This window comes from Taudactylus pleione, unplaced genomic scaffold, assembly GCF_031769625.1.
Source record: "Taudactylus pleione unplaced genomic scaffold, aTauple2 ptg000524l, whole genome shotgun sequence".
In the NCBI taxonomy this organism is placed as follows: Eukaryota; Metazoa; Chordata; class Amphibia; order Anura; family Myobatrachidae; genus Taudactylus; species Taudactylus pleione.
Window position 1 is genome coordinate 470,947 of NW_028284926.1, and position 144,179 is coordinate 615,125.

The window sequence follows — 144,179 nt, forward strand, 5'->3', positions numbered from 1 at the left end:
GTATGAGGGTGAGTATGTCAGTGTGTATGCTGTATGTAAGTGTGTATGAGGGTGTGTGTGAGTGTGTGTGCTGTATGTAAGTCTGTATGACTGTGTGTGTGCTGTATGTAAGTCTGTATGAGGGTGAGTATGTCAGTGTGTGTGCTGTATGTAAGTCTGTATGAGGGTGAGTATGTCAGTGTGTGTGCTGTATGTAAGTCTGTATGAGGGTGAGTATGTCAGTGTGTATGCTGTATGTTAGTGTGTATGAGGGTGAGTATGAGTGTGTGTGTGCTGTATGTAAGTCTGTATGAGGGTGAGTATGTCAGTGTGTGTGTGCTGTATGTAAGTCTGTATGAGGGTGAGTATGTCAGTGTGTGTGCTGTATGTAAGTCTGTATGAGGGTGAGTATGTCAGTGTGTGTGCTGTATGTAAGTCTGTTTGAGGGTGAGTATGTCAGTGTGTATGCTGTATGTAAGTGTGTATGAGGGTGTGTGTGAGTGTGTGTGCTGTATGTAAGTCTGTATGAGTGTGTGTGTATGAGTATGTCAGTGTGTGTGCTGTATGTAAGTTTGTATGAGGGTGTGTGCTGTATGTAAGTCTTTATGACTGTGTGTGTGCTGTATGTAAGTCTGTATGAGGGTGAGTATGTCAGTGTGTGTGCTGTATGTAAGTCTGTATGAGGGTGAGTATGTCAGTGTGTATGCTGTATGTAAGTGTGTATGAGGGTGTGTGTGAGTGTGTGTGCTGTATGTAAGTCTGTATGAGTGTGTGTGTATGAGTATGTCAGTGTGTGTGCTGTATGTAAGTCTGTATGACTGTGTGTGTGCTGTATGTAAGTCTGTATGAGGGTGAGTATGTCAGTGTGTGTGCTGTATGTAAGTCTGTATGAGGGTGAGTATGTCAGTGTGTGTGCTGTATGTAAGTCTGTATGAGGGTGAGTATGTCAGTGTGTATGCTGTATGTAAGTGTGTATGAGGGTGTGTGTGAGTGTGTGTGCTGTATGTAAGTCTGTATGAGTGTGTGTGTATGAGTATGTCAGTGTGTGTGCTGTATGTACGTCTGTATGACTGTGTGTGTGCTGTATGTAAGTCTGTATGAGGGTGAGTATGTCAGTGTGTGTGCTGTATGTAAGTCTCTATGAGGGTGAGTATGTCAGTGTGTGTGCTGTATGTAAATCTGTATGAGGGTGAGTATGTCAGTGTGTATGCTGTATGTTAGTGTGTATGAGGGTGAGTATGAGTGTGTGTGTGCTGTATGTAAGTCTGTATGAGGGTGAGTATGTCAGTGTGTGTGTGCTGTATGTAAGTCTGTATGAGGGTGAGTATGTCAGTGTGTGTGCTGTATGTAAGTCTGTATGAGGGTGAGTATGTCAGTGTGTGTGCTGTATGTAAGTCTGTATGAGGGTGAGTATGTCAGTGTGTATGCTGTATGTAAGTGTGTATGAGGGTGTGTGCTGTATGTAAGTCTGTATGACTGTGTGTGTGCTGTATGTAAGTCTGTATGAGGGTGAGTATGTCAGTGTGTGTGCTGTATGTAAGTCTGTATGAGGGTGAGTATGTCAGTGTGTGTGCTGTATGTAAGTCTGTATGAGGATGAGTATGTCAGTGTGTGTGCTGTATGTAAGTCTGTATGAGGGTGAGTATGTCAGTGTGTATGCTGTATGTAAGTGTGTATGAGGGTGAGTATGAGTGTGTGTGTGCTGTATGTAAGTCTGTATGAGGGTGAGTATGTCAGTGTGTGTGTGCTGTATGTAAGTCTGTATGAGGGTGAGTATGTCAGTGTGTGTGCTGTATTTAAGTCTGTATGAGGGTGAGTATGTCAGTGTGTGTGCTGTATGTAAGTATGTATGAGGGTGAGTATGTCAGTGTGTATGCTGTATGTGTGTATGAGGGTGTGTGTGAGTGTGTGTGCTGTATGTAAGTCTGTATGAGTGTGTCTGTATGAGTATGTCAGTGTGTGTGCTGTATGTAAGTGTGTATGAGGGTGTGTGCTGTATGTAAGTGTGTATGAGGGTGAGTATGAGTGTGTGTGTGCTGTATGTAAGTCTGTATGAGGGTGAGTATGTCAGTGTGTGTGCTGTATGTAAGTCTGTATGAGGGTGAGTATGTCAGTGTGTGTGCTGTATGTAAGTCTGTATGACTGTGTGTGTGCGGTATGTAAGTGTGTATGAGGGTGTGTGTGAGTGTGTGTGCTGTATGTAAGTCTGTACGAGTGTGTGTGTATGAGTATGTCAGTGTGTGTGCTGTATGTAAGTCTGTATGACTGTGTGTGTGCTGTATGTAAGTCTGTATGAGGGTGAGTATGTCAGTGTGTGTGCTGTATGTAAGTCTGTATGAGGGTGAGTATGTCAGTGTGTGTGCTGTATGTAAGTCTGTATGAGGGTGAGTATGTCAGTGTGTATGCTGTATGTAAGTGTGTATGAGGGTGTGTGTGAGTGTGTGTGCTGTATGTAAGTCTGTATGAGTGTGTGTGTATGAGTATGTCAGTGTGTGTGCTGTATGTAAGTCTGTATGACTGTGTGTGTGCTGTATGTAAGTCTGTATGAGGGTGAGTATGTCAGTGTGTGTGCTGTATGTAAGTCTGTATGAGGGTGAGTATGTCAGTGTGTGTGCTGTATGTAAGTCTGTATGAGGGTGAGTATGTCAGTGTGTATGCTGTATGTAAGTGTGTATGAGGGTGTGTGCTGTATGTAAGTCTGTATGACTGTGTGTGTGCTGTATGTAAGTCTGTATGAGGGTGAGTATGTCAGTGTGTGTGCTGTATGTAAGTCTGTATGAGGGTGAGTATGTCAGTGTGTGTGCTGTATGTAAGTCTGTATGAGGATGAGTATGTCAGTGTGTGTGCTGTATGTAAGTCTGTATGAGGGTGAGTATGTCAGTGTGTATGCTGTATGTAAGTGTGTATGAGGGTGAGTATGAGTGTGTGTGTGCTGTATGTAAGTCTGTATGAGGGTGAGTATGTCAGTGTGTGTGTGCTGTATGTAAGTCTGTATGAGGGTGAGTATGTCAGTGTGTGTGCTGTATGTAAGTCTGTATGAGGGTGAGTATGTCAGTGTGTGTGCTGTATGTAAGTATGTATGAGGGTGAGTATGTCAGTGTGTATGCTGTATGTGTGTATGAGGGTGTGTGTGAGTGTGTGTGCTGTATGTAAGTCTGTATGAGTGTGTCTGTATGAGTATGTCAGTGTGTGTGCTGTATGTAAGTGTGTATGAGGGTGTGTGCTGTATGTAAGTGTGTATGAGGGTGAGTATGAGTGTGTGTGTGCTGTATGTAAGTCTGTATGAGGGTGAGTATGTCAGTGTGTGTGCTGTATGTAAGTCTGTATGAGGGTGAGTATGTCAGTGTGTGTGCTGTATGTAAGTCTGTATGACTGTGTGTGTGCGGTATGTAAGTGTGTATGAGGGTGTGTGTGAGTGTGTGTGCTGTATGTAAGTCTGTATGAGTGTGTGTGTATGAGTATGTCAGTGTGTGTGCTGTATGTAAGTCTGTATGACTGTGTGTGTGCTGTATGTAAGTCTGTATGAGGGTGAGTATGTCAGTGTGTGTGCTGTATGTAAGTCTGTATGAGGGTGAGTATGTCAGTGTGTGTGCTGTATGTAAGTCTGTATGAGGGTGAGTATGTCAGTGTGTATGCTGTATGTAAGTGTGTATGAGGGTGTGTGCTGTATGTAAGTCTGTATGAGTGTGTGTGTATGAGTATGTCAGTGTGTGTGCTGTATGTAAGTCTGTATGACTGTGTGTGTGCTGTATGAAAGTCTGTATGAGGGTGAGTATGTCAGTGTGTGTGCTGTATGTAAGTCTGTATGAGGGTGAGTATGTCAGTGTGTGTGCTGTATGTAAGTCTGTATGAGGGTGAGTATGTCAGTGTGTATGCTGTATGTTAGTGTGTATGAGGGTTAGTATGAGTGTGTGTGTGCTGTATGTAAGTCTGTATGAGGGTGAGTATGTCAGTGTGTGTGCTGTATGTAAGTCTGTATGAGGGTGAGTATGTCAGTGTGTGTGCTGTATGTAAGTCTGTATGAGGGTGAGTATGTCAGTGTGTGTGCTGTATGTAAGTCTGTTTGAGGGTGAGTATGTCAGTGTGTATGCTGTATGTAAGTGTGTATGAGGGTGTGTGTGAGTGTGTGTGCTGTATGTAAGTCTGTATGAGTGTGTGTATGAGTATGTCAGTGTGTGTGCTGTATGTAAGTTTGTAGGAGGATGTGTGCTGTATGTAAGTCTGTATGACTGTGTGTGTGCTGTATGTAAGTCTGTATGAGGGTGAGTATGTCAGTGTGTGTGCTGTATGTAAGTCTGTATGAGGGTGAGTATGTCAGTGTGTATGCTGTATGTAAGTGTGTATGAGGGTGTGTGTGAGTGTGTGTGCTGTATGTAAGTCTGTATGAGTGTGCGTGTATGAGTATGTCAGTGTGTGTGCTGTATGTAAGTCTGTATGACTGTGTGTGTGCTGTATGTAAGTCTGTATGAGGGTGAGTATGTCAGTGTGTGTGCTGTATGTAAGTCTGTATGAGGGTGAGTATGTCAGTGTGTGTGCTGTATGTAAGTCTGTATGAGGGTGAGTATGTCAGTGTGTATGCTGTATGTAAGTGTGTATGAGGGTGTGTGTGAGTATGTGTGCTGTATGTAAGTCTCTATGAGTGTGTGTGTATGAGTATGTCAGTGTGTGTGCTGTATGTAAGTCTGTATGACTGTGTGTGTGCTGTATGTAAGTCTGTATGAGGGTGAGTATGTCAGTGTGTGTGCTGTATGTAAGTCTGTATGAGGATGAGTATGTCAGTGTGTGTGCTGTATGTAAGTCTGTATGAGGGTGAGTATGTCAGTGTGTATGCTGTATGTTAGTGTGTATGAGGGTGAGTATGAGTGTGTGTGTGCTGTATGTAAGTCTGTATGAGGGTGAGTATGTCAGTGTGTGTGTGCTGTATGTAAGTCTGTATGAGGGTGAGTATGTCAGTGTGTGTGCTGTATGTAAGTCTGTATGAGGGTGAGTATGTCAGTGTGTGTGCTGTATGTAAGTCTGTATGAGGGTGAGTATGTCAGTGTGTATGCTGTATGTAAGTGTGTATGAGGGTGTGTGCTGTATGTAAGTCTGTATGACTGTGTGTGTGCTGTATGTAAGTCTGTATGAGGGTGAGTATGTCAGTGTGTGTGCTGTATGTAAGTCTGTATGAGGGTGAAAATGTCAGTGTGTGTGCTGTATGTAAGTCTGTATGAGGGTGAGTATGTCAGTGTGTATGCTGTATGTAAGTGTGTATGAGGGTGTGTGTGAGTGTGTGTGCTGTATGTAAGTCTGTATGAGTGTGTGTGTATGAGTATGTCAGTGTGTGTGCTGTATGTAAGTCTGTATGACTATGTGTGTGCTGTATGTAAGTCTGTATGAGGGTGAGTATGTCAGTGTGTGTGCTGTATGTAAGTCTGTATGAGGATGAGTATGTCAGTGTGTATGCTGTATGTAAGTGTGTATGAGGGTGTGTGTGAGTGTGTGTGCTGTATGTAAGTCTGTATGAGTGTGTGTGTATGAGTATGTCAGTGTGTGTGCTGTATGTAAGTCTGTATGACTGTATGTGTGCTGTATGTAAGTCTGTATGAGGGTGAGTATGTCAGTGTGTGTGCTGTATGTAAGTCTGTATGAGGGTGAGTATGTCAGTGTGTGTGCTGTATGTAAGTCTGTATGAGGGTGAGTATGTCAGTGTGTATGCTGTATGTTAGTGTGTATGAGGGTGAGTATGAGTGTGTGTGTGCTGTATGTAAGTCTGTATGAGGGTGAGTATGTCAGTGTGTGTGTGCTGTATGTAAGTCTGTATGAGGGTGAGTATGTCAGTGTGTGTGCTGTATGTAAGTCTGTATGAGGGTGAGTATGTCAGTGTGTATGCTGTATGTAAGTGTGTATGAGGGTGTGTGTGAGTGTGTGTGCTGTATGTAAGTCTGTATGAGTGTGTGTGTATGAGTATGTCAGTGTGTGTGCTGTATGTAAGTGTCTATGAGGGTGTGTGTGAGTGTGTGTGCTGTATGTAAGTCTGTATGACTGTGTGTGTGCTGTATGTAAGTCTGTATGAGGGTGAGTATGTCAGTGTGTGTGCTGTATGTAATTCTGTATGAGGGTGAGTATGTCAGTGTGTGTGCTGTATGTAAGTCTGTATGAGGGTGAGTATGTCAGTGTGTATGCTGTATGTAAGTGTGTATGAGGGTGTGTGTGAATGTGTGTGCTGTATGTAAGTCTGTATCAGTGTGTGTGTATGAGTATGTCAGTGTGTGTGCTGTTTGTAAGTCTGTATGACTGTGTGTGTGCTGTATGTAAGTCTGTATGAGGGTGAGTATGTCAGTGTGTGTGCTGTATGTAAGTCTGTATGAGGATGAGTATGTCAGTGTGTGTGCTGTATTTAAGTCTGTATGAGGGTGAGTAAGTCAGTGTGTGTGCTGTATGTAAGTCTGTATGAGGGTGTGTGTATGAATATGTCAGTGTGTGTGCTGTATGTAAGTCTGTATGAGGGTGTGTGTGAGTGTTGTGTGCGTGTGTCCCGGTGTCAGTGTGCCCCCCCCAGGATCACTGTATTCCCCCTTGCCCCTCCCACCATCTACCGGGACTCCCAGCAGCCCCCTCTCCAGTAAGAAGAGAGAGGGGAAGCCACCGGGAGCCGTGGAGAACCCCGCGCAGGTAAGTATTTGTTTTTTTCTAATTAAATTTATGCGGCGCGTGGATTTCAATGTTGAAAACCCTGCATCCACTATTTTTAAAATTGAATCTCGCGGGTATCGGGAGCGTGCGGGATTCCGAAATTGGGCATGAGGGGAGCGAGGATTTAGCCTTGCTAAACCTCGCGCCCAAATTAATATACCCCATAATTTTTTTTTTTGTTCCTAGAGTATTATTAAACTCAATTTCCAGTAATTTACAGTCAATTTAGACCACCTCACAGGTCACAGTATTGTTTTCACCAATATTGGCCAAAGGCTTCAGTGAGCTGGCTGGTTACTAAGTGACAGACACCGCAGTTTAAAGCACCTCTGCAGGGGCATTTCTAGAGAGAAGGGGGACCGTGTGCAGTCTCCGGCACGGGCCCCCTCCTATACGCCCGGCGTCCGGCAGCGCACTGAGGGCCTGATTCAGACCCCCTCGCGAGCGCACAGCGCTCACAAGCGGGACGATGGTACCCCACTGTGCATGCGCGGGCCCCGGAACAAGAGAGAAATTCTCTTGCTCCGGAACTCAGTACAAAAGGGGCGGCTGTCGATGTTGATCGACAGCTCGCCCTGTTTTGTAGGGTGGCCGGGGGGGTGACTACACAAATGGAGGCCTTCCCGAAGGAACACCTGCCGTTTGTGGGCGGCCCTACTGACATCACTCATGATGTCAGTAGGTGGACTTTCTACTCTATTAGAGCAGGAAGTCCACTGGGGCTTGCGGCCACGAGACCCTATCACAAGGGTCTCGTCGCAAGCCAGATGATCGCGATGGTCTTGACCATCGCAACCATCACCTGGTCGCTCGCATAAGCTGTGGGTGGTCACCCACAGCTATGCGAGCGGCCAGGAGGCCGTCTTTTAAAAAAAAGGGATGCCCCTTATCCAGAGCGAGCGCTCTCTAAGAGCGTGCGGCTCTGAATCAGGCCCTGAGTTATAGACTCTGTGCACTAGAGTGTGCCCAGAGTCTATAATGAATGCACAGGTCATCGGGAAACTGGCCGCGGCAGCAGTGGCGTAACTAGGGGGGTCGAACCATGGGCGTGCCATGACCGGAATCACTGAAAATGGGTAGACCGCTCACCAGCTTCTGTGCTGGTGGGTACAGCTGAAATTCAAGGATTGTGGCGCTTATGTTTTGCGGCTTTCTCCTGCCAATGCTTACACAAAAACTGTGGCAGGACTTGTGGCTTTTATGTAAGTCTTGTACGGTATGTAGATTTAGTGGCACCTTCATAAATGTTGATGCTTATTAGATCTGCCCTGCTTTCTTACAATGCACAAGCACCAGTTGTTTTCTTGTGTTCTGTGAATTGGCAGAACTGCTGCTATTCATCAATTGGGAAAACATGTATAGGTATGTCCTGGATCTATTTTCAATCCCAAATTATATTGATTTACAGTAATTCATCTATAGCAATCTATCAACCTTCATTTGTAATATCTTGTCTGTTTTCATATTTTCGTTTGCTAAAACATGATTTATAATCCAGGCATGTTATAATCACTCTAGAATTATTTATACATAAATAATGTGATGTGAAAATAAAAACTTGTTGCTATCACAGTATAATGAATTCTGCATACCTTGTAATTACAGTATTTACCTATCGGAAGAAGCTTTTAGTCCCTTGTTATGAAAGTAGCACATGAAACATACTGTAGGTTGTTAATATGAAGCTATTACCAGTTATTGATCGGAGGCTCTCAGCTTGTCACAGTGACTTTCATTTTAGAATGAGATGTATTGACCAGCAGCGTTGTCTACACAAATGATGCTGATGTTTTCTTTTGTTGCATTGTACAATCCAATGAGATGGACCTTAGAAACCTCTCTTATAGGGATCTATTTACTAAGCAGTGTTAGGAGACAGAGTGAAAAGTGATAAGGTACCAGCCAATCAGCTCCCAACTGTCATTTTTCAAACACAGCCTGTGAGATGACAGTTGGGCATACTTGCCTACATCCTGGCTGCTTCCTCCGGGAGGAAGCAGCCAGGTGGGTGTAGCAGGGGGGCGGGGCCTGTATAGAGTGGCGTGGCCGGGCACTTTACAAGTGTTTAGGGGCGGGACTGGGGGGCGGAGCCACACGATAGCGTCATTTAGGCTCCGCCCCCCACAACGAAATGACGATATTTCCGGCATTGCTATGCGGGGGGGGGGTTATGATGACGCGATTCAGTGCAAATCGCGTCATCAGCCCCTCCGCAGCGGGGGTTTAGCATTACATTGCGGGGGGGACTGGAAAAGTCGGGAGGCCTGCCTACTTTTCCGGGGGGCCGGGAGCGGCACCTGATTTTCGGGAGGCTCCCGGCCAAATCGGGAGAGTAGGCATGTATGCATTTGGGAGCTGATTGGCTGGCCCCTTATCACGGACTTATCACATTTCACTCATAACACTGCTTAGTAATAGTTCAGATGGGAAATATGACATATTTAGGAACAGGACTTTCAAATGAGGTGACAGAATTGTTAAGGGCTTATTCAACATATTCATAAATGCACCTGTTATTTTATTCTTATTAAATGACTAGTTTCACCCTGTACAATATATTGCATAGAAGTTGCACTCGTTTCACATTGGACAAAATATTGCTATAATCCCTATACATTGCTATATGAGTTTCAAAGTTATACGATATAAAAGATAAAGTACTAACCAATCTGCTCCTAACTGTCATTTTTCAAACACAGCCTGTAATGCAACAGTTAGGAGCTGATTGGTTGGTACTTTATTTCTCTACACTTTATCTCTCTGCAAGGCTTAGTACATAGACCCCTGTTTCTGAACAATGTTTTATTAATAATGGTGGGATGTACTAACCGTGCAGCGTACATCCCGCCAGTCACTGCACCGATACTAATCACATATGTACTAACATATGCGATTAGTATCGCAAAGGACAGCTCTTGCGATAAGAGCTGACTTTTGCGAAGCTGCCGCCGCCGCCGCCGTGTGAGGGGTTCTCATGCCGCATCGAAAATCGGATGGCCGGGGCTTAGTACATATGAAAATGCAGGGTTTTTACCGCATTTTTCCTTTAGTACATCCCGGCCTAGATATTAAAGTTGCATTTATCATGTAAAATACAGACAAGAATGCAAACAGAAAGTACTAATGAAGTTCAATTAATTCAAAACTTCCGTTGTACTCCCCTTTAAAAATAAGTTAAAAATATTCTTACCTGCTGCGGGCCAATTGAAAATATATCTTAAATAATGTGAATAGCTGACACTAATAATGAATATAGGATCAGTGGGGACAGAACAAGACTCTGCTGCTGATCATTATCATGAGTGAATAATTATTATTTTGTACCAGGCCTAGAACACTTGCAAGTTATACGTCTCGTTACAGGCACGTACGTTATTGTATTGTGGTCTGGTAAAGTTGCATTCGTAGGATACACCCTTACCCCTATCCATGGGCGCTGAGAGGGGAGGGGGGGGAGCGGGTACAGTTTACCGGGCCCGGGCTTGCTAGACGGGCCCGGGTCTGGCGTCGCTGGGCTGCACTGTGAGACTGCTCGTGGCTGCTGTAACAGCCGGAGCAGTCTCCTATGGCTGTGGGGGGGAGCTTAGCGCCGGGCTGGGGCTTAAAGGGGCCTATCCATTGCCAACTTCCTACACGATGCCACCAAAACCAGGAGGTTTTGGTCGGAACGTGCAGAAAGTCTGCTAGTGGATAGCCGGAAAGGACCAGCGATGCACGTGCACGATGGGTCCTTGCCGACCCCGACTATCTATCAAACATGCCAGTCAACCTGACGACGGTCGTCAGGTTCGGCATGTTAATAGATAGGGAGGTTGGAACGTCTTTCAGTGCGGTGCCCGGACCTCAGCGACATGAAAGTCTGAACGCTGGAAGTTCAGACTTTCATGTCGTTAAATAGATAGGCCCCTTACAGCGCTGCAAAAGTGATTTATTTATTTTTTGTCAAGGGGGCGTGGCCACACCACCCGTGATTAGGCCACGCCCCTTCTTTTACCTGGGCCCGCCCGAGCTCTCTACGCCCCTATCCTTCCCCTGTTCCATCTCCCAAAGCTCTATAGTCACAAAAAGCAGCAGAACCTGCAGACTATTGGGAGTGTGAGAAGTTTGTGCATATGTACTGTACGAAAATGTGTATTTTTCTCAAAAAAGCAGACAAGTGCTGACTACTGTGCACTCGCCCCGTTTTTTGTTTTTGTTTTACAAATCCATCTGTTTTCATTAGGGGTGTGCACCGGCCACTATTCGTGTTTTGTGTTTTGGTTTTGGATCTGGATCTTTCTTTGTGTTTTGGATCTGGATTGGTTTTGCCAAAACCACCCTTCCGTGTTTTGGGTTCTGGGTTTTGTGTTTTGGATATGTATTTTTTTTTTAAAAACATAAAAACAGCTAAAATCACAGAAGGTGTTGGTTTTTCTTCTCCTATGCTATAATTAACCTCAATAACCTTAATTTCCACTAATTTCCCGTCTATTCTGAACACTTCACACCACACAATAGTGTTTTTATGTCCAAAAGGTTGCACTGAGGTAGCTGGATGACTATGCTAAGCAACACAAGTGGGCGGCACAAACACGTGACCCATCTAGGAGTGACACTGCAGTGGCAGACAGGATGGCAGTTTGAAAAACTAGGCCCCAAACTTTACATAATGCAAAGAGAAAAAAAAGAGGTGCAAGATGGAATTGTTCTTGGGCCCTCCCACCCACCCTTATGTTGTATAAACAGGACATGCACACTTTAACAAAGCAATCATTTCAGTGCCAGGGTCTGCCACACAACTGTGGCTGAAATGATTGGTTTGTTTGGGCCCCCACAAAACAAGCTGGCAATTAATCTGTCCCTGCACAAACAGGCTCTACGGAGGCAAGATGTCGCCCTCGTCCTCATCCTCCTCATCCACCGATTCCTCACCCTCTTCAGTGTTGTGTACATCCTCATCCTCACAGAGTATTAACTCATCCCCACTGGAATCCACCACCACAGGTCCCTCTGTACGTTCTGGAGGCTGGTCTCCCTGGAAGAGTTGATAATTCATTTTTATGAACATCATCTTCTCCACATTTTGTGGAAGCAACCTCCTACGCCTTTCGCTGACAAGGTTCCCGGCTGCACTAAACACTCTTTCGGAGTACACACTGGAGGGGGGGCAACTCAGGTAAAATAGAGCCAGTTTGTACAGGGGCCTCCAAATTGCCTCTTTTTCCTGCCAGTACAGGTATGGACTGTCTGACATGCCTACTTGGATGCTGTCACCGATGTAATCCTCCACCATTCTGTCAATGGTGACAGTATCATATGTAGTGACAGTAGACATGTCAGAAATTGTTGCCAGGACCTTCAGTCCGGACCAGATGTCCAAACTTGGTCCTGCTTGCCCTGCATCACCGCCAGCGGGTTGCTTAGGATACCTAAGTTTTTTCCTGGCAGCCCCAGTTGCGGGAGAAAATGAAGAAGGAGCTGTTGACGTGTCACGTTCCGCTTCAGCTGACAGTGTTTTCACCAGCAGGTCTTTGCACCTCTGCAGGCTTGTGTCGGCCGGAAAGAGAGACACCACATAGGCTTTAAACCTAGGATCGAGCATGGTGGCCAAAATGTAGTGGTCTGATTTCAACAGATTGACCACCCTGGAATCCAGGCAAAGCGAATGAAGGGCTTCATCCACAAGTCCCACATGCCGAGCGGAATCGCTCCGTCTTAGCTCCTCCTTCACTTTCTCCAGCTGCTTCTGCAAAAGCCTGATGAGGGGAATGACCTGACTCAAGCTGGCAGTGTCTGAACTGACTTCACGTGTGGCAAGTTCGAAGGGCTGGAGAACCTTGCACAACATGGAAATCATTCTCCACTGCGCTTGAGTCAGGTGCATACCCCCTCCTTTGCCTATGTCATAGGTGGATGTATAGGCTTAAATGGCCTTTTGCTGCTCCTCCATCCTCTGAAGCATATAGAGGGTTGAGTTCCACAGCGTCACAACCTCTTGCTTCAGGTGATGGCGGGGCAGGTTCAAGAGTGTTTGCTGGCGCTCCAGTCTTCGGCACGCAGTCACTGAATGGTGAAAGTGGCCAGAAATTTTTCGGGCCACCCAAAGCGTCTCCTGCAAGCCCCTGTCGCTTTTCAGAAAATTCTGCACCACCAAGTTTATTGTGTGAGCAAAACATGGGATGTGCTGGAATTTGCCCAGATGTAATGCCCGCACAATATTGGTGGCGTTGTCAGATATCACAAATCCCCAGGAGAGTCTAAGTGGGGTAAGCCACTGGGCGATGATTTCCCTCAGTTTCTCTAAGAGGTTGTCGGCGGTGTGCCTCTTACTGAAACCGGTGATACACAGCGTAGCCTGCCTTGGAACGAGCTGGCGTTTCTGAGATGCTGCTACTGGTGACGCTGCTGCTGTTGCTGCATAAGGTGATACATCTACCCAGTGGGCTGTCACAGTCATATAGTCCTTAGTCTGCCCTGTTCCACTTGTCCACATGTCCGTGGTTAAGTGGACATTGGGTACAACGGCATTTTTCAGGATACTGAGGACACTTTTTCTGACGTTTCTGTACAGTCTCGGTATCGCCTGCCTAGTGAAGTGGCACCTAGACGGGATTTGGAACCGTGGACACACTACCTCCATCAATTGTCTAAATCCCACTGCACTAATGGCGGATACCGGACGCACGTCTAACACCAACATAGCAGTCAAGGCCTCAGTTATACGTTTTGCTTCAGGATGACTGCTGTCGTACTTCATCCTCCTCGCTAAGGACTGTTGGAGGGTCAATTGTTTAGTAAAAGTAGTGGTGTTCCTACTTCCTCTCTGGGATGATGAACGACTCCCAGCAGCAGCAACAGCAGCAGCGGCAGCAGGAGGCATAGCAATGCAGGATCCTCCGGAGGAATCCCGGATAGGAGAGTCAGTCATGCCAGTGACATGGCCTGCAGGACTACTTCCGATCCTGACTAAGGAGGAAATTGACGAGGAGGGAGTTGATGGTGTGGTTTGCAGGCGCTTGGATACAACAGGACAACGGGATTTAGGTGTCCCTGGACTGCTTATGGTCTTAGCCAAAGTTTCTGAACTTGACAGTAACTTTTTATGAACGCGCTGCAGGTGCCGTATAAGGGAGGATGTTCCTAGGTGGTTAACGTCCCTACCCCTACTTATTTCACCTTTACATATGGTACATATGGCAAGACAGTTGTTGTCCGGATTTGGATAGAAATATTGCCAGACCAAAGAGGTGGAATGTTTGGTCTTCTGCCCAGGCATGACCGTGAGGGGCTTTTTCATCCCACGGATAACAATTGTCTCCCCCGGAGCCTGATTTAAACAAACCACATCACCATCAGAATCCTCCTGGCCAACTTCCTCCTCAGCGCCAGCTACACCAGTATCCTCATCCTGTTGTACTTCAACAGTGACATCTTCAATTTGCATATCAGCAAGTGGACTGTGGGTGCTCCTTTCAGCACTTGCAGGGGGCGTGCAAATGGTGGAAAGAGCCACCTCTTCCCGTCCAGTGCTGGGAAGGTCAGGCATCGCAACCGCCACTACACTTGGACTCTCCTTGGGGATTTGTGATATCTTCTTAGAACGCACAGTTCTTTGCTGTGCTTTTGCCAGCTTAACTCATTTGATTTTTTTAGCGGGAGGAGGGCTTCCATCGTCATGTGAAGCTGAACCACTAGTCATGAACATACTAGTCATACTAGTATGACACACACTAGTCATAGGGAAAGACCTTAGCCGTTCCTTGCCACTCCGTGTCATAAATGGCATATTGGCAAGTTTACGTTTCTCTTCAGATGATTTAAATGTTTTTTTTAAGGTCATTTTCCTGAACTTTGTCATTTGGGATTGTATGTGGCCTCTACTATGACATTGGGCATCGGCCTTGGCAGACGACGTTGATGGCATGTTATTGTCTATGTCATGACTAGTGGCAGCAGCTTCAGCACTAGGAGGAAGTGGTTCTTAATCTTTCTCTATTTTATTTTTATCGGAGAAAGTATGGTCCTCCATTTATATTAGGGGTGTGCACCGGCCACTTTTCGTGTTTTGTGTTTTGGTTTTGGATCTGGATCTTTCTTTGTGTCTTGGATCTGGATTGGTTTTTCCAAAACCACCCTTCCGTGTTTTGGGTTCTGGGTTTTGTGTTTTGGATCTGTATTTTTTTGAAAAAAAAGCATAAAAACAGCTAAAATCACAGAATTTGTGGGCTTTTCTGCTCCTATGCTATTATTAACCTCAATAACCTTAATTTCCATTCATTTCCAGTCTATTCTGAACACCTCACACCTCACAATAGTGTTTTTATGTCCAAAAGGTTGCACCGAGGTAGCTGGATGACTATGCTAAGAGATACGAGTGGGCGGCACAAACACGTGGTCCATCTAGGAGTGGAACTGCAGTGGCAGACAGGATGGCAGTTTGAAAAACTAGGCCCCAAACTATACATAATGCAAAGAAAAAAAAGAGGTGCAAGATGGAATTGTCCTTGGGCCCTCCCACCCACCCTTATGTTGTATAAACAGGACATGCACACTTTAACAAACCAAACATTTCAGCGCCACGGTCTGCCACACGACTGTGGCTGAAATGATTGGTTCGTTTGGGCCCCCACAAAACAAGCTGGCAATTAATCGGTCCCTGCACAAACTGGCTCTATGGAGGCAAGATGTCGTCCTCATCCTCCTCATCCACCGATTCCTCACCCTCTTCAGTGTTGTGTACATCCTCATCCTCACAGAGTATTAACTCGTCCTCGCTGGAATCCACAACCACAGGTCCCTCTGTACGTTCTGGAGGCTGGTCTCCCTGGAAGAGTTGATAATTCATTTTATGAACATCATCTTCTCCACATTTTGTGGAAACAACCTCCTACGCCTTTCGCTGACAAGGTTCCCGGCTGCACTAAACACTTTTTGGAGTACACACTGGAGGTGGGGCAACTCAGGTAAAATAGAGCCAGTTTGTACAGGGACCTCCAAATTGCTTCTGTTTCCTGCCAGTACAGGTACGGACTGTCTGACATGCCTACTTGGATGCTGTCACCGATGTAATCCTTTAACAGACAGACGCACGCTTGTCGCTGCTGCTTTGAGGATGCAAGTGCGGATACAGCCCACACAATTCACAAAGGCAGAAAAAAAAAGAAGAATATTTTTATTGTTTGTGTAGCACACTTTGAGGGTTACACCACCCTTTAACAGACAGACGCACGCTTGTCGCTGCTGCTTTGAGGATGCAAGTGCGGCTACAGCCCACACAATTCACAAAGACAGAAAAAAGAAGAATATTTTTATTGTTTGTGTAGCACACTTTGCGGGTGTCACCACCCTTTAACAGACAGACGCACGCTTGTCGCTGCTGCTTTGAGGATGAAAGTGCGGCTACAGCCCACACAATTCACAAAGGCAGAAAAAAGAAGAATATATTTATTGTTTGTGTAGCACACTTTGAGGGTGTCACCACCCTTTAACAGACAGACGCACGCTTGTCGCTGCTGCTTTGAGGATGCAAGTGCGGCTACAGCCCACACAATTCACAAAGACAGAAAAAAAAAGAACAATATTTTTATTGTTTGTGTAGCACACTTTGAGGGTGTCACCACCCTTTAACAGACAGATGCACGCTTGTCGCTGCTGCTTTGAGGATGCAAGTGCGGCTACAGCCCACACAATTCACAAAGACAGAAAAAAAAAGAACAATATTTTTATTGTTTGTGTAGCACACTTTGAGGGTGTCACCACCCTTTAACAGACAGACGCACGCTTGTCGCTGCTGCTTTAAGGATGCAGGTGCGGCTACAGCCCACACATTTCACAAAGACAGAAAAAAAAAGAACAATATTTTTATTGTTTGTGTAGCACACTTTGAGGGTGTCACCACCCTTTAACAGACAGACGCACGCTTGTCGCTGCTGCTTTAAGGATGCAGGTGCGGCTACAGCCCACACATTTCACAAAGACAGAAAAAAAAAGAACAATATTTTTATTGTTTGTGTAGCACACTTTGAGGGTGTCACCACCCTTTAACAGACAGACGCACGCTTGTCACTGCTGCTTTAAGGATGCAGGTGCGGCTACAGCCCACACATTTCACAAAGACAGAAAAAAACAAACAATATTTTTATTGTTTGTGTAGCACACTTTGAGGATGTCACCACCCTTTAACAGACAGACGCACGCTTGTCGCTGCTGCTTTAAGGATGCAGGTGCGGCTACAGCCCACACATTTCACAAAGACAGAAAAAAAAGAATATTTTTATTGTTTGTGGAGCGCACTTTGAGGGTTACACCACCCTTTAACAGACAGGCGCACGCTTGTCGCTGCTGCTTTGAGGATGCAAGTGCGGCTACAGCCCACACAATTCACAAAGACAGAAAAAAGTAGAAGAATATTTTTATTGTTTGTGGAGCACACTTTGAGAGTTACACCATCCTTTAACAGACAGACGCACGCTTGTCGCTGCTGCTTTGAGGATGCAGGTGGAATCTAGACCGGATTTGGAACCGGGGACACACTACCTCCATCAATTGTCTAAATCCCACTGCACTAATGGTGGATACCGGACGCACGTCTAACACCAACATAGCAGTCAAGGCCTCAGTTATACGTTTTGCTTCAGGATGACTGCTGTCGTACTTCATCCTCATCACTAGGGACTGTTGGAGGGTCAATTGTTTAGTAAAAGTAGTGATGTTCCTACTTCCTCTCTGGGATGATGAACAACTCCCAGCAGCAGCAACAGCACTAGGAGGAAGTGGTTCTTGATCTTTCCCTATTTTATTTTTATCGGAGAAAGTTTGGTCCTCCATTTATGTTATATTGATATATACGTGCGGCTAAAGCGCACACAAACACAGAAAATATTTTTTTATTTTTGCTGGAGAGTAGTGCACTTTGTGGGTTACACCACCCTTTAAGAAATGAGCCAGCCGGCTCTTTACTTATGGGACACAGGCGCACGCTTGGCGCTGCTCCTTTGTTGATGCACGTGCAGCCACAGCGTACACAATTCACAAACACAGAAAATAATTTTTTTTTGGTTTGGACTGGAGTGTACTTTGGGGGTTACAGCACCCTTTAACGGTCAAGCCAGCCGGCCCTTTACTTATGACACAGGCGCACGCTTGGCACTACTTTGTTGATGCACGTGCGGCTACTGCGCACACAATTCACAAACACAGAAAATATTTTTTTTTTTGGTTTGGACTGGAGTGTACTTTGGGGGTTACAGCACCCTTTAACGGTCAAGCCAGCAGGCCCTTTACTTATGACACAGGCGCACGCTTGACACTACTTTGTTGATGCACGTGCGGCTACTGCGCACACAATTCACAAACACAGAAAATAATTTTTTTTTTGGTTTGGACTGGAGTGTACTTTGGGGGTTACAGCACCCTTTAACGGTCAAGCCAGCCAGCCCTTTACTTATGACACAGGTGCACGCTTGGCACTACTTTGTTGATGCACGTGCGGCTACTGCGCACACAATTCACAAACACAGAAAATTATTTTTTTTTGGTTTGGACTGGAGTGTACTTTGGGGGTTACAGCACCCTTTAACGGTCAAGCCAGCCAGCCCTTTACTTATGACACAGGCGCACGCTTGGCACTACTTTGTTGATGCACGTGCGGCTACTGCGCACACAATTCACAAACACACAAAAAATACTATTTTTTTAGCACTTGGGGGGAGCACCCCTGATGGACAGAGCACCCCCTGGACAACACTACAGCACCCCTTTAGGACTGGGACACTGCACAGGACTTTGGAGTGGACACAGCCCCTATGGAGAACTGACTGCACAACACAGTCCAGCCAGCCCGTATGGACTTTGAAGTAGTGGACACAGCCCCTATTAACAACAGCAGCACAGCACAACACAGCCAGCCCCTATGGACTTTGAAGTAGTGGACAACAGCAGCACAGCACAGCACAACACTACTCTGCACTACACTACACTACACTACACAGCCCAGCCAGCCCTAACTCCCACCCTCCCTCTTCACTGTCCACAGCCGAGTGAGAAAATGGCGCCGACGCGGGTACCTTATATAGGTTCCAAAACCCGCGAGACTCGGAAGGCGGGATGATGACGTTTTGCCTCGATTTCAGATCCGAGTCAGGCGGGAAAAGTCGAGCCTGACTCGGATCTGCCTCGGATCGGGGGGGCTCGGGGGGGTTCGGATTTCAGAAATCCGAACCCGCTCACCCCTAGTTTTCATCACAAGTTTTTACCAACAATACAGAAGTTTCCTCCCGGAACCTTTACACCATACAGTGCTAGACGCCGGACGCAAGTGAGACGCTCCGACCCAGGTAGCGCAGCATACATTTTCACTAAATATAGTTATTTAGTTGCATAGTAGCTACAAAGCCGCCCACAGTGTACCAGAAATGCTAGGCTGTGACTTTTGCTACAATGGAATTTGTACAGTAGGCCTTATGTTCAATGTTGCAAATCCAGTATAATAGAACCTGGCAGGAGGAATAGCTGGGGCTACTCATACGGGACCCCTTTTTACAAAGATCTACGATTTTGGCCCGTATTCAATTGGAACTGAAAAGCCAAGATCCGTAAAAAAGTATCGCCGATTGTGACTTTTCGCCTGTCGGAAACTTATCTCCATATTCAATTCCATCCGCTTTTTGCGTACGCGGAAAGTCAATGCCATGTAATAGGCGAAAAAGATTTGCTTCTGAATAGCAGGAGAAAAGTGAAACATTTTTATTTTGGGGTGCAAAGGTGGGGAAACCACTCAGAACCCTAAGGACAGCCTCCCAAAGAGCAACTGCGTCAAAATATTCCAAGGAAAAACTTAAGAACACCCCAAATAAGTACTTTGAATTTGGGGACAAAATAGCACAAAGTGGGAGGACAAGTTTGCAAACTAGTGAAATAAGGTTCTGGGGTTGCACTAAGAAGGGGTGAAGTGTTTTGGGACTGCAGGTGCTTTTATGAGGGAGGAATTTCACTTTTATTAAAACTGCACTTTAGAGAAATTAAAAGATGTTTCCATCCATTTTCAGGTACCCCAAATGTGCCAGGACTCCTTATTTTCTCCAAAAAATACTGCTTTATGCCATTAAAGTACCCCAACCAGTTTTATTAGGACTAATCGGGCACTACTACATTGATCCCCAATGTTTCTGCATCTTTTTTGGGGGTTCAGGCTGATTTCCCCGATTCTGATACCACTTTCCGCCTGTTCCGACTTCGCGTCTCTTGGAATTGAATAGAGCGAATAGCGGGTACGCGCATGATAAGTTTTCGCGGCTAAAATACGCGATGTAAGCGAAAAGTCTGGCATGCAAAACTTTATTGAGGGTGAGAATCTAATTGAATACCGTCCTTAGTTGCACACAGATGTGCAAGTACCGCAAGTCCCAGCAGGGTCAGTCTATGCTAGCAGTGCAGTTTTGTGAATAAGGCTCAACTTTTGAAAAAAAGGACTTTTGCTGCGTTTAAGTCGCGAGGACCCTCGCGCATCAAGTGGGGCTAGATCAGTGTTTCCCAACCTCTGTCCTCAAGGCACACTAACAGTCCAGGTTTTAGTGATATCCATGCTTGAGCACAGATGGTCAAATCAAAATAACTGCAGTACTAATTAAGACACTTGTGCTCAAGTATGGCTATCCTTAAAACCTGGACTGTTGGTGTGCCTTGAGGACCGTGGTTGGGAACCCCTGGGCTAGATCAAAGATAGATGAGGACTCTTCTGTGCATGCTTGTTCATAATCTACTGTATATGTGATTTCATTAATGTTACCTGAGAATTATGTCTTTGTTTTGGACAAATTTATGCTTGGAGACCGTGGGCCTGATTCAGAGCCGCTCGTAAGCGGCCGCTCGTTTGCTCCGAGCGATGTTCGCACATCTGCGCATGCGTATGGGTCATAATGCGCATGCGCCAACCAGTCAGTGCGGTCGGAAATCGTGTGTTCGCAAAATAGTGAGTGCCTGCTAATTTGAGTGACAGGATGAGGCGTTTGTGGGTGGTAACAGGGGAAGGTGCTTGAAAACGGGGAGTGGAGATCCGAACGCAGGCTTGCCAAACGGTCATATCGGGCGTTTTAAGGGTGTGCATAATTAACAAAGCAGCGTCATCGGCCACGTCACTTGGTTGTCTCTTAGCCTGAACTGTTTGCATGATTGCGGTAGGAAAATCCAACCACAAGCACTGCGAGCAGTTCAGACGCCTTTCGATGTACTTGATTAATCTAATAAATAGCGGAGATGACGTATGATGCGAACGGCCAGGGGGCGTCTTTACAAAATAGCGAGCGCATGTTTCGTTCGCTCGCTCAGACATAGAGGCCTCAACAGACCGCAAAGAGCGAGCGCTCAATTTAAATAGCCGGCCCCTTTTTCTGAACGAGCGAGCGCAAATAACGTCCGGCTCTGTATCAGGCCCCGTGTACGTAGGTTCCCTTCAATATAATGAAATCTCTTGTGCCATTCTTTTATCCTGTGTAGATCTGACTTTGTACAGTAAATAATGTACAGTGTATGTTAGAGAAGAGCAAGTATCGTGCAGAAAGCATTAATAATAAGAAATGCTGTCAAACGGACAACGGAACTGAGCAATTTATTGGTCCAAGTACTATATTTTTAAAACATTTTAGAAATATGTCTTGTGGTCATTTTGGAATGAGATACTGTTTATAACGGGCACAATTTATAACAAAATACAGTGATAGAAATATCTTTGTCCCCCTGAAAAGCAAGTCATGAGGTAACATTGCGTGGACCCACACTGGTCTTCAAACATTCTGTTTTTTTTTAAATTTATACATCATAAACAAATAACAAAGTAGTTTACACTAGAAATACAAACCAATAATGCACGTTTGCTCCACAATTGAACAGCTGCACTAACAAGCAGATAATATACAGTATCGTAAGAGAGTTGTACAAAGAGAGCAATTAACGATGATAAAAATATATTTTACAAAAATACTGAACAAATACGTGATGCAGTGCAATGCGTATTTACCACAAGACCAAAATACTGTAAAAGCCTAACTTTTATCCCTTGTCACAGGTATGTACAAATATATATCAATACATTTACTCATATTGCAAGCAAATACATATTGAACATTTGGGAAATTTGGGAAGTCATGTGCAAGCTCCTATATAGTCGGGGGAAGGGGCATGGGATCCCAGGGTCCTTTCCTGGCAGGCACGGGAAAACCATGCAACCTCCTGGCAGGGTTCTGGTCGGAATTGAGCTGATGACCCAATGCTGTGAGGTAGCAATGCTGACCACTATGTCACCATGCTAGACTCTACCACCATCCCCTTCCTAAGTGATGAAACTTTCCACCCAGATAAACCATGTTGTGACACAGAGTGTAATTTTTTTTTAAAAATATGAATGCAGGGAAATACTGACTGCTTTTGCACAGAACCCAAAAATACTGGGCGGGTTTATTTTTGTAAGGTGATTAAGAATTGAGCTACAGTAGGGCACGCCTCCTCCCAACTTAAAATTAACTGAAACATCTGAGGAGAACTTGCATTCTAAAACTAAAATGGTTCCCTGAGATTTCCTTACTATCGAATGCAATAGCGATTACGCATGCAGTTCAACTTTGATAGTAGGTCGCAATGACACCGATGCACAACATAAGGGCGCCCACTTTACCTTATACACATCCGTAATGTTTAGCAGGACTGCAAAACCATCGGTACCATCGAGTACCATCGCAGCCTCACGCACACTTGCATAAGTCCTGACCTTACTTTACAAATTGCTAACTTCCACGCACACTATCAGGCCTCAGGCTGCGTAAGGCATCGCAGTGGATAATGTATGCATGCCCCTTAAATGGCGTTCAAATGCACTGGCACGCTTACGTTTCTCCGACCCTTCCCCACATTACCACCCACAAACAACACTTCCTGTCAATCACTCTGCGATGGGTCTGTGTAGTCACCGCGATTGCAATCCCGATCGCATTGGCTGGTTCGCACACGCGCAGTGCGATGCATGCGCAGTACGAAACAACAGCTCGAGTGCGTCCGTCTTAGCAACTGCGTGCTTTGCTGAATCAGGCCCTTTGTTCTTTGCTCCAAATAAGGCATATTCTAGATCAGGCCGGGCCAAGCCTTTTTTTTTTTATTTTGAAATAAACACGCGGCTCTATAGTGTTTTATAAGTATATTTCAGTGCATTCTGTGTATCAATCAGCAAGTATCTATGTAATACACTGTACAGCACCGTTTCTGGTTTTCATTTGCCAGATTTGTTCCTATATCCAGGAGACTACCTGTTTTTTTAACGGCAGCTTTTGAGTGTAGCTACAATTTAAGATTAATATTCTGAGAAGTGTCTGTTATATATGTATTTGCATTTCATTTGTCTGAATTCTAATTTTCCCTCTGAGGTGCCCCTTTCTCACTTCGCCTACATAAACCCCCTTTTTTTCCCCTTTAATGACTGTAAAACAGTCTGGACCAGAGAAGGAAATAGTTTGAATGTACAGAATGTATATTCAAAAAGAAAAACCTCGCATGCATTTAAATCACTTTTATACATCAGTGCATTAAAACACATCGTGAAAGGCTCTTTGTAAAGTGCCATATTGTGGGATAATCGTATAGTCGTGGGAATACAGCCTATTAATTCACCAGGCATCTGCCACATGCTGTCCAGTACCCTGACATCAATGTTTATATACCCATTGTGCTTGTGGAATATACATTCGCTATTAGGTTTTAAATAAACTTTAAAATTTGATTCCCAGTGTATTCTGCAAATGTAAGTATGCAATCATTTTAATGGAGCTAATAAGAGAGAATGCCTATGAGAGGGAATTTCTCTGTAAGAAACTATTTACAGGATCATGGTTTTAGTCTCAATTGTAGGAGTTGAGATGCAAAAATACTGTAGTCAGAACCTTCTTGTTGTCAGTAGGATCTGTCCATGGTCCTGAAATCAGGATGTGAGCTCTGCCTTTGGGCAAAAGTGATTGCATTTGGTTCTTTCTTCTATCATCATAACCGGGGAGAGACATCAGTTACTCATTATGTTTTAGTTTTAGTGTAGGATATAGTTATTAAAACAATTTAAAAAATAAAAAAAATAGATACATTTTTAGGAGGTATTTTTGCTTTCTTGTGTTGGCTTTTGGTTGTTCAAAATCTCCACCCACCATGTGGAGTCCCGGATAGTTTTCACGCTGTCCAGTTGACATTTCTCTGTATGCAATGCCTGTCTTACAGCCAACAAGGCTTGGTTTGTGCTTGTTTCAGGTAATGGTAGATGTTAGATACACTGTACTAGCAGGTGTTCCCAGGCACCAACTGTACAGTAGGTATTGTACAGTACGTCTTAATGTAAAATATGACCTAATAGCAGTGATGTAACTAGGGTTGGCCGAGCAGGGCAGGTGCCCTGGGCGCCGGTACATAGGGGGCGCTAGCCTCGGGGCATGACTTGTTCGGCAGTAAGGTTGGATGGACAGCGCATCTGCTCTCCCTCCCACTCAAGATGGGACAGGACAAACAGTCAATCTGTGAGCAGCTGGTCGGTTAAGGGCAGTACATGAGGCAAATCCCCACCAGTGAACTGAGTAATTAATCTGATCATCCACATACTCAGCAGTCAGGTGGACCATGGCGCATCGCAGTTCACACAATAGCCATGCCCCTCCCTAATCCCTCCCTCAACCCCTCCATCCTGGACATAATAGGCTTCATTGCACAGGCTAGAGTGTATCAGCCTTATTGGGAAGGAGGGGACATTGCCTGACAAAGCAGATAGCAGCAGCCACCCAGCCCCAGCAGTGATCACCTACATGATCCACAGAGAGTTCTTGGGAGGTGGGTCCCAACAGAGAACATACTGTATCTCTGTTATTAAGCAGCTTTTTTTCTTTAGAAAGACAGTGATTGGGGACAATGATAGGGGTATATGGAGGAATGTGGGGAGGTTAGTGTGGTTTTTGTTGTGGGGAGGTCAGTGCGGTATTTGTTGTGGGATGTGGGGAGGCCATTGTGGGGTGTGGATTAAGAGATCTACAGTAAAAAGGTAGACAATGTCTAGATAGACACCAGATGTTAGACAGTCAATAGGTCAACAGGGATAAAAGGTAGAAAGGGACAAAAGGTCGATGCACTAACTGTCAGCATGTTAGAAGGTCGACAGGTGCAACTGGTCGACATGGTCAAAAGGTCGACACAAAATGGTTGACACAAACATAGTCGACACATGCTTTTTATTTTACTAACCCTAATTTTCACCCTAACCCTCCCCTTGATTCCTAACCCTAACCCTACCTCCTGGTGCCTAACACTAACCGTCACTTCAAGTGCCTAACCCTAACCCTCCGGTATATAAGTACCTAACCCTAACCCTCCGTTAAGTCCCTAACTCTAAACCTAATGCTAAAAAATAAACACACGTGTCGACCACTTTTTGTCAGCCTTTTGACCCTGTCAACCATTTGTGTCTGTTGACATTCTTACACATCAACCTTTAGTGTGTCGACCTTTAGTCCCTGTCGACCTGCTGACTGTCTAACATCTGGTGTCTATCTAGACATTGTCGACCTTTTTACTGTAGATCTATAGATCGGATCCCTTCATTGTGATATTTGTTGTGGGATGTGGGGAAGTTAAAGTTGTATATAGTGGTTTGAGTGGCTTGTGGAGGCCTGTTTGGTGGTCTGAGTGGCTTATGGAGGCCTGTTTGGTGGTCCGAGTGGCTTGTGGAGGCCTGTTTGGTAGTCCGAGTGGCTTGTGGAGGCCTGTTTGGTGGATTGAGTGGCTTGTGTAGGTCCATGAGGTGGTTCGAGTAGCATGTGGAGGCCCGTGGGGTGGTCTGACTGGTAATGGGAGTGTGTTTAGATTTCTTAGCAAGATATTAAAAACAAAAAAGATTGCAGAAATTGTACATATGTATAAGGTAAATAAATGATTAATTACAACATTAATTATGAGAATTGTAAAGAGCGGTTTTCTAGGGGCGACATTTATTTATTGGCCCAGGACGCCATCAACCCTAGTTACGCTTCTGCCTACTGGGTATTTTACATTGAAATATTAAAAATATATTAAAAGTACACATGATTATTAGTGGAGTAAGTGACCTAATGGGTTCTTTTAATTGAAATATGTTTAAAGAAAATCATCCGCAATTGTAGGCGTTAAACAAAACAACAACTTAGCAATCTTTATGCTTAACAATTGAACTCCCATTTTCAAGTCAATAGGGCAGCCCCCAGTGAGCAAATCCAGACTGTACTATAAGAATGTCTGTGGTAATGAGTTCTCCTTTTTCATTTTGTGTCAGTGTCACCATGTTAGCTAACACTTATTCAAATGCATTATTAAAATATATGCACATGCCTATGTTCTGCCATATGTGACATCCGCAGGTAGACACGTGTCATCAAAGGACATTTTCGCGCCAGACAAATAGGTGTCTGTCACAGTGATGTCATCCAGCTCGGTGCTAAAATGATCAGGGCTTCCCCCGTTAGACGACTCTTTGATCACACTGTAATTAAGAGCTACGCCGTAATTAGCGGGCTTCTCCTGTCGCTTCTTGGTGCACTTGCAGAGCTTCTTGAAAGCCGCTCTGAATTTCTGAGACATGAGATTGTAAATCACGGGGTTGATGGCGCTATTCAGGTAAATACAAATTCTGCAGAATAACACAAACCAATTCTCCAGGTAGGGGTTGGACAGGAAAGAATTCACCACAACCAAGGTCCTGTAGGGCATCCACAGAAACGCAAATAGTATGACGACAACGGCCAACATCTTCGTGACCTGCAGAGATAAGAGGAGGGAGGCACTGAGTAAACAATGATGTTAAAACACATAAAGGGGGAGATGCCTCAAGCCTTGGAGAGAGATAAAGTGTAGACGTTGCGCAAAGCGACCAATCCGCTTCTAAAGCTGGGTACACACCTGACAGATATATCTGCAGATGATGGTTGTTCATACACACTGAACAACCATCATCTTCCATCTGTCGGCGGGTCCCGCTGGCCGGGGGTCGTGCCGTGACCCCCTCCCCGCAGCTGCAAGTGTACGGGTGGTCAGCTGATCGCCTGTACACACAGCACGATGGACAGATATATCTGCCATCGGCTCTGCAGCACAGCCGACGTGACATGTCTGTGAACGACGTCGTTCACAGACATATCGCTGGTACACACTGGCCGACGGGCACCCGATATATTGGCCGATTAATTGATCGGCCAATATATCTGCCAGTGTGTACCCAGCTTAACTGTCATTTATCTGGCACAGTCTTTAAAAAGACAGTCGTTGATTTGTTGCTTGGGGCAACTGCTACATTTAATCTCTCTGCAAGACTCGGGATCTCTCCCCTGTGTCCCCATACATCTAGCCTCCTTGCACGTTAAACAGCCCTACTAATGACGTCATGCCGTGGCGCGATTTAGTATCACAGAGCGTCTTTCCATGCGACTTTTTCCCTTAAAATGTGTCTTATTCACAAAGCACTGTGAATAGGACGCACCAGCAGCTTATGCTGATTAAAATGATATGCGGCATGCCTATATTCTGTGTGCGGCTACGGTTATATCTGCGTGCGAAATGCTATGTTAAGGGAAAAAAACCCACAAAAAAATGCTCTGCGCTACCGTTACACCGTTCACGCATTATGTGTAACGTAACGAGGATAGATGTATGTCTATATCTATATACTGTATGTATAAAATGAAATGTCCATACTGACTGACTCATCAACACCCAGCCCAAACCCCTGCATCTAGAAACATGAAAATCAGGTGGTATATTCCTTCCATGACGTAGGTGCCCACTTAAAAGGGATTTTTCAAAATTCAGCTGCTAAGGGGGTGAAAAGGGTTAAAATGTTTCCTCCCCCTGCGCAATGTCCTGACTGACTGACTCATTGTGGCTGTAGCACAGTTCAATATTCAAACACCAACTGTCACCCCAAGTGCTGCCAAACATCACTGGCAGTTGGTGTGACTCCTCTATTTGTATAGTGAGGGAAAGGAATGTGTTACTACAGAGGTGAGAGAGGGAAATGTGTTACAACAGCAATTAGAGGGGAATGTGTTACTTTAGAGGCAAGGGAGGGGAATGTCACATACAAATGAACCTAAGCGCCATCCAATCAGAGACACAAAAATTCAAATATCGGTGCAGCAGCAAATATGGAGGTAATTGCCAACCTCGTTAAAGGAGATAAAGGAAAAAAGTTTACTGTGCTCCAATATTGTTGTAGGGACACAAGGAGAACACAAATCAAATGAGTATTCAAAATTGAATTATAAAAAACACAGTAGTAATGTAATTAAGTATAAATGAATAGATATAATAGTACACTTCCCTGGTTAATGAATTTACATAGGAATAACCATAGAAGGATAAAGAACAATTCTATAAAACATAAATTCACAGAAAGGGTACAACAAAAGGAGTTGATCAGGCTCCAATAATGTGTCCCCAATAGCAGCTGTGAAAAAACAATTCCAATTGAAACCAATGGATAAACTGGAGAGCCAGTATTATATAGGAGTAGAAACCAGGTTGTAGCATAGAAAACCTGATATAGATTTAAACTCTCCCTATAAGTATGTGGACCTCGGTGCTAATGGCCCCTCACTAGTACGCCAGGAGATATATCCAAATCACATATAGTGTAATCAGCTATATGTATAGCTGATATTTCAGTCTGATATTCTGTGATGAGGTAAAAAAATGCTGATCCTTCGTGGTGTATTGTATAACACAGAGTATAGTCTTGTACAAAAACAATAATAATATCAAAGCCGGTAATGTACCTGTAAAAATAAAACAGCACAGTCACTTAGCATCAGAAAATATGAACCTTAGTCGGCTCAGTGTGGTGAACTAACAACTGACATCCAGCAACAGTGTATCAGAGTAAAATTCCTCTCTAATCAGTGTTATACACCGTCTGAAGAACAAATGTGACGGAAATGCTGACCAACAATTGGGCTGGTGTCTCCTCATGTTGGAAAGGGCTACTGGCAGAGACCCCGGTGGACGATGGCTATATGCGGACTCCCGTCTCAATTGAGCCAGCAGTGGGAGGAATTGACAGCGTGATTGTAATCTAGCAGTATACGCTATTACCTTCTGTCTCCTATGTCAGAGCAGATGGAGGAAGCCGCTGGTGGAGATGGCGACTGACAGCAAGGAATAACCTCCCGTCTGTTGGAGCCAGCAGGGGCACGGACAGCGGAGTCGCCGGCCGGCGGTGAAGATATAAACTCCCGTGTGTCAGGACCAGTACGCGAGCTGTTGATGGTGAAATTCAGTGGCCGCATACGGTGGGTAATGGCACCAGCCCAAGGACTTGAGTATACAAAAAAATCCAAAATGGCTAGTGATGATCAGCAGCAAAAGGTCTTCATATATAGGGAGAGACTCCAGTATCTTGGTATAGAGAGCAGCAACGTGTTTCGGATACTCCTGTATCCTTTTTCAAGCTGAGTGAGGGAGGGGAATGTGTTTACAACACAGGTGAGGGAGAGGAATGTGTTACTACAGGGGTGAGGGAGGGGAATAAGTTACTACAGATGTAAGTGAGGGTAATGTGTTACTACAGGTGTGAGGGAGGGATTGTATTTCTATACAGGTGAGGGAAGGGAATGTCAAATGGGTTACTATGGGGTGAGAAAAGGAAATGTGTTACAACATGGGCAAGGGAGGGGAATGTGTTACTACAGGGGTGATCAGGGGTAATGTGTTACTCCAGAAGTGAGGGAGGGGAATAAGTTACTACAGGTATGAGTGAGGGTAATGTATTACTACAGGTGTGAGTGAGGGTAATGTGTTACTACAAAAGTGAGGGATGGATTGTATTTATACACAGGTGAGAGATGGGAATGTCGAATGTGTTACTACAAAGGTGAGGGAGAATAATGTGTTAGTAGTGTTAGTACACAGGTGATGGAGAGTAATGCCTTACTATAGCAGTGATGCATTACTATAGAGGTGAAGGATTAATGTGTTAGTGGAGGGGTGAGATAGAAATGGGAAAAGTAAATATCCAAGGTCTACCCAGGTGACACTGGGTTCAACAGCTTATATATATATATATATATATATATATATACTGTATATAGAAATACATATATATATATATGTATATATATATATAAAAAGTGGAGAATAAATAAGCGCTGCCTGGATTATATTTATACAGTAATGTAAACTGAGTAGTAACTAATCGCACTTTCCTATCGGGTTCTGGGTGTCAGCTAACACAAGAGGTACAAATAGCAGTGGTGATCTGCTATTAAATAAAATGGTATTTTTGAAATGAACTTGGTATATAGCGACAGCAGTGCTTAAATGTGGTAGATTTTTATCTAACAATATTAAATTAAAGGGCAGCACAGACGGTGTAATGGTTAGCGTTACTGCCTCACAGCACTGAGGTCATGGGTTCAATTCCCACTACGGCCCTAACTGTATGGAGTTTGTATATTCTCCCTGTGCTTGCGTGGGTTTCCTCCGGGAACTCCAGTTTCCTCCCACACTCCAAAAATATACTGGTAGGTTAATTGGCTCCCCACAAAAAAAAATTGACCATAGTGTGTATATGTGCGTGTACATGTGGTTGGGAATATAGATTGTAAGCTCCACTGGGGCAGGGACGGATGTGAATGGCCAAATATTCTCTGTAAAGCGCTGCGGAATATGTGTGCGCTATATAAATAACTGGTAATAAATAAATAATAATAAATAAATTAAATGAATCAATAAATATACAGTATCCTAATATAATAGAGTTAAGAAATATTAATATTAATAGTGTCAGTGCAATTAATAGATTATGTAAAATTCTAAATATTCCAAAAATAAATGATACACATGTGAGTGTGTTTTACCTTTAATAATATTCTCTGATGAATAAATATATAAACTTAGGAAATATAACCAATAATAATAAAGTGTCAGTGCAAATTTGCAAAATAATGCTATGAAGCATACACCTCTGTCTATGTAATGAACCTGATGGCGTGTCTTATTTGTAAATTACAAAGACAAGTGCTGTATACAGTATATACAAAATATTACCAATATTTATTAAGCTAATAAAAACAATAATTTATAAAAGGAGAGAACATAAAAACATTTGTGACAATAAGGAATCTTAAATTTTGGGGGCACACGGCATATAATAATAATACATTTGCCCCTAAAAGAGATATCAGAAGTATCCTACATGTTCTATTTTTTGAGCAATAAAGCTAAACCAGTGGACTTGTACCTTTTTATATGGTTACAGAGATCAGTGGTGACTTCAAATATTGCTACAGTATCTTTTACAGTGGGGAAGAAATTATTCCTATTGTAATATAAACAGCTACAGTATAAAACAATTCCATGCCTTTGTGAACACTTGACATCACTAATAAATAATAGTTATATAATAGCTTTCACTAAGGTGAACATGTTAGGAAATTTCTCATCCATGCCACTTGTATTTATACTGTACATTGTATTTCTCTGCTTAAAATAGACAAAAACCCTCCATGTATTAACTTGTCACAATGAGACAAAACTGTGTGACACCTTTACATTTATAACAATAAAGAGAAGTGTAGCGAGACCTAATTTACTGCAATGGTATATAAAATGCCAAAATATTTTATTGTGTTTAATATATTACTAGTTTTATAGTAATCAGTGTCCTGTCAGCGCTACCATGCTAACAGGATTGTCTGATGTCTGGGATTTTTGAGGTGGGGGGTTCAGTGGTGAATTGTGATGGAAAACCAGCCTGGGAAATTTCTGGAAGCAGCCCTAATGGGGGCGGGTCTGTTGATGGGGCGGGGCCTGTTAAAAGGTGGGTCTGTTGAGGAGGCGGGGTCTGTGGAGGAGTGCAGGATACTACCTCCTCTTAGGGCCTGGAGGAGCTGTTGCAAGCCACTAAGGAGAGCAGGGCCGGCAACAGAAATCTTGGTGGATGATACACTCTTTTTGGGGCCCCCCATCCCACTGCGCTAGGAAGCTTTGAAAGTCTTTTTTTAAGCAGATAATATATAGTAACAGAAGTTTTTGTGAAGGCCAAAATTTGAATTTCCCTGATCAAACAATTTTTGTGTCTCTCCAGGCCGCCCTGTGATAGTCCAGACCCCCTACATGTCTTCATCACCAGGCCACCCTTTCTCTCTCCAGGCCCCCTGTGGTTCTCAATGCCCCCTTGTGTCTCTCCAGGCTCCCCTGTGTCTCTCATCTCCAGGCCCCCCTGCATCTCTCCAGGCCCCCTTGTCTCTCTCCAGGATCACCTATGTCTCTCCAGGACTCCTTGTGTCTCTCCATATCCAGGTCCCCTGTGTCTCTCTAGGCCCCCCTGCATCTCTCCAGGCCTCCCTGTATCTAACCATGCCCAGGGCAACCTGTTGCTCTATAGGACCCCTGTGTCTCTCATCCTCATTCCCCCAGCCCCAGTGTGTCTCCCCACCCCATTTCCCAGCCCCAGTGTGTCTCTCAGCCCCATTCTCCAGCCCCAGTGTCTCTCAGCCTTATTTCCCAGCCCGTGTCTCTCAGCATCCTACCCCGGCCATGTGACATCCAAATCCCCCCGCCGCCAACACTTACCTGCTGCTACTTTTCCCTTCCTTTGTAGCTTGCTCAGGGTCCGGCAGTCAGAATTTGCAGGCTGCTACCACCTCCTGTGTTTGGCAACCCACAGCTTGTCTGTGGACGCGTAACACTGCAGGCTGCTTGCTGTTGCAGCATGCATGGGGAAAGGTGTCCTGGAGTCGGACCACTGAGGGACTTGGGGGTGGAGTCATCAGTGCTGACTGACAGGCTCTGCAGAGGCTTGTGGGAGGAGCTGCTGTGGCTTGTCATGCACAGCAGCTCCCCCGTCGACCATTTTTTTTACCTTTTAGTAAGATTCTGTGCATGTACAGAAGCTGTAGAGCTGCTCGATTAGAGCGGAGCTATGATTGCTGCAAAGGGCATGGGTGAGGAAAGGGCAGCTGTCGGCCACTGTAGGGACGGGCCCAGCGGGAGCCGGCCGGGCGTCTCGTTAGGCCCTATCTGCCCCTGGTGGGGGGAGTCACCAGTCTGGCACTCCTCTCCTATTCATTAGCCAAAGGGCTCCACCTTCATCAGGTCTGTTCTAGACAGTGAGGGAAAGAGCTGGAGGAAGGCTTGGAGTTGGCTTAGAGTCTTTGCACCCATCCTTCTCTGTACTGGAGTAGTGAGCTGTTCTGTTCCCACAGTTCAGCTCTGGTAGTACAGATATGTAACAGCTTGCTAACACATCTATATACAGCATCCCACAGCACCTGTATATTACCTCAGCATACGGGACAGTAACGTCACCTCTGCTAATGATAGTACACAGCAACTGTATATTACCTCAGCATACGGGACAGTAACGTCACCTCTGCTAATGATAGTACACAGCACCTGTATATTACCTCAGCATACGGGACAGTAACGTCACCTCTGCTAATGATAGTACACAGCACCTGTATATTACGTCAGCATACGGGACAGTAACGTCACCTCTGCTAATGATAGTACACAGCATCTGTATATTACCTCAGCATACGGGACAGTAACGTCACCTCTGTTAATGATAGTACACAGCACCTGTATATTACCTCAGCATATGGGACAGTAACATCACCTCTGCTAATGATAGTACACAGCACCTGTATATTACCTCAACATACGGGACAGTAACGTCACCTCTGCTAATGATAGTACACAGCAACTGTATATTACCTCAGCATACGGGACAGTAACGTCACCTCTGCTAATGATAGTACACAGCACCTGTATATTACCTCAGCATACGGGACAGTAACGTCACCTCTGCTAATGATAGTACACAGCATCTGTATATTACCTCAGCATACGGGACAGTAACGTCACCTCTGCTAATGATAGTACACAGCATCTGTATATTACCTCAGCATACGGGACAGTGACGTCACCTCTGCTAATGATAGTACACAGCACCTGTATATTACCTCAGCATACGGGACAGTAACATCACCTCTGCTAATAATAGTACACAGCACCTGTATATTACCTCAGCATATGGGACAGTAACGTCACCTCTGCTAATGATAGTACACAGCACCTGTATATTACCTCAGCATATGGGACAGTAACATCACCTCTGCTAATGATAGTACACAGCAACTGTATATTACCTCAGCATACGGGACAGTAACGTCACCTCTGCTAATGATAGTACACAGCACCTGTATATTACCTCAGCATACAGGACAGTAACGTCACCTCTGCTAATGATAGTACACAGCATCTGTATATTACCTCAGCATACGGGACAGTAATGTCACCTCTGCTAATGATAGTACACAGCACCTGTATATTACCTCAGCATACGGGACAGTGACGTCACCTCTGCTAATGATAGTACACAGCATCTGTATATTACCTCAGCATACGGGACAGTAATGTCACCTCTGCTAATGATAGTACACAGCACCTGTATATTACCTCAGCATACGGGACAGTGACGTCACCTCTGCTAATGATAGTACACAGCACCTGTATATTACCTCAGGATACGGGACAGTAATGTCACCTCTGAGGAAGCAGGGGAGAGAGCGGGAGGGGAGAGGGAGGGGAGATGGGTCGCAGTGGCAGGTGAGAGGGAGCAGGGGAGAGAGAAGATGCGGGGGAGGAGGGCCAGGGGTAAGTTAGACCGCATCAGGGGAGGAGAGTGGACACTGGGGAGACACAGCAGCGTTGTTGGGGGGGGGGAGCAGCGGCTTGGAAATCCATAGTACATGGCAGGTGTAGGGGGGAAAAGTATCACTTTTCCAAAAAGCTAACTCTGAAAAAAGAGCAGCTTTTCGGAAGTGATAATTTTGTTAGGGAGGCTTGATGAATGCCTCCAAAACAGTTTCTAAACTCGCGGCGAGTTTAAAACATTATTATCACTAGTGATAATTAAGTAATGATGAATAGGCCCCTAAATATTAAAGTATTGTGGTAGGATTTTATATAAATATAATTCACAACAATGCCTGGCATTTCACAGGTCACTGCAGACCTATTCCTTGCTCCTGGTGCCTTCCTTGGTGGGTATGCACTCCCTTAATACAGCATAGAAGATAGGCGGCACTCCAGAGTTTTGTAGCTCAGTGACAAAGCGTGTTTATTAACTCAATGTTTCGGGGACACAACCCCTTTATCAGGATCCACACGATATATATATATATAATGTAACAAAGGCTCGGCACTCATCCCTCAGAGTTGTAGCAATGTGGGTGCCCTCTGCAGGAAATGTAGACAATGTGGTAGACGGGCAGCGGCACTCCTCAATAAGATACGTTACAAGTTGGGTATATAAACCACTAGTTTACTTCAACGTTTCAATCATACACGGTTTTCTTCAGGAAGCAATGAAAAAACTAAACAACACTTACCTATATACCACACCACGAGTGAGACGCACCGCGTCTGTTGGAAGCTGTCAATGACGTCAACTGCGGCACACAGTCCAGCGGGCGCGTCGTATGACGTAACGCTCACTATGACAACGGAGTACACAAAACACAATCATCAGGTCCGTGCCACCACCACCAATACATAAGAGATATATATGAAAAAACTATAACAATAAACATCTGAGATATCAGCAATAAAGCAGGGGAGCAGCCTGTATGGACAAAATATATGCACAAATGTAGATGACAATAAGGACATAAATATAAGAGGTAAAGTATCTAATCAAATAAAACAAGCCAGAGGTAACATCTCATTCAGACCATAAGGTTGGACTGTGTTTAAATGGTGTATCCACCTAGTTTCTGTCTGTAACAGGATCTTAGACCTGTCACCACCTCTAATATTCTCTGGAACATGGTCTATCATTTTGTAACGTATAGTGGACAGACCATGTCTGTGCTCTCTAAAGTGGCGTGCCACCGGTTATTCGTTTTCACTACCACCTAAAGCTAATCTAATGGCCGATCTATGGAGAGCCATTCTTTCACGAAATAGGCGAATGGTCTTACCAATGTATAAAAGCCCACAAGGGCACCGAATATAGTATATAACGAATTGGCTGGTACAGGTAAGTATGTGATTAATTTTATATCTAAAACCTGTGTGCGGATGTACAAAACTGTCTCCTGTTTCCATGAAGCTGCAGGTCGTGCAGCCAAGACACTTATAATTACCAGGTTTTTTGGATAAGAAATGTGTTTTGGTGATTTTACTGAAACCAGTAATATCATTATGCACAAGCCAGTCGCGAACATTTTTACCTCGTTTGTAACAAGGCAGAAGAGCAGTATTTTTCAGAGACGGTAAGTTAGTGTTGGATTTAATGAGAGGCCCAAATTTTTTGGCAGTTTTAACTATCATATCACTACCAGCACTAAAATGATTGACCCAAACCAAACTATCTTTTAATTTCTTCTCTTTGGCCCTCATTCAGAGCCGTTCGCTATTTGCGTTCGTTCGTTCAAAAACAAGGGGTGGCTATGCAAATGATCCGTTCGCACATTGCAGTCTGTTCACACCTCTAAGTCTGAACGAGCGAGCAAAACATACGCTCTTTTATTTCTTAAAAACGCCCCCTGGCCGCTCGCACCATACGTCATGTCCGCTATTTATTAGATTAATCGAGTACATCGTACAGCGTATGAACTGCTCGCTATTCTTGTGGTTGGTTTTTTCAACCGCTATTTTGCGAGCAGTTCTGAGTTTAAAATAACCAAGTGACGTGGTCATTGACGCTGCTATATTAATTATGCACACCCATAAAACGCCCGTTATGACCTTTAAGCACGCCTGCGATCGGATCTCCACTCCACGTTTTCAAGCACCTTCCCCTGTTACCACCCACATACGCCTCATTCTGTCACTCAAAATAGCAGGCACTCGCTATATTGCGTACAAATGATTTTCGGCCGCACTGACTGGTTCGCGCATGCGTACTAAAAACCGTACGCATGCGCAGATGTGCGAACATCGCTCGGAGTGAACGAGCGTACTGCCGATAGCGAGTGGCTCTGAATGAGGGCCTTTGTTTTTAACAAAGTCTGGACATTTGGGGGCGGATAAAGCCTTTTGGCGAGCAGTATTCAAGGACTTAAGAGAATACCCTCTACTCAGAAAGTTATCTGTCATGAGATCCATTTGCTGAAGTTCATCAGAAAGGTTACTACAGATCCTATGTATTCTCAAATACTGAGAGTACGGTAGACCTTTGATTAGACTTCTGGGATGGTAACTGGAAGCTAGGAGCAAGTTATTACAATCAGTGGGCTTTTTATAAAGAGAGGTATTTAACCTACCCCCAACAAGTGACACACATACATCCAAGAAGTGTACCTCTTGGGAACCAATTTCGTATGTAAACTTGATATCTTGGTCACGAGTATTTATAACATCAATCAACTGTGTAAAATCCTCCCTGCTGCCAAGCCAGATTAAGAAGATGTCATTTTTTGTCATTTTTTGTCATTTAGTATGACCCAGCAACTCGACCCCTCTGAGGGACCTGGTTTTAATTGTGTGGATTTACCTGTAGGTGATGTTTTTGCATTTTCGGACACTGATTCTGAAAGCATCCTATTTAAAGAAAATCTTACGGCTACAGCAGGTGCTGAAACAGTGGACTTTTACTACACTCAGTTATACAGACTAAAGAGAAAAGAAACGGATTATTTCCTACACGGGGTGACTCTGAGTGATTATTTTAGAATAAAGAAGATACCGAGAGGTTTTCGGATACGTAATACCCCCACTATTGGACGGTTTAATCCGGAATTTTGCCGTAAGTGGGCAGCCATTCTCAATAAGGCATCCTTTGATTTAATTCTCCTCGTTATCGAAGAATCGGGGAGGGAATTGAATATTATTAGAGACAAGATCAAGTCTTTTGAGTCTCTACATCTCTCTAAATTAGCTGAGGACACCTCTTGCAATTGGGTCCTGAAATTGCAGGAACAAGAGAATACAAAAAAAGACCTTATCAAATTTAAACAGAGCAAATTATCTATTGTGCACAAAGACTACGACGAAAAGAGGGTTTACTCTTGGGCGAATAATCTCACTGGGTTAAGAAGACAGTAAAGACCAAGCTATTATAATAGATTAAAAAAATTCCCTTTGGAGACTGACACATCTAGTGGTGGGCAATCCAGTGATCAGGAATGTGCTGGTACAAGTGGCAATACCTCAGGACGCAGACCCCCTTTAGGGGTTGTTACGAGAGCACAAAACACCCCTCCTTCAGGTCCTTCACAAGGAGAGGGGGCCAATCTGAAAGGCAGAGGAAAGCAAGTATACAAGAAAAAGAAATAGATTATAATTTATCTACCAGAACTCTGTCTACGGATGAACTCTGCATATTACGGAAGGGTTTAAGCTTTGTACCCACTGTACAGCATAATGTACTACAAAGTAAAATTTATATACATCGTCTTGGCCGACAACTACGCCTGAAAGAGTACTTTGGTGACACACCTGATCGTATAACCACTGACCATAGGTACATTCCTAGTAGGTCAACTTCCAAGTTTGACCAATTTTCAGAGAATTCATCCATTAAAGGATTTACGAACATTCTGGACACTACAATTGTAGAGGTTGCCACGAGGAGTAATATCCATTCAAATCTGTCTAAGAAAGAAATATCAGCCCTGAAAAGTCTAAGTGCTGACACCAGTATTGTAATCCGTCCCGCTGACAAAGGGGGCGGAATTGTGTTGCAAGACACTTCTACATATCGTACCGAGGCTTTACGTCAACTTACTGACAGTACTGTTTACTGCAAACTGGATTCAGACCCTACCCAGACCTATCTACAAGAACTTACCTCGGTTTTATATACAGCCCTTGAGTCCCATTACATCTCTCAATCTACTATGGATGCTTTGCTACCTACCTTCCCAAAAGTGCCAGTATTTTATACTTTACTGAAACTTCATAAAAATCCCATTAACCCACCTGGACGGCCGATTATAGCGGCCAGGGATTCTTTGTATTATGAGGTTTCAAGATTTATTGACTCTCATCTTCAGCCAGTGATTCAAGCTGAAAGGACATACTTAAAGGACACCAATTCTTTTTTACAAAAACTTAAAGAAATTGGTGAACTACCAAGTCAGTGTTGGTTATGTATCATAGATATAGTTAGTCTATATACCAGTATACCCAACCATAGGGGTTTGGCAGCAGTTGAAGCATTCTTGACTAACAATTCTACCTATAGTGGCCCCAACCCCACTTTTTTGTTACAGCTGTTGTCTCTTACTTTGACCAGAAACTATTTCATTTTTGATGGGTTATTCTATCTACAAATCCTTGGCTGTGCCATGGGTTCTTGTGCAGCCCCTGCTTATGCGAATGCATTTATGTATCGTGTGGAGTCCGAATTGTTTTTTGGTGACCAGCTGGTCGCCGACAGCATTCGGTTCTTCACACGATACATAGATGACATCTTTTTTAATCTGGCTTGGCAGCAGGGAGGATTTTACACAGTTGATGGATGTTATAAATACTCGTGACCCAGATATCAAGTTTACATACGAAATTAGTTCCCAAGAGGTACACTTCTTGGATGTATGTGTGTCACTTGTTGGGGGTAGGTTAAATACCTCTCTTTATAAAAAGCCCACTGATTGTAATAACTTGCTCCTAGCTTCCAGTTACAATCCCAGAAGTCTAATCAAAGGTCTACCGTACTCTCAGTATTTGAGAATACATAGGATCTGTAGTAACCTTTCTGATGAACTTCAGCAAATGGATCTCATGACAGATAACTTTCTGAGTAGAGGGTATTCTCTTAAGTCCTTGAATACTGCTCGCCAAAAGGCTTTATCCGCACCCAAATGTCCAGACTTTGTAAAAAACAAAGAGAAGAAATTAAAAGATAGTTTGGTTTGGGTCAATCATTTTAGTGCTGGTAGTGATATGATAGTTAAAACTGCCAAAAAATTTTGGCCTCTCATTAAATCCGAGACTAACTTACCGTCTCTGAAAAATACTGCTCTCCTGCCTTGTTACAAACGAGGTAAAAATGTTCGTGACTGGCTTGTGCATAATGATATTAATGGTTTCAGTAAAATCACCAAAACACATTTCTTATCCAAAAAACCTGGTAATTATAAGTGTCTTGGCTGCACGACCTTCAGCTTCATGGAAACAGGAGACAGTTTTGTACATCCGCACACAGGTTTTAGATATAAAATTAATCACATACTTACCTGTACCAGCCAGTTCGTTATATACTATATTCGGTGCCCTTGTGGGCTTTTATACATTGGTAAGACCACTCGCCAATTTCGTGAAAGAATGGCTCTCCATAGATCGGCCATTAGATTAGCTTAAGGTGGTAGTGAAAACGAACAACCGGTGGCACGTCACTTTAGAGAGCACAGACATGGTCTGTCCACTATACGTTACAAAATGATAGACCCTGTTCCAGAGAATATTAGAGGTGGTGACAGGTCTAAGATCCAGTTACAGACAGAAACTAGGTGGATACACCATTTAAACACAGTCCAACCTTATGGTCTGAATGAGATGTTACCTCTGGCTTGTTTTATTTGATTAGATACTTTACCTCTTATATTTATGTCCTTATTGTCATCTACATTTGTGCATATATTTTGTCCATACAGGCTGCTCCCCTGCTTTATTGCTGATATCTCAGATGTTTATTGTTATAGTTTTTTCATATATATCTCTTATGTATTGGTGGTGGTGGCACGGACCTAATGATTGTGTTTTGTGTACTCCATTGTCATAGTTAGTGTTACATCATACGTCGCGCCCGCTGGACTGTGTGCCGCAGGTAACATCACTGACAGCTTCCGACAGACGCGGTGTGTCTCACTCATGGTGTGGTATATAGGTAAGTGTTGTTTCATTTTTTTATTGCTTCCTGAAGAAAATCATGTATGATTGAAACGTTGAACTAAACTAGTGGTTCAGATACCCAACTTGTAACGTATCTTATAGAGGAGTGCCGCTGCCGGTCTGCCACATTGTATATATATATATATATATATATATATATATATATATATATATATATATATATATATATATATAAAAATCATGCTGAAAGGACTTTAATTATAGCTCTGAAACGTTGATGTAACACACAGGGTCTAGTATGATTATTACAAGTCACCAGGAGTGCTGCCATCTGGATAAATGTTTTATGCCAGGAGAGGTAATTTGGAAGGCACTGAACGCCGTTACTATTAAGCAGTGGAGGAGTGTCAGCTTCTTTCACTATATAAATAAATTAATCTATCTATCTATCTTTAGTGAACTAGTGAGTATTTACTTTGGCAGTATTTCATGTTTCAATAAAGGTTTCTTATATGTGACGTTTATCACCTAAACTATCTGAATAATAGTTTCCTTGATAAAAGGAAGTTTATTTGAAAACAGAGTACAATTATTTGTGTTTGGAGGAAACCTTACTTCTCTGGTGTACCTCTCTGGTGTAGCAATCCTTACCTCTCTGGTGTAGGAATCCTTACCTCTCTAGTGTAGGAATCCTTACCTCTCTGGTGTAGGAATCCTTACCTCTCTGGTGTAGGAATCCTTACCTCTCTGGTGTAGGAATCCTTACCTCTCTGGTGTAGGAATCCTTACCTCCCTGGTGTAGGAATCCTTACCTCCCTGGTGTAGTAATCCTTACCTCTCTGGTGTAGGAATCATTACCTCTCTGGTGTAGGAATCCTTACCTCTCTGGTGTACAGTACCTCTCTGGTGTAGGAATCCTTGCCTCTCTGGTGTAGTAATCCTTACCTCTCTGGTATAGTAATCCTTACCTCTCTAGTGTAGTAATACTTACCTCTCTAGTGTAGTAATACTTACCTCTCTGGTGTAGGAATCCTTACCTCTCTGGTGTAGGAATCCTTACCGCTCTGGTGTAGGAATCCTTACCTCTCTGGTGTACCTCTCTAATGTAGTAATCCTTACCTCTCTGGTGTACCTCTCTGGTGTAGTAATCATTACCTATCTGGTGTACCTCTCTGGTGTAGTAATCCTTACCTCTCTGGTGTAGTAATCCTTACCTCTCTGGTGTAGCGCGGGAGGATCCATCCTAACCCTGCAAGGTACAAGATCACCATAACCAACCCACTCTCACGTCACCAATCGGGGTTTCACATACTGTAAGTGAGTTTTGAGGAATAGAAGTGCAATGGATGAGACTAATAGAGGGGATAGACATTAAGTTTTTTGGGCTAATCTTTCAGTTAACATTTCACATTTTCTACCCTACACATTTCCCTGTACACCTGCAAATCTGCAAAAGTAAGGTTATGCCTTTATTTATCTGGAACGTTCCTAAAAGAATATGGGCAATCTTATTATGTGCTATGTGGAGAACAACGATTCATGACCCATTTAGCACCATTTTCAGATGTTAAACTGAGTTATGACCACAATATTAGCATACATCAGTAAACTTAACTGACATCTATTTATGAAGATATCATTACACAATATACATATATAGGTTCCAGCAGTGGAGACCCAGCAAAGCTGTGCCAGCTTCAGTGAAGCCTTCCAGGCTTTGCTGAATCCCCGCCAGGTTGAAGCGTCATGTTCATGCTCGTACATGCACAACTTATCAGAAGACGGCATGGATGTCACTGGACCTCGGACAGATATCTGATTGTAAATATTGGCAGTATAATAGTATCACTGTGAGATGTAATGATCCTAAAATAATGACACCACCAGTAACAAGTTTCATTATTACATGAAGCCTTAAAAACAGGCAAGTATAAATATTTTGTTGTAAGCTCTCATATTTACAGGCTGTATGCAAGTGCTCCTCCTCAGTCAGGTACTGTCATGATCCAGTGCAAGAATTCCTCTGTGGAGGACGGTGAGCCGAGGGGTTCGGATGACTAGGGGAGTGACTAGACTAGGTCTCCTAGTTGAGGCCAAACCCAGGTTTGGCTAGACCTGCCCAGAGGCGCGGAATCTAACTCACTTGGTGGTTTTCTCCAGTGACTCCTCCAATTGGGATTTGGTTTTCAACTGCACCAAGTGAGCAGGTCGCGGCCCTCTGGACAGGTACCTGGGAATGGCAGAAGACTGGAAACTATAATGAATGCAATAGCACTGGAGGTGAATGGAAAGAATGAACTCTGGAAATGGAACTGAATGCTATAACACAGGCATGGACTGGAAACAGTTAAGTATGCAGAAAAACACAGACATATACTGGGGATTGCAAAGGCAAGAGCAGAGTGGACTCAGGGAATATATGGGAATGCTACAAATGATTGGAACTGATTACCAGAGACAAGACACTGAGCAAAGAACACAGACATATACTGGAGATTGCACAGACAAGAGCAGAGTGAACTCAGGGAATATATGGAAATGCTGGAAATGATTGGAGCTGATTACCAGAGACAAGACATTGAGCAAAGAACACAGACATATACTGTAGATTGCACAGACAAGAGCATAGTGGACTCAGGGAATATATGGGAATGCTGGAAATGATTGGCAGAGACAAGACACAAAGAGAAGTCAGGCATACACTAGGAGAGTGCTAAATGCAAGTGCAGATTTGCACTGACAAGACACAGGGCAGATTGACACGGATATGTGCTGGGAGGTCCAGCTGTGGGCTAATAAATACCAGCAGGTAATCTGACACCTCAGTGACACAAGGAAGCTGCAATACTAGCAGCACATATACAAAGACACACAGACATAGAAAACAAAACAGTCTGGATACTGGGAGAGAACTACTCTCAGACTAAGAATAGCTTGGAAGCTAATACTGGAAACTGGAGAACTGAACAGGCTGAAGTAACTCTCTGAAAGATTAGCACAGAGCAACGCTGGTATCACTGGAACAGAGAAGAAGTTGAACAGCAACTTCCCTGGAGTTCTGGAGGCGGATTTATACCCAGGGGTAGCAGATTACTGGAGCACAGCATCAGCTGACTGAAATCATGCTACCATAGGTTAGGAGTACTGTCACATGAGAGGAACTGTCATGGCGGCGCCCATGATGGGAACTCCAATCCCCAGCACACACAGCCGACCATGGAAGCTCACAAAAAGCACCTAAGGCAGAATACTCAGCCCCACATCCATCACTGCACCAGACGTCTGACCGCAAGGAAGTCAGGGGAAGCCGGCAAGGAGGTGAGAGAGGCCAATTCTAGGCTGAACCCTGACAGGTATGAGTTAGTGCTAGCAGTGTTGAGGGAAGAAGACTAAGGAACCAGACAGGTCTTCACCAGTATCTTTTGCAAGGTGGTATGGGCTTTGCTGCTGGGAGCATGCAGGTGCAGGGCCGACGCTACCATTAGGCAGCTGCCTAGTGTGCCAGCCACTGGGGGGCACCGCTGGATCCAGAAAAAAAAAACAAGGTTTCATTAAGTGTAGTGCACGCATGAGCTCTGCCTTCTGGCTCCAGCAGTGGGTGAAGGGAGCGATGTCTTAAGTCTCTCCCATAGTGCAGAGCGTTAGGACGGAGGAGCGGACCGTGGTGAACGCAGGAGCGGGGATTCAGGTAAGTATAATGTTTAATATCTGACTGTGTGTCTGTATGGGGCACTGCATAGGGGGGCCAACTACTGGGGGGCACTGCATAGGGGGACCACTACTGGGAGCACTCCATGAGGGGGCCACTTCTGGGGGCACTGTATAAGGGCACTACTGGGGGCACTGTATAAGGGGCACTGCATAGGGGGGTCAACTACTGGGGGGCACTGTATAAGGGGCACTGCATAGGGGGACCACTACTGGGAGCACTCCATGGGGGGACCACTTCTGGGGGCACTGTATAAGGGCACTACTGGGGGCACTGTATAAGGGGCACTGCATAGGGGGGCCACCTACTGGGGGGCACTATATAAGGGGCACTGCATAGGGGGACCACTACTGGGAGCACTCCATAGGGGGACCACTTCTGGGGGCACTGTGTAAGGGCGCTACTGGGGGCACTGTATAAGGGGCACTGTAGTAGGGGCACTACTGAGGGCACTGTATAAGAGGCATTGCATAGGCGAACCGCTACTGGGGGCACTGCATAGGGGGGCAGGGGCGCTGAGAGGGGGGGGAGCGGGTACAGATTTCCCTGGCCCGCGCTTCCTGAGGGGCCAGGCTGGGGCCCGGGTCCGGCACCACCCCCCCTCCCTCACAGCAGCCCAGCACACAGCGTGTGAAGCTATGCCTAGGGTGCCAAGAAAGGTGGCATTCTTCTAACTGTCAGCAGTGGTCATGTGACTGGGGCCTAGGGGACACCACTATGTCAGCCCTGGCACCTGCATTTTGCTTGCCTGGAACGCAACCCTGCAGCCTGTAGGATGCTCCAACATGCACCGCGCAGCCTGTCGAGTTTACCTGTGTATCATGTGGACACTCCAGGCACCCCTCTTCCTGTTCCTGTTCAGTGGGCGGGCTGGCACAGTGTGGTATAGGATACGGGCCTCTGTTTTACTGTCTGCGAGAGCTCTATTTACTGTCATGCACCAGACTTTTAAAAAATGCCAGATTTTAATGGTGGACAGAAATCCAATGTGAATGCAACTCTAAGGAAATGTGAATGTAATGCAACTATACGCACATTAGGAAGCACAGACATCTATGCAATTGCACTGCCCCACTCTTCCATACGCGAGAGCAGCTATCATCATTACCAGCACTTAAGGTGCCCATCCACTATTGCAGTGGTTATCAGAAATTGTGGGGCCCAGGACTGTCAAAATGGGCTGCCCCCCCCCGCAAGACACCTCCTTCGCCTACCCCCCACAACCCCCTCTTCCCTGCTACCTTATTCATACACAATAAAAAAAAATAACAAATATTTTAGCCAAAAATTATTAAGCCAGACCAGTGCTCAGGCTGCCCTCCCCAGCATTTTCCAAATTCTCCCCCCCCTGATTAATTATGACTGGACCCAGGGGCAAACGCAGGATTTTCTTAATAAATGTCGGTGAGACTGAAAAGTCAAACTTAGACCTGTTGGTTTCTGGAGTATTATTTACAAGGTCCTGTGAGTGCCGCAGTTTGTTTTGCTATACAACCGTCTGAGGGCACCTGGGCAAGGACAATTTTACGCTGCGGACTGCCGGCTTTACATTGATAAATATATATATATATATATATTATAGAAGCGCACAAACTTCCAGAATTGCCAAAGTTAAGGTGCTGAGGCACAACGTAATGCAGCATAAAAGTAAAACAGTCTTTTCAATTCCACCAGAGTCTCATGAGAAAGGGCCAGCATGCCAAAGTAAGCAAAAAAATATCAAAGCCTTTATTGAATAATGAACAAAGACATCATGTCAAGTCCCATTATGGTCAACGGTCTGCCTATAAAAATATATGTTTTATGATGCCCCCCCCAACAACTGCAGCACCTTCAGACCTTCAGTAAGACACTTTCATAAAACTGGTGATGGTGAGTGGTCTGTCCTGGTGAGTAGTGCACCGCACAGTGGGCCTGATTCAGAGCCGCTCATAAGTGGCCGCTCGTTCGCTCCGAGCGATGTTTGCCCAACTGCGCATGCGTACGGATCGTTAAACGCATGCGCGAACCAGTCAGTGCGGTCGAAATTCATTTGCTCGCAAAATAGAGAATGCCTGATAATTTGAGTGACAGAATGAGGCGTATGTGGGTGGTAACAGGGGAAGGTGCTTGAAAACGGGGAGTAGAGATCCGAACGCAGGCGTGCTTAAAGGTCAAAACGGGCTATTTATGGGTGTGCATGATTAATACAGCAGCGTCATTGCCCACGTCACTGGGTTATTTTATAGCCAGAACTGCTCGCAAGATTGTGGTAGCAAAAACCAACCACAAGAATAGCGAGCAGTTCATACGCTGGTCGATGTACTCGATTAATCTAATAAATAGCGGACATGACGTAGGATGCGAGCGGCCAGGGGGCGTATGTATCCAAAAAACGACCGCAAGTTTTGTTCGTTCGTTCAGACCTAGAGGCGTGAACAGACCGCAAAGAGCGAACAGTTCATTTGAATAGCCACCCCTATTTTCTGGACGAGCGAGCGCTAATTGCGTCCGTCTCTGAATCAGGCCCAGTGCCCACTGTCCGCTGCTCCGGGGCTTAGGAGAGAGGAGGAGACTCGAGACTGGACCGGGGAACTGCTACTGTTTAGTATACACAGCAGATCCCCTTTGGCCATCTCCTCCAATACAATGCACAGACTTGAGCCCCACCGATCAGAGCTCTACCGCGCATTTGCGTTAGCTCTGATCGTGGCTTTGGCAGTCAGTGCAGGGATGGAGACACAGTTGTCTCCGGCTCTCAAAAAAAAAAACTTGGTCTGTCAGGGAGGGGGTTTCTCGGTACTCAGAAACCCTCCGCCTGTGCGTACCTGGGACCAGACCGCTCCCCTCAGCTTTGGCCCACTTACTGTACTCACCTTATTTCTTTAAAGGCTCTGAGTCCCTTCTTCTCTTCTTCTCCCCCGGCAGACCTGCTCCTCCCTCGTTGCGGCTCTTCCAACCTCCCGCCTTCAGAGGTGCAGCGCGGCGTGACGTCATGACCTCATGCGTGGCCAAAACAAACTTTATTTAACAGCAGGCCGCAGCGTGTCCTGCTCCTGTAGCTGTCAGCTGGTGGTGGAGCAGCCCAGCTTCCAAATACAACCGGGTTGGCGACGGCGGGCAGTGGCCGGGCCTCCTGCTTTTGCTAATGGGGTAGTGTGGGCCCGCAGGCTGTGTAGCAGCCGTAGGAGCGGACGGGCCCCCCCCCCGTTCTTCCAGGGTCCGGGCCCGGGACTCTAGTCCCGGCAGTCCCCCCCTGATGGCGGCCCTGCTCAGGACCCCACACAGGTCACATTTTCCAGGTCACCCAGCAGGTACCCAGGTGTAGTCATTACTCACTGACACATTTTAAAAGATCCACAGGTGGAGCTAATTATTTCACTTGTGATTCTGTGAGGAGTCCTGGAAAACATGCACTGTTTGGGGTCCTGAGGACCGAGTTTGAGAACCTTTGCACTAGTAGATCAGGAAAAGACGGTACAATTATGACATCGGCTAACAAGGTGCCTAGAATGGGACCCTGCAGCCTGGAGTGCACTCAGGACCCTTCCGATAGTCACTCCGCTGCCCTTATAGCTCCCCGGAGCATCGTCAGAATGCTCCGGGCATTGCTGTAATCACCGGAGTTTGTGGCCCTGCCCCGTGTGATGTCACATGGAAGGGGGCGTGGCCTGCACCATAATGTTATATATATCAAAATGGCCCTTGGCAGAAAAAAGGTTCCCCGTCCCTGCCCTAGGGGGTGCAGTGCCTACACTGAGCGATTGATCGTTCAGTGTAGGCACATCAATCATCCCCAGACATGGCCAATCTGTCGCTATCGGCAGACTGGCCTGCATGTTCAGCCGATGATTGATGTCGGAAACGACCAGCGGGAGTGCGCATCGCTGGTTGTTTACGACATTTATATGCACGATTTGCTGCCGATTACTGAGCGATTGCACTATTACGATGTCGTAATCGTGCAATCGTACAGTGTAATCGGCTAGTGGATGGGCACCTTAACACCTGCCCCTCTTAGCATACGCATGGCTCAGAATACCAAGTTATTCTGGCTGCATACCTTACTCCATATGTGCGTATATGCGATAGGGAATATAGGGCCTGATTCAGCAAGGAACGTAACTGCGAATGCAATAGCGATTACGCACGCAGTCTTACGGCGATAGTATACTAATCCATTGCGATCGCAATGCAATCTCAGCACTACATAAGGACACTCGCCTTACCTTACACACATCCGTAATGTTTAGCAGGACTGCGAAACCATTGGTACAATCGAGTACCATCGCAGCCTCACGCACACTTGCACAACCCCTGACCTTACTTAGAAATTGATAACTTCAGCGCACGCTATCGGGCTCAGGCTGCGTATGGCATCGCAGTGGATAATTTATGAAACGCACTGGAGCGCCTGCGTTTGCCCGACCACCCCCCGTTACCATCCACAAATGGCACTTCCTGTCACTCTGTGACGGGTCTGCGTAGCCGCTGCGATTGCGTGCGGAGTAGCAACTGCGTTCCTCGCTGAATCAGTGGAGATTTGTAGGGACGCTTACCAAGTCTCATTATTCTTTTGCAATTAAAGTAATTCTATTTATAGACAAAATCTTACATTGCCAGCCTGAAATCTGAAAACAATGGTCCACTTCAAATAGTGTATAAATAATTGTATATCTAATATCTGCAATTACTTTGTGACTCACCGTGTGTCTATTTTAGACCAAATTAAATGTTTCCTCCATGTTTGTATTGGATTTAGAGTGCAGGATGAAATCCATCATTAAAATGTGATTTAAGCACAAAACTGCTTTATCATTATGGGTTGGTCATTATGCCATGCAATTAGAGAACTTATTATTCGCGTTTTCATTTCAATATTCAGCGGAATATTTGTTTGCAGGGAATAATTAATGCACTTATAAATTTTAAAGTGCTGTGACTTCCAATTTCCACCGTTTCCTTCAATTAATTAATACATTCAATACTCCGCATTGCTCTAAGGTGATGCATGTATTCTAAGAAGACTTTATATACAATTCATTAAATGTTCAGATTTCTTAACAGAATGCTCTTCATTGCTCATTGCCCAAATAATATTATTACTATGCTAGAGAAGTTAAATGTTCTGGTTCCGTGCAGCAATAGAACCAGAATATTGAGTGATTACCATTGTAGGAAATTATTACTAGACCCTCTTCCAGGTGAATGGAGATGACGAGGGGAATAATAACTTAAATCTTACATTACTACGCAGTAAATAATACCCCTTTCAGACATCTCGAGAATCCCGGGAATTTGGCCTGCCTCAGCCAAATTCCCGGGTAGCCGCGTCTGTCTGAAAAGTACCTACCCGGGAACACGTTCCCAGCTAGCCGCCCCTTCAATCGACCAGGGTTTTTCCTGGGACTTAAGTCCCGGGAAATTACCCTGCTCATGTCTGAATGGTGCTACCCGGGAATTTACTACTCCCGGGCAGCACCAAGCAGCTTTTACATGGAGTTGACAGCACAGAGCGTCCTATAGGACGCTCAGCGTTGCTGCTTTGAGTTGGCAGCGCAGAGCATCCTATAGGATGCTCAGCGCTGCTGCTCACCACCCCCAGCGCCGGCCGGCTGTGCACAGAGAACCCCAGCCGGACGGTGGGGACACCCGCCAGCGGGTCTCTGCCACAGCGGGTCGCCCGCTATGCCGGGGACACCCGCGCTGGAGACCGCCGACTGGTCCCAGCCATAGCGGGCCACCCGCACTCCCGCTGGACCACCAGGGAATTAAAAGAAATCAAAAAAAAAAATCTGCATTATGATTGGCTTCCGGCAGCTGAATGATGACAAAATCATCATCAGCCAGAGAGGGGATAGGCTAGGAGGAGCAGACGGCAGAGAAGAGGCAGGTAAGTAGAAAAACCCTGCTCTTGTCTGAAAGGGGTCTACCTAGAAATTTCCCGGGTAGACACTGTAGTGTGAAAGGGGGGTCTCGACCAAATACCCGGGAATTTGCACAGGAGAAATTCCCGGGTCTGAGTAGGAAATTTCCCGGGTTGTATATCTGAAAGGGTTATAAATGATCTTTGCTCCAATGGTGACAGATTGGGCTGGTTCTACCCCTAGGCGAGCTAAGGCAGTCACCTAGGTCACAAAGATTTAGGAAGTTCCTAAAACACAGAATGAGTGACGGCCTCTAATTCATTCAGCATTTTTATTTTCCTAGCAGAGCTCCCACGATGAGATTGGGCTGCCGACCTGGCGTTTTATAGCCGGCTACAGCTCCTCCATGTAAGTGATGTGATGGGAGTGCTACACTCCTAGTTTGTCATGAAGGAGTAGATGACGCTTTCGCCTGCTACCTCGTTTGCTCAACATGTGGTAAGAAGTCCCCACTGCCGGCATGTTGCGTCAAGATACTTTTATTCTGCCATATATTGTACAGGGATAATCCCATTGCCAGTCACTGACACCACTTAGCTCTCCTAATGATAGATGTTTCAGCCGTTTCACTTTTGGGGGTCTATATTCATCACCACTTAATTTATACAAAAGCAGATGAAAAATAAAAGTTGCACCTACTTTTGTATAATTTAGTGTAAGACCCATTCATCATTCATGTAATGCCGAAGATGTCACAGATATCTCCTGGTTACAAATGTGTCTTGATCATTTCCACAATCCCCATATTATCTACTTTTCCACTGCAGTCTCCCCCACTGTCACCTTTCCCCTGCAGTCTCCCCCACTGTCACCTTTCCCCGGCAGTCTCCCCCACTGTCACCTTTCCCCGGCAGTCTCTCTCACTGTCACCTTTCCCTGGCAGTCTCCCCCACTGTCACCTTTCCCTGGCAGTCTCTCTCACTGTCACCTTTCCCCGGCAGTCTCTCTCACTGTCACCTTCCCCCTGCAGTCTCCCCCACTGTCACCTTTCCCCGGCAGTCTCCCCCACTGTCACCTTTCCCCTGCAGTCTCCCCCACTGTCACCTTTCCCCGGCAGTCTCCCCCACTGTCACCTTTTCCCTGCAGTCTTTCTCACTGTCACCTTTCCGCTGCAGTCTCCCCCACTGTCACCTTTCCCCTGCAGTCTCTCTCACTGTCACCTTTCCGCTGCAGTCTCCCCCACTGTCACCTTTCCCCTGCAGTCTCTCACGATGCCTGAAAAATGGAGCTTCGCCCCTTTCCCCATATATGCCTGTACCCCCTCTCCATCTGTGCCTCTTCCCCCTTCCCATCTGTACCTCTGCCCCCTCCCCATCTGTGTCTATGTCCCCTCCCAACATGTTTGCCTCTGACCCTTTCTGTCTGGCTGGTGACTGTGATCACAATTGGCGTGGATGGACCGAGGACCAGGGGCATATCTATAATGGGTGCAGGGTGTGCGGTGCACACGGGCCCAACCTGGTTTTGCCTTTTAAATGGTTGCTACTTTAAAACATCAGTCAGACTCTCCAGAATCTTGCAGGTTATCACATTTCCACCTATAGCTTTGTTTGGTAGAGGCAACATCTCATCTCTCTTCCCTGTATGGTAGGTGATGGGTTTGAGGTTGATCACAATGTCAGCAGAGATTGTGGACGTCAGTCAGTTTTGTTGGCTGTCTCTGGAAAATTAGGTAAACTTGGTTGGGACAATTTATGGGTGTTGATATTAGAGATGTGTGCAGACCCCTGTGTTTTGGTTCTGGTATATGTGCACTGTGATGCTGCAGGCCGTACCCCAGTGTATCCATATAAGCACTGTGATGCTGCAGGCTGTACCCCAGTGTATCCATATAAGCATTGTGACGCTGCATGCCGTACCCCAGTGTATCCATATAAGCACTGTGACGCTGCAGGCCGTACCCCAGTGTATCCATATAAGCACTGTGGCACTGCAGGCTGTACCCCAGTGTATCCATAAAAGCACTGTGATGCTGGTTGCTGTACCCCAGTGTATCCATATTAGAGATGAGTGGGTCCGGTTCCCTAAGAACCGGACCCAACCGAACTTCGGGGATCTGGGGAGCGATCCAAGGCGCCCCACGGATCTCTCCTCCTGCCTCGGATCCCTAATCGAGGCAAAACCTCGCGATCCTCTATCAGATCTCGAGGTTTTGGCTCGAGCGGCCATTTTTAAAAGTCTCTTTGCCTTCAATGGGCAAAGCGCTGATTGGCTGACAGAGCAGTCTGTCAGTCAGCGTTAAGCCAATTAAATGCAGGTAAAAAAGAAGATTGCGCTGGTTCCCGCGGCCGGCATCCCCCGCTGCCGACACACCTGCTGCCGGCAGACCCACTGCCGACAGCCCCGCTGTGACATAACTGACTCCCCCCTGCCGACACAGTCAGCAAACATGCACTGAGGACACCACTGGCACCCCCGCACTGCCGACACCGCCGGTACCCTTCACTGAGGACTCTGCCAGCACCACAGCACTGCCATTCCATAAACTGAGGATACCGTCAGCAACCCCCGCACTGCCGACATAGCCACAAACCTATGCTGAAGACACCGCTGGCACTGCCAACATCGCCGGTACCCTTCACTGAGGATACTGCCAGTACCACAGCACTGCCATTCCATGTACTGAAGACACTGCTGGCACCCCCGCTCTGCTGACACCGCCGGTACCCTGCACTGAGGACACTGCTAGCACTGCCATTCCATGTACTGAGGACACTGTCAGCAACCCTTGCACTGCTGACACAGCCAGCAAACCTACACTGAAGACACCGCTGGCACCGCCGGTACCCTGCACTGAGGATACTGCTAGCACCGCAGCACTGCCATCCCATGTACTGAGGACACAGTCAGCAATCCCTGCACTGCCGACACAGCCAGGAAACCTTTTGCAACATTTTGGCCTTAAATAGATGAAAAAAATAATATTGTGAGGTGGTCAAAATTGATTGGAAACTAGTAGAAATAAATGTTATTCAGGTTAATAATACTGTAGGAACAAAAATAGGCCCATTTTATGTGATTTTAGCTGTTTTTATGATTTTTTAAGAAAAAACCCAGATCCAAAACCGAAAAACAAAACACGGAGGTAAGGTTTTCCAAAACCAATCCAGATCCAAAACCAGGGGAGATCCAGATCCAAAACCAAAACACGGGGGTCAGTGCACATGTCTAATCCATATAAGCACTGTGATGCTGCAGGCCGTACCCGTGTATACATATAAGCACTGTGACGCTGCGGGCTGTACCTCAGTGTATCCATACATGCACTGTAACGCTGCAGGCCATACCCCAGTGTATCCATACATGCACTGTGAGCTGCAGACTGTACCCCAGTGTATCCATATAAGCACTGTGACGCTGCAGGCTGTACCCCAGTGTATCCATATAAGCACTGTGACGCTGCAGGCTGTACCCCAGTGTATCCATATAAGCACTGTGACGCTGCAGGCCGTACTCCAGTGTATCCATATAAGTACTGTGATGCTGCAGGCCGTACCCCAGTGTATCAATATAAGCACTGTGACGCTGCAGGCCGTACCCCAGTGTATACATATAAGCACTGTGACGCTGCAGGCTGTACCCCAGTGTATCCATATAAGCACTGTGATGCTGCGGGCTGTACCCCAGTGTATCCATACATGCACTGTGATACTGCAGGCCGTATCCCAGTGTATCCATATAAGTACTGTGACGCTGCAGGCCGTACCACAGTGTATCCATATAAGTACTGTGACGCTGCAGGCCGCACCCCAATGTATCCATATAAGCACTGTGACGCTGCAGGCTGTACCCCAGTGTATCCATATAAGTACTGTAATGCTGCAGGCCGTACCCCAGTGTATCCATATAACTACTGTAATGCTGCAAGCCGTACCCCAGTGTTTCCATATAAGTACTGTGATGCTACAGGCCGTACCCCAGTGTATCCATATATAAGCACAGTGACGCTGCGGGCTGTACCCCAGTGTATCCATATAAGCACTGTGACTGTGGGCCGTACCCCAATGTATCCAAATAAGCACTGTGACACTGCAGGCTGTATCCCACTGCACTCACATAAGTGGTATGACACTGCGGTGTCATTTGCAAACAGAGTTTAAAAAAAGTTAATTACAAAAAAATATATATTTGTTGTTGTACTGTTCCATCCAGTGGCTGTGTCCAACCATTCCCGGTCCTGTCACAGACTGGTGCCGCAGTGACTCCACAGGCCATACCCCACTGCATTCACTAACTTTGCAGTACTGCAACTTCAAGCAATGTCAATTAAAAAAAAGTATAAAGTTTAAAAAAGATATATTTGGTTCTGTTGTTGCTTGTACTGTTCTGTGTGTTGTACCACAGTGAGTTTGAACACGTACAACAAAGCCCTTTGAATCCCCGCAGTGTGAGCTGGATGCAAATTGAAAATTGGATGACGTTCAGTTTAAGAGAAGAGCAGGAGCAACAAACAAAGGCCCTGATTCAGACCCGCTCGCTGCCGGAGGCAGCTCGCAGGTCTTGAGGGCGTTTTTTTTGTCCGGCCTTCTGGCCGCTCGCTAAGCTGTGGGTGAACCACCCACAGCTTTTGCGAGCGGCCAGGTGATGGTCGCGATCGTGACCATCGGGCTTGCGACGAGACCCTTGTGGTAGGGTTTCGTCTGCCGCAAGCCCCAGTGATGTCAGTAGGGCCACCCCCAAATGGCAGGTGTTCCTTTGGGAACGCCTCCGTTTGGCCAAAGACCTGCCTACAAAACAGGGCGAGCTGTCAATCAACATCTACAGCTGCCCCGTTTGTAGCGAGCCCCGGAGCGAGTTAATTTTTCACCCGCTCCGGGGCTCGCGTGTGCCCACTGCGCAGCCATAGACCCGCATGCGAGCGCTATGCGCTTGCGAGCGGGTCTGAATCAGGCCCAAAGACTTTTGCTGCAGCTGCTGCTACCAGTCATGACGATACTAGTCCTTCATCGTCATCTAAAGCCGATGCTCAAGGGCATAGAGGGTTTAAGTCAGGGCATCTAAAATAAAAAAAGCAATATTTTACAGTGGTAAAGAAAAAAACATGAAAGGGAAAGTTAGCTGCAGAAAAACATAAAATTGGCAATATGACATTCACCACAACTGTAGTTCCCAAGTGCAATGGGAAAAAGTCCAGGTAGTGATAACAGAAGGCATGCCAGTATTCCAGGTCTTGTGAGGCTGAAATGAATTGTGGCTGAAGAGATAATGTCCAGAGGAAGGTGCAAGTGGAGGCAAGGTGCAGGGTAACAGGTACTCAGGCAATGGAGAAGGCAAAATGAGGAGGCAGTGGAAGTGCAGAAGGGTAAGGAGCAGGTCAGGTGAAGCAGTCTTAGGTAGAGATCCAACAGGCAGGCGGACAAGCTCAGGAACTCTCAGCTTGCGCTGAGAAACACGTTGCACTGGCAATGCAAGGGAGCTCTGAACTCCCTTTTATACCCAGCACCCAGCCGTGAGTGGTCAGAGAGTGAGCATGTGACACGCCAGGATTGGGGAACTAGGTCACATGGCCGAAAGCAAGATGGCGGCGCCCATGCCCTGGCGGAATGGAAACACCACCAGGCCTACCTATCACAGAGTGACAATATGCCCACACAGGACTGCGCACAGCCAATGCTCCCTGCCAGGCACCAGCACCACCACCAGATGCCCCCTGCCATAATATCTGCACAGGTAACACCCACCGACCACCATGTCGAGAAACCCTGGTCGTGACAGTACCCCCCCCTTTATGGGTGGCCTCAGGACACTCACCAGGCTTTTCAGGATGAGCAGAATGGAACTTCCTGACGAGTGCGGGAGCATGGATGTCCTGGGCATCGGTCCAGCAGCATTCTTCCGGGCCATAACCCCTCCAATCCAGGAGGTATTGCAAACGACCCTTTCGGACACGGGAATCCAGGACCTGGGAGACCTCAAATTCCACACCTCTTTTGGTCTGGACACGAGGAGGTACAGGGAGAATCTTACTGAACTTGATCAGGATAAGAAGTTTGAGTAGGAAAATATGGAAAGAATTTGGGACTTTCAAATATGAAGGCAACTGAAGGCGATACGCCACAGGATTGATTATTTCAATGATAGAGAAGGGTCCGAAGAAACATGGAACAAATTTCATTGTGGGTACTCTGAGCCATAGGTTCCGGGTAGACAACCACACCTGATTTCCAACATGCATACAGGGCACCTTTCTCCGTTTCTTGTCTGCCTGAAGTTTGTAACGAGAGGACACCTTCTCTAAATCAGCACGTACCTGAGCCCAATTTGATGCAAACCTCCATACAGTATCATCCATGGCTGGAACATCAAAGACAGGTAGGCTTTGGAACTCAGGGACTCGGGTTGGAGACCGTATACAATCTGGAATGGGGTTTAGTTTGTGGAAGAATGATATAAGGCATTGCGTGCAAATTCAGCCCTGGGCAATAATTCCAACCAATTGTGTTGAAAGGATGACATGAAGATCATTAGGAAGGTCTCAAGGTCTTGATTAACCCTTTCTGTAGATCCATTACATTGCGGGTGGTAAGCTGTGGAGAAATTCAATTTAATTTGCAGAATGGAACACAGGGCTCTCCAGAACCTTGCCACGAATTGAGCTCCATGATAAGAGATCTCTGTAGGAAGACCGTGGAGACAGAATATATGTTGGACGAACAGCTGAGCCAAATCCAAAGCAGTAGGAAGTTTCTTTAGGGGAACATAATGGACCATTTTAGAAAATCGGTCTACCACGACCCAGATGGTAGTATATCCCTGGGAACTTGGCAAATCAGTCACAAAGTCCATGGAGAGATGCGTCCATGGACGCAATGGAATAGGCAGGGGTAACAACTCACCAGCTGGGGCTTGATGCGAAGATTTGTGCTGGGCACATGAGGTACATGATGAGATGAACTCCAATACATCAGCTTTCATCGATGGCCACCAATAGGCTCTCTTCAGAAGCTCCAGAGTCTTCTGAATACCAGAATGGCCTCCAAAGCGTGAGGAGTGTGCCCAGGTAAGAAGCTGCTTCCTTAACTCCGGGGCCACAAAGGTTTTCCCAGTAGGTGGTTGCAATTGTATGGTGCAAACACCCTTGACTCCAGCACAGGAGTGCTGTGTAGAATTTCAGAATTATTATTACAGGAGAGGGACCTTGATAAAGCATCTGCTTTTTGATTAAGAGCTCCAGAACGGAAGGTCAGAGTAAACTGGAAGCGAGAAAAGAATATTGCCCACAGGGCCAGGCAAGGACTTACACACTAGATATTCTTGAGGAAGAGAAGGTTTCTGTGGTCGGTAAAGACAGTAAAGGGAAACTTAGCCCCTTCTAGCAGGTATCTCCATTCCTTCAGTGCCAATTTTACTGCCAAGAGCTCTTGTTCTCCTTTGGCATAGTTCTTCTCTGCAGGAGAAAATTTCTTGGAAAAGAATCCACAGGGGTGGACTCAATTGTTTTCGTACCGCTGGGATAGGATGGCTCCCACTGCCTCTGATGATGCATCAATCTCCAACAAGAAGGGTCTATCCAGGTCTGGTTGTCTTAAAACAGGAGCTGTAATAAATGCCTGCTTTAAAAGCTGGAAGGCTGTCTCTGCTTCAGGTGACCATAGAGCAGGATTAGCACCTTTATGAGTCAGGGCTGTGATGGGAGCCAGCAAAGAGGAAAATCTTTTGATAAAACATCTGTAGTAGTTGGCAAATCCGAGCAATCTCTGAATGGCTTTCAAGGTCTGAGGTCGGGTCCAATCCAGGATTGCCTGAACTTTCTTGGGGTTCATTTCCAAACTGGAGCCCGAGATGACATAGCCAAGGAATGGCATACTGGGTACACTAAAAACAAATTTTTCCAGTTTGCAGTAAAGATGATTTTTCCTTAGTCGGCCCAACACTTCCCTCACGTGTTTACAATGTTCCTCTGGAGAAGACGAGAAAATCAATACAGTATATCGTCCAAATATACAACTACTGAAATATATAGTAGATCTCGAAAAAATTCATTTACAAAGCCTTGAAAGACAGCAGGGGCATTACATAATCTGAAGGGCATCACAAGGTATTCAAAATGACCATCCCTGGTATTAAAAGCAGTTTTCCATTCATCGCCTGCACGGATACGAATGAGATTATAGGCCCCTTGCAAATCAAATTTTGAGAATATGACGGATCCTTTGACTCTGTCGAACAACTCTATGATTAACAGGAGTGGATACCGATTCTTGACCGTTATATCATTAAGACCCCAATAGTCTATACATGGTCTCAGGCCACCATCCTTCTTAGCAATAAAAAAGAACCCCGCTCTGGCAGGAGAGGTGGAAGGATGGATGAACCCCTTCTCCAAATTCTCCTGGATGTATTCAGACATAGCTTTGGTCTCTGGCAAGGACAGAGGATAGGTGCGACCACGAGGAGGCATCTTGTCCGGCAATAAATCAATTGGGCAATCCCATTCTCTGTGAGGAGGTAAGATATTTGCCTGTTGTTCAGAGAAAACATCGGTAAACATTTGATACTCTTTGGGAATTGTTGATGGTTTTAATGAGACTGTTTTCCTTACAGGTCGTATCTTAGGAAGACAGGATTTCTGACAGTCAGCCCCCCATGAAAGGATCTGCATTGAGCACCAATCTATCCTGGGATTGTGCTGGCGTAACCAGGGTAGCTCTAAAATTATGTCTTGGGAGGCTTCAGGAATCTCTAGGAATCTCAGAGACTTGGAATGCAGTGGTCCAATGCGGACCAATACTGGCTGAGTTTCCTTGGTGACGATTCCATTAGTCAGAGGCCGTCCATCTACAGCGGTCAAGGAAATTGAGTGGTCAAGGAAAGTACAAGGAATCTGTAGTTTGTCAACTAAACTGGAAGTCATGAAATTTCCGGCTGCTCCAGAATCTAATAGTGCAGCAACAAAGACAGGTTTCAACTTGAAATCTAAGGATGGGTTTAATACGAAATCTAAACAGGTTGGAGACAGACTACTCCTAACTTGATGTCTCCAGGCTCAGTTAGGAACGGGCGTTTCCCGATTTACAGGAACAGGAGGCCACCAGGTGACCCGCGTCTCCACAGTATAGCAGAAGTTTTTCAATATTCTCTGTTCACGGGTGACTAGATCATCTTTCATTCGATCAGAAAGCCTATGCCAAAAAGCTGAGGTGAGGACTTCCGCATTCCACTTGAGCTCTGATGCTAAAATCTGAAACTGTACGGCATACTGGCTGACAGGACGGGTTCCTTGTTTCAGTGTCATGGTACTGGATGAAGCCGATACGATACGCCAAGGCTCATCGAAAATCCTCCTGAATGATGACACAAAGTTGGTATACAGTAGTTGTCCAGCAAAGAATCTGAACACTCCCAGAGTGGGGAAGCCCAATCCAAGGCTGAGCCAGACAACAGGGACATGATGTAGGCCACTTTAGTCCTTGCGGTGGGAAAATTATCAGGCTGTAGGGTAAAATGTATATCACACTGATTCAGGAACCCCCAACAAAGCTTGGGGTTGCCATCAAATTTACTTGGCATAGGAAGATGTAACCGAGGGGATGTCCTGTACCCCGTATTTTCAGACTCAGAAGCGGGTGTAACTACTGTTACATTAGGGCAGGGCAGAGAGGTTTGCATGTTATCCTGTTGTTTAGTCATTTATTGCAGGAACTGGGCCATTTGGTGCTCCATAGCTTCCAGGTTTTCCAAATGGCCTGCGATGCACTGGAATAAATCTGCTCCAGACTCCTGTCCAGTGGCCGAGTCCATTGGGCCAGTGCAAACTGCGAGGTTCTGGTTTTGTTGTGGACCCGGGGTGGTAATAGGAGCAGACACTGAAGCAGATTTAAAAATAAACGTGGAGTTTTTAATGAGTGGCTTAATAGACATGAATGTGGTAAAACAGAAAGTCCGGGTATAGCACTAAAGTGCACTTGGGAACTGTAATGAGGCAATGGGAAAAAGTCCAGGTTGTGATAACAAAAGGCAGTCCAGTATTCCAGGTCTTGTGAGGCTGAAATGAATTGTGGGTGAAGAGATAATGGAGCTCATTCAGAGTCGGTCGTGAGCGCTGAGCGAGACCAGGCTAATGATGGGCGCTCTGTCGTTAGGGGTCTCGTAGCAGACGGGGTGAGCTGTCGATGTTGAGTGACAGCTCGCCCCGTTTGCTGGGCGGGCCGGGGGCGTGCCCGGCCAAACGGAGGCATTCCAGTCGGAACGCTTGCCGTTTGGGGGCAGCCCCACTGATATCATTGCTGATGTCAGTGGGGAACTTCCTGCTCAACCAGAGCAGGAAGCTCCCTGGGGCTTACGAGTGCCCAGACCCTACCCTAGGGTCTGGCCGTAAGCCCCAATGGTCGCAATGGTCTTGACCATCGCGACCATCACCCATGTCAGTCGTTAGAGCTGTGGGTATTATCCCACAGCTTAACGATCAACAAGGAGGCGGCCGCTCAGGATGCAAGCAGCCACCATGATTCAGAGAGACCGCTTGCATCTAACGACCGCCTCTGAATGAGGCCCAATTTCCAGAGGAAGGTGCAAGTGGAGGCAAGGTGCAGGGTAACAGCTGACACAGGTACTCAGGCAATGGGGAAGGCAAAAGGAGGAGGCAGTGGGAGAAGTCAGTGGAAGTCCAGCAGGGTAAGGAGCAGGTCAGGTGAAGCAGGCTTAGGCAGAGATCCAACAGGCAGACGGACAAGCTCAGGAACTCTCTCTCAGCTTGCACTGAGAAACATGTTGCACTGGCAATGCAAGGGAGCTCTGAACTCCCTTTTATACCCAGCGCCCAGCCGTGAGTGGTCAGAGAGTGAGCATGTGACACGCCAAGATTGGGGAACTAGGTCACATGGCCAAAAGCAAGATGGCAGCGCCCATGCCGGAGCGGAACGGAAACACTGCCAGGCCTACCCAGCACAGAGTGACAATATGCCCACACAGGACCGTGCACAGCCAATGCTCCCCGCCAGGCACCAGCACCACCACCAGACACCCCCCCGCCATAACATCCGCACAGGTAACACCCGCCGACCACCATGCCGAGAAACCCTGGTCGTGACATGTCGGACTTGTAGATCAAGTCCATTATTTGCTTTGCCAGGATCCAAGGGTTGTCAGAATCTTACAATCAGATCAATACGTTTTGGCGACTGTGCTTGATCCTAGGTTTAAGTATATGTCGTGTCTTTCTTCCCAACAGACACAGATCTGAAATGATACAAAGAGCTGTTAGTAAGCAAATTGTCAGCACAAGCAGCAGGTGATATAGCGATGGCTTCTCCTTCAGTTTCTCCAGCAATTGCGGCTGCCAGGAAAAAACTAAACTTTTCCAAAAGATCCCTGGTGATGCAGATGAGCTAACACAACCAAGTGTTGACGTCTGGTTAGGTCTAAAAGAATTGCCCACAATTAATGACACCTCTAACGTGACTCCATCTGATATGGTCACCATTCAAAGAATGGTTGAGGACTATTTTAATGATAGCATCCAAATAGGCATGTCAGACAGTCCATTTGACTTCTGGCAGGAAAAAAAGGCAATTTGGAGGCCCTTGGACAAACTGGCTTTGCTGGACTTGAGCTGCCCACCCTCCAGTGTGTACTCAGAAAGTTTTCAGCACAACCGGGAACATTGTCAGTAATCGGTGTAGTAGATTACTTTCTCAAAATGTGAAAAAGATGATGCTCATCAAAATGAACTACAAATTCCACAAGGAAGACCTTTACCGCCAATTACATCCAAAAAATACAGAGGCACCTGTAATGGTGGATTCCAGCAGGGACAAATTAATAATGTGTGAAGATGATGTACACACTGATGAGGGTGAGGAATCGGATGATGATGGCGACAACATCTTGCCTCTATAGAGCCAGTGTGCGTATGGAGAGATCATTGCCAGCAATGTCAGCTGCCCATTGGTAGCTTGTTCTGTGGGGGCCCAAACAAACCAATCGCTTCAGCCACAATTGGCAGTCCCTGTCACTGAAGTGATTGGTTTTTAAACTGTGAATGTCCTGTTATATACAACATAAGGGTGGGTGGAAAAGCCAAAGGACAATTCCATCTTGCACCTCTTTTCTTTGCATTATGCGCTGTTTGGGGCATTGCAGACTGTCTTTTTGTGTAGACGACAACATTTTTTATAGTTTATTAAACTGCCATCCTGTCTGCCACTGCAGTGCCACTCTTGTTTCCTAGATATGCCACGTTGCAAGTTGCACTGCCACAGCCACTGAAATCTTCTACATGTGGTTGATGAATCCCAAAAATGTCCAGAAATTGTTATGACCACAGACAGCATCTCATGTATGCCCCTTTAATTTTTTTTAAATTCTGAACCACCAAGTTGATTGGGTGGGCAAAACATGATAGATTTTCAAATTTACCCAGTTTTTTAAATTGCTGCCCCCCCCCAACCGGTTGCCCCAGGACCCTGGCAAATTGATAGACTGGTATAAATAATGGTTCAGCTCAATAAACGCCTGCCTCCTTTGTATGTAGGTGACTCTAAGTGGAATAACTGGATAATGTAGATGGTGGGTGTCATGAGAGAGACCAGAAATATGAGCAGCAGCACAGAGCATCTTCCTGCCAGGATGTGTGCAATAAAGTGCAAATACATTTAATACAATAATTAGTTGTGTATATTGGTCACATACATACATATTTACATGGTACATGCTGTGCGTAAAGCAGGCTGAGGTAACCTGAAGCACGCCACCAGTTGATGACTAACAACTTCCAACAGGCCCGACAAACAGCATGGATGATGGGAGTTGTAGTTCAGCTGGAGAGGTACAGGCTGCTTTCTTCTGATGTAAACAACTAGTCTTGGTCCCATTATCCCCAACAACGTCCCTGAGCTCAAAGTAAATGTCTGTTTACTTAGCTGCACCTCCACAAGCAAGTCCACCGCATTTCTATTAGATGTATAAAAAATATACAGCATATATGGGCTGAATGAGGATGTGGCACAAAAAAGCTGCCCCCACTGTGTGTTAGTGACTGGTGCTCTGCAGAGGTCACTCAGGTGATCAGGTTTTAGGTTGTTGGTTTACATAGGACACAAGTGGGCTTCAGTGAGTCTACTCCCATATACAGGACGCCCCAAGAATCTTTGTGCGATGGCGAAGACACTGCATAATATCTTCTGACAAACTATCCACACGCAAATAGCAACCCTCCACCAGATCAAAGATGTCTTTCAGGAAATAAAGAACTTGATCCTACATTGATCCTCCCTCATACATTTTGTTAAATAAATACATTTACAAAACAATCAATCCTTCCATCCTTTCTCTGTCTTCAACTACTCCATAAACATACTCCAACTCCCTCGGGCCTCTAACCTAGTTCTTGATTAATGAAAACATTTTTGATTTAACTTCCTATGGGGTCGTATAGTGTGTTAAACTGCTATCTGGTCTGCCACTGCAGTGGCACTAGTGAAAGGTGTGTACCCAGCTTTGAATGTTATTTCCTGCCATTAAATTCTAGGTTTCTATGTTGAGGATATTTTTAGTGTTGCCAGGGTCTGGGACATAATAATAAACTAAAGAAAATGAACAGTCTCTCTACTAAAATGACATACAACATGTATAATGGATCATTCATGCTCCCAAGCCTCATGTAATGTTTCTAATCCTCCTCTGCTGTGGGTCTTGTGTATACAGTAACTCATAGAGACTATTTTCATTTCTCTTACTGTGGAAGCCAATGGGTGGGCCTGTAAAATGCGGTGATGTGTTACAGAAAATACTCCACGAAAGGGCAATTAAATCTGGTCTGCCTGTATGTTCCAATGTGACAGTTTATGTCTCACACATGTTATGTTCACATATTATTTTGAGCAGTAGCAGTATGTGCCCTTGAGTAGTAAGTTCTGTAATAGAGGTCAGGGACAAATATGGTATGACCTCTGTGGAGGAGACGGGACTTCCAGTGAAATGCTCGCAGTTTTGAAGAAGACTCAGCAATCTCAAGTTACCGAAGTATGCCTACAGGGATCTCATCCTGACCAACTGCTGGCTAAACTTTATGGAATATAAAAGCCCCCATTAGGTGTTGGACGCAAATGCAAGATCATACTTGCCAACTCTCCCTGATTGTCTGGGAGACTCCCTGTAATAGTAGCAATCTCCCTGACTTCCTGAAGAGTCCAACAATCTCCCTGATTGCTTACCATCCTTATGTAGCTGTAATGGAATCAGTATGAATGACCGCTGGCCCAATGGCCGGTGGTTCAAATCCCGTTGCTGGCAGACCAATAGCAGTGAAAATCCCGACTGGGGATTTAGGTAAGTATAACTAACCCTACCCCCCCTAACCATAACCCTCCCTTAGGGGTGCCTAACCCTAACCCCCCCCTAAGTGCCTAAACCTAACCCCCCGTCCTCACAGCCAAAACCTAAGTCTCCCGGGGGGTGCCTAACCCTTCCAGGGGGGGTTGCCTAGCCCCTAACCTAACCCTCCCCCCCGCGGGTGTCCTTGCCCGCCGCCCAGCTTACCTACAATTGGTATGCCAGGCGTAGGGCTCCTGGCGTAAGTATAATAACAGGCATCGGGATTTCAACGCCTGTCATTAGTACCCTGCCAGGATTTGACAGCCGGGAAGCTGGCGGTCATCATTTCGACCGTTGGCCTCCTGACTGCATCCCGCTGTAATGTAGCTGTTCCCATACACTAGTGTCACAGATTTCTCCTGCTTACCTTTTTCTCCCGATGTGCTCCGCTGTCCCCATACAATAGTATCACAGATATCTCCTGCTTACCTTTCTCTCCCGGAATGGCCGCTGTCCCCATACACTAGTATCACAGATATCTCCTGCTTACCTTTTTCTCCCGGAATGGCCCGCTGTCCCCATACACTAGTATCACAGATATCTCCTGCTTACCTTTCTCTCTCGCACTGGCCCACTGTCCTCATACACTAGTATCACAGATATCTCGTGCTTACCTTTCTCTCCCGGAATGGCCCGCTGTCCTCATACACTAGTATCACAGATATCTCCTGCTTACCTTTCTCTCCCGGAATGGCCCGCTGTCCCCATACATTAGTATCACAGATATCTCCTGCTTACCTTCCTCTCCCAGAATGGTCCGCTGTCCCCATACACTAGTATCACAGATATCTCCTGCTTACCTTTCTCTCCCGGAATGGCCCGCTGTCCCCATGCACTAGTACCACAGATTTCTCCTACTTATCTTCCTCTCTCGGAATGGCCCGCTGTCCCCGTACACTAGTATCACAGATATCTCCTGCTTACCTTTCTCTCTCGCACTGGCCCGCTGTCCCCATACACTAGTATCACATATATCTCCTACTTACCTTCCTCTCCTGGAATGGCCCGCTGTCCCCACACACTAGTATCACAGATATCTCCTACTTACCTCTCTCTCCCGGAATAGCCTGCTGTCCCCATACACTAGTGTCATAGATATCTCCTGCTTACCTTTCTTTCCCGGAATGGCCCGCTATCCCCATACATTAGCATCACAGATATCTCCTGCTTACCTTCCTCTCCCGGAATGGCCCCCTGTCCCCATACACTAGTATCACAGATATCTCCTGCTTACCTTCCTCTCCCAGAATGGCCCGCTGTCCCCATACACTAGTATCACAGATATCTCCTGCTTACCTTTCTCTCCCGGAATGGCACGCTGTCCCCATACACTAGTATCACAGATATCTCCTGCTTACCTTCCTCTCCCGGAATGGCACGCTGTCCCCATACACTAGTATCACAGATATCTCCTGCTTACCTTCCTCTCCCGGAATGGCCCGCTGTCCCCATACACTAGTATCACAGATATCTCCTGCTTACCTTTCTCTCTCACACTGGCCCGCTGTCCCCATACACTAGTATCACATATATCTCCTACTTACCTTCCTCTCCTGGAATGGCCCGCTGTCCCCACACACTAGTATCACAGATATCTCCTGCTTACCTTCCTCTCCCGGAATGGCCCGCTGTCCCCATACACTAGTATCACAGATACCTCCTGCTTACCTTTTTCTCCCAGAATGGGCCGCTGTCCCCATACAACGCAACCCGCTCCTTCCCTTTTGGATCCCTCCGCCCCTTTCCAACTCCTAGAGCCGGACGCTGGGGCTTTTGTGCACTAGTCTCAGAAAGGAGTAGTGAAGCCGCTCGTGTAGACAGGTGATTTTTGATCAATGATGAATTGCTCCGGCGCTCGCGGTGAGTTAGTAATTTATTAGTTCACTCAGACCCCGAAAGTTTTTATTTTATTGAGACAGTTCAGCAACTGATGTCTTCATTGGATATTTATTCATTTTGCATCATGGTAAACCATCCTGTCCTTCAGTACCAGTGCTCAGAACACCACTTTATACATATTTGTTACATTAGGGCCACAACTGGAGATGTGGGAGAACTATTAATAAATAGATCATATGTGCGCTGGTCACAGGAGGAGATCAGATCTCTCCTATAGAGATTATTGGACAAAATGTATTGACACTCCGTACACATGTTCTGTGAAACTGAAAATTGCGTTAAATTTGTTTGCCCCGAGCTAGACCTCAAACCTGGCTGCAGAAATTGTGTTGAAAGGAACGATAAACTAATTATAGTTTTGATAATGTAAATGTCTATTGATGAAATTCCATGGAGAACTAGGGTCTAGAGACCAGCAGTGGATTTGAGAACCACTTTTCTAGACCAAGGCTCGGCAACCTGTGACACTCCAGCTGCTGTAGAACTACACTTCCCGGCATGCCCTCACAAATTTAGCTTGCACTAACAGCAAAACTGTGGCAATGCATGCTGGGAGGTGTAGTTCAAAAGCAGCTGGGTTGTCAGTCATAGGTTACCTGCTCCTGGTCTAGAACTGTTGTTCTCAACCACAATCCTCAAGTATCCCATACTTACCGACATTTGTGTTCACCTTTCCAGGAGTGTCCTGGAAATAACTTCCAAGTTGGCAGTGATGGGGGTGTGGCCTGAGTATTTGTGTCTTTAGGCCCTGCCCCCTCGCAGGGTAATCGTGCATATTTAAATAGGGGACGGGGCCAAATTACACAATTATTCTAAAGTAGCGCCCCCTACGCCCGGACCTCGTATTACCGGTTAGATTCTCCCCATTCTTGCCTAGGAAGTGGGCAGAAGACGGGAGAAGTGCCTACTCTTCTGGGGGTGCGGGGGCTACCAGAAAAATCAGGAGCTGACCACAGGTCATGGGAGAGTAGGCTAGTATGAAGTATCCCCAACGTGTCATGTTTTCTGGATTTCTTTAAGCATACACAGGTGAGTTAACCTATTTTGCTGAGTAGTTATCACATCTGTTTACAGACAGAAATCCTACAAACATGACTTATACCTGTACTTGAGGATTACGGTTGAGAACCACTGGCCTAAAACTTTAAACCAAAGCACACCGATTATTGTAAGATTCTAACAAAAATACATTGCTGCAATACAGTATACACTGCTCCACTCCTTCCAAATGTCTCCTTTATTCATTGATTGGTTTTAAAGGGGTAGAAAATCCTGACTATTATTATTATTATTATTAGCATTTATTTATATGGCGCCACAAGTGTTCCGCAGCGCCTTACAAAGTACAAAAACAAATTGTATACAAGTGACTTACAGAACAATACAATACAGGACATGGATAATATATATTGCTACATTAGTGACCATATCACCCAGATAAGCAACAGAGCATAAGCAACCAAGTGTTAGGTGCCCTAGTGGTGAGTAAGAAGTAAATGACACTATAGTAAGGAGAAGCACAAGAGGGTAGATGGCCCTGCTCGTGAGAGCTTACATTCTAAAAAGGTGGGGGAAGACAAACTGGGTTGACACAGATGGGGTAGATGGGGACGAATGAGCATGTAGCAAGGAGTTAGAATGATAGCTGGAAGGCTTTGATGAAGTAGTGGGTCTTGAGAGCCCGTTTGAAGGATTGCAAACAGGTGGAGAGTCTGATGCGGAGTGGGAGAGAGTTCCAGAGGTGGGGAGCAGTGCGGGCAAAATCTTGGAGGCGGGAGTGGGAGGAAGTAATCAGCTGGCATGAAAGGCGGCGTGCATTAGTTGAGCGAAGAGGGCGGAGAGGAGCGTGAAGGGAGATGAGATCAGAGATGTATATGGGAGAAGATTGGGTGAGGGCTTTGTGAGCGAGCGTGAGAACCTTAAATTGGACTCTGAAAGGGAAGGGGTGCCAGTGTAGGGCTTGTAGGAGAGGGGAGGCAGATACAGAATGTTTGGAGAGGAAGATAAGCCGTGCAGCAGCATTGAGGACAGACTGGAGAGGAGAGAGATGGGATTTGGGGAGGCCAGATAGGAGGAGGTTACAATAGTCCAATCTGGAGATGACCAGTGAGTGTATGAGGGTTTTAGTAGCATCCTGGGTGAGATAGGGTCTGATCTTAGAAATATTTTTGAGATGGAAACGACAGGACTGTGAAAGGTTCTGGATATGTGGTTTGAAGGAGAGGGATGAGTCCAGGATAGCTCCAAGACACCTGACTACCTGCTCTGTTGTTCTCATAGCAGCTAGAGGTCTCAACAGCAATTTGGCTTTATTAGCATAAGTATATTGGGTATCATGTGATTGGCTCATATCCTGACCTATGCCTTGGCCAGCACCGCCCCTCTGCCGCCGTGCCCTCACCTTCATTACAATAAATACAATAACGCACCCATCACTAGTGTCAGAATCTTTCTCCTTTTTTTTACATTTATTTGGTGGTGCAGAATCACTGATATGTATTTACTTATTAACAGCTATTTATATACTATGGTGCCAGCAAATTCTGCTGCACTATACAGACTAAGAGGTAAGAGCGTCCTGCTCGCATGCTTATAATCCAGAGCTTCCTAAAGTCTGCCAATGCAGTCTACATTTTAAGGATATCCATGCTTTAGCACAGATGACAAGATGAGTTACCGTATATACCCGAATATAAGCCGAGGTGCCTAATTTTACCACAAAAAACTGGGAAAACTTATTGACTCGAGTATAAGCCTAGGGTGGGAAATGGCAGCAGCTGGTAGTGCCCCCAGTAGTAATCCCCCCTGGTAGTGCCCCCAGTGGTAATCCCCCCTTTTAGTGCCCCCAGTAGTAATCCCCCTCTGGTAGTGCCCCCAGTAGTAATCCCCCCCTGGTAGTTCCCCCAATGGTAATCCCCCCTTTTAGTGCCCCCAGTAGTAATCCCCCTCTGGTAGTGCCCCCAGTAGTAATCCCCCCCTGGTAGTTCCCCCAGTGGTAATCCCCCCTTTTAGTGCCCCCAGTAGTAATCCCCCCCTGGTAGTGCCCCCAGTGGTAATCCCCCCCTTTTAGTGCCCCCAGTAGTAATCCCCCCCTGGTAGTGCCCCCAGTGGTAATTCCCCCTTTTAGTGCCCCCTGTAGTAATCCCCCCTGGTAGTGCCCCCAGTAGTAATCCCCCCCTGGTAGTGCCCCCAGTAGTAATCCCCCCCTGGTAGTGCCCCCAGTAGTAATCCCCCCCTGGTAGGTCCCCCAGTGGTAATCCCCCCTTTTAGTGCCCCCAGTAGTAATCCCCCCCTGGTAGTGCCCCCTATAGTAATCCCCCCTGGTAGTGCCCCCAGTAGTAATCCCCCCCTGGTAGTGCCCCCTGTAGTAATCCCCCCCTGGTAGTGCCCCCAGTAGCCCCCCCCCAGTAGAGAGAGACGTAATAAAAAAAATAAAAAAAACCACTTACCTAAAACCCCCGCTCCTGGTCCCGCTGCTATCAGCTCCTCCGGCCGCTTTCCATGGGAGAGACGTCATTACATCATGACGTCTCTCCCATTACCCACTGCGGGAGCCGGAAGATGGCTCCCGCAGTGGGAGCAGCAGCAGCCGATGAGAGTCTGACAGACTCTCATCGGCTGCTGATTACAACATACACACAGCTGCCGGCTCCGGCGGCTGTGTGTTTGTGCTGTATAGCGCTGACCGAACTCCGTCCGGTCAGCGCTACACACATCACTCGAGTATAACCCGAAGGGGTGCTTTTTCAGCACAAAAAATGTGCTGAAAAACTCGGCTTATACTCGAGTATATACGGTAATTGGTTCCTCAACCAACTTGATTTAACCATATGACCTGAAGCATGGATATCCTTAAAACCTGGATTGTAATGGTGGAGTTTGGGAACCTCTACTATAATCTATAAATTTGCAACTCATAACTGGGCAGATTTGAGAGCAAAGCAAAAAAAATAAAGCAAGTAACTTTGTACCTGGAACCAGGGGCGCCGAGAGGGGGTGGGAGCGGGTACCAATTACCTGGGCCCGGGCTTGCTGGAGGGGCCCGATGGGGTCCCGGGTCCCAAACCGCTCCCCCCCTCTTACATCACAGCAGCCCAGCACACGCTGCTGAGTGCTGGGCTGCACTGGGAGACTGCTCACAGCCACTAAGAAGCAGCCACAGCAGTCTCCTATGCTTGTGGGGGAAGCGATCAAGCTGATCGCGCCCCCCACTGGTTATGCGCCGGGCTGAGGGGGCTCACTACGCCCCACTCGCCAGCGTGCAGCGCTTCACGGTGCTGCTAAACTTTTTTTTTAACCTAAGGGGCGTGGCCACGCCAGGCGCAATTAGGAAATGCACCCATTTTTCTCGGGGCACGGCGCGGCTCTTGGCGGGCCTGCCTGGAACAAACCATGCTGCAATGCAAGCGGGGCAAATATATGTGTTATTTTTGCATGCAGTGTAAATACTGGCTGCTTCTGCATGTTGCCCACAGAGGCTGGACAGCTTTATTTTACACTGCAATTTACAGTAGATCTGAGTTTAGACACGCTTCTCCCAAATCTAAATCTTTCTGCACATCTTACATCTGCCCCACCTGCAGTGCAGCATGGTTTTACCCAAATACAAACTTACTCACTCTTGTTGCTTTGCTGCCATTTGCCTATTTTGATGCAGCAGTGATGCAGAAAATGCTAATGCCGCAATAGGTAAAACATACCTCCCAACTTTTCAGCTTGTTGAAGAGGGACATATCGCGTGCCGAAGGCGCGCGTGCCCGAAAAGGGAACGGGGCTTATCTGAAATTGGCGGGGCTTAATTAAAACGGAGGGTGGGGCCTCATGGCAACCCCCGTTAATGTCACTATAGGGGGCATGCCCAGCACTCTCCGAGATTCTGGGCAGCCCCCAGACTCTCCCTACACTGGTGAACAGATGCTGTGCGCATGCATCTATTCACCTTCTGCATACCTGCTGCTCTGGTATGCAGAGCAGCGGTATGTGCTCTCCCCAACTTCCCCCCCCCCGTACCACGGGACACTGCAGCCCGCAGGTGGGACAGCAGGACAGTCCCTGAAAAATGGGACTGTCCCGCTGAATGCGGCACAGTTGGGAGCTATGGGTAAAATACACCAGTTGCTGGCATTGCAGATCTGATCAGATTTTTGTACATCTCTGAATCATGTCCAATACTAACTCTATGGGCGGGATGCATGACAGATCGCACTCGAGTCGAGATGAGATGCATTCCACCGCTCTTCACATGCATGTGTCGTTAACGCCGGCATGCATGACGATCACCGCAAAGGGCCGCTCTTGTCAGTAAGAGCTGCCCTTTGCGATGGAGGGACTTTCGAATCTATGACTCATAAGCCCCTACAGCGTCCTTCTGCAGATGCGCAGAAGGATGCGCGTGCCATGGGGCGTGCAGGGAGGGATCCGATCGGATCCTTCTTGCAGCACTCTGCTGTTAGAAGCCCATAGACTCGGATCCCAAAGTGTCATCCTCCCGCTGTCAGATTCTCATGGGTTTTGGATACTATAAAGGTACCCGGTCATCGACGCCATTTCACTCCGTCTGTGGAGAATGTAGTGAGCTGTGTCCATCGAGGGACAGTGGCTGCTGTGTCCATCCAGGGGCTGTGGCTGCTGTGTCCATCCAGGGCAGGGGCAGCTGTGTCCATCCAGGGACAGTGGCTGCTGTGTCCATTCTGGGGTTTCTGTGTCGATCCAGGGGCAGGGGCTGCTGTGTCCATCCAGGGGTGCTCTGTCACTAATAATTTCATTTTAAAAAATTATATATTTTTTTGTGCTGCACCCCAGTGTACTATATTATATTTTTTTCTACTGTGACACTGCCGGTCAGACCGCAGAATAATATTCATACACGTATTGTGTCACTATAAGCCATAGCACAATGTAATATTCATACATGTATTGTAAGTTGTGACACTGCAAGTGGAACCGCAGTGTAGTATACATGTAATGTGACACTGTAAGTGGTAGTGCAGTGTAGTCATAAAAAATATTGTGACACTGTAAGTGGTAGCACATTGTATTCATAAAAAAATATTGTGACACTGTAACAGATAGCGCAGTATATTATCCATAAAAAATTATGTGACACTGTAAGTGGTAACACAGTGTATTAATAAAAAATATTGTGACACTGTAAGGGATAGTGCACTGTATTATTCATAAAAAATATTTTGACACTAAGGAATAGTGCAGTGTATTATTCATAAAAAATATTGTGGCACTGTAAGTGGAACCGCAGTGTATTATTCATAAAAAATATTGTAACACTAGGTCATTGATTCTGCAGCATAATATTTAAAATCGGTACAAATTGACGTATGTGCTGTACCCCACTTCGTTCGTGTTTGTTGATATGGAGAACGATCAGTTGAGAGGAGAGCAGGAACTCCATACTAGTGCTGGAGCTGCTGCCAGTGCCACCAGTCATGATGATACTAGTCTGTCTAAGTCATCTACTAAAGCCGATGCCCAAGGTCATACAGGGCTTATGTCAGGGCATCTAAAAATCAAAGAAGCAATCTTTTACAGTGGTAAAGAAAAAAACATCAATGGGAAAGTTAGCTGCTGAAGGACATAAAATTGGCAATATGCCTTTCACCACACAAAGTGGCAAGAAAAGGCTAAGGCCTTGGCCTTTATTTATGACTGGTGGTTCTGCCTCTTATGATGATGTAAGCCCTTCTCCCTTTAAACGTTTCAAAAAATGAAAATCGTTGAGGCACAGAAACCAACTGTGCTCTCTGAAATGTCACAAATCCCTGAGGAGAGTCTAAGTGTGTCAGCTAGTGCCATGTGTGAGCCTGACCTCTCCAAAACTGTACTCAAAGAGGAGCCTCCTTCCACCACTTGTGCGTCCTCTGCAAATGTGGGGATGAGCAGCACAAGTCAACATGCTGACATAGAAATCGAGGATGCTTCTGTGGAAGTGCACTGGGATGAGAAGGATATTTGTGTAGCTGATGCTAATAAGGATGTTCATAATGAGGATGCTGATGATGAGGATGTTATTTGTGTAAATCAGGCCCCAGAGGAAACAGTTGTTGCTCATGATAAGGAAAAGCACATTGTCATGCCTGGGCATAAAACAAAAAAATCGACTTCATATGTGTGTAATTATTTTTACCCAAACCTGGACAACAATTGTCAAGTCAACTCTCCCCATTGTCATGCCAGAGTAAGTAGAGGTAGGGACCTTAACCATCTAGGAACCTCCTCCCTGTTACGACATCTACTGCGCATCCATACAAACTGTTTGCAAAATTGGCTAAAAAAGTAACAACAAGCAGTCCAGTGTCAGCTAGCTCCCTTCTCTCTGCTAGATCCAAGCACCTGGCATCTTTACCGCCAACACCTTCATCAACTATATCCTCAATCATGATCGGAACTAGTCCTGCATCCAATTTAATAAGGCTAACTCAATCCTCTCCTATCCTGGATTCTACAGAAGAATCCTTCAGTGGATCTTCATCCCAGAAGGGGAACAGGAAGAATATTGACTATTAAACAATCCTTTGCAAGGGGGAGCAAGTATGACAAAGTCAGCCAGTTGCACAGCAGATCACTGACACCATGACATCTATGCTGACAACCTCTTAGAAAAACTCAGGGAAGTCATTGCAAAATGGCTTACCCCGCTTGCACTTTCCTCTGGATTTGTGATTACTGACAACGCCACCAAATATTGTGAGAGCATTACAGCTGGGTGAATTCCAACACATCCCATATTTTGCTCACACAATCAACTTGGTGGTGCAAATATTAAAAGCAAATGACAAGGCCGTGCAGGAGATGCTCTCTGTGGCACGCAAAATTTCTGGACATTTTCGCCATTCAGCAGGTGCATGTAGAAGATTGCAGCACCTGCAAGAAAATGTTGAATTTGCACTGTCACTAGCTGAAGCAAGTGGTAGTTACCAGGTAGAATTCCACCCTTTATATGCTTCAGCGAATGGAGGAACAGCAAAAAGCCACCCAAAGCTACACAACAAACTATGACATAGGAAGATGAGGGGGAATGTACCTTACTCAAGCTCAGTGGAAAATACTTTCCATGTTGTGCAAAGTGCTGAAACCCTTCGAAGTAGTCATCTATGAAGTGAGTTCAGACACTGCCAGCTTGAGTCAGGTAATTTCCCTAATTAGACTGTTGGAAAAGCAGCTTGAGAAACTGGAGGAGGAGCTAAAATGAAGCGATTCTGCTAAGTATGTCAGACTTGTAGATTAAGTCCTTTATTCGCTTTGCCAGGATCCAAGGGTTGTCAGGATCTTACAATTGGATCAATACATTTTGGCGACCATGCTGGATTGGTTTAAGTCATACTGTACGTCATGTCTTTCTTCCCAGCGGACACAGATCTGAAAAGATGCAAAGAGCTGTTGGTAAGGAAATTGTCAGCTCAAGTGGAACATGATGCAGCGATGGCTCAATTTCTACAGCAAGTGCTGCTGCCGGGAAAAAACTAAACTTTCCCCCCAAAAAAGACCCACTGGTTATGCAGATGAGTCAACACAACAAAGTTTTGACATCTGGTCAGGTCTAAAAGAATTGTCTACAATTTATGAGACCTCTACCATGACTCCATCTGATATGGCCACCATTCAAAGAATGGTTGAGGACTATTTTAATGATAGCGTCCAAATAGGCATGTCAGACAGTCCGTTTCACTACTGGCATGAAAAAAAGGTAATTTGGAGGCCCTTGCACAAACTGGTTTTGCTTTACTTGTTTTGCTATACTTGAGCTGCCCACCCTCCAGTCTGTACTCAGAAAGAGTTTTCAGCACAGCCAGGAACCTTGTCAGCGATCAGCATAGGAGGCCACTTCCTCAAAATGTGGAAAAGATGATGTCCATCAAAATGAACTACAAATTTACCGCCAATTACATCCAAAATATTACAGAGGCACCTGAGGCTGTAATGGTGGATTCCAGCGGGGACAAATTAATATTGTATGAAGATGATGTACACTCTGATGAGGGTGAGGAATCGGATGATGATGGCAATAACATCTTTCCTCTATAAAGCCAGTTTGTGCACAGAGAGATCATTGCCAGCAATGTCAGCTGCCCATTGGTAGCTTGTTTTGTGGGGGCCCAAACAAACCAATCGCTTCAGCCACAATTGGCAGTCCCTGTCACTGAAGTGATTGGTTTGTTACACTGCGCATGTCCTGTTTACTGTATACAACATAAGGGTGGGTGGAAGGGCCCAAGCACAATTCCATCTTGCGCCTCTTTTCTTTGCATTATGTGCTGTTTGGGGCATTGCGTGTCCTGACATTTTTAATGTTATAGTTTATTAAACTGCCATCCTGTCTGGAACAGCAGTGCCACTCTGTGCCATGCTAGAAGCTGAACTGCCACATGTTAGTGCCGCCCACTGCTGTCACTTAGCTTAGTCAGCCAGCTAGCTTAATGCAACCTTTTGGCCAACACTGGATGAAATTAATATTGTGAGCTGCAAGGTGGTCAAAATTGACTGGAAATAAATGTTATTGAGGTTAATAATACCGTAGGAACAAAAAGAGGTCCATATTATGTGATTTCAGCTGTTTTTATGATTTTTTAGAAAATATACAGATCCAAAACACGCAAGGGTAGTTTTGTAAAAACAAATCCAGATCCAAAACATTGAAGGAGATAGATCCAGAACCAAAACCAAAACACGAAGGTCGGTGCACATCCCTAATTATAACCTTATTACTGATGCCCCTGAGAGATGAAAATACCATTTAAAACTGTAGCACAAATTACTGAGTGAACGTGAAGCCAGTCCTGTGTTCTAGGCATGATATTGCAATTCTCTATTGATTTAACTGGAATTTTTTTTAAATTAAATGTAAACTGTTACTGAAATATATAACCCATGAGTATAATTTTTACATTTTATCCTTTCAATTTAGTGTCTTAATGAAAAGATTTCCAGCTTTTATAAAAAGCGAAGCTGGAAAACGAGTCTCTTTCATGTCCATTAAATCGCGTCGAGCGTGAATCTTCTGAGAGAATTCATTAGGCAGCAGATGAATGGATTACTACAAAAGTCTCTGAGAATCAGCAGCAGTGAGTGAATGCCGGGGCGTACAGTGTCGCTGGAGCCTGAGTACCTTGTAGTGGTGAAATCTGAATACTCTGCACTCCTATTTGTGCAGTTTCTTCCTATTCAATCCTCTGGTTCTTTGAAAGACCATTTTCTGTTGTAAGGGACATGCTTTCTTGTGTAAAAGGTTAATTAACTGAAGACTGAATGGTTTTACCTATTCACAACTGCTGGTTAACGTATATTCCCCAAACAGAGGGTGAGCATGCCCATCCTCAGTAATGGTGTCACCAAACTGTAAGTACATGTTTCTTATAGGGTGATAGGGGCTTCTCCCAACATCAAGGGGTCCCCATATAAAGCAAAGGCTGCGCCGATGTGTACTGCCACCGCAGTGCTTATTCTGTTATCACCCCTTCCAGACAACACTAACAGAAGAAAATGAATGAAAAAAAACCCACTTTATTAATTAATAATGGGGGGGCGCTTCATAAGGAAAAAAAAAGGGGCAGACCCCAGAACAAGGATTTCAATGCATTCTTATTTATTAATGAATGGTAATAAAATGTTGGTCATATAAACTCCCCTATCCCCTTTTTTACCAAGCTCCCACATTCTCATTTTAATTCTCAACTATCACAGCTCATTTCATATACTCACAATGTGTATGCTTAATTGTAAATGTAATGTATTATTTCCTAGTATATATATATAAATTAATCTATAGTATGATAAAAAATAGCTTGCAGCCTACCACATACCTCTGATCGCTTGGCAGCAGTGGCGTAACTAGGGTATTTGGAGCCCAGGGCAAATTTGAAAAGGGAGACACCCCCCCCCCCTGATATGTGCGTGGCAAAAAAATGGGTGTGGTCACTTAAAAATGGGGCGTATCAACATGACACACCCCTTTATTTTCACGCTGAACATTCCTATCCATATGCACCTTAACCCCAGTAGTACCCCTTATACAGTACCCCCAGTATGCAGTTGTGGTCCCTCTTATGCAGGCCCATAGTAGTGCCCCTTATACAGTATCCCCAGTAGTGGTTCCCCTTATACAGCCCCCAATTAGTTCCCCTTACTCAGTGCCCCCAGTAGTGGTCCCCCCAAATGCAGTGCCCCATGTAGTGTTCCCCCTTATGCAGTGCCCCCAGTAGCAGTCCCCACAATGCAGTGCGCCCAGTAGTGGTATCGCCTTATGCAGTGCCCTTTATATAGTGCCCCCAGTAGTAGCCCCCCCTATGCAGTGCCTTTTATATAGTGCCCCCAGCAGTAGTCCCCCCACATGCAGTTTTCCCAGTAGTGGTCCCCCTTATGCAGGCACCGAGTAGTGATCCCCCCTATCTAGTGCCCCCTGTAGTGGTCCACCCAGTGCAGTGCCCCTAGCAGTAAGCCCTTATATAGTGCCCCCAGCAGTAGTCCCCCCCATGCAGTGCCCCCAGTAGTGGTCCCCCTGATGCAGGCCCCCGTAGTGATCCCCCCTATCCAGTGCCCCCTGTAGTGGTCCTTCCTGTTATTGCCCCCAGTTGTGGTCCCCCCAGTGCAGTGCCCCTAGTAGTAGGCCCCTTTTATAATGCCCCCAGTAGTAGTTCCCCCCCAAGTAGTAGTCCCCAGTAGAGGTTCCCCCTCCCGATTAAGTGCCCCCAGTAGTAGCCCCCCCCCAGTAGAGGTCCTCCCAGTAATAATGCCCCCAGTAGTAGCCCCCACCCCCAGTAGAGGTCCCCCCAGTAGTAGCCCCCCCCCGTTGTGCCCCCAGTAGTGCAGACAGGTTTAAAAAATATATATATACAAATATACTTACCTGAATCCACGCTGCTGCTGCTCCGGACCACGACACCGCTCCCGCCGCTGCCGCCCGCCAGTCCTCCCGGGCTGGCGCGCTCAGCATTATGGGAGAGACGTCATGATGTCATGACGTCTGTCCCATTACCCACTGCAGGAGCTGGACGGAAGCCCGGCTCTTGCAGTGGGTGCTGCAGCAGTTAATGAGAGTCTATCTGACTCTCATTGGCTGTTTAACACACGCATCGCCGCCAGCGCTGGCGGCGATGCGTGTGTTATGCACAGCCTGAGCCCGCCTCCTGGTGCTATTGGGCAAGTGCTCAGGGGGAGGGAACGGGCTCAGCTATGCAGCACAGGACCGGCGCTGGAAGCCTAGTGCCGATCCTGTGTAAATGTGTAGCGCTGACCGCACTCACTGCGGTCGGCGCTACACTGGCTAACTAGGGCGGGCTGGACCGTGGCTGGTGGCGCCCCCCCCGCGCGCCGCCGGTCCCATGGCGCCCAGGGCACGCACCCTGCTCGACCCCCCCTAGTTATGCCACTGCTTGGCAGCTAATCACTTTAGGAAGCTTAGCTCTTTAGGTGTCTTCTGATTGGCTCTCTTTTCCTTATAGTGCCTGAGCCCTGGTCTCTTATGCTGGTGATAACTGCAACAGCACTGTGGGTTGCAATAGCCTGCATTTCTGTTCTTATTGACTTCTGGTTTGACCCTGTCTGAATAGATAATGGCCTTCTCTCTGTAGCCCTGATCTCTGTCTGGGTACTGACCTTGCCTGTTAGCCACTTGCCCTGACCTCTGTCTGGATATTAACCTTGCCTGTCAGCTGCCTGTCCTGACCGCTGCCTGGGTACTGACCATGGGCCTGATTCAGAGCCGCTCGTAAGCGGCCGCTCGTTCGTTCCGAGCGATGTTCGCACATCTGCGCATGCGTACGGTTTGTAATAGGCATGCATGAACCAGTCAGTGCGGCCGAAAATCGTTAGTTCGCTAAATAGCGAATGCCTGCTATTTTGAGTGACAGAGTGAGGCGTATGTGGGTGGTAACAGGGGAAGGTGCTTGAAAACGGGGAGTGGAATTCAGAACGCAGGCGTGCTTAAAGGTCAAAACGGGCGTTTTAAGGGTGTGCATAATTAATACAGCAGCGTCATCGACCACGTCACCTGGTTGTTTTATAGTCAGAACTGCTCGCAATATAGTGGTAGGAAAAACCAACCACAAGAATAGCGAGCAGTTCATATGCTGTTCGATGTACTCGATTAATCAAATAAATAGCGGAGATGACGTATGGTGCGAGCGGCAAGGGGGCATATTTTTCAAAATTTCGACCGCAAGTTTTGCTCGCTCGTTCAGACATAGAGGCGTGAACAGACGGCAAAGAGCGAACGGTTCATTTGAATAGCCCGCCCCTTTTTTTTTAACGAACGACCGCAAATAGTGAGCGGCTCTGAATGAGGGCCCATGTCTGCGTGCTTCTGTACCTTCCTCATTATGACTATTACTTCCTGCGGAGCCGGTCTCACAACCTGCATCCGCTAGCATTCTCTGGAGTTGTCAGATACTTGTTGTCACATGAATCCTGCGGAGTCCTCTCACCCCTGGAAGTTACATCAGTTTCCAGTATCAGTCTTGGGGGCATCTGAGCCCTGGTGACAACCGAGTACCAGTAAACATGTTCTGTGGGATAGGGGGCTACTCTATAATGGGGTGAATATTTATTATGTTTTTATTTTATTACATCTAATCAAATACTGTACAAAAGAAACAGAAACTCCACAGTTTTCATAGATGATCCATAAACTTTCTTTCTCATCTAAAAAGAGCCTCCGTGAGAGTCTGGGTAAACTTCAAGGACAGAGTCATCCACTTATAAGGCAATGGAATTTATATACAAATCATATCTATAGGTATTGCGTATTAAATATGCCAGGACAGGATTACATTAAAGTGAAATACGTCCTGCTTAAAGTACAACTGATGAAACGCACTCATTGTGTTAGTTTGGAGTGGTAACTATGGACACAGTTGTTTTAGTAACGCAAACAGTTGTAAAGTAATGAAATAAGAAAACATAATGTAACAGACGGTACAAGGAATGGCAGAGCTGGAGGTCTATGAAAGTGTCAAGTCCTTATACACAGTTGTAAAACTAAACCTCTGTGCAAGTAACATACATGATGGCAACCAGCCATCTAACCCTCTAGCTACCATCACCAGCTCAGAGGGGATGCTTTAACGCTACCAATAGGAAGCGAGGGGGAGTTGTATCAAAGCCTTGGAGGGGGATAAAGCGGGGAGATAAAGTACCAACCAATCAGCTCCTAACTGCCATGTCACAGGCTGTGTTTAAAAAATTACAGTTTGGAGCTGGTCGGTTGGTACTTTATCTCTCTCTGCTTTATCGCCAGCCAAGGCTTTGTAAATAGACCCTGAAGAAAAATGACAGTTAGGAGCTTATTGGTTGGTTTGATACATCTCCCTTAGGGCTCTATTTATTATCATTATTTTTACTAAAATAAAGTGAAAAATGTGTTTTCACACATTTTTCACATTGTTTTAGTATCATTTACAGTTACTAAAGGGCAATTGGAGTAGAATTCATAAAATTCTACTCCAACCCCTAATTATCACATATTTTTAGTAATCAGATCGCATTGATAAGAACGCCACCTGGAGGTGGCGTTATCCAGGGTCTCCCCCGGTTACTGGACTCCTGCTCTGCTGTAACGGGATGAGCAGAGCCCAGAGCTGGCCCCAGTGATCAGCTGTGTCTCTGCTAAAAAAAAAAAAGTGAAAAAAAAAAATTTCTTACCTGACTCCATGGACCGGTGATCGGGGCTCTGGTGATGTTCTCCCTCCAGTCAGCTGGTCTCCCATGCTGCACTACGGCCCAGTCATCAGGTGATCGGGTCCCAGTGCAGTATGGGATATCAGCTGACTGGAGGCATGGAAGACATCACCGGGGCACCGATGACTCGGGGTGCCGGGGGGGGGGAAGTTGCGGGGGGATCCGCGATCGTGGGGGGCGGGGCTCAACGACGGGGTCGGGGCTTAGCGCAGGGGGTTGTAGCAGCTGCGGCCGGTCAGCGCATGCGCGAGGCACTAGTCACGGTATTACTTTGCGAAATACCGTGACTAGTGTGCAGAGGGGATTCGCAGGGACAGCGCTTTCTCGCAATCTCTTTGTAGTAAATCCCTGTGATATGCGAATTCACTAGGTAATATCACACTACAATCTGCATTACCTATGCGGATTGTAGTAAATAGAGCCCTTGTAGTCTTAACAGTACCAATGTAATAATAATAAAAGCCAATTTGCATCTTTGACAAGCCCAGGAACCACTGCCATAAATTGCCATAGGCAAAGAAATATGTGAAGGGTAGATGGGAGGTCATGCTTATTCCTCACCTCTTACCTTGCTGCTGATGTACTCTTGCTGAAGCCAGGCTCCGCTTTATCTTGTCTAGCAGCATGTGGTAGTCATAGCCCTTGTAGGACAAGCAATATTCACAGCAATTTTATTTTTTCTACCCATCATTGACCTTCATCCCTCTGGCTCTGTCATAAAGGTGCTCTGCTGTTGATCTAAGGGGCCTATTTACTAAGCAGTGTTAGGAGACAGAGTGAAAAGTGATAAGAAAGTGTTAAGGTGCCAGCCAATCAGCTCCCAACTTCCATCTCACAGGTGTTTGAAAAATGACAGTTGGGAGCCGATTGGCTGGCACCTTATCAAACGGTGCGTCCTGTCAATCATTTCTTTGTGCTGCTGCTTGTCCGCTGCATTTGCATACCCAATCGCAGTGGCCGGCTTGCGCACGCTGACTATGCATGCGCAGAACGCAAACTTTGACAGGTTGTGTGCCTCCGCAGCCTTGCGATCCAACCTGAATCAGGCCCTATATTCCCTACCACATGTACACACACTTACACACTAGGGTTCATTTTTGTTGGGAGCCAATTAACCTACCAGTATATATTTGGAGTGTGGGAGGAAACCGGAGCACCTAGAGGAAACCCACGCAAGCACAGGGAGAATATACAAACTCCACACAGTTAGGGCCGTAGTGGGAATCTAACCCAGGACCTCAGTAATGCTAACCATTACACCATCTGTGCTGCCCACAGATGGTGTTAACGTTCCATAGGATTTAATGCACTTTATTTTCTCGCAACCACCGAGCAGGTGAAATGTTTGTGAAAATCCCTATTTTAAAGTTAAAAAATGTCAGGATTTGGTTCAGGACCCCTGGGACTCCCCCCCTTAATGATTCATTAGGCACATAGAAGTTTTTCATTAGCTTCATTTGTCCAATAATTAAGTGTCATTTTTGGGGTGATATTCTGCAAAATGAAGAAAAATGGGATAATTGATGTGAGACGGGTATACGGGAAAGTTCTATTCATGGGACAGGTGTTTTTAGGCTTGCAGGTGGGAGTTACATGGTTTTGTTAAACACATTTTTAAATAAGCAACTTTAATTGACCAAAAATCTACTGCCAGACATTTTTATGTACCCAACTTAATCTAGAGCCTGTAATTTGCTGAAAAAAAACACTTGTTCTCTATCATTTTAACAAAGTTATTTAGAACATTAAAAAAATCAGCCAATTGATACTTTTTTAAAGGGGGGTATCCACTAGACGATAAAGTTGAACGATTGAACAATAACAATAAAATTGTTCGATAATCGTTTGAATATCGTTTGAAAATCGTTTGAAAATTTGGTCTTTTAGTCATCTACATCGTTCAAACATGCTGGTCAACCTGACGATATCGTCAGGTTCAGCATGTTTGCAGATGATTGTTTGTGCCTGCAGTGAACGACATATTGTTCAGTGTGGGCACCCTGCAGTGTAGTGAACGACTGAACGATAATGATATCGTTATCGTTCAGTCTTTTCACTGTCGGGTAGTGGATACCCGCCTTTAGAGACCCAACTACTTCACTTTTGGCCACTAATACCCCTTTTCCACCTAAATTCCGGGTCTGACCCGGAGTTGGAACAAATTTCCTATCTGGATCAGACCCGGAATTTTGCCGGCGCCGACTCGCGATATTCCCGAGTCAGCGCTGCTCACACCGCAGTCAGGTCTGCATAGACCCGGCTTTTGCGGAGTGAAAGTGGACGCTTGGAGATGACGTCATCTCCAAGCGCCACTGAAGCCGGACCAATCGGCCGGCTAGCAGTGCACTCCAGCGCTACGCCCGTGTTAAACCCTGCTAGTTACCTGGGTTGGATTGCCGGGTCACTCGACCCGGCGATCCAACTCTCTCCCCTTTTACACCAGGGAGCTGCCCGGGTTAACCCTTCAAAAACCCGGGTTTTAGCTCCGGTGTAAAAGGGGTATAATAGACTTCTCTAATGTTATCCAATGTTTAGTTTGCACTTTTTGGGGGTACTGGCTGATTTCCCCATTTTTCCCCACACATAACTAACATCATGAAAATCACCACACATCCACATTTACCAATTGGATTAGGCTGGAGCGTGAACAGCAGCGCTAAGTGAAATTACTGCACTGTAGGTGCGTAAATTGAAGCCACGGTAAATAAAAAAATTACAGCGGCTGATTGAATATGCCCCTATATCCCTTCAGACAGAACTCTTGATAAAACGCCTCACGTCGGTGGGATTTAAAGGAGCCTTTATAAATCCTCCAATCCTATAACCGTCTCCCTGATCCCCTCACTTCATTGGCACCAAAACACATCTCAACTAGAGACGTGCGGTTCGGTTCTCCATAAATCCGAATCCACCTGAATTTCGTGAATCCAGACAAATTGGAGTCGCAGTTCTGATCTCCTGAGGAGCTCTGGGTAAATCCAAGTCGCGGTTCTGATCTTTTAGCGGTTCGGAAGTCAGATTTTAAAACCAAATTTGGGGTTTTGGTTTGCATAAATTATGTGAGTTACGAATTCTACTCCAATTGCCCTTTAGTAAATTTATGTGACACTAAAATTATTTTAGTAAAAATAATGTTCATAAATATGCCCCCTAGTAATATTTAAAAATGTAGTGTGTTTTTTTTTTTTAGAAGATATACAGTATATATTTGGTTTCCATGGGTATAAATTCCACTCTGTGAGGGTTTTGTACCTTTGCAGAATTTAGGGTGACAATAAGGTCAGAAAGCATGGGCTAGAGTTACGCTTAGGATGTAGCAATGGATGATAATAATAATAATAATAATACATCATCAGGGGTAAAGTTTAGGGCTGCTCAGATTAAGGACTTGAGTTTACTGTATGTTCGAACTACAAAATGGGCTAAATCTCTGATACTATAAGTAAAGGTTTCGATGAGTCTGTTTTTTCATTACATTTTCTGTTTAGCCAGATACTGTATGTAACTTTCACAATTTATTTGTACCAAGGAATTTACTGTCTTTCTAGTACACCTACAGTAGGTCCTGAATGTGAGTCACAGGCGCATTCTGCAATCGTTAAGTCCATACTTGCCTACCCTCCCGATTTGGTCGGGAGCCTCCCGAAAATCGGGTGCCGCTCCCGACCTACCGGGAAGGTAGGCAATTCTCCCGGCTGCCGCTCACCCTTCCTATCCCCCCCGGTATAACCCCTGCAGCCCCCGCAGCGGGGGGGGGGGCAGTGACGCGATTCGCGTCATTTTGGCCCCGCCCCCTGCTTCACAATGCCTATTTTATCGGCATTGTGTAGCGGGAGCGGGGCCAAACTGGCGCGATCGCGTGACTCCGCCCCCTGTATGCCCCCAAGTGATGTCACCGACCAGCCACTCCCCCTTGTCTCGGCCACGCCCCCCTGTCCTGCCGATCTGGCTGCTCCCTCCCGGAAGGAGCAGCCAGAAAATCGGCAGGTATGGTTAAGTCCCATGTGAAATGTGACCCCACCAGCCGCAGTTCTCCGCCTGGGATAGCCAACGCCACCACTATCACCAGCATTTGCATCAGCGCCACCCTCAGTGCAGGGGATACACCTGAAATCGGACAGATCTCTGCATGCATACAGCTCAGAACAGGACCCAAATCTGAGTGCACACCCACGGCAAATTTATTCTACATGCGACCCCCCCCTCCCCCGCTACCACCTAATTTCCTCCCACTGATGTCCACCCAGCCGCAAGTGAGAAGCGTCCAAGATGCGTTACAACCAGACTTACTCACAACACTTTAATACGCATATGCGGAGACCGCGACACACGCACATTTCCTTTTTTTTGTCCTTCTGCTGCAAAGGCCAAGACGCCATGCTGGCGCCCCCTAGCTGCACCTCTGCACCATGCTCGATGGGAATGCAGTTTTGCATATTCACTTTATAGTGCTTGATAAGGCTTTCCTCTTGTCTGCTAGTATTACACTGTAGTTCAGTGTATTTCTAAGCATTGTATGTAGTGTTTGACTGCGGCATGAAGGTCCCACCAGGGAAATGCAGTGGTAGGAGCCCACAGTTAAGGGATGTTGCCAGTCTTTAGAGATGGTATGGCCAGCCACCACAATGGGTCCTGGTCAACCATTAGAGAGGACATAATCAGTCTGCAAAGAACGGGGCCTCTTTATAAAGGAGGGCACAATGAAAACCCACTTTGATTGGCAGGAGGGCTAATCTTGGTGTCGTTTCCATAGAAATGAACCAAGTACCCAAGTTCATCCATGCTCCCCCAGGTTACTGACCCTCTAATAGACTAACAACTTATAATTTGAGTGCACGGCCTGGAACGTGACCCCTAGAGGAGGGTGTGGGGTCCACCAGGCATTTCCCCTGTACCCTTATGGACCGGTCTGACCCTTATTGTAGGCCTGGAACGTGACCTCTAGAGTAGGGTGTGAGGCCCTCAGGCAGTGGGGTCCACCGGGCATTTCCCCTGCACCCTTACGGGCCGGTCCGACCCTGATTGTAGGCCTGGAACGTGACCTCTAGAGGAGGGTGTGAGGCCCTCAGGCAGTGGGGTCCACCGGGCATTTCCCCTGTACCCTTACGGGCCGGTCCGACCCTGATTGTAGGCTTATACAGTACATATCGGTGAATAGCTGTAATCAATGGTGGCTCCAGAGGTGGGTCTGCAGTGCAGTCCAAAATTCATATAGGGGAGCGACACCAACTGTCTTTTCAAACGTTGACAAACATAGCCGGCCGGGACTCACTGGAGGTAGGTGTGGTTCTCCTATTTGAATTTTGGTCTGTGCTGCAGCCTCGCCTCTGGAGCCTCCACTGGTTCTGAACAAGACGGATACTTGTTCTGTTATATGTGAATAATCTATGTATGGATTGGAGCCTTTATATTTCTCAGATGCAATTTTTATTCTCCCATATGGGAACGTTGGGCCTGATTCAGACCTGTTCGCAAGCGGCCGCTCGCTCGTAGGCGGCTCATGTTATGCTTTTGCGCATGCGTATGCATCGCAGTGCGCAAACTAGTTTGAGCGATAGGGTAGCGCTCGCTCGCCCAGAAAAGACAGCCCAGCGGAATGAGTGACAGGAGAGGCCATTAGAGGGTGGTAACAGGGACAGGGCAGTAGTAACGGGGGAGTGGAGTTTAACAGGCAGCGTCATAGTACACGTCACCTGGTTGATTTTTACACAAACGCTGTGGTCTGATCCAATGGTTCCCGATGTACCAATGTTTTAACACACTTCCTGGAGATGACGTGCGCTAGTGGGCGTCTCACCATAAGCTAATGGGCGTCAGCATACACAAAGTGATCGCTCGCCAAGACATAGTGGGCGTGCTTATGCCTTGCCGCGCGATCGCCTGTCTTGACGTCCCTTAGCTGAGCGAGCGGCCGCATCTAGCGAGCGGGTCTGAATGAGGCCCCTTGTGTCTTGCTTTCAGCTGCACTTTGTATTTGCTCTCTTCCTAATTTCTCCAGTTTTCGTTCAGAAACAAGTTACCATGGTAATTCCTATTTTTTTTTCTGCCGTACATGAAAGTGACACCGATGCCTAATGATTGTGGTGCAGAGGTGCTCTCCTTCCTTGGATAAAAACGAAAAATGTAATATATCAAAACCTCTGATACATAAAATGAATAGATCAGTACTGTAGGTTTAATGCATATAATGCATATTATGAACATGTTCTGGTATAGTAATATTACTATTATCATTAGTAGTAGTAAAAGTATCATTATTATTATTAATATTATTATTAGTATTATTAATATTATTATTAGTAGGGGTGTGCACCGGCCACTTTTCGTGTTTTGTGTTTTGGTTTTGGATCTGGATCTTTCTTCGTGTTTTGGATCTGGATTGGTTTTGCCAAAACCACCCTTCCGTGTTTTGGGTTCTGGGTTTTGTGTTTTGGATCTGTATTTTTTTGAAAAAAAGCATAAAAACAGCTAAAATCACAGAATTTGTGGGTTTTTCTGCTCCTATGCTATTATTAACCTCAATAACCTTAATTTCCACTCATTTCCAGTCTATTCTGACCACCTCACACCTCACAATAGTGTTTTTATGTCCAAAAGGTTGCACCGAGGTAGCTGGATGACTATGCTAAGCGACACGAGTGGGCGGCACAAACACGTGACCCATCTAGGCGTGAAACTGCAGTGGCAGACAGGATGGCAGTTTGAAAAACTAGGCCCCAAACTGTACATAATGCAAAGCAAAAAAAGAGGTGCAAGATGGAATTGTCCTTGGAACCTCCCACCCGCCCTTATGTTGTATAAACAGGACATGCACACTTTAACAAACCAATCATTTCAGCGCCAGGGTCTGCCACACAACTGTGGCTGAAATGATTGGTTCATTTGGGCCCCCACAAAACAAGCTGGCAATTAATCTGTCCCTGCACAAACTGGCTCTACGGAGGCAAGATGTCATCCTCATCCTCCTCATCCACCGATTCCTCACCCTCTTCAGTGTGTACATCCTCATCCTCACAGAGTATTAATTCGTCCCCGCTGGAATCCACAACCACAGGTCCCTCTGTACGTTCTGGAGGCTGGTCTCCCTGGAAGAGTTGATAATTCATTTTATGAACATCATCTTCTCCACATTTTGTGGAAACAACCTCCTACGCCTTTCGCTGACAAGGTTCCCGGCTGCACTAAACACTCTTTCGGAGTACACACTGGAGGGGGGGCAACTCAGGTAAAATAGAGCCAGTTTGTACAGGGACCTCCAAATTGCTTCTTTTTCCTGCCAGTACAGGTACGGACTGTCTGACATGCCTACTTGGATGCTGTCACCGATGTAATCCTTTAACAGACAGACGCACGCTTGTCGCTGCTGCTTTGAGGATGCAAGTGCGGCTACAGCCCACACAATTCACAAAGACAGAAAAAAAAAGAAGAATATTTTTATTGTTTGTGGAGCGCACTTTGAGGGTTACACCACCCTTTAACAGACAGACGCACGCTTGTCGCTGCTGCTTTGAGGATGCAAGTGCGGCTACAGCCCACACAATTCACAAAGACAGAAAAAAGAAGAAGAATATTTTTATTGTTTGTGTAGCACACTTTGAGGGCGTCACCACCCTTTAACAGACAGACGCACGCTTGTCGCTGCTGCTTTAAGGATGCAGGTGCGGCTACAGCCCACACATTTCACAAAGACCGAAAAAAAAAGAACAATATTTTAATTGTTTGTGTAGCACACTTTGAGGGTGTCACCACCCTTTAACAGACAGACGCACACTTGTCGCTGCTGCTTTAAGGATGCAGGTGCGGCTACAGCCCACACATTTCACAAAGACAGAAAAAAAAAGAACAATATTTTAATTGTTTGTGTAGCACACTTTGAGGGTGTCACCACCCTTTAACAGACAGACGCACGCTTGTCGCTGCTGCTTTAAGGATGCAGGTGCGGCTACAGCCCACACATTTCACAAAGACAGAAAAAAAAGAACAATATTTTAATTGTTTGTGTAGCACACTTTGAGGGTGTCACCACCCTTTAACAGACAGACGCACGCTTGTCGCTGCTGCTTTAAGGATGCAGGTGCGGCTACAGCCCACACATTTCACAAAGACAGAAAAAAAAAGAACAATATTTTAATTGTTTGTGTAGCACACTTTGAGGGTGTCACCACCCTTTAACAGACAGACGCACGCTTGTCGCTGCTGCTTTGAGGATGCAGGTGGAATCTAGACGGGATTTGGAACCGGGGACACACTACCTCCATCAATTGTCTAAATCCCACTGCACTAATGGCGGATACCGGATGCACGTCTAACACCAACATAGCAGTCAAGGCCTCAGTTATACGTTTTGCTTCAGGATGACTGCTGTCGTACTTCATCCTCATCGCTAGGGACTGTTGGAGGGTCAATTGTTTAGTAAAAGTAGTGATGTTCCTACTTCCTCTCTGGGATGATGAACAACTCCCAGCAGCAGCAATAGCACTAGGAGGAAGTGGTTCTTGATCTTTCCCTATTTTATTTTTATCGGAGAAAGTTTGGTCCTCCATTTATGTTATATTGATATATACGTGCGGCTAAAGCGCACACAAACACAGAAAATATTTTTTTATTTTTGCTGGAGAGTAGTGCACTTTGTGGGTTACACCACCCTTTAAGAAATGAGCCAGCCGGCTCTTTACTTATGGGACACAGGCGCACGCTTGGCGCTGCTCCTTTGTTGATGCACGTGCAGCCACAGTGCACACAAGTCACAAACACAGAAAATATATATTTTTTTGGTTTGGAGTGTACTTTGGGGGTTACAGCACCCTTTAACGGTCAAGCCAGCCGGCCCTTTACTTATGACACAGGCGCACGCTTGGCACTACTTTGTTGATGCACGTGCGGCTACTGCGTACACAATTCACAAACACAGAAAATATTTTTTTTTTGGTTTGGAGTGTACTTTGGGGGTTACAGCACCCTTTAACGGTCAAGCCAGCTGGCCCTTTACTTATGACACAGGCGCACGCTTGGCACTTCTTTGTTGATGCACGTGCGGCTACTGCGCACACAATTCACAAACACACAAAAAATATTATTTTTTTAGCACTTGGGGGGAGCACCCCTGATGGACAGAGCACCCCCTGGACAACACTACAGCACCCCTTTAGGACTGGGACACTGCACAGGACTTTGGAGTGGACACAGCCCCTATGGAGAACTGACTGCACAACACAGTCCAGCCAGCCCCTATGGACTTTGAAGTAGTGGACACAGCCCCTATTAACAACAGCAGCACAGCACAACACAGCCAGCCCCTATGGACTTTGAAGTAGTGGACAACAGCAGCACAGCGCAGCACAGCACAACACTACTCTGCACTACACTACACTACACAGCCCAGCCAGCCCTAACTCCCACCCTCCCTCTTCACTGTCCACAGCCGAGTGAGAAAATGGCGCCGACGCGGGTACCTTATATAGGATCCAAAACCCGCGAGACTCGGAAGGCGGGATGATGACGTTTTGCCTCGATTTCAGATCCGAGTCAGGCGGGAAAAGTCGAGCCTGACTCGGATCGGCCTCGGATCGGGGGGGTTCGGGGGGGTTCGGATTTCAGAAATCCGAACCCGCTCACCCCTAATTATTAGTATTATTAATATTATTATTATTATTATTAGTAGCATTATCATTATTGTTATTATCATTATCTATATAATAAGCGAGAAAGCGTGTCTGTCTGTCCATCTTTTTGTCCTTTATCCATGGCCAGAGTTATGGACCTAACTCCACAAAATTTGGCAGGGTGGTGTAGTTTGACCAAAATTAGGTTTTGGCCTAGGTTTGAACTTTGTCAGAGCTACACTCTGTCACACAATCCCTAAAAATGTGGACATTCTCAAATTACACAGGTTCCGGGGCTGGGTCAAGTGGAAATTGGCAGTCTGCCAAAAACATGTGAGAAAGCTAAAAACATGTGAGAAAGCTACAAAGTATCATTTTGTTGTAACCTCAGTCTGAGCAAACTTGATGACTCATGCAAGTTCATAACAAATCCAGAGCCTCTGTGTCTGTATGCAAGGGTTTAACTAGAACTTTGTGGATCACATAGCAGGATCTTAAGAGGGCCCCCCACCAGAGGTAAAAAAAACACATACATTTGCCCCCAGCAACTCACCTCTACATGTCCATCCAGCAGCCTCTCGCCTCCCCCCTTGTGCCATCAGCAGCCAGCATGTGTGGATTTGGGGCAGGGCCGCAAGCTAATTACAGCTGGCACACCAGCAGACATGGACAGACAGCGCCGGCTCAATCTGAATCTGGTAGTGGTCGTGAGTCAATTGGAGCTTGCGGAATGCCAGTCATTCATGAGCCGCCACTGCTGATTGGCTGTCGGTCCGCAAGCTCTGATTGTCTCGCAACTGGTGGCGCTGTCTTTACATGACTGCCTGCCAGTGTGACAGCTGTAATCAGCTGGCGGGGCTGGCACCAAATCTACGTCGCTGACACCCGGGACCCCCTTGACGGCCCTGGCTGGACCGGCTAACCTTGTGTGCATGACTGGGTGCAGGGGGAGCGGCGGCCATATAGGCAGCTTGAGCACCATAGCAGCCACACCCCTCGCACCCACAGTAGTTACGCCACTATTTGCATGCAAGTTAGCAAACAGTGGGGTCCTTTTCAATGATCAATGGAATGGGGTTATAGGCGAGGACAATGTACACAAATAAAGGCTGCTGGTGCACTTCAGGGTCCAGTCTTCAACTCGGGCAACTCCGGGTATCCCAGCTAGTTTAATATGTTTTACAAGCTTTTGTCAATTTTTTTTTTCTTATCTCTTTCCTATATTTCGCTACCTCCCTCCTCCTCCCTTCTCTCCTCTTTTACTCTTTTCTTTTCACGTCTTTATACTGTAATCTCCCCCCTTTCTGCTTGGCTCTGTGGGCTTGATTCAGAGCCGCTCGTAAGCGGCCGCTCGTTCGCTCTGAGCGATGTTCGCACAACTGCGCATGCGTATGGGTCGTAATGCACTGCGCAAAACATTCATTGCGGTCGGAAATCGAGCACTCGCAAAACAGCGAGTGGCTGCTAATTTGATTGACAGAATGTACCGTTTGTGGGTGCTAACAGGGGAAGGTGCTTGAAAACGGGGGAGTGGAGATCCGAACGCAGGCGTGCCTAACGGTCAAAACGGCGTTTAATGGGAGTGCATAATTAATAAAGGAGCATCATCGACCACGTCACTTGGTTGTCTTTTAGCCTGAACTGCTCGCAGTGATAGCGGTAAGAAAACCCTACCACAAGCACTGCGAGCAGTTCAAATGCCTTTCGATGTACCCGATTAATCTAATAAATACCGGAGATGACGTGTGATGCGAACGGCAAAGGGGCGTCTTTACAAAATAGCGAGCGCATTTTTCATTCGCTCGCTCAGACATAGACGCATCAACAAACCGCAAAGAGCGAGCGCTCAATTTAAATAGCCGGCCCCTTTTTTGGAACGACCGTCCGCAAATAGCGTCCGGCTCTGAATCAGGCCCTCTATCTCTTTCAACCTTCCTCCGTCTATCTCAAAGGTACCATGTAGGCTACTATACCAAACAGAGAAAATTAAAATTATACACAAAAAAGGTAAATGTCACAAGGGTAAAACAGAGAGCGCAGGGGGAAGAAATCGAACAATGGCATATTTAGACAACTGAAAGGTGAATTACAATTATAAACAGTAAGACTCAATAACTCAGTGCCCCGGGAAGGGCATACAGGAAGGATCACAGCTACAAAGTGTGAGAGGAAGCGTACTGGATTGAGGAATAGTGCAGAAATAGAACGAGAGGGTGGAGGGCCCTGCATGTGAGAACTTACAGACTAGTACCATATAATAAACCGCTTATATTAACAGTATTGTGTACCCTATTGCATTTAAGTTTGGGCTGTCCTCTGCCTCTTTGCACAAGTACAATACATGTTTTCTGAAAAAGAAAAGGGAATCTATTTATGAAGAACGAAACAGCTGCTCGGCACCACGAGTAATGCTTTGGACTAGGGGTGTTCACTGGCCGCTTTTCTGTTTTGGTTTTGGATCTGGATCTTTCTTCGTGTTTTGGATCTGGATTGGTTTTGACAAAACCACCCTTCCGTGTTTTGGGTTCTGGGTTTTGTGTTTTGGATCAGTATTTTTTTGTGAAAAAACATAAAAACAGCTAAAATCACAGAATTTGTGGGTTTTTCTGCTCCTTTGCTATTATTAACCTCAATAACATTAATTTCCACTCATTTCCAGTCTATTCTGAACACCTCACAATAGTGTTTTTATGTCCAAAAGGTTGCACCGAGGTAGCTGGATGAATATGCTAAGCGACACGAGTGGGCGGCACAAACACGTGGCCCATCTAGGAGTGGCACTGCAGTGGCAGACAGGATGGCAGTTTGAAAACTAGGCCCCAAACAGTACATAATGCAAAGAAAAAAAAGAGGTGCAAGATGGAATTGTCCTTGGGCCTTCCCACCCACCCTTATGTTGTATAAACAGGACATGCACACTTTAACAAACCAATCATTTCAGCGCCAGGGTCTGCCACATGACTGTGGCTGAAATGATTGGTTCATTTGGGCCCCCACAAAACAAGCTGGCAATTAATCTGTCCCTGCACAAACTGGCTTTACGGAGGCAAGATGTCATCCTCATCCTCCTCATCCACCGATTCCTCACCCTCTTCAGTGTTGTGTACATCATCATCCTCACAGAGTATTAGGGGTCTATTTACTAAGCATGTTAGGAGAAGTGAAAAGTGAAGAGTAAAAAGTGATAAGGTGCCAGCCAATCAGCTCCCAATTGTCATTTTTCAAACACAGCCTGTGAGATTTAACAGATTGACCACCCTCGAATCCTGGCAAAACGAATGAAGGGCTTCATCCACAAGTCCCACATACCGAGCGGAATCCCTCCATCTTAGCTCCTCCTTCACTTTCTCCAGCTGCTCCTGCAAAGGTCTGATGAGGGGAATGACCTGACTCAAGCTGGCAGTGTCTGAACTGACTTCACGTGTGGCAAGTTCGAAGGGCTGGAGAACTTTGCACAACACGGAAATCATTCTCCACTGCGCTTGAGTCAGGTGCATACCCCCTCCTTTGCCTATGTCATAGGTGGATGTATAGGCTTGAATGGCCTTTTGCTGCTCCTCCATCCTCTGAAGCATATAGAGGGTTGAGTTCCACCGCGTCACAACCTCTTGCTTCAGATGATGGCGGGGCAGGTTCAAGAGTGTTTGCTGGCGCTCCAGTCTTCGGTACGCAGTCGCTGAATGGCGAAAGTGGCCCAAAATTTTTCGGGCCACCCAAAGCATCTCCTGCATGCCCCTGTCGCTTTTCAGAAAACTCTGCACCACCAAGTTTTTTGTGTGAGCAAAACATGGGACGTGCTGGAATTTGCCCAGATGTAATGCCCGCACAGTATTGGTGGCGTTGTCAGATATCACAAATCCCCAGGAGAGTCTAAGTGGGGTAATCCACTGGGCAATGATTTCCCTCAGTTTCTCTAAGAGGTTGTCGGTGGTGTGCCTCTTACTGAAACCGGTGATACACAGCGTAGCCTGCCTTGGAACAAGCTGGCATTTCTGAGATGCTGCTACTGGTGACGCTGCTGCTGTTGCTGCGTAAGGTGATACATCTACCCAGTGGGCTGTCACAGTCATATAGTCCTTAGTCTGCCCTGTTCCACTTGTCCACATGTCCGTGGTTAAGTGGACATTGGGTACAACCGCATATTTTAGGACACGGAGGACACTTTTTCTGACGTTTCTGTACATTCTCCGTATCGCCTGCCTAGTGAAGTGGAATCTAGAAGGGAATTGGTACCAGGGACACACTACCTCCATCAATTGTCTAAATCCCACTGCACTAATGGCGGATACCGGATGCACCTCTAACACCAACATAGCTGTCAAGGCCTCAGTTATCCGCTTTGCTTCAGGATGACTGCTGTCGTACTTCATCCTCCTCGCTAAGGACTGTTGGAGGGTCAATTGCTTAGTAAAAGTAGTGGTGTTCCTACTTGCTCTCTGGGATGATGAACGACTCCCAGCAGCAACAGGGGCAGCAGTTGGCGTCGCAATGCAGGATCCTCCCGAGGAATCCCGGATAGGAGAGTCAGTCATGCCAGTGACATGGCCTGCAGGACTACTTCTGATCCTAACTGAGTAGGAAATTGACGAGGAGGGAGTTGACGGTGTGGTTTGCAGGCGCTTGGATACAACAGGACAACGGGATTTAGGTGTCCCTGGTCTGCTTACGGTCTTAGCCACAGTTTCTGAACTTGACAGTAACTTTTTATGAACGCGCTGCAGGTGACGTATAAGGGAGGATGTTCCTAGGTGGTTAACGTCCCTACCCCTACTTATTCCACCTTTACATATGGTACATATGGCAAGACAGTTGTTGTCCGGATTTAGATAGAAATATTTCCAGACCAAAGAGGTGGAATGTTTGGTCTTCTGCCCAGGCATGACCGTGATGGGCTTTTTCATCCCACGGACAACAACTGCCCCGGTGCCTGATTTAAACAAACCACCTCACCATGAGAATCCTCCTAGTCATCTTCAATTTGAATATCAGCAAGTGGACTGTGGGTGCTCCTTCCAGCACTTGCAGAGGGCGTGCAAATGGTGGAAAGAGCCACCTCTTCCCGTCCGGTGTTGGGAATGTCAGGCATCACAACCGCCACCACACTTGGACTCTCCTTGGGGATTTGTGATATCTTCTTAGAACTCACAATTGTTCGCTGTGCTTTTGCCAGCTTAACTCGTTTGATTTTTGTAGTCGGAGGAGGGCTTCCATCGTCCTGTGAAGCTTAACCACTAGTCATGAACATAGGACCTTAGCCATTCCTTGCCACTCCATGTAGTAAATGGCATATTGGCAAGTTTACGTTTCTCCTCAGACGATTTCAATTTATTTTTGGGGATTTTATATGCTCTCTGCTATGACATTGGGCATCGGCCTTGGCAGACAACGTTGATGGCATTTCTTCGTCTATGTCATGACTAGTGGCAGCAACTTTAGCACCAGGAGGAAGTGGTTCTTGATCTTTCCCTATTTTATTTTTATCGGACAAATTTTTGTCCTCCATTTATGTGATATTGATACACGTGCGGCTAAGGCGCACACAAACATAGAAAAAGATTTTTTCTTTTTTTTTCCGGCACTTTGGGGGTTACACAACCCTTCAACAGACGAGCCAGCCGGCCCTTGATTTATGACACAGGCGCACGCTTGGCGCTGCTACTTTGTTGATGCACGTGCGGGTACAGCGCACACAAACAGAAAAAAAAAGGGTTTTTTGCACTTGGGGGAAGCACCCATGATGGACAGAGCACCCCCTGGACAACACTACAGCACCCCTTTAGGACTACAGTCTTTATGGGACACTGCACAACACAGCCCAGCCAGCCCCTATGGACTTTGGAGTGGACACAGCCCCTATGGACAACAGCAGCACAACTCCCACCCTCCCTCTTCACTGTCCACAGCCGGAGTGAAAAATGGCGCCGATGCGGGGACCTTTTATAGAATCCAAAACCCGCGAGATCTGACAGCGGGAAGATGACGTTTTGCCTCGATTTCAGGTCCGAGTCAGGCGAGAAAACCCGAGCCTGACTCGGTTCCCGCCTCGGATCGGGGGGGTTCGGATTTCAGAAATTTGAACATGTTCATCCCTACTTTGGACCCGCTTTGCACCTTGATTTGCGAGATTACACCCAGATTTCTGCCAGAGCATCTAAGCGTGCCCAGGCAAAATGGCTGCATTTGCGGAGAGCAGAAGTTGGCACTGGTAGATGAAAGGGTTCATTGGAGTTACGCATGGAAGAATCACAGGGCTTTGCTAATATTTGTACAATATTGGAATATATTGCATTTCATTCTGCAATGCTGGATTATTATAATGAGATAAAGTGGTGGAGAGGCTGCATTTTCCTTGCAAGGACATAAGAGATACCCAACGTCAGGTCTTGCCCTATACTGTACATTTCACAAGACTATGACTGACAAAGGCAAAGTGATCACGACAGCTTCAGGATCTCCTATTCACCACCAGCCAATCAGAAGTCTTTGATCAGATTGCATTGGTCCATTGTAATGTGGGAGCAAGTCATTTTTTATGGCGATTTTCTTACCCGCCATATGGACTCTTTGCAAAAGAAGAAAAGAAGATTTGGGGCTGGATTCCCGAGATTTAATGCTAATGCAATTGCAACGGTATAAACATCGATAACATCGACGCAGATCGGGCAGCCATGTTGCACATAAGTCAAGTCTGACCAGCCTCAAACACTGCAGCTCTCCTGACAAGCTGACAGCTCTCATGCTTTGAACACACGCCCTGATTCAGAGCGGGACGCTCTGACAGAGCGCTCGCTCTGAATCAGGGCCGGGTTCAAAGCATGGGGCCCAGGGCCCACAGCTACAGCGAGCGGCCTTGATGATGGCCAACGGGCTTGCGACGAGACCCTTGTGGTAGGGTCTCGTGGCCTCAAGCCCCAGAGAGATTTCGGCTCTAACAGAGCCGAAATCTCTCCACTGACATCACTCGTGATGTCAGTGGGGCTGCCCACAAACGACAGGCGTTCTCATGGGAACGCCTCCATTTGGGCAGCCACGCACACCCGGCCCGCCCACCAAAGGGGGCGAGCTGTTACTCAACATCAACAGCTCGCCCCCTTTGGTGCGAGACCCGGAGCGACGGATTGCCGCTCCGTCGTGCGCATGCGCTGTGGGCAACCATCGACCCGGTTGCGAGCGCTCAGCGCTTGCGACCGGGTCTGAATCAGGCCCACAGTGGCTAATTTGTCCATGAAATTAAATTTAAACATTCCTGACATGCCTGTGTTTGCCAAGCTACCCTGTCACCTCCCCCAAACGCTGAGTACCTGTCACTCACTGTGCGAGTGAATCCTCTGTGTGAGCGTGATCACAATAAAAACGCTGCGTGTGTACAATGGCTAACAATCGCTCGATCTGCACAAATATCGACCTTGCGTAAATCTCGGAATCAGGCCCTTTAATTTAATATTTAGCAAAGAGGTTAAGAAACGTTTCAGAGAGCCTTTTTGTTCAATAAAAGTTTATTTGTGCTTATTTATTTTTTACGCTTTCAGTGTAGCGAACGGGGGTCTTATGGACTCTCTCCATTACACTGGGGCCACTGGGATGACAAAGTTGTCACTATAGCGTCACAGTCTTGTTAGTCACTCTGACCCCCACAGCCCAGGGGATTCAAGAAGTGCCGCAGCACTGGATAAGGGAGTCATTATGTTTTTATTTTCGCCACCGCACAGAGGGTCTGATTTACGACCGATCACAACTGTGAATGCAATAGCGATTACGCACGTAGTTCAACTGCGATAGTATGCTAATCCATGGCGATCGCTATGACGCCGCAGCACTACATAAAGACGCCCACCTTACCTTACACACATCCGTAATGTTTAACAAGACTGCGAAACCATCGGTAACATGGAGTACCATCGCAGCCTCACGCACACTTGCGCCAAGCTCTGACCTTACTCAGAAATTGCCAACCATGCTTGCCGACTATCTGGCTGCCCCTTCCGGGAGGGAGCAGCCAGATCGGCTTGACTGGGGGGGCGTGACCAGCAAACGGGGGCGGGGCTGGCCAGACTTCCAAGAGCTTGCGGGCGGAGCCACGCGATTGCGTCATTTTGGCCCCGCCCCCGCTACACGCTGCCGATATTACAGGCAGCGTGAAGCAGGGGGCGGGGCCAAAATGACGCGATTCGACGTGAATCGCGTCACAGGCCCCCCGCTGCCGAGGATTTTTCTGTAATTGCGGTGGGGGGCAGGAGGGGTCGGCAGCTGCCGGGAGACTTGCTTGCCTTCCCGGGAGGTCGGGAGCGGCACCCGATTTTCGGGAGGCTCCCGACCAAATCGGGAGGGTAGGCAAGTATGTTGCCAACTTCACGCTACGAGTCCTGGGCTGTATACGGCATCACAGTGGCTAATTTATGCACGCTGTCTAAATGCACTGGCACGCCTGCATTTCGCCGTCCGCCCGCCCGTCACCTCTAACAAACAGCACTTCCTGTTACACTCTGCGATGGGTCTGTGTAGTCACTGTGATCGCAGTCGCCGGTACGCGGATGCACGCTGCGATGCATACGTATGGAGCTGTTATAGTGCGAGGGACACTACATTTCTTTTTATAATGAAATCCAGCTCAAGTTATCTAGCAGTTGGGAAGGTGTGGAGCCAGGAGCAACATGCTGCCAGTATTTTTACAATTACGTATTTACTTTTACACAGACGTTATTGCAGGGGACCATTAATAGTACTGACCTTCAGTGGAAAAGCACATTTTAGATGCACTCCTAACCATGTAATATAGATGTGTCTACATACACCCATACCCTCCAACATTTTCCTGTAACAACCCGGTACATGGGGGGCGTGGCCGCAGATAAAGGGGCGTGGTCACGGATAAAGGGGCTTGTCCATGGGGGCTGGAGGCATCGTGCGCTGGCTGGTTTAGAACTTGCAGTTATTGTTATACTGCAAGTTCTGTATAATTATCGGCGCTGGCAGAGAAGCACGGAGGTCGGAGAAGATCCGGCTGTCACTCAGCAGCGCTGCGGGAGTCCTGTGTCCCAGCAGCGCTGCCTATGAAATCTGGTGAGTGTACCCACCCGGTACAATCGGTACAGCCCCTGTTTGCCGGTACAGCCCATTAAAAAACGGTACTGTACCGGCTAAAACGGTAGTTGGAGGGTATGCATACACCTATCCTGGAATGGCGTCACATACAGTAGCCCTATTTGGTATATGCCACAGATTTCGCAAGTGAGCCATACCATGCAGCCAGTGGCGGATCCAGCAGGGGCAATTGGAGCGATCGCCCCCTCTAGCACAGTTTGTCCGACCTTTATCATCTCTCTCCTCTGCATCATTAAGTTCAGAGGAGAGAGATGATAATGGATGCCGGGCTGTGCTGTGATCGGAGCTCCCGGCGTCTCCCAGTTAGGGGGATGTGTCAGGGACAGGCTGTCACCTGACCCGGGAGCTGGGGAGGAAGCGATCACAGCCGGCTCCTCACACCCTGTGATCAGCTGTGTGGTCTAAATAGACCACACGCTGATCACTGCTAAAAAAAAACAAAAAAGACGACAACTTACCTCTGTCCAGGGACCGAAGATCAGGGCTCCGGTGATGTCCTCCCTCCAGTCAGCTGGTCTCCCGGCTCCTGCACTGTGACCCTGGTCAGCTGCTGCATTAAACATCTGACCGGGTCACAGTGCAGGATGGGAGAGCAGCTGACCGAAGCCCGGAGGGAGAACATCAACGGAGCAGCGGAGGTAAGTGAAAGTAAAGGGGGGGAGGGGGGGTCGCGGGGAGGGAGGGGATCACGGGGCGGTTGCCGCGAAGGGGGGGTCGCGGGGGGGCGGAATTAATCATTAACTCGTCCCCCTAATACAACAGTGTAGATCCGCCCCTGCATGCAGCCTGCCAGATATTATCAGTAATGCAACAAAAGTATAATGCATGACTACCCTGGGCACTAGCACTGGCATAGCATGTAAACAGTTTCATACCCACTAAAGTGGCACATGTAGTAAATGCAGTACGAATGACCACTCCAGGGCTATAACTATATGTTGGCCAGGATGGTTCTCCCAGAGGCATCACCCACAAATCTTACCCTGTGGGGGCCTATGGCTGCCCAACTGGGGGGAAAGCTCTTCACTAAGCACCCCTTCCTCGCCTTTTAGTCCGAGCTCCTGGTTTTGGGCTCCGTGAGGTCGTGACCCAGAACTGCAATGCACACATGACGTAGCTGAGCAAGACCAGCTCTTTGCCAGGGGTGCCCGGACCTCTGGGTACACTAATGGACCCCTCAGTCTCTCAGGGGGAAGTGTGAAAACTTTATTCTATCCACTTACAGTAAATTTCCTAAAGAAAGAAATTCTGCTTTAGAAGGAACCTGGGTATCAAGAGAAACAGGAATAATTTTTTCTGCCTAACGGCCACCACATTAATTTCCTTTTCATGCTATTATGCACCGACTGGCACCACAGGATGATATGAAAGTGAAGGAATCAGTAAGGACGGACCATCAAGGATGCAACATTTCCTGATTCCCTGCTCTGCTGTCATCATCATCTGCACTTGTAATGTAACAGAGAGATTCGTATTTTTGAAGCTCTTCGGATGAACTGTTTTATTACTAAAGAGTAACTAAGGAACTGGATATAACTGCAAAACCATTGCAAGTCACAGAGGTCCAGGTGGATTCATGTTAATAATAAGTATATATGGAAAACATTGTTATGCATCAGGTGCAGTGTCACTAAGGAGCCATTTGGCTTATATCTTACATTGCATTAACCCCACAATAGATAACACACAATACCTCGGTGCCCTCCAGGCATCACAAAATCCTATACTAGCAAAGTGTTGAAAGGCGGCACTCGCAGGACACTTAGGGGCCTATTCATTAACACATCAAATTCTCTGGAGGTAATTAGGTGTAGAACTCGCATGGATTTCTACCTAATTAGCGGAGGAATCCATCATTCCTCCTCCCCATAACTATCTATTCCGAAAAAGCTGTCATTTTTGCGATGACAGCTTTTCAGGAAATAGATACTTTTCACTCTCTACACTAACTTACCGCAGCTGGAATCCGTTCTGCGCATGCGCTGTTACATTCACAAAAGCGGCGCACATGCAGCACTGACTACAGCTGCGGTAACTCTGTGGTTTTTTTTTTTCTAAACTTTACTGTGTTCTGCCTGGAGAACACAGTGTCAGAGCAGCCACCGGAACCAGAGGAGAGATCAGAGTGACGGAGGGAGTCGGCGGAGGACCTGCCCACGGGAGCAGGTAAGTAACGCAGCTACAGAAGTAGCTGCGATACTAACCGCGGCAACAATTGCTTTTCGGAGCAGTTGTCCCCTCACTGATGATGAATTGCTCCGTTTGTCAGGCTTCCCCGGCTGCGCGTTAGATACTAAAGTATCCCTCGTAGCGAGTTCTAAACTTCATCATCGGAGGCCATACGGCCTTCGATGATGAATAGGCCCCTCAGTCTCTTTTAATCAGACTTTACTCAAAGAATCTAATAGACTACAGGTCTGATAGGGACGTAGTTGGCATCCAGTCAGTCAGGATCGATTTATCTATCCATCTCATATTTATGTTTTTAACGTATCTAAGATTTCTTAAATATTAAGTATCAAGGCTATTCATTATAAAGGTAAAGCAGGAGATATCTTACCTTTCAAACCCGATCTGGCTCGCTGTCCCCATACTATTGCACGTATGGGGACCTAAATTCCTCAAGCTCTGAAATACTAAATGTTCGGAGCTTGATAGCGGGAACCTTCGCCATCTTCAGACGGAGTTTGCTCCTGCACCCCCGCTCCCCGCTCCTTCCTATGGGAAGAAAGTACGGGGTTTACGAAGAGGGCTAATTAACATGTTGAATAGACCCCTCAGAGTAATGAGTCATAAGTGCCAAATCTTCGTATTTATGGAAGTGAATGGAATTTTATGCATATTACAAAGCAAAAAGCATAGGCGGCTACTACAGATGAGATTGAGGCCCTCATTCAGAGGCGGTCGGAGGATGCAAGCGGTCGCTCAGAAACTGGGCGGCTGCTTGCATCCTGACCGCCCGCCTCTGTTGCGGTCGTTAGGCTGTTGGTTAACACCCACGGCTCTAACGACCGCTCCGGTGATGGTCGCGACGGTCAGAGACCATCGCGACCATCGGGGCTTACGACGAGACCCTAGGGTAGGGTCTCCCTTGTCGTAAGCCCCGGAGAGCTTCTGGCTCTGTCTGAGCAGGAAGCTCGCCACTGACATCACTAGTGATGTCAGTGGGGCCTCCCCCAAACGGTAGGCGTTCCCATGGGAACGCCTCCATTTGGGCTGCCACCCCCCCGGCCCGCCTTTCAAACGGGGCGAGCTGTCAATCAACATCGACAGCTCGCCCCCTTTGGATCGAGACCCGCTACGACCGGCGCTGTCGGTCGTAGCGGGTCTCACGCATGTGCACGATGGCGCCGGCGCCGTCGTGCACATGCTCTGTGGGGGGCCATCGATCCGGTCCGAGCGGGTCTGAATGACCCCCAATGTGCTTGACATTCAGAGGGAGAATGGCCAATACAAAAGATCTAAGAGACTTTAAATGCAACATGGTAACGGATGCTAGATTTGCCTACGTACTCTTTGCAAAAATCATAACACCATCTCAGGGTGGAGTAACAAGTCTCGTTGGAGGAGATGATGCATCAACTCCAAAAATGCGGTCAGACCTCCACAAATGCAGTTTTCGGTGGTTTGTCTGCATTTCCCATTGGCAATGCGAAACTTTCCAGAGCTTGGACCTTTGAGGCAGCACCATCTATAGATGACATTGCCTAATAGTAGCCTATGGGCTTCTTTTAGGAGACTTCTTTGAGAAGGATCCAATGGTAGCCCTCCCAGGATCCCTCACAGCTCGCGTATGGGCTGGCCGATGGCCGAAGTTTTCACACTGCAAGTAACAGCTCATATCAGGAGAGCCGTCCTTTGCTTAAATCTTCATGCATATGGCGTTAATAAACGCCGCTGTGCATGGGATCAGTGGCGGAATCAGGGGCGTATATATAATGGGTGCAGGGTGTGCGGGGAACACAGGTCCCTGGGTCCTGGGGGCCCCCGCACCGCACACCCTGCAGCCATAATATTACTTACCTCTCCAGAGTCCCACGTCGGCGCGGGGGTCTGGCGCTGTAAAACGACTGGAAAATAGCCGCGGCGTCCATTTTCCCGTCGTTTGCACATGCGCAGTACAGGGAAAATGGCCGCCGCGGCCATTTTCCCGGTGACCTGTGCATACATTATAGACTCTGGCCATACTCTAGTGCCCAGAGTCTATAACTCCAGCGCTGGCCGCACACAGCTCAGTGCACTGCCGGCCGCCAGCACACGGGCCCCCTCCTCTCTAGAAACGCCCCTGGGCGGAATGCATCACATCCAAACTACGATGCTTGGTACATCTCGCCCAAGCAGAGAAGAACCATTTATTCCTACTTTGCCCCTGGCCTCAATGTGTCACTCTGCCCTCTTCAGTGTACAGCAGCCAATGACTGACTGATTTTATTTTTTAAATTATAATATATAAATATATATATATATATATATATATATATATATATATATATATATATATTGGTTTCTGTTACAAAATCTTGGATTTTCTAAAAATCAAATAAAGGGGTGTTTTTAGTGCAGATTTTTCTTTGTAGATGACAACCTCACCGTGTTCCCCTCCTGTCAGCGAAGGACATGAAGACGTTTTGCAGTCAGATAACATAAACACTATACAGTACCATGCAGGAGAGGAAAAATATTGCTAGATCTGATGAATTCTGGTATCTGTCGATTTATGACCCAGGATATGGCAAAAACAGGATGAGTTTATGGATCTATTCCGTCAGGTGTCACCAATATACAGTAGTTAAATGATGGGTGTGTCTTGTTGTGTTGTTGTAGCAGTGATGTACGGTGAGGTGAGGCAGAGCCTCTCCTGTCATACTTAGGTATACTCCACAATTTTTATACTATAAAAATTCTAAGAAAAAATGTAAGAAAATATTATAAATATCTTCTTTGTATTATTCTAATATTTTTTATGATCAAAACTCTGGAGTAAAAAATATATGGCAGGTGAGGCACTGCCTCCCCTGTCTACCTTTTCTGCACATCCCTGATCAAAACTCACCAAATTTCCAGCACTATATACTGCGACACCTCTGTATAATGCCCACATGTACCCTCAGGCTCATATATGTATCTGTAAATCTGGTTCTAATACTACCCAGTGCCTCCCCAGCCATTTACATCGCCGCACTTTACTGAGTTTTAGCACGTGTTGCTAAGAGCGTAATAATGTTTGCACGCCACAAAAATTTCGCTGCGCGTTCGCCATTATGCAATAGTCTCTTCCCCAGCCAGATCTCCTTCTGGGGGATGAGAAGGAACGAGTTATATCACACATAAATCCACTACCTGCTCATTTTCACTATAGCTTACCATAGAGTTTCAGAACCTACGTACAAGACTTCAATACCTTAAACAGTCCATTCCTGACCAATGATTTCTCGGTAGAAATGATACGGTAGGCACTATTTTTAAAACAAAGGTAATCGACTATTTGGTACTAGTAAATAAAAGCATTGCTGATAGGAACGACAAATTACTGTACCTGTCTCCTGGAGGATATGGTGTTATTAGAGCACCTACTATTCAACTTGGAGTTGAACGTCTTGTTCTGATGAGCTGAGTCGTTTCTCCAAGTCTTTGAGTTTTCCTTTGGATCTGATGGTATAGGGTTCAAAAACAGAATTCTCGCAATGAGCCCGTAGAGGACCGTTGCCAAAGTCATTGGCACAGCGTAAAATATGCCAAAGTCAATTAAGTAAATAGGAGAGTAATAACTCCGGTCGACTTTGTAGCCACAGTTCACCACGGTGGCATCTCTGTAGACCGTGGTGTTGAGGTCCAGTAAGAAGAACCACATCATGCAGTAGAGTGAAGTGAAAACCCAGACGAATATGATGATCTTCTTGGCTCTAGAAATAGTGCACAGGAACTGGGCTTTGATAGGGTGGCAGATTGCGAGGTATCTCTCAATTGTGAATGCAGTGATAGAACAAGACGAGGCATTAATACCCAAGTATTGGAGGTAAGTAATGCACAGACATCCCATATATCCATAGACCCATGAGCCGTACACACTCTCGGTGATGTTTGGAAGTCCTGCAGCCACCAACACCATGAGGTCGGCAATAGCAAGGCTCACAAGGTAACAGTTAGTTGGGGTTCTCATGTGTTTAGTCCTAAGGACCACTAGGACCACCATAATGTTCCCAACAATACCAAGTCCACAGATTAGGACAACTAGGAAAACAGTGACTATTTGATACTCCAGACCATTCCATTCTCTGTCCTGGAGGAAGGTGCCATTGAGATCGGTGAAAGTTTGGTTTTCCATATTCAGAAGGATAGAGCCGCTACTGGCTGCAGGACCATACTTTGGTAACTTACAGTATATCAGGGATCCGCTTTATCAAATGTCTTCCTGCAGGAGAAACAGGCACCAATCATTATCAAAGTTCCACATGAGCTCAAAGAAGGAATATGTTTAGAGATGATGAAAGCTCATATACTAGATGGGTCAGTTTTTGCAGTATGTTCTGAGGTTTGATCAATCTGATATGATCACATAAGAGCATTTTTTAGTAAACAATGAAGATATCATTATCGACTACAATAGTGGTAGCTCATTCTGTGGTTATATTATGTCCAAAATCATTGTCACTAAATAGAGGTGGGTCATCGATGATCCCATCTTAAGTTATTACATAAGACAATTTAGCTAGGAAATAGTGATCTAAAGGTTAGTTTGAGTTTTTAAAATCCAGCTAGCCCTCCCTTGAGGATGACAGTTTAGCATTATACCTGTACTTTCAAACAGAATTAATGTGGAAACGGCACCTTAGGCTGCCCTTCTCCTCAGACATTCTCACTAGAATTAGCTAAAATACGTTATCACGATGAATCCATAAAGTGACAAGAATAAATGGAGAGGATTTCCTCCTAGGTGAATCGTCTGTTGGGGTTGTGGCTGGGATAATGGGCGCTAAGGTTCTCCAATTCAGATGTCACCATAAGGACCTTATCTAGTCAAGAAGACACTTATCGCATTCTCCCAGTATGCGCCATCAATTTTAAACTGTAACGAAATGTACTGCTGTAATAATGTACCATCAAATTCTAGTGCAACTTATAGCCAGTTGTGTCCATCACATTTAGTTTGCAGATGAAGAGCCGCAAGTGAGTTGCCACCAATTTGTAGGATTCTATTAAATTATATACTGAGATGTTCTCCTTCTTTAACAAAAAAAGGAAAAAAACAATTGCCATTGGGAATCTTACATTCAGAAAGTTTATTTTGCAATGTCCTCTGATTATCAGAAGATCAATATCTACGGCAAATATGTTTTTCAAATAACAACATTTCATCTGGTGCTTAAAATAATTGATAAAGTCTGAACACATGTCAGGTCACTCCATAAGGTAAACTATAAAGTGAACATACTGAAATACATATAGAGAGAGAGAGGGAGAGGGAAATAGAGAGAGTGGAGGAGAGAGAAAGAAGGGGAGAGACGTGAAGAGAGAGGGAGAGGTGGAGAGAGAGAGGGGAGGGAGATTAAGAGGGAGGGAGAGTGAGGGGAAAAGAGAGAGAGAAGGGGAGAGAGGGGGAGAGGGGAAGAGAGAGGGAGAGAGAGGAATGGAGGAATAGAGAAGGAGTTGTAGAGATAGGGAGAGGGGAAGAGAGAGGGAGGGAGAGGGGAGAAAATGGGAGAGGGGAAGAGAGAGGGAGGGAGAGGGGAGAAAATAGGAGAGGGGGGAGGGGAAGAGAGAGGGAGAGGGGGGTAAATGGACAGAGAGAGACAGAGGGTGGATATGATAAAGGAGAGGGGAGAGAGAGGGGGGAAATGGAGATGAAAGAGAGAGAGGGGGGGGGAGAGAGGAAGAGAGGGATAGAGAGAGGGGAAGAGAGATGGAGAGAGAGGAGAAGAGAGAGGGAAGGGAGGAAGAGAGAGAGTGGGAGAGGGGAAGAGAGAGGGGGAAGGGAGGAAGAGAGAGTTGTAGAGATAGGGAGAGGGGAAGAGAGAGGGGAGGAAGAGAGAGAGTGGGACAGGGGAAGAGAGAGGGAGAAGGGAGGAAGAGAGAGTTGTAGAGATAGGGAGAGGGGAAGAGAGAGGGAGGGAGAGGGGAGAAAAAAGGAAAGGGGGAGAGAGGGAGAGGGGTGTAAATGGACAGAAAGAGACGGAGGGTGGAGATGATAATGGAGAGGGGTGAGAGCGGGGGGGGAATGGAGAGGAAAGAGAGAGAAATGGAGAGAGAGAAGTGGAGAGAGAGAGAGAGAGAGAAGTGGAGAGAGAGAGACAGAATGAATGGTGGGATACTGTGGTTTAGAATCCATAATGAGGAGAGACCAGCAGGTGAGTTGATATGAAGTCACAGGGAGTAAGAAGGAAGGATATGTATGTGGAGGTTTGTGACCCTCTGTAATGTAGACTGGTGCTGTATACAGGCAAAGGGAAAGTTAGTTCACTACTGCTGACAAACTACCTGGAATTACAATATATGAGCACAATTAGGGAAAAAGCAGAGACATGGGAGAAAGACATAGAAAACAACTGAATGACAATGTCGTCTGATAATAAAGTGCTATGATATTAATGTGACTTCCTCAGTTCTTCTTCTTGTTATTAATATGTTTTAATGCCCATTGGCTACCACACTTATTGAGTTTTCATTTTGCATTACTGGATTTAAGTGTAAAGTAGTGAGAATGGTGCAGTCATCTCAGAGTGAAGAGGGGGACAGGGATTATTGTGTCTTCTGGAGGTAAAACAAAATCCATCAAAAGATTGAGCTCTGAGACACAAAGGGGCGAGCAGCGGGGGGACACAAAGGGGCGAGCAGCGGGGGGACACAAAGGGGCGAGCAGCGAGGGGACACAAAGGGGCGAGCAGCGGGGGGAGCATGTGAGATGCTTCATGAAATAACTTAGCTTAAAGATTACTTATACTAAGCAGACGTAATAAGGCATCAATTCTCCTGCCCAAGTTCTCATATTTGCCCCATGAAAGCCGGCAGTAACCAACAAGATTACAGGACATGCAATCTGGTTACTTAAATATAAATCTCACCCCTAACCCATCTTCCCACATAACAGCAGGGCGGTTAAAATACTTCAAGCTCTTTGGTGAAGCCCCCAATCCCCAGGTAACATTTCCGCACTTCATGCAAACAGTGAACTTGATCTGTCTCACCTGTCTGGGTCCAGCTTCAGGGATCCACAGAGGTCAGGCACTTCCTCCGCCTCAGTACAAAGTAGTTAATTCACCTGGAGACAGCAGAACCCAAGCATCATGTCACTGCCAGGGAACATTTCTTGTCCTTTAAATCATTTACACCCAAACTTTTCTTCTTTAGGCAAAAATGAATTCAGGGTTTTGAAGACAGTGGATCTAACAGGCAGATAAGAGAGAGAGCTAAGCAGGTAGCTCAGTCATAGATTGGTGAGGTGTCCCAATTGTTGCTCACTGGCTCTGGAGCAGGAGAGACTGGGAAGCACCCTGTCAGCTCAGAGTTAAGCAGCAGCAGCAGTAGCAGCTGTATCATGCTAGGTGGCTTCTTTCTGGCAGATCTTAAAAAGCACTGTAATTTATTTGATCACCAAAGAGGGCAAAGGAAACAAACCCTATTGGCATGCGTCTGACAGTGATGATGAATAGCCCCCTCCTCACCAGCCCCCCTTCCATTCATCCTCAGCCTTCTCCAGTGCTATGAAAATATAATATCAGCAGCTAAAAACCTTCGTAGGAAAGGTCTCTGATTTATATGTTTTTGCAGTTCTGTTTCTTGCATTCTTGCTACCTGAAAGTGAGATGTACAGTATGTAAGTGTATTATTACCTGTTCTAGCGATAATGTGTAATGCAATAGATATATACTGTATGAGTCATTGCATTATGCTCCCTTATTTTTCTGTACTGTGGGTCTGATTCAGCAAGGATCGCAAATGCTAAAGCGTACGCAGATGGGCGATTGCCGCGTACGGTGCATGCGTATGCACCACAGCGTGCGTGCGCAAAGATATAATTTCGATCGCATTTGCAAACACAAAGACCACCGAGAGCCATCACAGATTGATTGACAGGCCCGTGAGCATTTGGAGGTGGTGACGGGGAGTGGTCGGAGAAACGCAGGCGTGTCTGAATGCTATTGCATGGGCGTGCATAAATTAGCCACTGAGACGGCATACGCAGCTTGAGTACTCACTGCGTGCAACAAGACTTGCAGTTTCTGCGGCAGGTCAGACCTGCTGTAATTCTGCGTGAGGGGCCGATGTCACTCGATGTTACTCGATGTTACCGATGTATACGCAGGACTGAGAGGTATTACAGATGTGAGATAGCGATAGTGGGCATCATTAAGCTGGCTGTGCGACGGCTTTGCAATTGCATTCATTAGCATATTTTTGCAGCAGACCTCTGTGCGATTACAGAGCTGCGACCGCAAAAGCTATCCATGCTGAATCAGGCCCTATATGTGTTGTAAATATTCAGTTACTAGGACTGATTTTGTTAGATGAGAACATGGCAAATAATCCAAGCATATAGAGAAGGTTGGTGTGGTTGCACAGATGTGTACAACTATGCACACGGGGCGAATATCTGGATTATTATCCATGCGTTCAATGCAAGTGTAATTTTTGCTTATTGTATCTAAATGTGCATCAACCTCAAACTGGGTATTTTAAATCAGAGGTAATAAATTAGAAGCAAGAAAATCTTCACTGCCTTTTCCTTCATATCTCATCTGCCCACCAGCTTTTCTCTCACATGTCCACCAGCTTTTACCTCACATGCACATCTGCCCATCAGGTTTTCCCTCACATAAACATCAACCAACCATCTTTTCTCTCACATGCACATTTGCCCACCAATGTTTCCCTCACATGTAAATCTTCCACCTAGCTTTTCCCTCACAATGCACATCTGTCAACTAAGGGCCTGATTCAGAGCCGGACGCTCTTTAAGAGCGCTCGCTCTGAATCAGGGTGTTGTTTTTTTTGTTGTTGACCACCCACAGCTTTTGCGAGCGGCCAGGTGATGGTCGCAACCATCGGGGCTTGCGACGAGACCCTTGTGGTAGGGTCTCGTCCATCGCAAGCCCCAGAGAGCTTCCTGCTCTAACACAGCAGGAAGCTCTCCACTGACATCACTGGTGATGTCAGTGGTGCCTCCCACAAATGGCAGGCGTTCCTTCGGGAACGCCTCCGTTTCTGTAGCCACCCCCCTCAACGCCTACAAAACGGGGCGAGCTGTCGATCAACATCGACAGCCTCCCCTTTTGTAGTGAGTCCCGGAGAATTTCTCTCTCGCTTCGGGGCTTGCACATGCGTGCGCATTACCCCACCATCGACCCGCTTGCGAGCGCTATGCGCTCGCGAGTGGGTCTGAATCAGGCCCTAAGTTTCCCTCATATGCAAATCTGTCCATCAGCTTTTCCCTCATATGCACATCTGCCCACCAACATTTCCCTCACATGTCAATCTTCCAGCTAACTTTTCCCTCACAATGCACATCTGCTAAGTTTCCCTCATATGCAAATCTGTCCATCAGTTTTCCCTCACATGCACATCTGCCAGCCAGCTTTTCCCTCACATGCTCATCTGCTTATCAGCTTTTCCCACACATGCACATATTCCAACTAAGTTTTCCCTCATATCCATGTCCCTCATGTCCATCAGTTTTCCCTCACATACACACCTGTCAGCTAGCTTTTTCATCACATACACATCTGCCTGCCAGCTTTTCCCACACATGCACATCTGCAAACCATCTTTTTCCCTCACATGCACATCTGGCCACCAACATTTCCCTCACATGCACATCTGCCCACCAGCTTTTCCCTCACATGCACATCAGCCAAGCAGATTTGACCTCAAATCCACATTTGTCCATCAGCTTTTCCCTCATATGCACATCTGCACACCAACATTTCCCTCACATGTCAATCTTCCAGCTAACTTTTCCCTCACAATGCACATCTGCTAAGTTTCCCTCATATGCAAATCTGTCCATCAGTTTTCCCTCACATGCACATCTGCCAGCCAGCTTTTTCCTCACATGCTCATCTGCATATCAGCTTTTCCCACACATGCACATATTCCAACTAAGTTTTCCCTCATATCCATGTCCCTCATGTCCATCAGTTTTCCCTCACATACACACCTGTCAGCTAGCTTTTCCATCACATACACATCTGCCTGCCAGCTTTTCCCACACATGCACATCTGCAAACCATCTTTTTCCCTCACATGCACATCTGCCCACCAACATTTCCCTCACATGCACATCTGCCCACCAGCTTTTCCCTCACATGCACATCAGCCAAGCAGATTTGACCTCAAATCCACATTTGTCCATCAGCTTTTCCCTCACATGCACATCTGCCAACCAGCTTTTCCCTCACATGCACATATGCCAATCATCTTTTCCCTCACATGCACATATGCCCATCAGCTTTTCCCTCACATGCACATCTGCCAACCAGCTTTTACTTCACATGCACATCTGCTAGCCAATCATCTTTTCTCTCACAAGCACACCTGCCAACCAGCTTTTACCTCACATGCACATCTGCCAGCCAGCTTTTACCTCCCATGCACATCTGCCAACCATCTTTTCTCTCATATGCACATCTGCCAGCCAGCTTTTCCCTCCATGCACATCTGCCAGCCAGCTTTTCCCTACATGCACATCTGCAAGCCAGCTTTTCCCTTACATGTACGGATGTGCAGGATCGGATAGGTTCGAGTTTGCACGTTGAGTTCGGATTTTTCCCTCCAAAAAAATGGAACTCAGAAAGAGGCAAAACGTCATCTTGCATGGACGAACATCATCATTCCTGGACTTTTGTCCAGGAATGATGATGTTCGTCCATGCAAGATGACGTTTTGCCTCTTTCTGAGTTCCATTTTTTTGGAGGGAAAAATGATGATGTTCGTCCATGCAAGATGACGTTTTGCCTCTTTCTGAGTTCCGTTTTTTTGGAGGGAAAAATCCGAACTCAACGTGCAAACTCGAACCTATCCGAGCCTGCACATCCCTACTTACATGACTGTACTACAGCAACTTCCTAGGGGTATATTTACTAAAGGTCAATTTTAATTTAAAAATGTACTAAAATCAGCCTTTAGTAAATACTTGTGTACTCCCTGGTCCCTATTTTTCTGCTCTCTCCTACATTTATCCACACAGCTGCAGCTTGTCTCATCTTCCTATCTCTATCTCTTCTCCTCCAACTCATTCACTGGCTTCCCTTCCCCTACATAATCCAGTTTACTATAAACTCCTAACTCTAACATTGAAAGGGGATGTAGTGAATATGCCGGCTGACAGGATGCCGGCCGTCGATATACCGACGCCGGAATCCCACTTACCAGCAAAATACAGATGCTGCTATCGCAAAGGGGATCAGGATACCGGCGTCAGCATCCCATTCGCCGGAATCCCGAACAAAGGATCCAGGTAAGTATGCGCGTTAGCCTGGGCAAGGGGGGGTTAGGGACCCCCGGGGGGAAATTAGGGTTAGGCACCCCCAGGGAGAGTTAGGGTTAGGCTGTGAGGAGGGGGGGTTAGGCACCACCGGGGGAGGTTAGTGTTAGGCACCCCCCAAGAGAGTTAGGTTTCGGGTGCAGGAAGGGTGGGCTAGGCACCACCCGGGGCAGGTTAGTGTTAGGCAACCCAAGGTAGAGTTAGGTTTAAGGTGCGGGATGGGGGGGTTAGGGTTAAGCACCACTGGGGGGAGGTTAGGCTTAGGCACCACTTAGGGAGGGTCAGGGTTAGGGGAGGAGAGGGTTAGGTTACTTACCACCACTGTCGGGATTTTGCACCTTCGGGCTTCCAGCGTAGGGGTTTGAATCGGCTAGTCAGCTGCCAGTATTTCATACCCAACCCCCTAGGGGTATATTTACTAAAGGTGAATTTTAATTTTACATTGACCAAAATTAATTGAATTCAGCCTTTAGTAAATACTTGTGTACTCCATAGTCCCTGTGTTTTTGCTCTCTCCTACATTTTTCTACAGAGCTGCAGCTTGTCTCATCTTCCTATCTCTATCTCCTCTCCTCCAACTCCCTAACTGGCTTCCCTTCCCCTACATAATCCAGTTTACTATAAACTCCTAACTCCAACACTCACAGTACTTCATCACTCCTCTCTTTTTCATGTCCCTGAACTCCTCTCAGTCCTTGCTCCCTCTCATTCACTCTACTTTCCCCTGTCAGCTTGTCTCTTCACTGTCTACCTCCTCCCTCTGCCCCATCCAAGACCTTTCCCGTGCTGCACCCGACTCTGGATCTCAATCCCTCGCCTGTCTATCAGCCTCCATTGTTTCAAATGGCTAGAGAGGAGGGGGCCTGTACAAAGACTGTACATGGGCCCCTCCTCTCTTAAGAGGCCCCTGCTCCCTTTACCAATCAACCTCTGTCCAATAACCTCTGTTTCTACCTGTCACCCTCTGCCCATCACCATCTGCCTGTCATCCTCTGCCAATCGCCCTCTGCTCATCTCCCTTTGCCTGTCACCCTCTGATCATCGCCTTCTGCCTGCCACCCTCTGCCCATCGGCCTCTGGCTGTCACCCTCTGCATCTCCCTGTCACTTCCTGCATCTCCCTGTCACCCTCTGCTTCTCCTCGGCACCTTGTTCCTGTCCCTATAACCCTTTGTCCGTTAATCTCTGTCTCACCGCTTCACCCTCTGCTTCTGCCCATCTCCCATTGCCCATTAGCCTCTGCCTCTTCTCGGCACCCTCTGTCTCTCCCCATTACTCTCTGACTTTCCCTATCACCCTCTGTCCATTACGCTTTGCCTCAACCCATCACTCTCTGCCCATCAGCCTCTGCCTCTCTCTGTCACCCTCTGCCTCTATCCATCACCCTCTGCCTCTACCTGTCACCCTCTGCCTCTCCCTGTCACCCTCTGCCTCTATCCACCACCTTCTGCCTCTACCTGTCACCCTCTGCCTCTATCCACCACCTTCTGCCTCTCCCTGTCACCCTCTGCCTCTCCCTGTCACCCTCTGCCTCTATCCATCACCCTCTGCCTCTCCCTGTCACCCTCTGCCTCTCCCTGTCACCATCTGCCTCTATCCATCACCCTCTGCCTCTCCCTGTCACCCTCTGCCTCTATCCACCACCTTCTGCCTCTCCCTGTCACCCTCTGCCTCTCCCTGTCACCCTCTGCCTCTATCCATCACCCTCTGCCACTCCCTGTCACCCTCTGCCTCTATCCACCACCCTCTGCCTCTCCCTGTCACCCTCTGCCTCTATCCATCACCCTCTGCCTCTATCCACCACCTTCTGCCTCTATCCATCACTTTCTGCCTCTCCCTGTCACCCTCTGCCTCTATCCACCACCTTCTGCCTCTATCCATCACCCTCTGCCTCTATCCATCATCTTCTGCCTCTATCCATCACCCCCTGCCTCTCTCCATCACCCTCTGCCTCTCCCTGTCACCCTCTGCCTCTATCCATCACCTTCTGCCTCTCCCTGTCACCCTCTGCCTCTATCCATCACCTTCTGCCTCTATCCATCACCCTCTGCCTCTATCCACCACCTTCTGCCTCTCCCTGTCACCCTCTGCCTCTATCCACCACCTTCTGCCTCTCCCTGTCACCCTCTGCCTCTATCCACCACTTTCTGCCTCTCCCTGTCACCCTCTGCCTCTATCCATCACCCTCTGCCTCTATCCACCACCTTCTGCCTCTATCCATCACCCTCTGCCTCTGTCCATCACCCTCTGCCTCTCCCTGTCACCCTCTGCCTCTATCCACCACCTTCTCCCTCTATCCATCACCCTCTGCCTCTATCCATCATCTTCTGCCTCTATCCATCACCCCCTGCCTCTATCCATCACCTTCTGCCTCTCCCTGTCACCTTCTGCCTCTATCCATCACCCTCTGTCTCTATCCATCACCTTCTACCTCTCCCCTCACCCTCTGCCTCTATCCACCACCTTCTGCCTCTCCCTGTCACCCTCTGCCTCTATCCATCACCTTCTGCCTCTCTGTCACCCTCTGCCTCTATCCATCACCCTCTGCCTCTATCCATCACCCTCTGCCTCTATCCACCACCTTCTGCCTCTCCCTGTCACCCTCTGCTTCTATCCATCACCCTCTGCCTCTATCCACCACCTTCTGCCTCTCCCTGTCACCCTCTGCCTCTATCCACCACCTTCTGCCTCTATCCACCGCCTTCTGCCTCTCCCTGTCACCCTCTGCCTCTATCCACCACTTTCTGCCTCTCCCTGTCACCATCTGCATCTATCCATCACCCTCTCCCTCTCCCTGTCACCCTCTGCCTCTATCCATCACCCTCTGCCTCTATCCACCACCTTCTGCCTCTCCCTGTCACCCTCTGCCTCTATCCATCACCTTCTGCTTCTCCCTGTCACCTTCTGCCTCTATCCATCACCTTCTGCCTCTCCCCTCACCCTCTGCCTCTATCCATCACCCTCTGCCTCTCCCTGTCACCCTCTGCCTCTATCCACCACCTTCTGCCTCTCCCTGTCACCCTCTGCCTCTATCCACCACCTTCTGCCTCTATCCATCACCCTCTGCCTCTCCCTGTCACCCTCTGCCTCTATCCATCACCCTCTACCTCTCCCTGTCACCCTCTGCCTCTCCCTGTCACCCTTTGCCTCTATCCATCACCCTCTGCCTCTATCCACCACCTTCTGCCTCTCCCTGTCACCCTCTGCCTCTATCCACCACCTCCTGCCTCTCCCTGTCACCCTCTGCCTCTCCCCTCACCCTCTGCCTCTATCCATCACTCTCTGCCTCTATCCATCACCCTTTACCTCTATCCACCACCTTCTGCCTCTCCCCTCACCTTCTGCCTCTATCCATCACCCTCTGCCTCTATCCATCACCCTTTGCCTCTATCCATCACCCTCTGCCTCTATCCACCACCTTCTGCCTCTCCCTGTCACCCTCTGCCTCTATCCATCACCTTCTGCCTCCCTCTGTCACCCTCTGCCTCTATCCATCACCCTCTGCCTCTATCCACCACCTTCTGCCTCTCCCTGTCACCCTCTGCCTCTATTCATCACCCTCTGCCTCTACCAGTCACCCTCTGCCTCTCTTTGTCATCCTCTGTATCTCCTTTTCACCCTAGTCCCGGCACACTCTGGCAAACACCCTCTGCCCCTCTCCCTCTGCCTCTCACCATTACCATATGCCCATCACCCTCTGCCTCTGCTTATCACCGTCTACCCGCTACCCTCTGCCTCAATCTATCAACCTCTGTATCTGTTACTTGTGCCGCTGCGGCTCTCTGCCTGATTGGCTCTCAGTCGCTATCCTAGCTATCTGGACTCTGGCTGCTACATGCAGTTACTCACTTGTTGGTAGTCTCGTTACCTGACCTCAGCCTGATGGACCAATCACAGTAGACCTCTCCCTTCATTAGGGTTTCAATCAGTTCCTGCCTGCTGGTGATATTACTACATTCCTGCACCTAGTGGATGTTCACGTGGTTGCTGCACAGGTCCTTGCTCTTGTACTCTTGTTCCTGTGTCCAGTATCCTGCCATTGTATTCTTTTGCTCCCAGATTCAGTCCTCAGTGTCCTGTCCCTGCCAGTCCTACTCCTGTGTCCTGCTGGATTCGGCTCTGTTCCTGTGTCCATCCCAGCTATGTTTTTGTGCCTTGCCAAGACCTTCCAGCTTACCTTCTGTGTCTCCTCCATTTTGTGTCTAGTCCCAGCGTATACCTGCATCTGCCTGCCAGTTCAACCATTTCAAGTATTGATTCTGGGCCTGATTCAGACCCGGACGCAAATCTGTGTTCGTCGCAGTACGTACGAGCGGGAATATGGTAAACAATGCGCTCGCACGTGTGGTCGCTCGCAGCTAGGCTTCGGTCCCATATTCACCCAACCCCTCCTCTAGCTAGCGAGCGTCCGAAATAGCAAGCGCTCTACTCGTCTTTTGATGATGGTTGTGCTAGCACAAGTAATTTCCGGAAGTAGCCCTGTCATTTTTCGATTGCCTTGTTCCTCGTTCGGCAAACATACGTAAATCGATTGTTGCCAATCATTACATTAATTACTTAATTGTTGGTCAAATGTTTTCAATCAAGCTTTTTTTTTGAATGTCAATAAACTTTATTGGTTGTTTTGTTTGCCAGTTTCTCCGCTGAATCCGTACGGATTTATGGACAAAGCTGTTTTTTAGTTTAAGTCCTAAGAATGTTTCTTTGGTATTAATGGTTTGGTTTTTTATTTTGTTTTTAATTAATATATGGTTATTTGTTTGGTCTTGCCTTTGCTTACGCACCTAAATGCATCAAGTCAATCATAACTCCCAATACATTTTTTTTGGGTTGATCACATGACTCAAACATTAACCAATAGAATTTTTCCTATGTTATTTATGAAAGTACATTAGCCAATCAGTTTATTTTGGTACCTGTAATAAAACTGTTTTGGGTTAAAAAAAATCATTGCCATCATGAGAGCCAGTGCATTCACACGGCGGGAGTTGCTGGTCCTGGCCGAGGTGATGGACCAGCGCTTGACAAATAGGCTGCCCCCCATCACCAATCTCATAAAGTGTAGGGCGTACGCGGAGGTACGCCGCCGACTGCGTACCATGGGTTTTCGCAGTACCATCGGGCAACTCGAGCGGCGATGGTTGGACCTGCGCCGTAGGTCACCTGGCCTGCTGTAATTTCTGCGGATGCGGATCTGTCGGCGTAAGTGTATATGTGAATGGTTCCATGTCTATGCCAATCTTAGTTGCATAATGTACTATGCTAATGTAAATTAGCCTTAATGCGAGTGCAAATGTAAATAAGCCTTAATGCGTGTGCATGTGTGCAGTATGGCCTTGTTTTTTGATAAATGAGACCTTGATGTTATTTTTTTTTAGGTTTTTTTTTTTCTTTGTTGTTGTTTTTTTGGGAATTAAAAGTATGTGAATATGTTATGTTTTTTGATTCAAAAACTCAAAATGATGTATTAATTAAAACTATGCATCATTTAGGGCAAAACCGGATACTGAGACGCCGCAGAAGGCCTGCACGACAACTATCCCCAACTCCACCAATGCCATCCCCTGCCCACTCCTCCCAAATTTCACCACCCTCCCCTGACCTGGCCATCCCTATTTCCCCTCCCTCTCCTGGACCCAATCCCAAATTACCTCTCCCTCCCCTGACCTACCCATCCAAATTTACACTCCCTCCTCTGATCAACCATCCCTGTTGTCCACTCCCTCCCCTTTGTCAGCATCCCAAATTAGCCCTCCTTCTTCCCACCTGCATTGGCCGACGTCCCCCTCGGAGGAAGAATCGGCCCACTCTGCCCCTGTCCCGGAATCCTCAGGTAATTTTTTTGCCTTTTGTGCAAGTCAATACAGTAAATGTGCCCTATATGCATACAATGTTGAATCCAGTATTCAAATGTAAGGACATTCAAAATCAATTACTTTGTTTGGTGGTGGATTATACATACTGTTAATTTTTTGAGTTTTTACTTTTAAAGAATTGGTCACATGGAGGCACTCACAATGTTTTTTTTTTTTTTGTTTTGTCACCTTATTTTTGTCAAAAATATGACCCTTATTTTTTAATTTCAAATATCTTTTTGTTGTGTACATCCAAATTACATTGTTTAAAAAAATCTGCAATTTTTAAAAAAAAATACTTTGAAAAATAAAGTGACGTTTTTGCATTTTGCAAATGACACAGCCCAATACACGACTTGTGTGGCTTGGTCTTTTTTTTCATACAAAAATAGGCTAATTGTGTTAGGCTTAGTTCTGATGCAAAAGAGATTGGTCTACCCACTCTTGTCATGAGGTAATGCCTTTTAAAATTTACAAAATTAATATTTTCCTGTTATGATATTCATTTAAAAACGGGCATTGTGCAGATTTTTGCCAATACTGAGAAATGGGAAACACAATTTGCTTGGTATGTTAAAATGTTTTCTGTCCTTTTCCAAAAAATTTATTCTATTGTTTATTAATATACACAATTCTCTTTCAACAGAGCCACAGATGCGGGATGAATCCATATTGGCCGAAATGCACCGGATGCATGCCCATTTGATCCAAATGTTGGTTTGCTTGGACCATCTCATTGCCTTGATGCACCATCTGTAATTTTGTTTATATTGTTTGTTTTTGTTTGTTTAACAAATAAATTTGTTTATTGAAATAAACTCTCATTCCTTGCTTCATACATTATAAACCAAGGACAAACAATATGTTTGTATGTGTAGAATGCCTATTGGTTTTTTTGGTCTAAATCATTTGAAACTCCAAACAATGTTGTTTATTTTTAAAAAGTTTTTTTATTTTCCAAATAATTTTGATTCTTTGAAAAAAATATCTTTACATACATTCTGGGTCATTTTTCGTTTAATTTTTAGCCAATACAATAAAACATCATGGTTGTATTTGTCATTCACTGCATACTGGTACTCCCTAATACCCATATGTAGTTAATGCATTGTTGTTGCATTTTTTTTAAAAAAATGTGTTTTCCTAAATACAAATATGTCTTTAAAAATTTGTAAACATGCTTAAAAATGGCCTAAAAAAAACCAACCAAAAAAAAAACCACATTTATTTTCAACAGTTTATACTAGGCCCCAAACTTCAAAGCTAATGGCCAACTTAATTTTTTGGCATGATAATTTTTGGGTAAAATGAATAATTACAAAGAAGGTTTTTAAATAAAATTTTGAATGCACACAAATTAATGCAACAGGTTTAATACACACACCCCAAAAAAAATAAAAAATCAGGCCAAAGTCACATTTGTCCGGGTGTAAAGTCCAAATTTGGATCATAATTGTCACAGTCGTTTTTTTTCAGGTAGTATGCAGGTTGTTGTTTTGTGTTTGAAAAGCATAAAATATGAGAAAAAAAACAAACAAACAAACATTGGAAATTGAAAACACTTACATTTCCTTCTTATATATGTATTTAAAAAAAAAGAAAAAAAAAACTTACCTGAAATAACGCAACACCACATCATTGCGTATGGCTTCCCCAGACACTCTCCTACGACCAACCTCAGGGGGACCATCCTCCGGCAAGGCATCCTCTGGCTGCCTTGTGACCCCACTCCTTATGGCGATGTTATGAAATATCCCACACAGGACCACAATTTTTGAAACCATAGCCGGCAAATACATTAGGTTGCCACCAGAGCGGTGGAGGCATCTAAATCGGCCTTTTAAAAGGCCAATACAGCGCTCCACCACCTGCCTGGTGGCAGTAAGTGCGGAATTATATTGACTATGTGGCCCTGGTGTAGGGACCAAATAAGGAGTGAGCAGCCATGGTGTGCAAGGATAACCACTGTCTCCTGTGTGGAAAAAAAAAACACAATTCGAAACACATACAAAAAAAAAAAGTGTATGGTCATAAAATTATGTGTCCAACTTACCCAGAAGCCACGCATCACCAGCTTGTTGGTTGTTTAATTTTTGCCAAAGCCCTGATTGCCGGATGACAAACGAATCATGTGCACTGCCGGGGAACTTAGCATTCAGGGACAGGATCTGGAGGGAGGCATCACATATCACCATTACATTCATAGAATGAAAATGCTTACGGTTCCTAAAAATAGCCTCCAACACTGCTGGAGGTTGAAGTGGTATGTGAGTGCCATCCACAACCCCTATGATGTGTGGGAAGCCAGTAATTTCAAAAAATTGTTGCTTAACCACAGCAAGGGACCCCATATCCAATGGCATATGAATAAAATTATGGAAGTGCTTAAATATGGCACCCTTCACGCACTTCAGGATCCTGGAAAAGGAGGACTGTGAAATTCCAGCCACTACTCCCACTGTGGTCTGGAAGGAACCTGATGCACAGAAATGTAACACCGACATAAACTGCATTAGTGGTGGTATTGCTGTTGGATTGTTAATTTACCTTTCTAGATCACTCTCTATTAATGAAAGAGTGTCTAGGATAATTTTTGGTGGTAGGCGGTAACGCCTTAACACCACATCATCAGGCATTCCAAAAAGGGTGACACGTGTTCAAAATATCTAGGGCCTTGCACACCTACGAGGCCTACGCCTAGGAGGATGTCCAGGTTGGTCGAGGTCTGGGACCATCGCCAAAATGAGATGACCAACATCTATCTGAAATGTTTGACAAAATTTTATTTCATTAGATATTTTAGAAATGAAAAATATTCTTATCTTAGCAAAAAACAGGCAGAATCTTACAGGGTTGGGTAGGGACATCTTGACGAAATCCAACATGTTTTTATAATAAAAAAAAATAAACAAAACAAAACAAAAAAAACGGAAAATGTAGGGATTAACAAGGCAGGCTAAGCCCACAACAACACCACTGCATGCACTACACAGATGAGGTTAAGTTATGTTGACCAAAAAAATCTCTAAAGTATGCTTGACCTAAATACATGAGATCGCAAAAATACTTCGCCACAATTCCTATTATCGCATTATAGTACGCTTGACCTAAAGACATGAGATCGCAAAAATACTTCGCCACAATTCCTATTATTGCATTATAGTACGCTTGACCTAAAGACATGAGATCGCAAAAATACTTTGCCACAATTCCTATTATCGCATTATAGTACGCTTGACCTAAAGACATGAGATCGCAAAAATACTTCGCCACAATTCCTATTATAGCATTATAGTACGCTTGACCTAAAGACATGAGATCGCAAAAAAGTACGCAACTTGATTACGCCAAAAAAAAAGCCCAACACGTAAAAATAGTCAACACAAAATAAACATTTGCAAAACCAACATGTTTTTAGGCACAACAATCTGCACAGGCTGATCATGACCAAAATATGTTATACTTTTAAAAAACACCAACAAAAAAGGAAATAAGGAACATCTACTTACCACACCCAGACGACAACACAAATTCCAAAGGGTAAAAAAACTAGTCTCTTCGCCAATCCAACCACTAAATGTAATCAAAGTTCAAACATGTATTACAAACTTTACAAATCAATACCATTTTAGGGAATTTTTTTTAAAAAAACCTACCTTCAAGAGAACAGAATAGTTTTGTACAAACTCCGACCAACAAACTCCGACCACGACCACACCAACCAACCTCAACGCACACCGAAAGGCTGAAACCAATAACCCTTAAATAGGCTTCACTTTCCCGCACAAATCAATGACGCCAAATAGCCACGCACAAAGCATGATGCGGCCGCATAATGCACACGTATCTATAAATATGTCATGACAGGCCAAAATTGGTCTGCTAAAATCATTTGTGGAAAAATGACCACGGAGGAGCAGCAAAGCCAAAATTCAGTCCCTCAAAGTAAGTACACAGAAATGTTTAGCCCATGATTGCAAACTATACAAAAAAAAAAAAAATCTTTAAATTTTATTTATAAAGGTGTTGAGGCTGAAAATGAGGAGGCTGCAGGGCCCAGTACCCAGGCCAGGGCCAAAAAAAAGAGGCAGCCACAATTCACAAGAAAGGAGATGGAGGTTTTGGTTCAAATGTGCATAAACAACGTCTCGCTGGCACACTGAAATATGGGTGCAAAACAGATGGAAACTTTGGGAGGACATAGCCAGTGCTGTCAATGGAGTGGGTGATTTTTACCGGTCGACAAAAGAAGTCAAAAGGCGGTACGTAAATGCAGTAACCTATTTCAAATGTAAAAGTTTTCTGAAAAATGTTAAATTAATTAATTCACCTTTATAAAAAAACAGATGGAGTGACTTCAAATACCGGCTCAAACAAAAACTGGCAGATAGGGCTAGGCATGCTGGTGGGACAGGTGGTGGGTCAACCCCTGTGTCACTTTAGCTGACTGATTTGGAGGAGCTGGCACAGGAGTGTGTGCAGGAAGAGGAGGTTTTTGGTGAGTCCAACATGGACACAGACATGCCAGACTTTGCGGCTCCACATGTTGCTGCAGGTAAATGTTGTATAATATTTATATTTTGATTAAAAACATAAGATTAAAATTATTAAAATTGTAAAAATTTTTCTTTTTATTACAGGCACAGAAGAGGAAGAGTCTGCTCCAGAGGTGACCATTGGCCGCAATAGAACTGCTGGCTCTGCAGGGGAGGAACAAATAGATCCACCTGGGGACCCTGTGGCGGCCACTCCAAGGCAAACTCCCTCGCAGGCAGTGGTCCTCCTCAAGATCTCAATGAGAAAAAGGATAAGAACACTGAGATTCTGTTGAGGATGGATGCCTATCTGCTGCGGGTGGCGGACGCCCTGGAGGAAACTGCTGCGGCCAGTGGGAGAATTGCAACTGCCCTGGAGCAGCTCGTCCGCCTGCACATGTTGGAGCCACCTTCCCTTCCTGTAGGACCATCAAGGCCCTCCACCTCTGGCGCAACATCAGCCATCCCTCCAAATGTGCCTAGCCCTATGTCTAGGCCAGAGGAAACAACATCTGCCTCTGGCCAGGCCAGCCACAGGAGCACGCGTAAATCATCTTGTGGCCAACAACAACAGGCCAAGCGCCCAAGTAGGCGTTGACAGCACTGACTAAATGTCCCAATATCCATCTCTGTGTTTGCCCCATATTTGTGCACCAAAAAACCCTCCATCTCCTTTCTTGTTTTTTTTTATTTTTTATTTTTTTCTGGATGTTGTCTCTTATTTGCTTTTGAATTTAAAATTTAATTTGAACATTGTCTACCAAAAACCAGAAAAAAACATGGTTTAAAAAATGTATGTATGAAACATTAAAAATTGTATGAAATTTCATTGACAACTGGGTAAAAGTTACTCTATCAAACATACTTAAAAACATTGCAAATGTTACATAAAAAAAATCATCACAAAAAAAAAAAAATATTAACCCCAAAAATAAAAAAAACACATAAGTTAGGAGGTAAGTAAAAAATAACACAAGCTAAGCAATTATTAGGTGATTGGACTTAAACCAAATTTAAAAAAAAAAAAAGTAATTCAAATAACATCATAATAAGCTAGACAATTATTAGGTGATTGGATTTGTGCTTTAACAAAATTTACAAAACAACAAAACAACATGCGATCGTAAGTTAGAAAATACAACAGGTACATTTCAAATAACATCATAACAAGTTATCCAATTATTAGGTGATTGGATTTGTGCTTTAACAAAATTTCCAAAACAACAAAACAACATGTGATTGTAATTTAGAAAATACAACAGGTACATTTCAAATAACAACATAACAAGTTATCCAATTATTAGGTGATTGGATTTGTGCCTTTTAAAAAAAACAAAAAAAACATCGATTCCCTTAGGTAGCTACGAAGACACTATCGTCTTTGCGAGATCCAATACCCTACCACAAGCTGAACAAGCAGTCAGAATGGAAACCGGATCACACAGTGACGTATCACTACTTCCGCTCACATTTTCCGCTCGCAGAAGAAAATAAATGTACGCCCAAAAAACGGCTTGACACACCTGCGTTTTCACATCACCCCCGTCACCACCCATAAATGGACCATTCTGTCAATCAAATTACACAGGTCATTTCCTGCTCGCTGTGTATACGAGCGATAGAAAAATGTCCACAGAGATACGGCCACACATGCGCAGTGTTATCCTGAGGTATGCGTGGTTCTAAAAAATGGAATGCGTACGAGCGAACGAACGTTTGCGTCCGGGTCTGAATCAGGCCCTCTGTTACAAGCTCCAACCAGCATTCACCTTTCAGTTCAACTATACATACCTCCCAACTGTCCCGCTTCCAGCGGGACAGTCCCGTTTTTCTGGGACTGTCCCGCCTGCGGGCCGCAGTGTCCCGCGGTGGAGGGGGAGTTGGGAGAGCACAAACCGCTGCTCTGCATAGCAGAGCAGCGGGTGTGCAGGAAGAGAACAGATGCCGTGCGCATGCGCACGGCATCTGTTCTCTTCTGTACGGAGAGCCTGGGGGCTGCCCAGCGTCTCGTAGAGTGCTGGGCTCGCCCCCAAAGTGACGAAAACGGGGCAAGCCGCGACGCTCCACCCCATTTTCAGTAGACCACACCCCTTTTTCCTAAAGCCACGCCCCGTTTCGGCCGCACGCGCCTTTGGCGCGCGACCTGTCCCTCTTTCCCATCCTAAAATGTTGGGAGGTATGACTATATCGAGTAGCTTGTTTGTCACAATCAAATCCATTTCCAGCATTGCAGGTTTAACAGTATTCCCACCTGCATCCTGAGTAGCTGGCCTGCCACAATCAAATCCATTTCCAGCATTGCAGGTTCCACAGTATTCCCAACTGCATCCTAAGCAGCTGGCCTGCCACAACCAAGTTCATATCTAGCACTGCAGCTTCGACACAATTAATACCTGCATACTGAGTAGCTGGCCTGCTACTATCCATATCTGCATCCTGTCTATTGGGGCACATCCATCAGTGATGGATTGCCGCGATGCTGCATCGCGGGATTGCAGAATCCAACATGTTGGATTTTCCCGATTTGATGATCGCGATCAAAAAATTATCATGATCGTCAAATCGGGGACATTTAACATGTAATATTTCAGAGATCCTGCGATGGATTGTTGACCATCGATGTTGGTCGGCCGGAGTTTCCACCCGGCAGATCGGCATTTCCGATCACGTCGCAGGATCGCGGAAATACCGGTCAGATGTATGGGCACCTTATGTCTGTGCTTATCCACCTATGCCAGTTAATTGCAAGTTTTCAGACCATCTTGCTAGTTTCCCAGGAGCAGACTCTAGCACACACCTGTATCTGTTTGCTTCAGCCATTAACTCCAACCTTGCCTGCTGCCATTACTCCAGGACAGGTTAAACTTTTCTGTGGATCCCTGACAAATTCATGAGCCATCAACAAACTCAAGGGGTCTTTGTAAATAGTGTAGGTACATCCATAACAGTATCTCCCTGTCAACCTAGTCCCATCACACTGTACCTCTGGCCATCAGCCTCAGACCCTCTCCCCATTACCTTCTGCCTCTCCCTTTGCATATCACCTTCTACCCATTACCCTCTGTCTCTCTGCCCATAATCCTCTCCTCATCAACCTCTGCCTCTCCACGTCACCCTCTGCCAGCCAACCAATCTGTGGAGCCCTGAGCAGCTCTGCTGACATCAGACACTGGTAAGTTTAAATGGGGCACAGATTATTATTATTGGATTAAAAGGGCACAGATTATTATTAGACACTGGGATGCTGTCTGTATTGTTGGGCGATCATGTGGTGCACTACCTTGTGCCATATTATATATTTATGCATGGGGCACAGAAGGGAGGGGACCCAAAGCTTAATTTGCACCTGGGTTCTTCACTTTCAAGTTCCTCCACTGATAGAATGATGTCAATATCTGTTCTGACTTGTTTAGAAGAACAATTACATTCAGTGTACTGAAAAATGATTTAAAGGACAGCTTCAGCATGTGACTGGCACTGCATTACAGAAGTGCACCCACCACCAATACAGAACACACCGGACAGTCATAATTAATTTAACAACAATTAGAACTAGGGGTGAGCGGGTTCGGATTTCTGAAATCCGAACCCCCCCGAGCCCCCCCGATCCGAGTCCGATCCGAGTCAGGCTCGACTTTTCCCGCCTGACTCGGATCTGAAATCGAGGCAAAACGTCATCATCCCGCCTTCCGAGTCTCGCGGGTTTTGGATCCTATATAAGGTACCCGCGTCGGCGCCATTTTCTTACTCGGCTGTGGACAGTGAAGAGGGAGGGTGGGAGTTAGGGCTGTGTAGTGTAGTGTAGTGTAGTGTAGTGCTGCTGTTGTCCACTACTTCAAAGTCCATAGGGGCTGGCTGTGTTGTGCTGTGCTGCTGTTGTTAATAGGGGCTGTGTCCACTACTTCAAAGTCCATAGGGGCTGGCTGGACTGTGTTGTGCAGTCAGTTCTCCATAGGGGCTGTGTCCACTCCAAAGTCCTGTGCAGTGTCCCAGTCCTAAAGGAGTGCTGTAGTGTTGTCCAGGGGGTGCTCTGTCCATCAGGGGTGCTCCCCCCAAGTGCTAAAAAAATAATATATTTTCTGTGTTTGTGAATTGTGTGCGCAGTAGCCGCACGTGCATCAACAAAGTAGTGCCAAGCGTGCGCCTGTGTCATAAGTAAAGGGCCGGCTGGCTTGACCGTTAAAGGGTGCTGTAACCCCCGAAAGTACACTCCAGTCCAAACCAAAAAAAAATTATTTTCTGTGTTTGTGAATTGTGTGCGCAGTAGCCGCACGTGCATCAACAAAGTAGTGCCAAGCGTGCGCCTGTGTCATAAGTAAAGGGCCGGCTGGCTTGACCGTTAAGGGTGCTGTAACCCCCGAAAGTACACTCCAGTCCAAACCAAAAAAAAAATTATTTTCTGTGTTTGTGAATTGTGTGCGCAGTAGCCGCACGTGCATCAACAAAGTAGTGCCAAGCGTGCGCCTGTGTCATAAGTAAAGGGCCGGCTGGCTTGACCGTTAAGGGTGCTGTAACCCCCGAAAGTACACTCCAGTCCAAACCAAAAAAAAAATTATTTTCTGTGTTTGTGAATTGTGTGCGCAGTAGCCGCACGTGCATCAACAAAGTAGTGCCAAGCGTGCGCCTGTGTCATAAGTAAAGGGCCGGCTGGCTTGACCGTTAAAGGGTGCTGTAACCCCCGAAAGTACACTCCAGTCCAAACCAAAAAAAAATTATTTTCTGTGTTTGTGAATTGTGTGCGCAGTAGCCGCACGTGCATCAACAAAGTAGTGCCAAGCGTGCACCTGTGTCATAAGTAAAGGGCCGGCTGGCTTGACCGTTAAGGGTGCTGTAACCCCCGAAAGTACACTCCAGTCCAAACCAAAAAAAAAATTATTTTCTGTGTTTGTGAATTGTGTGCGCAGTAGCCGCACGTGCATCAACAAAGTAGTGCCAAGCGTGCGCCTGTGTCATAAGTAAAGGGCCGGCTGGCTTGACCGTTAAGGGTGCTGTAACCCCCGAAAGTACACTCCAGTCCAAACCAAAAAAAAATTATTTTCTGTGTTTGTGAATTGTGTGCGCAGTAGCCGCACGTGCATCAACAAAGTAGTGCCAAGCGTGCGCCTGTGTCATAAGTAAAGGGCCGGCTGGCTTGACCGTTAAAGGGTGCTGTAACCCCCGAAAGTACACTCCAGTCCAAACCAAAAAAAAAATTATTTTCTGTGTTTGTGAATTGTGTGCGCAGTAGCCGCATGTGCATCAACAAAGTAGTGCCAAGCGTGCGCCTGTGTCATAAGTAAAGGGCCGGCTGGCTTGACCGTTAAAGGGTTCTGTAACCCCCAAAGTACACTCCAAAACAAAAAAATATATATTTTCTGTTTTTGTGACTTGTGTGCACTGTGGCTGCACGTGCATCAACAAAGGAGCAGCGCCAAGCGTGCGCCTGTGTCCCATAAGTAAAGAGATGGCTGGCTCATTTCTTAAAGGGTGGTGTAACCCACAAAGTGCACTACTCTCCAGCAAAAATAAAAAAATATTTTCTGTGTTTGTGTGTGCTTTAGCCGCACGTATATATCAATATAACATAAATGGAGGACCAAACTTTCTCCGATAAAAATAAAATAGGGAAAGATCAAGAACCACTTCCTCCTAGTGCTGTTGCTGCTGCTGGGAGTTGTTCATCATCCCAGAGAGGAAGTAGGAACATCACTACTTTTACTAAACAATTGACCCTCCAACAGTCCCTAGTGATGAGGATGAAGTACGACAGCAGTCATCCTGAAGCAAAACGTATAACTGAGGCCTTGACTGCTATGTTGGTGTTAGACGTGCGTCCGGTATCCGCCATTAGTGCAGTGGGATTTAGACAATTGATGGAGGTAGTGTGTCCTCGGTTCCAAATCCCGTCTAGATTCCACCTGCATCCTCAAAGCAGCAGCGACAAGCGTGCGTCTGTCTGTTAAAGGGTGGTGACACCCTCAAAGTGTGCTACACAAACAATTAAAATATTGTTCTTTTTTTTTCTGTCTTTGTGAAATGTGTGGGCTGTAGCCGCACCTGCATCCTTAAAGCAGCAGCGACAAGCGTGCATCTGTCTGTTAAAGGGTGGTGACACCCTCAAAGTGTGCTACACAAACAATTAAAATATTGTTCTTTTTTTTTCTGTCTTTGTGAATTGTGTGGGCTGTAGCCGCACTTGCATCCTCAAAGCAGCAGCGACAAGCGTGCGTCTGTCTGTTAAAGGGTGTTGTAACTCTCAAAGTGCTCCAAAAAAAAAAAAAATTTTTTAATGTGTTTGTGACTTGTGTGCGATGTAGCCGCACTTGCATCCTCAAAGCAGCAGCGACAAGCGTGCGTCTGTCTGTTAAAGGGTGGTGACACCCTCAAAGTGTGCTACACAAACAATTAAAATATTGTTCTTTTTTTTTCGGTCTTTGTGAAATGTGTGGGCTGTAGCCGCACCTGCATCCTTAAAGCAGCAGCGACAAGCGTGCGTCTGTCTGTTAAAGGGTGGTGACACCCTCAAAGTGTGCTACACAAACAATTAAAATATTGTTCTTTTTTTTTCTGTCTTTGTGAATTGTGTGGGCTGTAGCCGCACTTGCATCCTCAAAGCAGCAGCGACAAGCGTGCGTCTGTCTGTTAAAGGGTGGTGTAACCCTCAAAGTGCTCCAAAAAATAAAACATTTTTTTTAAGGTGTTTGTGACTTGTGTGCGATGTAGCCGCACTTGCATCCTCAAAGCAGCAGCAACAAGCGTGCGTCTGACTGTTAAAGGGTGGTGACACCCTCAAAGTGTGCTACACAAACAATAAAAATATTCTTCTTCTTTTTTCTGTCTTTGTGAATTGTGTGGGCTGTAGCCGCACCTGCATCCTTAAAGCAGCAGCGACAAGCGTGCGTCTGTCTGTTAAAGGGTGGTGACACCCTCAAAGTGTGCTACACAAACAATTAAAATATTGTTCTTTTTTTTCGGTCTTTGTGAAATGTGTGGGCTGTAGCCGCACCTGCATCCTTAAAGCAGCAGCGACAAGCGTGCGTCTGTCTGTTAAAGGGTGGTGTAACTCTCAAAGTGCTCCAAAAAATAAAAAACTATTTTTTTAATGTGTTTGTGACTTGTGTGCGATGTAGCCGCACTTGCATCCTCAAAGCAGCAGCGACAAGCGTGCGTCTGTCTGTTAAAGGGTGGTGACACCCTCAAAGTGTGCTACACAAACAATAAAAATATTCTTCTTTTTTCTGTCTTTGTGAATTGTGTGGGCTGTAGCCGCACCTGCATCCTTAAAGCAGCAGCGACAAGCGTGCGTCTGTCTGTTAAAGGGTGGTGACACCCTCAAAGTGTGCTACACAAACAATAAAAATATTCTTCTTCTTTTTTCTGTCTTTGTGAATTGTGTGGGCTGTAGCCGCACTTGCATCCTCAAAGCAGCAGCGACAAGCGTGCGTCTGTCTGTTAAAGGATTACATCGGTGACAGCATCCAAGTAGGCATGTCAGACAGTCCGTACCTGTACTGGCAGGAAAAAGAAGCACTTTGGAGGTCCCTGTACAAACTGGCTCTATTTTACCTGAGTTGCCCCCCCTCCAGTGTGTACTCCGAAAGAGTGTTTAGTGCAGCCGGGAACCTTGTCAGCGAAAGGCGTAGGAGGTTGCTTCCACAAAATGTGGAGAAGATGATGTTCATAAAATGAATTATCAACTCTTCCAGGGAGACCAGCCTCCTGAACATACAGAGGGACCTGTGGTTCCAGCAGGGACGAATTAATACTCTATGAGGATGAGGATGTACACACTGAAGAGGGTGAGGAATCGGTGGATGAGGAGGATGAGGATGACATCTTGCCTCCGTAGAGCCAGTTTGTGCAGGGACAGATTAATTGCCAGCATGTTTTGTGGGGGCCCAAACGAACCAATCATTTCAGCCACAGTTGTGTGGCAGACCCTGGCGCTGAAATGATTGGTTTGTTAAAGTGTGCATGTCCTGTTTATACAACATAAGGGTGGGTGGGAGGGCCCAAGGACAATTCCATCTTGCACCTCTTTTTTTTCTTTGCATTATGTACAGTTTGGGGCCTAGTTTTTCAAACTGCCATCCTGTCTGCCACTGCAGTTTCACGCCTAGATGGGTCACGTGTTTGTGCCACCCACTCGTGTCGCTTAGCATAGTCATCCAGCTACCTCGGTGCAACCTTTTGGACATAAAAACACTATTGTGAGGTGTGAGGTGTTCAGAATAGACTGGAAATGAGTGGAAATTAAGGTTATTGAGGTTAATAATAGCATAGGAGCAGAAAAACCTACAAATTCTGTGATTTTAGCTGTTTTTATGCTTTTTTTCAAAAAAATACAGATCCAAAACACAAAACCCAGAACCCAAAACACGGAAGGGTGGTTTTGGCAAAACCAATCCAGATCCAAAACACGAAGAAAGATCCAGATCCAAAACCAAAACACAAAACACGAAAAGTGGCCGGTGCACACCCCTAATTAGAACTGGAATGCATTATGTCTGTATTGTTGTACTGTAAATGTGAACACAAAACTGGTGAAATTAGCAGAGTGAGTGTCTGTATAGCACCCCCCAGAGCACGCCTGTGTGTAGTCCTCCACTGTGAGGTTAACGCAACAGTTACAGTAAGAATCTTAAAGCAGATTAAACACAGAGTAAATCATGAATGTTTATTGTATTGCCAATGTTAGGAATTGATATATATATATACAGTACAGTATGTATGTGCCGCCCTGCTGCTCATTGTATGCTGAGAACTGCAGGCCCGATCATGTGAGGAGGTCCTCTCCCACCAAGCCTATAAGGAGGGGAGTGTGACCGTTGCCACCGCCAGGACACGAGGTTGAGGGGGTGACACCGTTGCTGCCCCAGTGGCACCTCCCTAGGCTGGTTTTGTGCTTGGAACAGCATTTTGCAGTCTGGAAAGGTGCTCAGCATGGACTTTCAGTTCTACTGAGCGAAAAAAAAGAAATGTCTAAAAATATAGATATAAAGAAATATCTAATTTTTAATCAAAAAATGAACAAAGGGGGTGCACTCACCAGTCTTCTAAAATGAGTTTTTATTTCATCTTTTTAAAAAAAATTTACAGCATCATAGTAAAGCTCCGACGTTTCGGTCCTAGCCATGGACCTTTGCAGGGATACAGGTGATCCCTTTTGGGTGGCTACCCCAGCAATTGGATTTTCAGACGTGAGTGTGGACTAATACTGGACTTTAAATAATTTTTAATCAAATATATTTATTCAAATTTTTTAATGAGATATATAGAAAACAAAAACAAAAATTGGGGAGACAATATGCAACATGGACGCTACAACGAAATTGCACACTGAGGGCCTGATTCAGAGCCGAACGCTCTGACAGAGCGCTCGCTCTGAATCAGGGCCGGCCCTCTGGTTTTTTAGAGCGGCCTCCTGGCCGCTTGCATAGCTGTGGGTGACCACGCACAGCTATAGCGAGCGGCCAGGAAGATGGTCACGATGGTCAAGACCATTGCGACCATCGGGCTTGCGACGAGACCCTTGTGGTAGGGTCTCGTTGCCGCAAGCCCCAGAGTGCTTTCGGCTCTAACAGAGCCGAAACCACTCCCACTGACATCAATTGTGATGTAGTGGGGCCGGCCCCAGACGGTAGGCGTTCCCATGGGAATGCCCACGTCTGGGCAGACACGCCCCCGGCCGGCCCACCAAAGGGGCGTGCTGTCACTCAACATCTACAGCACGCCGCCTTTGGTGCGAGACCCGGAGTGACGGATTGCCCATCGCTATACGGGTCTTGTGCATGCGCACGCGAGCGGGTCTGAATCAGGCCCTGAAACCAAGATGCAGACATAAGCGTAAAACACACCGAACACGACCAATTGGCAATGAACACAAAACGTTAAACATGAAAGTGTAATGGTTGCAAACAGCGGCTCACTGAGAACGGGAAAGCGATTGCAGAGATCACGCAGATTCATTGTAAAGTGATTGACAGGCAGTGCCATTTGTGGGTGGTTACGGGGACTGGTCGGCCGAACGCAGGTGTGCCAGTGCGTTAAAGTAACGCCGTTACAGGGGCGTGCATAAATTAGGCACTGGGATGCCATACGTAGCTGGAGTGTTCACTGCGTACAGGAAAGTTAGCGCTTTATAAGTGAGGTCTGACCTGCCTTACTTGTGCAAGGTATTACGGCTGTGCGAGAGGGGAAGTGGGCGCCTGCATGTTGTCCATGCGAGTGCTTTGCAATTGCAAACATTAGCATACTCTCGCAGCAGACTTGCGTATCCGATTTCAACCGCGACCGCATTAGCGATCCTTGCTGAATCAGGCCCCTACTGCGTAACTGGTGGACTGCCACACACCTTCACAATTACCTCTAGCTAACTAATTATCTTGAGTTAATTTATTTATTGCTACTGTGGTATCTAAAAGGAAAAAACCTGTGGATACCTGTTAACCTTACACTACTGTAAAAAACCTGTTAAAACCTGACAAGATATTCAAACCTTAGATATACAGATCATAAATTATATTTATCTTATTGTTATTATATGCTTGTACTGATATCAAACTATTTGACAAGGATACTAGGATTGAAATGATTATCATGTTGAAAAGATCTAACACCTGATAATCTGTTAAGCTGCATACACACACAACGATTTTATAAACGATTATCTGTCAGATTTTTTAAAGTGTAATGAACGATTTTCATGAACTACAAACGATTTTTGCATATTCCCTTAATGAAAACCGTTCAGTTGACAAGTCTGACTGAACTACAAACTACAAACGTGAACGCGCATGAACGATAATCGTTCATCGTTTGACTCAGAAAGTGAACAATGTTTTCAAACGATAATCGGTCAAAAAATCGTTGTGTGTGTATGCACCTTTAGAGTTTTCTTTAATTTGAAGCAGTTACGTTCAGGTTCTCTTATGATACTTGTTATGCTGGAAAAAAAACCTGGTAATACCTGAAAACCTGTCAGAGTGATAAATTCTTGTAACTTTCAAGCTGATACTTTCTATGTGGAAAAAACCTGCTTAAATCTGGAAACCTGTCAAAAGTTGTTGAAATTATTGGGCAACTATGTTCAGGTTTTTCTATGATACTGGTATTTCTTCCTATTACTAAACTAGTATACAACTTCTTATTATATATTTTTTAGAACCTGGTTACCTGTGATGATAGATAGACTACGTATTTTATGACTTATTGTGATATATGTACCTACATAATAATACAGCACCTGCAATCTAACCATGAGTGCCATATTTTTTTAAATATAGTTTTTTTTATATATTTTTTGATATATTCTTGCCCAGATACAGAATAAATTGGAGAATTTAGCTCTATATATACTTTATTATACTGACCGTGTATTTATTTTTAATACTTAGGGCCTCTCAGAGCATCTTCTTATCTTTCTGAGAGATATACCAACTTTTTAATGTATATCTAATAAATGATTGTCTTAAAAAATTAATTATACAAAGAGTGCCCCCAAAAAGAGTTTCTTTCCTTTTGTTTTGCTCCTTGTCAAAACCAATCCACTAAGTTTAGAAATGTAAGCCCTGGGGAGCACCACCAACATGCAATATTTTTTGGATATTGACCTTCTAAACGTTTCTTGATATTTTCGGTACATAATGCAGTAACGGATACTACTGTATTCATCTTATATTTTGGTTTGGTGCAGGATCACCACCTTCTTTTGTTTGACTGCCAGAGGGACCAAGGGCCTCATTCAGAGGCGGTCGTTAGATGCAAACGGTCGCTCTGAATCAGGGCGGCCGCTTGCATCCTGAACGGCCGCCTCCTTGTCAATCGTTAAGCTGTGGGTTACCACCCACAGCTGTAACGACCGACATGGGTGATGGTCGCGATGGTCTGGGCTTACGGCCAGACCCTAGGGTAGGGTCTGGGCACTCGTAAGCCCCAGGGAGCTTCCGGCTCTGTTTAAGCAGGAAGTTCCCCACTGACATCATTGCTGGAACGCCTCCATTTGGCCGGGCACGCCCTCGGCCCGCCCAGCAAACGGGGCGAGCTGTCACTCAACATCGACAGCTCGCCCCGTCTGCTACGAGACCCCTAACGACGGAGTGCCCGTCGTTAGCCGGGTCTCGCGCACGTGCACGACGGAGCCGGGTCTCGCGCATGCGCTGTGGGGCAACATCGAGTCAGTCGCGAGTGCTCAGCGCTCACGACCGACTCTGAATAAGCTCCCAAATTCCTCCGTTTCATATACATGAAACGCTCATGGGAAACAGTTGTGTTGATCAGACCCTCACAGGAAAGAATTAAGGGGTCTAGGGGGTATGCAGTCGGGATGCCGACGATCTAAATGCCGACTGTCTAAATACCGACTGTCTAATCCCGGCAAGGGTCTAATGACAGGCGTCGAAATCACGACGCCTGTCATTTTACCTACGCCGGGAGCCCGACGCCTGGCATCCCGATTGTAAGCTGGGTGCGGACAGCTGCGGGGGGGAAGGGAGGGTTAGGGGCTCCCTGGGGGACTTAGGGTTAGGCAGCCCCCCTGGGAGGGTTAGGCTAGGGGAAGGGGGGTTAGGCACCCCTGGGGGAAGGTTAGAGTTAGGCACCCCCCGAGAGACTTAGGGTTAGGCTGCGGAGAAGGGGGGGTTAGGTTTAGGCACTTGGGGGGGGCGGTTAGGGTTAGGCACCCCTAAAGGAGGGTTAGGGTAGGGAATTAGGTTAGCGGTACTTACCTAAATTAGCAGTCGGGATCTAGGGAGCTATCCACTTTGTAGCAATACATACAGTACTTAAGCTAATGTAAAGGATGGGGACATATGTTTGCAAATAGTGTTTAATACATCTGCAAGGCCCAGATCAAACATCTTCTTGTACAAGAATTCACAGGCCATTTTGTGAGTTGGGGTACGACATCAATTATGGATAAAAAGATACCGTAATGAGTATATTTCTGCACTTCCTTAAAGTGAGTTATGGTACGCAGGACATTGTTTCTGACCCTTTAACAGCACATTACGCGGAGTGGCAGGACATAAAGATACCTTTTGAGGACTCTATAACCTGTCTTTCCCGTGAGTGGGGTACACGGATCTTTGCACGTGGGGTGTGAAACTATGAAAATACCCTGTTCACCCATTCTATAAAGTAGCATTGCATTCCACTTACACATTGACATTTTTTTCCACATGTTATATGCTGTGCGAGGATGAAAGCCGACACTACTGAAAGAACAGAACAGTGTTTGAGAAGTATAAATGAAGAATTACAAGTATAAGGAATGTACATTTACTATTGTTTATATATATATACATATTCCTTTCGTGTGTCCTAAAGCGCCCTGTTGTGGTTTCCCGTCCCCTTTTGTATAGTTAGAGTGTTGACAATTGCAAAGCTGCCTGCGTGCAGCTTTGCAATTGCGTTTCTTGCTGAATCAGGACACTCAAATGGGTGTGCACCGGCCACTTTTCGTGTTTTGTGTTTTGGTTTTGGATCTGGATCTTTCTTCGTGTTTTGGATCTGGATTGGTTTTGCCAAAACCACCCTTCCGTGTTTTGGGTTCTGGGTTTTGTGTTTTGGATCTGTATTTTTTTGAAAAAAAGCATAAAAACAGCTAAAATCACAGAATTTGTAGGTTTTTCTGCTCCTATGCTATTATTAACCTCAATAACCTTAATTTCCACTCATTTCCAGTCTATTCTGAATACCTCACACCTCACAATAGTGTTTTTATGTCCAAAAGGTTGCACCGAGGTAGCTGGATGACTATGCTAAGCGACACGAGTGGGCGGCACAAACACGTGACCCATCTAGGCGTGAAACTGCAGTGGCAGACAGGATGGCATTGAAAAACTAGGCCCCAAACTGTACATAATGCAAAGAAAAAAAAGAGGTGCAAGATGGAATTGTCCTTGGGCCCTCCCACCCACCCTTATGTTGTATAAACAGGACATGCACACTTTAACAAACCAATCATTTCAGCGCCAGGGTCTGCCACACAACTGTGGCTGAAATGATTGGTTCGTTTGGGCCCCCACAAAACAAGCTGGCAATTAATCTGTCCCTGCACAAACTGGCTCTACGGAGGCAAGATGTCATCCTCATCCTCCTCATCCACCGATTCCTCACCCTCTTCAGTGTGTACATCCTCATCCTCACAGAGTATTAATTCGTCCCTGCTGGAACCACAGGTCCCTCTGTACGTTCTGGAGGCTGGTCTCCCTGGAAGAGTTGATAATTCATTTTATGAACATCATCTTCTCCACATTTTGTGGAAGCAACCTCCTACGCCTTTCGCTGACAAGGTTCCCGGCTGCACTAAACACTCTTTCGGAGTACACACTGGAGGGGGGGCAACTCAGGTAAAATAGAGCCAGTTTGTACAGGGACCTCCAAATTGCTTCTTTTTCCTGCCAGTACAGGTACGGACTGTCTGACATGCCTACTTGGATGCTGTCACCGATGTAATCCTTTAACAGACAGATGCACGCTTGTCGCTGCTGCATTGAGGATTCAAGTGCGGCTACAGCCCACACAATTCACAAAGACAGAAAAAAAAAAAGAATATTTTTATTGTTTGTGGAGCACACTTTGAGGGTTACACCACCCTTTAACAGACAGACGCACGCTTGTCGCTGCTGCTTTGAGGATGCAAGTGCGGCTATAGCCCACACAATTCGCAAAGACAGAAAAAAGAAGAAGAATATTTTTATTGTTTGTGTAGCACACTTTGAGGGTGTCACCACCCTTTAACAGACAGACGCATGCTTGTCGCTGCTGCTTTAAGGATGCAGGTGCGGCTACAGCCCACACATTTCACAACGACCGAAAAAAAAAGAACAATATTTTAATTGTTTGTGTAGCACACTTTGAGGGAGTCACCACCCTTTAACAGACAGACGCAAACACTTGTCGCTGCTGCTTTAAGGATGCAGGTGCGGCTACAGCCCACACAATTCACAAAGACAGAAAAAAGAAGAATATTTTTATTGTTTGTGTAGCACACTTTGAGGGTGTCACCACCCTTTAACAGACAGACGCACGCTTGTCGCTGCTGCTTTGAGGATGCAAGTGCGGCTACATCGCACACAAGTCGCAAACACATTAAAAAAATAGTTTTTTATTTTTTGGAGCACTTTGAGAGTTACACCACCCTTTAACAGACAGACGCACGCTTGTTGCTGCTGCTTTAAGGATGCAGGTGCGGCTACAGCCCACACATTTCACAAAGACCGAAAAAAAAAGAACAATATTTTATTTGTTTGTGTAGAACACTTTGAGGGTGTCACCACCCTTTAACAGACAGACGCACGCTTGTCGCTGCTGCTTTAAGGATGCAGGTGCGGCTACAGCCCACACAATTCACATAGACAGAAAAAAGAAGAAGAATATTTTTATTGTTTGTGTAGCACACTTCGAGGGTGTCACCACCCTTTAACAGACAGACGCACGCTTGTCGCTGCTGCTTTGAGGATGCAAGTGCGGCTACATCGCACACAAGTCACAAACACATTAAAAAAATAGGTTTTTATTTTTTGGAGCACTTCGAGAGTTACACCACCCTTTAACAGACAGACGCACGCTTGTCGCTGCTGCTTTAAGGATGCAGGTGTGGCTACAGCCCACTCATTTCACAAAGACTGAAAAAAAAAGAACAATATTTTAATTGTTTGTGTAGCACACTTTGAGGGTGTCACCACCCTTTAACAGACAGACGCAAACACTTGTCGCTGCTACTTTAAGGATGCAGGTGCGGCTACAGCCCACACAATTCACAAAGACAGAAAAAAGAAGAAGAATATTTTTATTGTTTGTGTAGCACACTTTGAGGGTGTCACCACCCTTTAACAGACAGACGCACGCTTGTCGCTGCTGCTTTGAGGATGCAAGTGCGGCTACATCGCACACAAGTCACAAACACATTAAAAAAATAGTTTTTTATTTTTTGGAGCACTTTGAGAGTTACACCACCCTTTAACAGACAGACGCACGCTTGTCGCTGCTGCTTTAAGGATGCAGGTGCGGCTACAGCCCACACATTTCACAAAGACCGAAAAAAAAAGAACAATATTTTAATTGTTTGTGTAGCACACTGTGAGGGTGTCACCACCCTTTAACAGACAGACGCACGCTTGTCGCTGCTGCTTTAAGGATGCAGGTGCGGCTACAGCCCACACAATTCACAAAGACAGAAAAAAGAAGAAGAATATTTTTATTGTTTGTGTAGCACACTTTGAGGGTGTCACCACCCTTTAACAGACAGACGCATGCTTGTCGCTACTGCTTTGAGGATGCAAGTGTGGCTACATCGCACACAAGTCACAAACACATAAAAAATTTTTTTTTGATTTTTTGGAGCACTTTGAGAGTTACAACACCCTTTAACAGACAGATGCACGCTTGTCGCTGCTGCTTTGAGGATGCAAGTGCGGCTACAGCCCACACAATTCACAAAGACAGAAAAAAAAAGAACAATATTTTAATTGTTTGTGTAGCACACTTTGAGGGTGTCAACACCCTTTAACAGACAGACGCACGCTTGTCGCTGCTGCTTTGAGGATGCAGGTGGAATCTAGACGGGATTTGGAACCGAGGACACACTACCTCCATCAATTGTCTAAATCCCACTGCACTAATGTCGGATACCGGACGAACGTCTAACACCAACATAGCAGTCAAGGCCTCAGTTATACGTTTTGCTTCTGGATGACTGCTGTCGTACTTCATCCTCATCGCTAGGGACTGTTGGAGGGTCAATTGTTTAGTAAAAGTAGTGATGTTCCTACTTCCTCTCTGGGATGATGAACAACTCCCAGCAGCAGCAACAGCACTAGGAGGAAGTGGTTCTTGATCTTTCCCTATTTTATTTTTATCGGAGAAAGTTTGGTCCTCCATTTATGTTATATTGATATATATACGTGCGGCTAAAGCGCACACAAACACAGAAAATATTTTTTTATTTTTGCTGGAGAGTAGTGCACTTTGTGGGTTACACCACCCCTTAAGAAATGAGCCAGCCGGCTCTTTACTTATGGGACACAGGCGCACGCTTGGCGCTGCTCCTTTGTTGATGCACGTGCAGCCACAGTGCACACAATTCACAAACACAGAACCCTTTAACGGTCAAGCCAGCCGGTCCTTTACTTATGACACAGGCGCACGCTTGGCACTACTTTGTTGATGCACGTGCGGCTACTGCGCACACAATTCACAAACACAGAAAATAATTTTTTTTTTGGTTTGGACTGGAGTGTACTATCGGGGGTTACAGCACCCTTTAACGGTCTAGCCAGCCGGCCCTTTACTTATGACACAGGCGCACGCTTGGCACTACTTTGTTGATGCACGTGCGGCTACTGCGCACACAATTCACAAACACAGAAAATAATTTTTTTTTTGGTTTGGACTGGAGTGTACTTTGGGGGTTACAGCACCCTTTAACGGTCAAGCCAGCCGGCCCTTTACTTATGACACAGGCGCACGCTTGGCACTACTTTGTTGATGCACGTGCGGCTACTGCGCACACAATTCACAAACACAGAAAATCATTTTTTTTTTGGTTTGGACTGGACTGTACTTGCGGGGGTTACTGCACCCTTTAACGGTCAAGCCAGCCGGCCCTTTACTTATGACACAGGCGCACGCTTGGCACTACTTTGTTGATGCACGTGCGGCTACTGCGCACACAATTCACAAACACAGAAAATAATTTTTTTTTTGGTTTGGACTGGAGTGTACTTTCGGGGGTTACAGCACCCTTAACGGTCAAGCCAGCCGGCCCTTTACTTATGACACAGGCGCACGCTTGGCACTACTTTGTTGATGCACGTGCGGCTACTGCGCACACAATTCACAAACACAGAAAATAATTTTTTTTTTGGTTTGGACTGGAGTGTACTTTGGGGGTTACAGCACCCTTAACGGTCAAGCCAGCCGGCCCTTTACTTATGACACAGGCGCACGCTTGGCACTACTTTGTTGATGCACGTGCGGCTACTGCGCACACAATTCACAAACACAGAAAATAATTTTTTTTTTGGTTTGGACTGGAGTGTACTTTCGGGGGTTACAGCACCCTTAACGGTCAAGCCAGCCGGCCCTTTACTTATGACACAGGCGCACGCTTGGCACTACTTTGTTGATGCACGTGCGGCTACTGCGCACACAATTCACAAACACAGAAAATATTTTTTTTTTTGGTTTGGACTGGAGTGTACTTTCAGTGGTTACAGCACCCTTTAACGGTCAAGCCAGCCGGCCCTTTACTTATGACACAGGCGCACGCTTGGCACTACTTTGTTGATGCACGTGCGGCTACTGCGCACACAATTCACAAACACAGAAAATATATTATTTTTTTAGCACTTGGGGGGAGCACCCCTGATGGACAGAGCACCCCCTGGACAACACTACAGCACCCCTTTAGGACTGGGACACTGCACAGGACTTTGGAGTGGACACAGCCCCTATGGAGAACTGACTGCACAACACAGTCCAGCCAGCCCCTATGGACTTTGAAGTAGTGGACACAGCCCCTATTAACAACAGCAGCACAGCACAACACAGCCAGCCCCTATGGACTTTGAAGTAGTGGACAACAGCAGCACTACACTACACTACACTACACTACACAGCCCTAACTCCCACCCTCCCTCTTCACTGTCCACAGCCGAGTGAGAAAATGGCGCCGACGCGGGTACCTTATATAGGATCCAAAACCCGCGAGACTCGGAAGGCGGGATGATGTCGTTTTGCCTCGATTTCAGATCCGAGTCAGGCGGGAAAAGTCGAGTCTGATTCGGATCGGACTCGGATCAGGGGGGCTCGGGGGGGTTCGGATTTCAGAAATCCGAACCCGCTCACCCCTAGTCTAATTAGAAGTAGTTTCACAGCCCATGACCTAAGACCAAAAATCAGCAATCAAGGGACAGGACCAAAACAGATGGCAGAAGTTTGGAGCAGGTGTCCCACACTTAGGACAAGAGGTGGAAACTAAGGGCCTGATTCAGACCCACTCGCGAGCGCATAGCGCTCATAAGCGAGTCGATTGGTCGGGCAGTGTCGCACGCGCGAGCCCTGGAGCAAGTTAGAACTTCACTCGCTCTGGGCTCACAGCTTGCTCGACAGCTCGCCCCATTTTGTAGGCGGGTCGGGGGCGGGGTGGCTGCACAAACGGAGGCGTTCCCGAAGGAATGCCTGCCATTTGTGGGTGGCCCTACTGACATCACGTGTGAACTTCTTGATCTCTTAGGTAAAGGTGACTCCACTAAAGCCGAGAGACGATCCCAGCCCACTGTGCACACAATGCATGTCAGAGCTGCAGAATACGATATACTGTAGCATAGACCACAGGCGACCAAAATCATTACTAAGTTGAATAAAGGAGCACAAGACCCCCTCTGGATAGATATGGCCCAGGATGTAGACACTATGGGGTCAATTCAATTAGAAGCATATTTACGAATCCGAGATTGTTTTATGAAACGCTCATACATAGCAAAAATGTGAACGCCTGAGAAAGACGGGATTCAATTAGAAATCTCAATTTGCGGTAGTCGCGGCGAGGTTGCGCAACTTTTCTACACAATTTGACCTGGGGGAAGTACATACAAAAAGTGGGGATACCATCCTGGACCCCAAAAAAGTGGCAACTAAGATAGCAGGACCATATAGAAATACTGGAGGTTTTTAGAAGGTGTCAAATGGCTAATTTTGGTGGAAAAAATTATATCAAGCAAATTAAAGTCTTTCCAGCATTTTTGGGTATAGAAAAATGTCTGACTTGTACTTTGTCAGTATTTTTATACGTTTGTAAAAAGTTGGAATAAAACACTTTTACCTCTTCTCTGCAAGTTCTAAAACCCCTCCTATGTCAATACAACACCCAACATACCTGTCCCACATCATTTACACATCCACATACCTGTCCCACATCATTACACCTCCACATTCATATCCCACATAATTTACACCTCCACATACATGTCCCACATCATTTACACCTCCACATAACTGTCCCACATCATTTACACCTCCACATACATGTCTCACATCATTTACACCTCCACATACATGTCCCACATCATTTACACCTCCACATACATGTCCCACATCATTTACACCTCCACATACATGTCCCACATCATTTACACCTCCACATACCTGTCCCACATCATTTACACCTCCACATTCATGTCCCACATCACTTACACCTCCACATACCTGTCCCACATCATTTACACCTCCACATACCTGTCCCACATAATTTACACCTCCACATACCTGTTCCACATCATTTACACCTCCACATTCATGTCCCACATCATTACACCTCCACATACCTGTCCCACATCATTTACACCTCCACATGCCTGTCCCAGAATCGGTACGGGATGCCGGCATACCGACACTTGTTGTTCGGTATGCTAACTATCCCCCTCTCCCTACCCTAACCCTCCCTCTTTGGTGTCTAACCTCAACGTCTCCCTAGTGCCTGAACCTAACCCTCCCCCCTTATTGTCTAACCCTCCCCCTACTGCCTAACCAGGGGCGTATCTAGGGGGGGTCGAGCAGGGCACGTGCCCTGGGCGCCATCAGAACAGCGGCAAAGGGGGGCGCCATCGGCCGAGGTCCAGGACACTGGTCAGTGTAGTGCA

General features: G+C 46.2%; 1 protein-coding gene across 1 annotated transcript; it reads right to left on the bottom strand.

Moving 5' to 3' along the window:
• Window positions 1-25,887: 25,887 nt before the first annotated feature.
• Window positions 25,888-108,989, bottom strand: TRHR (thyrotropin releasing hormone receptor). The gene is made up of 3 exons (XM_088450781.1): window positions 108,872-108,989; window positions 105,226-106,101; window positions 25,888-26,433 (listed from the first exon to the last, which is right to left on the bottom strand). Exons 2-3 carry the CDS (start codon window positions 106,012-106,014, stop codon window positions 26,008-26,010), a joined length of 1,215 nt encoding a protein of 404 aa, XP_088306907.1. The 5' UTR covers window positions 106,015-106,101; window positions 108,872-108,989; the 3' UTR covers window positions 25,888-26,007.
• Window positions 108,990-144,179: the final 35,190 nt, after the last annotated feature.

What these genes read in the sequence shown, in the direction of transcription:
- TRHR (XM_088450781.1), bottom strand. Translation starts at nt 106,014, where the DNA reads ATGGAAAACCAAACTTTCACCGATCTCAATGGCACCTTCCTCCAGGAC. An exon ending in CCATATCCTCCAGGAGACAG is followed by an intron (nt 26,434 to 105,225) that starts GTACAGTAATTT and finishes TTATCTCTGCAG; the next exon opens with GTCACGAAGATGTTGGCCGT.